Source organism: Bos mutus, chromosome 15 (genome assembly GCF_027580195.1).
Source record: "Bos mutus isolate GX-2022 chromosome 15, NWIPB_WYAK_1.1, whole genome shotgun sequence".
NCBI classification, from domain to species: Eukaryota; Metazoa; Chordata; class Mammalia; order Artiodactyla; family Bovidae; genus Bos; species Bos mutus.
The window spans coordinates 33752517-33896695 of record NC_091631.1 but is presented as its reverse complement, the minus strand read 5'-3'; the positions used below and the strand labels follow the sequence as shown (position 1 = coordinate 33896695).

General features: G+C 39.5%; 10 protein-coding genes and 1 non-coding gene across 11 annotated transcripts in view; 6 read left to right on the top strand and 5 right to left on the bottom strand.

Annotated features, from left to right (window-relative positions):
• The window catches only part of LOC102267958 (olfactory receptor 6B9), a 945-nt gene extending 116 nt beyond the window's left edge, over positions 1-829 (top strand). Inside the window, exon 1 of the mRNA XM_005911287.2 lies at positions 1-829. This exon is cut by the window's left edge and continues 116 nt beyond it. Within this exon, the coding sequence (XP_005911349.2) occupies positions 1-829 (829 nt within the window).
• Positions 830-18243: 17414 nt separating this feature from the next.
• Positions 18244-19200, top strand: LOC138990919 (olfactory receptor 6B9). Its single transcript, XM_070383103.1, has one exon. It carries the CDS (start codon positions 18244-18246, stop codon positions 19198-19200), a length of 957 nt encoding a protein of 318 aa, XP_070239204.1.
• A 25493-nt stretch (positions 19201-44693) lies between these two features.
• LOC106701674 (olfactory receptor 2AG1-like) lies at positions 44694-58105 on the top strand. Its single transcript, XM_070383188.1, has 2 exons — positions 44694-45613; positions 58090-58105. The coding sequence occupies exons 1-2, from the start codon at positions 44694-44696 to the stop codon at positions 58103-58105; spliced, it is 936 nt and encodes a 311-aa protein (XP_070239289.1).
• Positions 53632-54555, top strand: LOC102271136 (olfactory receptor 2D3). Its single transcript, XM_005911361.2, has one exon. It carries the CDS (start codon positions 53632-53634, stop codon positions 54553-54555), a length of 924 nt encoding a protein of 307 aa, XP_005911423.2.
• Positions 58106-72800: 14695 nt separating the features above from the next.
• LOC102272838 (olfactory receptor 2D3) lies at positions 72801-73766 on the top strand. Its single transcript, XM_005911427.3, has one exon. It carries the CDS (start codon positions 72843-72845, stop codon positions 73764-73766), a length of 924 nt encoding a protein of 307 aa, XP_005911489.1. The 5' UTR covers positions 72801-72842.
• A 9624-nt stretch (positions 73767-83390) lies between these two features.
• LOC102273114 (olfactory receptor 2AG1) lies at positions 83391-84322 on the bottom strand. The gene is given in 2 exon segments (XM_014483609.2): positions 83391-84040; positions 84043-84322. Coding segments are annotated over 2 exon segments (930 nt in total).
• A 4311-nt stretch (positions 84323-88633) lies between these two features.
• On the top strand, positions 88634-88739 carry LOC138991050 (U6 spliceosomal RNA). Its single transcript, XR_011467098.1, has one exon. It is a non-coding gene; the product is annotated as a U6 spliceosomal RNA (small nuclear RNA).
• A 3386-nt stretch (positions 88740-92125) lies between these two features.
• Positions 92126-141004, bottom strand: LOC102288357 (olfactory receptor 2AG1). The gene is made up of 2 exons (XM_070383187.1): positions 140789-141004; positions 92126-93348 (listed from the first exon to the last, which is right to left on the bottom strand). Exon 2 carries the CDS (start codon positions 93326-93328, stop codon positions 92384-92386), a length of 945 nt encoding a protein of 314 aa, XP_070239288.1. The 5' UTR covers positions 93329-93348; positions 140789-141004; the 3' UTR covers positions 92126-92383.
• Positions 113401-114344, bottom strand: LOC102276821 (olfactory receptor 2AG1). The gene is given in 2 exon segments (XM_005911436.2): positions 113401-113549; positions 113552-114344. Coding segments are annotated over 2 exon segments (942 nt in total).
• Positions 126730-127728, bottom strand: LOC102276741 (olfactory receptor 2AG2). Its single transcript, XM_005894418.2, has one exon. The coding sequence runs from the start codon at positions 127726-127728 to the stop codon at positions 126730-126732; it is 999 nt and encodes a 332-aa protein (XP_005894480.2).
• On the bottom strand, positions 134527-135468 carry LOC102271139 (olfactory receptor 2D3). The gene has a single exon (XM_014483663.2). The coding sequence runs from the start codon at positions 135448-135450 to the stop codon at positions 134527-134529; it is 924 nt and encodes a 307-aa protein (XP_014339149.2). The 5' UTR covers positions 135451-135468.
• Positions 141005-144179: the final 3175 nt, after the last annotated feature.

Below are 144179 nucleotides of genomic sequence, written 5' to 3'. Positions count from 1 at the left end.
AGTAGAGAATCTTGCCATCATGCTCACTGTCTGGGTCACTGGCTCCCTCCATAAGCCCATGTACTATTTCCTGAGTAGCCTGTCCTTCCTGGAAGTCTGGTATGTCTCTGTCACAGTCCCCAAGATGCTGGATGGATTCCTCCTGCAGAGACGGTGCATCTCCTTCACAGGCTGCATGACCCAGCTGTACTTCTTTATCTCGCTTGCTTGCACGGAGTGTGTACTTCTGGCAGCCATGGCCTATGACCGCTATGTGGCCATCTGCCACCCTCTCAGATACCCAGTCATCATGACCACAGGTCATTGTGTACAGCTGGTGGCTTTTTCCTATATGAGTGGTTTCATGGTCTCTGTATTCAAGGTCTATTTTATTTCACATGTCACTTTCTGTGGCTCCAATGTCATGAACCACTTTTTCTGTGACATCTCACCAATCCTCAAACTGGCCTGCAAAGACATGTCCACAGCTGAGCTAGTGGACTTTGCTTTGGCTGTTGTCATTCTTGTCTTCCCTCTCGCCACTACCATCCTCTCCTATGTCTACATTGTCTCCGCCATTCTGCGTATACCCTCCACCCAGGGAAGGAAGAAGGCCTTCTCCACCTGTGCATCCCACCTCACGGTAGTCATAATTTATTACACAGCCATGATTTTCATGTATGTTCGGCCCAGAGCTATTGCTTCATTTAATTCCAACAAGCTAATCTCGGCTGTGTATGCAGTCCTCACGCCCATGTTAAATCCATTCATCTACTGTCTGAGGAACCAGGAAGTCAAGAATGCTATCAAAAAGACAGTGGGTGTTGGCCAGTGCTTCCTGCTCAGCTGAGGCCTGCTGCCTTGAGGAGGAGACTGATCCAGCAAGGAAGACATTCCCTTCCAATTGGGAAGTCAACACTTCCCATGGTTCTGCTTCCAATGGTTGTGCATGCTTACTTGCTCTATAGATCTAGATTCTTAAAGTAATCACAACATTTGAAGACAGAAAAAATTTAAAAACAGAAACAAAACACATTATTTACTGCTTTACTCTTTTGTTGATGTTATTTAGTCACTCAATCTTGTCTCTTTGTGACCCATGGACTGCAGTAGACCAGGCCTCCCTCCCTGTTCTTCACCATCTCCCAGAGCTGCTCAAACTCATATCCACTGAGTCGGTGATGCCATCAAATCATCTTGTCCTCTGTCATCCCCTTCTCCTCCTGCCTTCAATCTTTCTCAGCATCAGGGTCTTTTCTAATAAGTTGGCCCTTCGCATAAGGTGGCCAAAGTATGGGAGCTTCAGCTTCAGCATCAGTCCTTCTAATGAATATTTGGGATTGATTTCCTTTAGGATGGACTGGTTTGATATCCTTGCAGTCCAAGGGACTCTCAAGAGTCTTCTCCAACAGCACAGTTCAAAAGCATCAATTCTTTGTCATTCAGCTCTCTTTATGGTCCAAGTCTTACATCCATACATGACTACTGGAAAAACCATAGCTTTGACTAGATGGACATTTGTCAGCAAAGTAACATCTCTGCTTTTTAACACACTGTCTAGCTTTGTCATAGCTTTTCTTCCAAGGATCAAGTGTTTTTTAATTTTGTGGCTGCAGTCACCATATGCAATCATTTTGGAGCCCAAGAAAATAAATTCTGTCACTGTTTCATTGCCATGAAGTGATGGGACCAGATGCCATCATCTTAGTTTTTTGAATGTTGAGTTTTAAGCCAGCTTTTTCACTCTCCTCTTTCACTTTCAACAGAGACTCTTTAGTTTTTCTTCACTTTCTGCCACAAGTGTGTTGTCACCCTCATATCTGAAGGTATGATATTTCTCCCAGCAATCTTGATTCCAGCTTGTGCTACATCCTGCCTGACATTTCACAGAATGTACTCTGCATATAAATTAAATAGGTGACAATATACAGCCTTGACGTACCCTTTTCCTAATTTTGAAGCAGTTGATTGTTCCATGTCCAGTTCTAACTCTTGCTTCTTGAACTGCATACAGATTTCTCAGGAGGCAGGTCAGGTGGTATGGTATTCCCATCTCTTGAAGAATTTTCCACAATTTGTTTTGATCCACATAGTCAAATGCTTTAGCATAGTCAATGAAGCAGATGTTTTTCTGGAATTCTCTTCTTTGTCTATGATTCAATGGATGTTGGCAATTTGATCTCTGATTCCTCTGCCTTTTGTAAATCCAGCTTGAACATCTGGAAGTTTTTAGTTCACGTACTGTTGAGACCTGGCTTGGAGAATTTTGAGCATTACTTTGCTAGTATGTGAAATGAGTGCAATTGTGTGGTAGTTTAAACATTTTTTTGGCATAGCCCTTCTTTGGGATTGGAATAAAAACTGACCTTTTCCAATTCTGTGGCCACTGCTGAGTTTTCCATATTTGTTGGCATATTGAATGCAGCACTTTCACAGCATCATCTTTTAGGATTTGAAATAGCTCAGCTGGAATTCCATTACCTCTACTAGCTTTGTTCATAGTGATGCTTCCTAAGGCTCACTTGACATCACATTCCAGGATGTCTAACTCTAGGTGAGTGATCACATCATCATGGTTATCTGGGTCATGAAGATCTTTTTTGTATAGTCTGTGTATTCTTGCCACCTCTTCTTAACATCTTTTGCTTCTTTCAGTTACACACTCTTTCTGTCCATTGTTGTGCTCATCTTTGCATGATTGTTCCCTTGGTATCTCTAGTTTTCTTGAAGAGATCTCTAGTCTTTTCCATTCTATTGTTTTCCTTTATTTCTTTGCATCGTTCACCCAGGAAGGCTTTCTTATCTCTCCTTGCTATTCTTTGGGATGCTGCATTCAGATGGGTATATCTTTCCTTTTTTCCTTTGCCTTTTGCTTTTCTTTTCTCAGTGATTTGTAAGGCCTCCTCAGACAGTCATTTTGCCTTTATGTTTTCTTTTTCTTGGAGATGGTTTTGATCACCACCTCCTATACAATGTCATGAAACTCTGTCCCTAGTTTCAGGCACTCTATCAGAGCTAATATCTTGAATCTATTTGTCACTTTCACTATATAATCTTTAATCTTTGAATGTATTTAATATGCACTGTATATGACAATATATTCCTTGAAATGAGAGAGCAACAGTAAATACGAACATATGTAAAATGGTTTTATTAATACTTTACACAAGATAGTCTATTTTATTCTCAAAATGCCTCCATGAGTTAGTTATGATTAGATACTTGATTTTAAATATCAGGAAAGTGAAACATACACAGAGATATTTAAATAAGTTACCTGAAATTGTGTACATAATAAATATCAAAACCATTATTTGAACCCAAAGAATCTAGCTTTTAACCACTGTGTTAAGTAATATATGAGTCTGTGATCATAGCTCTCAGAGAGACTTTTGTTAACAACATTGATGTCTCGATCAAGCAATTCAGTACATAAGATTTGTAAATGTGATGAAAAGACATGATGGTGTGGTAGTGATGGTGATGATAGTGCTCTTTGCAATTATACTGGGCTATTGATGATCAACTACCATTGATAAAAATAATAATTTTGAGCATTTCTCAGTTCTCATCCATGTTTGAAAGTAAAAAAAGTAAAAGTGTTAGTCACTCAGTTGTGTCCAAATCTTTGTAACCCCATGGACTGTAGCCCACTAGGCTCCTCTGGCCATGGAATTCTCCAGGCAAGAATACTGCTGCTGCTGCTGCTGCTGCTGCTAAGTCACTTCAGTTGTGTCTGACTCTGTGCGACCCCATAGACGGCAACCTACCAGGCTCCCCCCCGTCCCTGGGATTCTCCAGGCAAGAACACTGGAGTGGGTTGCCATTTCCTTCTCCAATGCATGAAAGTGAAAAGTGAAAGTGAAGTCGCTCAGTCGTGTCCGACCCTCAGCAACCCCATGAACTGCAGCCCATCAGGCTCCTCCGTCCATGGGATTTTCCAGATAAGAGTACTGGAGTGGGGTGCCATTGCCTTCTCCGAAGAATACTGCAGTAGGTAGCTATTCCTTTCTCCAGGGGATCTTCCTGACCCAGGGATTGAGCCCAGGTCTCCTGCATTGCAAGCAGATTCTTTACGGCCTGAGCTACCAGGAAAACCCTTCAAGGACTATAAGAGCTTATTTCTTATTACAGGGATGGGATCAGTATTTTCATGAGGGATGAAAGAATCAGTATTAATTTAACTTTTGCTGTTGATATGTATCTCTTGAGACACTCCCTTCTGGGCTCTTGGATTCTTGTGGCCTTTCATGCTATATATGACTATTGTAAGCAAACTAAGAGAATAGCATTACAACAGTATATGCTTGAGCTGAAACCCTCAATATATCAATATAACATGTTATGTACTATGCTGCTGCTAAGTCACTTCAGCCGTGTCCGACTCTGTGCGACCCCATAGACGGCAGCCCACCAGGCTCCCCAATCCCTGGGATTCTCCAGGAAAGAACACTGGAGTGGGTTGCCATTTCCTTCTCCAATGCATGAAAGTGAAAAGTGAAAGTGAAGTCACTCAGTCGTGTCCGACTCTTCGCAACCCCATGGACTGCAGCCTACCAGGCTCCTCCACCCATGGGATTTTCCAGGCAAGAGTACTGGAATGGGGTGCCATTACTATAGGTGAAAACAAATACAAATTTTCTAAGGCAAATGCAAGTCTTATATATTATTATGGGACCTGCTGACTAGATAAGAAAATATAGAATACCAAGAAGAATTCTACAAAATTGATCAAGCTGAGGTTAAAATATGAAAACAATAATCAGAAAAAGCTATTATGACTCCACATTTTGTTAATTTAAAGTTGCAGTCTAAAATTTGTCTCCTTTATATTCTAAGCCCCTTGAATATATTATTCAACATTCCTGTATTAATCTTTCTTATCTATTGCTTTTGAAATGTTACTCTACTATTTAGTAATTCTTAATTTGTATTAAATAGCATCTACTCATTCTAGTCTTTTTTAAAACTTTTTATTTTATACTGGAGTATAGTTGATTAAAATAGTGCTAGCCTCAGGTGTACAGCAAAGAGATACAGCCACACATGTACACATATCCATTCTTTCACAAGCTCCCTTCTCATCTAGTTTGCCACATAATATTGAACAGAGTTCCCTGTGCATTTATTTATTATTTTAGAATCACTCTACCATTCATGAAGCTCAATAATGTCTGACTCTTTTGCCACCTGAGCCAAATCAGCCTTATTTTTACTGATCTCCAATATGAAACATCCATTCTGATATTAGTCCCTGCAGCACACTCAGTAACTATAATATACTCATCTTTCTTAACTTCATTCATTCATTATTTCTTGTGCCCCTATTTCTTGCCAAGCTCTGTGATAGACTACAGTGGACAACAACTACCAAAAAAACACAGAGTCTTCCTTCTAATAGCTCAGAGATAAGTGAGGAAGATAAAGGCACAATTGCCTCCAGCGTTAAGTGTGATGATATGAATACAGGGTTCTTTGGAAACAAATAATAGTTAGACCTAGGATGATCAGAGAAAATATTCCAGTAGAAGTAGCAGTTAGGCTAACACTTACAGGAATTAGATAGATGAAAATGGTGGACAGTAATAAAGATCAGGGCTTGCAAAGATGGAAAAGGGCAAGAGTCAAGAGAGGTACCAACACACTGAAGAACCTGAAAGATGACCAACGCAAAGCGACATGATGAAGAAAAGGGTCACAGGAGGAAGTAGATTCATGTTCACTAACCCAAATATTACTAATCTGTGAATTCCTCTTACCATGCAGGTTTGTGGATATACAGTAAGTTCTGCAGAGGGATTTTCAGTCTCCACAAGCACTAGCTCTTCAGCTTGTTGCATTTTTATCAGGTGACTGGCAGTCACTTACACAGTGAAGCAGGGACAGGGGGCATTGTCTTTCACTATTCAGCCTCGACCAGAGCACCTCTTCATTTTGAATGACAGATGGCAGTTTGTGCTTGACTCTGAGGATGTTGTGAGTTTCTCTAGCGCAGAAACTAACCTTATTCATCCTTGAAGCTATAATACCAGCCTCAGCACCTGACACTGTAGATAGATACCTGACTGTCTGTTTCCCAGGTTTAAGCTAGTTTACTGCCCAGAACTACTTTTTCACTTTCCCCCTTTTAGGTTGCATTTCTTGTCTTATCACAGTAAATTAGACTAAAAGATCTGTAGAAGAATTTCCCCAATATATTTTCCCAGTTGCTTCCATTTCACACACTCAGGTTTACTATCTTCTAATAAATAGCACAATCAGGCTTTTAAAACAGCCTCACTGGCAAGTGGGTAAGTGGAAAAATATTGGGAAAGTACATGATCTTGTGAGGCAAATATTCAGCTCAAGACTACAGCATTATCAGTAGTTAAATTTGTAGCTTTTGCAGCAAATTAGAATTTTGGTTTCTTTGAGCTTCAGTTTCCTCAGCTGTTGAAAGTAGATCATAATATCTACTTCCAAAGTTGATATGAAGATTAAATGAAATGGATATATGTGAAGACACCTGGTACAGTGTTTGACACATACTATTCTACATTATCCAACAAAATACAAGGTACAGGATTGCTCATAAGATCTTTAAAACTCAACTAGAACTGCAAGTCATCTATGACTATTTTTCTGTTTCTTCCAACTTCCTGCTTCTGCTGACTTGTCTCCACATCTATCAGGAGGAAATGACTCTAGTTGTGTGTAACTTGTGTTCAGAGTGATGATATCTTGGTTGTAACACTTTTTAGACTCTTATACTGATAATGATTCAAATATACATCTTATTTAAAACACTAGATTATGTTTCTTTATGTCTCACAGTTACTAAAAGTTACTATCATGCATTCAGTGATCAATAGATATATGAGGAATAAATCCCTGTCTGAATGTCAGACTTCCAACTGATAGCCACAGTGTCCATAACTTCCACATTTTTTGGCTTAGTTCCAATTTTTAAACATTCTATTCTCTCCAACTCCTCTAATTTTTAGATTGAAGCAAACATCATGTCTTTCTTCATACCCATTTCAATATTTTCTACCATGTTAAGGCTGGAAAGCTTAAAATTACAGACCTCAGGTTTTTATTAATATTTAGGTCCCTGTATGGTGCATTTATATAACACTTTGATTCCCACATAAATCACAGGCAGAAGGAGTCAGTGTGTGGGACATTCATTTAGCTGGTGTGGCTTATGGCCAAAGTTCTGCAGAAAACAGATTTGGTTCATGAGCCATAGACAGGAAGCAGCAGCAACAGCAACAGTTTTCTGTTTTGTGTCTGAGACAAGGTGGTAGTGGGGTTGTTTCTGGGGTTCATCCTAAACTCCTGAACTCCAGCCTTCTCAACGACTTCACAATAATCAAATTCTCTTTCTGTTTAAGCTACCTAAGATAAATTTGATTACCTGTAACACAACATTGACTGATACAATCACTCCCTGAGGAAATTTTTATTTATTATGAACCTTAATTTTCTTGTTTGGAAATTGGGAGTATTAGTAACATTTTATAGAGTTGTTGAAAGTGTTAAATTAGATAACAAGTCTGTGAAGTCTTTAAAACATAGCAGGCACACACGGATCATTAATGTCAGCTTCTACAGAGAGTTGCTGCTTTTTCGTATTCACAGATGTCTGTACAACCCTACTGATAGCAGTCTTTGCACTTTAAAAATAGAGATATCCTTAATCAATTGATTAACTGGGGTCTTTCAGATTAAAAGAATTAAAATTTAGAATAATTCAAAGATTTATGGCTTGAGAGATTGAATGGATAACTTTACTATTTCCTGAAGTATCTGGAATTATCCTAGAACTCCAGTGTTTCAGCTACTGATAAATCTGAATCAGTCAATCTGATGGCTGTTGAGAAGCAGAATTCTTTTTAAGCATACATGTAAAAATATGACATAAACCCCTATATTAAGTGAATAATATAAACACAGTAGTAAGTAAATTCTTACCTATTGGATTTTATAATTATTTCACCTAGTTTTATTTTTACTAAAGGCTATTAATAAATTGATATACTCTTTAAACTTTCTCTTTGTTTTTATAAAAATAAAATTTTAAAACTTTCTCTTTGTTCTGATTCATGAATTTTAGCCCAGAAAATATGATCCCATGAATGCTTTATAGACGACATCAAAATTCTACCTATCAATATATTTATGTTTGTTAATCTTATCTCTAATAGACAAGCATTTAACAAGAAGTTGAGAAAATCTCCATATATTGGATAGTAACCATCATCTGCTGTCATAACGCTTGCCATTTTCAAAGAGAGAAATATACAGAGGGGATATAGAAGGCAAAGACATGTTCTATCACATGTTGGATCTGTGTCCTCAGTCTCCCAACTGGTGATCAGGCTGGACCAGATCTGAAACATAAGGTCATTTCTTTTCTTTTTTAAAAAAGCATTTATTTACTTATTTGACCATGCAGGTCTTAGTTGCAGCTCGTGGTATCTTCAATCTTCAATTGGCATGAGGCATCATTTTTAGCTGTAGCATGGAGGATCTATAGTTTTATTGTGCGAACTCTTAATTGAGGCTATGTGGGATCTGGTTCCCTGACCAGGGATTGAACCCAGGCCCCCTACGTTGGAATCTCAGAGTCTTAGCAACAGGACCACTAGGGAAGTTTCCATAAGGTCATTTCTTGTTTTACTGGCCTAACTCCTAGGGTCTGAACAGTCTGCAGCAGTCTCCTTGTACTTTCCCCCAGTGTGTGTGTGTGTTTGTGTGTGTGTTTGTGTGTGTGTGTGTGTGTTTGCACGTGCAGTCTCAGTCATGTCCAACTCTTTGTGACCCCCTGGACCGTAGCCTTCCAGGCTCCCCTGTCTGTGGAATTTTCCAGACAAGAACTGGAGTGGGTTGCCATTTCCTACTCCTGGGGATCTTCCTGACCCAGGGACCACTGTCTAATTATGGCCCATAAGATCTTATCATTCTAATGGTAACAGAGTCATGGAAAGATTAAATGGAGACATGGAAGCAGAAGGTTTTAATCTAATGTTTAGGACAGAGGTGCCATCAGCTGCCTGATCCATGTGCCTTTTGCCTTGTCTCTTGGTCTCCTTTGCTTTAGAACCTTGCTAATTTTCTTCTTGGATCTCTAAGAATGGATATTTCTCCTTCCACACCTCTTCCTTAGATTATTCTAAAAAACTAACATGAGACATGAAGGAGAACAAGGTAAAACAATCCAAAAAAAAGACCCAAGACAAAAGAAGTTAAAAGTTAAAGAGCCAAAATTACCTAATGGCTCAGTTGGTAAAGAATCCATGTGCAATGTAGGAGACCCAGGTTCAACTCCTGGATCAGGAAGATCTGCTGGAGAAGCAATAGGCTACCCACTCCAGTATTCTTGGGCTTCCCTTGTGGCTCAGCTGGTAAAGAATCCGCCTACAGTGTGAGAGACCTGGGTTCGATCCCTGAGTTGGGAAGATCCCCTGGAGAAGGGAAAGGCTACCCGCTCCAGTATTCTGGCCTGGAGAATTCCATGAACTGTATAATTCATGGGATTGCAAAGAATCAGATGTGATTGAGCAACTTAAAAAAAAAAAAATTGCTTTACCGACCAAAACGTGATGCCCTAGCCCTGTGTCTAACTGTTTCTTTTTGATGTTCAGGGGTACTTATCTCCTGAGTGGGGTAAGTGGAGGTGGAGAGAAAGTTCTCTTTGGCGCTTAGTGTGTACTGTTAACTCTGTTAAATACTCTTTTGGGTATTTTGATCCTCTCACCAGCACCCCCTTTGAATAATATTAATGCCTTAAAGTAATAGGTCATGAGTCATAGTCATAGTCATAGTCTCCCAGACAGCCAGAGAGTGGAAGAAAACCAAGCTTTAGAACTAAGATTAGGATAAATCACCAGATTGATATTCCATAAAACTGCTACCATTCTGTTTCTCCAACTGATAATCACTCTGTCTAGTGGCCCTAGGAAGTCACTAGGGAAATTTCTTTAACTTCTTCATCACTATTGCTCTTGAAAATCCTATAGCATTTGTGAACCAAATCCCCAAGGATGTGTCTTTTAAAGAACAGTTGCCTCTACTGAGAGCAGTTGACTCATTGAGTCCTGGAATTGTCCAGCTCTAGGTTCTGCCTGAATGAGGTCTGTGGGAAGAGTCATAAAACCAGCCCAAGTTCAATGGCCGAGAAACAGAACAAGAGCAAGAAGAGAGGAGTAGGAAGAGGTATACATTGAATAGATACAGAGAAAAAGCATATAAAACAGCAAAAAATTATCTCTACCACCTTGGGCTCTTACCATCCAAAAGGGGTATCTAACAGGCCAGGAGTCGGACACGACTGAGTGACTTCACTTTCACTTTTCGCTTTCTTGCACTGGAGAAGGAAATGGCAACCCACTCCAGTGTTCTTGCCAGGAGAATCCCAGGGACGGGGAAGTCTGGTGGGCTGCCGTCTATGGGGTTGCACAGAGTCGGACACGACTGAAGTGACTTAGCAGCAGCAGCAACAGGCCCAGAAGTTACTTTTTAAGTTTGGACTTAAAAGTCTTGTCACATATATGTATTAAGTTGATTTTGCCTTTTTTTTTTGAGAAGAAAAAAATTTCCATTTCCCTAATCCATCTGGACCCTAGTATCTTCCCAAAGTGAGGAGAATTACAAAGTCATGGAACTCGAGTTTCACAGAGAAGCAGTTTTCAAGGATTTAGATTAGGTTATCCCAAAACTTCTTTACTTCCCTTCCCTTCCCCCTTTTCCTTTTTATCCCCTAACTTCAAGTCCTTTCAGGTGAAGAGGCAAAGACTCACAGGGGTGGCACAGGTGATTTTCACCAAACACCTCTGTACTGGTCAGAGTACTGGACAGCTGAACCAAGATCTCCAAGCTAGACTCGACCAAGATGACCTACTTCACTTGCGTTCCTAAAGCAAAAAAACAGAGTGCACCATGGTGAGACATCTGATCTTAATAAACATCAAAAATTTATTTGCTTATTTAGTGACAACCATGCTTCAGGAACTAAGCTAGACATCTAGAGATAAAAAGATGACCAAGCTGCAAATAATATAAGATTGGTATTTTCAGGGCATTCATAAATCTAGTAGTGCTGATAAGTAAGCAAAATGATGCATGTTACCATGATATGATGCTCTTTAGTTCAAAATGTTACAAAACCAGAGAGCTGGAGTGATGGGCAGGAGATGGTGATAGCAAGGGGTGGTTAGGCATAGTTTAATAGGGAGGATGAATCTGAGTAGGCATTTACCAGGTAGCAAGATTTAGAATGAATGTCAGGTAGAAGATAGAGTATGTGCAACTGCATAGAGTCTTGAAGGAGGATGTTGCACTAAAACACATCAAATTCTTCAGTGGACCTTGAGCTTGGATTGAGTAGCTGAGAAAGAGTATTAAGAATGTGGGGGCCAGATCCTGAGGCACTTGCTATGCAATGTAGGGAGTTCAGTTGTACAGTATGGTCTGAAGGATTTGAACGGAGAATCACTTGTTTATATTTTAGTAAGATCACTTGGTCTGGAGGCAGGATACTATTTAGTATCTTTATGTGTTTTCTTATACAGGCAAAAGCCCCTGGATATTCCCAGTCCTTTGGAGTGCAAGCCTCCTCTATCTCTTTTGAAACTTGAACTTTTTATTTTCCTTTCCATCTACCTTCCCCCTGAATTGCACAAACCACCTCCCTCTATTTACAATATTCCTCTTGTTCTTATCTAACTTCTTCCTTCTTGAGAAAATGTTTTTCCCATCTGTACTATCTTCTAAGTAATACACATCAATCCATTTGTTTGATTTAGTAGGTGAGTCTATCCTCCTTTCTGAGCCAACATTCTTTTCCTAACAAAGACTTTCAGCTAGGAAATGGTGACTCAGTGAACACGCCAGGTCAGTGGCTGGATTAGAGATCAATATAGAGTGGAGAGAGGTCACACTGATGTAGATACATATAAGGGTCAATGCGGGTTGGGGGAAAGATCATCATGAGTATTAGGATGTCTGGAATATTACATGGACTTAGGAGGCATGTTGCTCAAGACAAGAAAATTAGACAAACCAGATTTTGGAACTTTAGACTGATCTCTAAAAGTTCAGATGGAGTGTGAAGGCTAAATTCAAAAGTGAAGAATTTGTGCCAGAAAGACTTGATTGAAAAGGAAATCGATGTCAGTATGGTCAAGGCCAGGGATCAGGAGAATGGGTAGTACAGAAAGTGGGAAAGAGCAGACTAGGGATGCACAAAACTGGGGACATTAACTGGGAGTGTGGCAGTGGGAAGAGAGGAGGGAAACAATAATTAAAGAAAGAGGAATGCTGCAGAGTAGAAAGAGTATAGACTTTGGAGGCCTACAGTGTTAGGTTATAATTCCATCTCCACCACTTTTTACTTGTATGAATTTAGCCAAGTTATTTACCTGGTATCTGTAATGGGGAACCAATAATATCTATTAGGTTGTTGTGAGAATTGAGTGAGATGAAGTATAGGAAAGACTGAGTACAAATTCTGCCATATAATAGACACCCAGTAAATGGTGGATATTTTTATTATTGGACAGATTATACAGGCAAAGGCAGGGATGAGGAGTGAAGATGATGAAGGCCAAGTAGGAAAACTGCGTGAGCATTCAGCAGGGAGAAAGTATAGGACAGTAGTCTCATGTGGGACTCATGTGTGCTCAGAATGGTGGGTGTATGCAGAGATCTTGGTCATGCCAGAGGCAATACTGTACTGGCTCAAAGTTTTAAGAATAAAATGTGGATCTTAAAAATCAAGGGAGTTCATAGGCATAGAGGTGATCATGCTAAGTGAAGTAAGCCAGACAGAGAAAGATAAATATGATATTATTTATACATGGAATCTAAGGAAAAAAGAATTATACAAATGACCTTATATACACAACAGAAATAGAGTCACAGACATAGAAAACAAATTTATGGTTACCAAAAGGGGAAGGGGAGGAAGGATTAATTAGGAGTTTGGGATTAACATATACACATTACTATATGTAAAATAGATAACCAACAAAGACCTACTGCACAGCACAGGAAACTATACTCAATATTTTGTAATAACCTATAAGGGGAAATAATCTGAAAAAATAGATATATATGTATATATAACTGAATCCTTTTGCTGTGGAGTGAATTATCAACTTGAAACGACCATAACACTGAAAATCTACTATACTTCAAAAAAAAAAAAAAATTTTACTATCTTAAAAAAAAATAAAGAGGGGTCAGGCTAATGTTAGAGAATATGTAAATGGAACTCATCTTGTTTTCCATATGATGTCGGTGAGACAGGAAGTACTCTGTCACAAACAAGGAGAAATACTGCATGACATCCCTTATATGTAGAGTCTAAAAAAATGAATACAAATGAACATATTTACAAAGGAGAAACAGACTCACAGAGAACAAACTTATAGTTACCAGGGGGAATGATGTGGGGAAGGGATAGCTAGGGAGTTTGGGATGGACATGTACACATTGTTATATTTAAATGGATAACCAACAGCACCTACTGTATACAGCACAGGGAACTCTGCTCAATGTTATGTGGCAGCCTGGATGGGAGGAGAGTTTAGGGGAGAATAGATACATCTACATGTATGACTGAACCACTTCACTGTCCACCTGAAACTTATCAGAAAATTGTTAATCAGTTGTATTCAAATATAAAATAAAAAGTTAAAAAAAAGAGGTACTCTGCCAGATGTTATAGGACTCAGTGTACCAGAAATGGGGAGAACTAGTAGAAAGGTATAGGAAACAGTGAGGAGTAACTGTCTATAACCTCATCTTCCAGTCTTGTCTTGATCCATTTCTTTCTTCCAGGCTATCAGTGCTTTCTAGTCAAAATGCAAATCATCCCATCACCAATGTTTTAATGCTTTATTCTGTGCCTTTGCATTTGCTTTTTGCTCTCTTTGGTATTTCTCCTTCCCTTCAAAACTCTATGATGCTTCATCTCAGTTAAAATGGCACTTTTTAATGACATCTTTCCGGATTCTTTTAACAAAGAATTATTCTACCCTGGATTCCTAATACTCAGTATCCTATCACGATGCTTATTGCATTATATTCTAATTTTCTGACCCCTTCTTTGTCTCCTTTACTAGACAGCTCCAATGTCTATTTGTCTTGGTGTTTTCAGTGCATGGAACCACTTGACCCATAGTAGAGCTAAAGGTGTGGGGACTATGGTGAGAAGAGTCAGAGATTAGGAAACTAAGTAACCTTTTTAAGATGGGAAAAGCTGCATATTACCAGAGAGGTAGTAACAGTAGAAAGTAAAGGTAAGGAAAGAGAGGGCTTGATGGATGGTACAGTGTTCTGAAGCAGATACAAAAATATGATCAGAAAAGATGGATTATATTTAGGAAGAAGAACTGTTTGACCATTCTTAAAAGTTGTCAGAAATGACTCAGATAAGAAGAACCTGCCAGAAGACTTCTTAAAACATCAGTAAGATTAGGTCAGTCAACTGCTTAGAACTTTCCAAAGTGGCTCCAATCCACACAGAGTAAAGGCCAACATGAGTACAACTGCTTGAAAAGTTCATGGTGACCTGCTCATCATCACCTGTCCTTACTTCTCTGACTTCACTTCTCCCGCTCACTCTACTCCAACCCTACGAGACCTGTTCTCTTTTTTTTGGAAAACTGTTTCATCAGTCAGATGACTGTTGGCTTCTTTGTGACTCTGCTCAGTGAGGCTTACCCTCACCATCCTGTATAAAACATGAACCTGCTACACTGCCACACACTCTTAATTTTACTTACTTTGCTCTGATTTTTCCACAGAAAGTGTCAACTCCTACATTTATATCCATATTATATTTATTCAAAGTCTTGAGAAGGACTGTATTTACTGCCTGTATCCTTTCACTAGCATGTAACTTCTTAAGATTAGGAGTTTTTTGCCCTTTTTTTTTTCTCTCTTTTGTTCAGTGAGCTCTTTCAAGCATCTAGAACAGTGCCTCCTGGAATGTAATAGATGCTCCATGAATGTTTGTGTAAAGAATTTAATATACAAAAAGAGACAGGATTTCTGACAACAGCTTCCTGAAATATGAGATGTAGAACAGATAGAGGGACCAGTCTTAGATAAGAAGTAAGGAAAGAATGAACAGAGATGTCAGAGTTTAACATAATGATTTGGAAGTGGAAAACTAATCTCGTTTGTCTTTATAAGAGGAGAAATTGTCTGGTGAGAGTTGTAGGAGATAGTAGAATGGTAGATTAGAGATCAAAACCAAGAAATCTTTGGGAAATGTAGAGAGTGAATCAATTTAAAACATAGTGTAGGATACCAGCCATTGTCTGTGGTTCAGTTGAGCTATGTGACTATTAATTTATGCTGATATCATCTGTCCCCTTTTGTGATTTTTCTCCGGTAGGGCTCACTTGCCCAGGTGCAGATAAAGCCTTATTGCTTTCTTTGAAGGCCACCGCTGAAGGCAATGTTAAGATCTTCTTCCCAGGGGCTACCTATCTTACTTGTGGCTGTAACACAGAGGACTGTAATGGCTTGTTTCTTTATATTATCTTCTCAAGATCTGAATATAGAAATTTGACCTTTTCATCTTTATACTTTCAAAATGCCATGTGGGACCAAGTCTCCAATAAGTGTGAAGTAGACCTTAATCTTATGTGCTTAGTTGCTCAGTCATGTCCGACTGTTTGTGACCCATGGACTGTAGCCGTCAGGCATCTCTGTCTGTGGGATTTCCCAGGTAAGAATACTAGAGTGGGTAGCCATTCCCTTCTCCAGGGAATCTTCCCCATCCAAGAATAAACCCTGGTCTCCTGCATTGCAGGCAGATTCTTTAACATCTAAGCTACCAGGGAAGCCTAGATCTTTATCTTAACCACTAACAAGTCTATAACGGAGAAGGCAATGGCAACCCACTCCAGTACTCTTCCCTGGAAAATCCCATGGACACAGGAGCCTAGTAGGCTGCAGTCCATGGGGTCGCGAAGAGTAGGACATGACTGAGCGACTTCACTTTCACTTTTCAACAATTCTATAAATTGTCTGCATCCATAATTTGTTGAATTTTTTAGTATTATAACCTTTTTTTAAGGGAATTAAAGTTTGGTAACTTGGAGTTTACATCAGATTATAAAGTTAATAAGAGAGAGATTGTGGACTAGAATTCAGGTCTTCCAATTATTTGTCCCACTCTTCTGCAGTTTCCTTAATGTTGTAGTACCTTCTGAATATTGGGCTTTCTTTTGTCCATATCAAGTCTCTTGTTGTATTACTCTTTTGTGTTCTGTTATTCCTGAAATATCACACACAAGTGAGTGTGCATTCACATGTGAAAATTCCTTCACAACCTTGTTCTATAATTGATAGGATTTAGGCTATGTGTTTCCATAGGGCTTCACTCTCAGGCAAATTGACCTCCCTGAGAGAGTTGTTAAGCTTAATTAAAGGATAATGCTTTTGAGTGGAGAAAGAAGTCAAATTTGAATCCATTTTATTTCAATTTTTCCAACACATATAACCAACTACTTTATTAGAGATCCGGGCGGGGGTGGGGGTGGGGAGGTGGGAGGGTTAGGCTACAAAGTACATATAAATCAGAAATAATTACTAAATATTTGTGTGTGAGTGCTCAATTGTTCAGTCTGACTCTGCAGCTCCATGGACTGAGGCCACTAGGCTCCTCTATCCATGGAGTTTTCCAGGCAAGACTACTGGAGTGGGTTGCCATTTCCAATTCCAGGGGATCTTCCCAACCCAACAATGGAAGCTGCATCGCCTACATCTCCTGCTGCTGCTGCTGCTGCTGCTGTGTCGCTTCAGTCGTGTCCGACTCTGTGTGACCCCATAGACGGCAGCCCACCAGGCTCCCCCATCCCGGGGATTCTCCAAGGCAAGAACACTGGAGTGGGTTGCCATTTCTTTCTCCAATGCATGAAAGTGAAAAGTGAAAGTGAAGTCGCCCAGTCCTGTCCGACTCTTCACGACCCCATGGACTGCAGCCCATCAGGCTCCTCCGTCCACGGGATTTTCCAGGCAAGAGTACTGGAGTGGGGTGCTATCGCCTTCTCCGACATCTCCTGCTTAGGAAATTTAAAATCTTATTCTTCTTTCCAGTTCCCTGATTTCTATTGGGCTTCTTAAAGAATATGTTTCTCTTTTAAAATTCATTCAATTTATAATCTCAACCCAATTTTTATCTGTTCTTTTTCTTCTGTCTCCATTGATGAAGAAAGTGTTTTTAAATTTCTTCAGATTATATATTGGGCCCTGGGAAGCCCAGGACCCTTTCAAATTGTCAAATCTCCTGATTTCCCACTCCCAAGGCAGCTTCTTAAATGCAACTTGCCCTCAAGTAGTGTCCATAATAAGGAGTTTCAGAGTCAGGAAGTAGATAGAATTAATCAAGTAGCACTTCTTCCAGAAGTATAAAATATTTGAGCCAGTCTTTGAAGAAGATGTAGATGAATTATACAGATTAATTTGAGATCAACTGTGAACTATTCTAAAAATATGTAACTAACAGATATGTATATATAATATTACATATGTATAAATGTAACTATTATGTATAGCTATTAAAGATGTAATTATTAGCATTAGTGTTATTAGAAGTCATCTAAAACACTAAAATATATTTAATTATTCTAAGAGGGAAATGTTTACCAAAAAAGAAAAAAATTTTTGAAAAAAATTTATTCAATTTTTTTTTTAAAGCTGTGGGCCTAAAAATAGGCAGTGAATTATTAAGTACTGTTGCCAGTGTCTTCAAAAGACATAGGGCATAGCTGAGGAGTAGACCAGGGTCAGCAATTCTTCTGGCCAGGAGGGTCTTTCCTAGTTGATATTCTGCTATTTTCTCCAGACTTCAAATTTCCTTGCTATCTGGACAATCCTTGGCACTTTCTCTAATTGTGATGATTTCCTACCTTATAGCTGCCCCTGAAATCTGTGAATATGATGATAAGGAAAGGATTTCCTCCTAGTACTACCTGGAGACCTCTTCAGATCCAAAGGCCTGAACTCTGAATCTGACCTCACGATTCTACTTTGAGATTCTTAGCTTTGTGTCTACGTTCTATTTGTTTTCAGGTCCTGTTCTGACACCTGATTTTCTGGAGAAGATGCTGTGGCCTCCAGTGACCTAAATCATACACCACAACCAGATTATGACCCTAGGGTTGTGTTTAATGTAGCCTGAGGGCCCCTTGTGCCAATGTGGATTCACTCTTCAATCTGGTACTGCCATCATTTAATCTTTTGTCTTTTGATGTCCTAATTATGTGGAAGGAAAATATCACTTATATCAGTGAATTTGTCCTGGTGGGCTTCCCTACTTACCCTTGGCTGCAAGTTCTGCTTTTCTTCCTCTTCCTCATCACCTACCTGTTTGTGCTGTTGGAGAATGTAGTCATCATCCTCACCATATGGGTCACTGGATCCCTGCACAAGCCCATGTATTATTTTCTGGGCACCATGTCCTTTCTGGAGACCTGGTATATATCTGTCACCGTTCCCAAGATGCTGGCTGGATTCCTGCTTTGTCCCAATACCATCTCCTTCTTGGGATGCATGACCCAGCTCTATTTCTTCATGTCACTTGCCTGTACTGAGTGTGTGCTCTTGGCTGCCATGGCCTATGACCGTTATGTGGCTATATGTTGGCCTCTTCGCTATCCGGTTATGATGACCACAGAATTTTGTGTTCAGCTAACCATCAGCTCCTGGCTGAGTGGCTTTACTGTCTCCTTGGCAAAAGTATACTTCATCTCCCAAGTTTCCTTCTGTGGTAATAATATCTTGAACCATTTTTTCTGTGATGTTTCCCCCATCCTCAAATTGGCCTGCATGGACTCATCTATGGCAGAGATGGTAGACTTTGTGCTAGCCATCATCATCCTTGTGTTTCCTCTCTCAGCCACTGTCCTTTCCTATGCCTTCATTGTCTCTGCCATCCTGCACATTCCTTCAGCCACTGGGCAGCGGAAGGCCTTTTCTACCTGTGCCTCTCACCTTATGGTGGTAGTCATCTTCTACACAGCTGTGATCTTCATGTATGTCCGACCTCGGGCCATTGCTTCATTCAATTCTAACAAGTTGATCTCAGCCATATATGCAGTCTTTACTCCCATGCTCAACCCTATCATCTACTGCCTGAGGAACAAGGAGGTCAAAAATGCCATCAGAAAAACCATGGCAAGTGGCCGAGCTCTTTTCTTGAGAGATTCTCTTTGCTGAAGAAATTCGGATTTCAGATTTTCTTCTTTTTTTCATCATCTGCAATGATAAACATACTGACTTAATACAATAATTAAGGAATAAGAGGTTATATATCAAAGAAATTTCTCTTTTCTTTCTTGTATTAATTAAATTCTTTCTTTTAGGAGACAAAGAGTTAAATAATCAGAACTCTAAAACACATATATTAGTAAAATCATTATAAAGTAATTCTATTTTTCAAGAAGATATTCAGAAATAGTTATACAACTAGTTTTTAGAGTTATATTAATGGCATTTTTTCAGTTTAATTTTGTTTTGTTTTAAAAGCCCTTTCTATCTTAGGAGGCATATCCAAAAAGAAGTTCTGCAATAGTCAATGTAGTGACCTGCTGCTTGCCTCCTAGTGGGTTAGGGGACTTTTCCTTTTATAATCAATTGACCTTAATGATATCTCATTTAATTACTTTTTAAAATCTATGGAAAAATGAGAGAGAAATACCTTTCAGACTCCAAAAGAAACATTGCAAGATAGTGTGCAAAACTTACCATGGTAGAGAGAAAACAGGATTTTATATACATATATATGTATACATACATATATATAATATAAAATACCCATTTTATAATAAAACCCACTTATAAAATGTATTATATGATATGTAATATAAATTTTTATAGTATAAAATACATACAATGTAAATTTTCCAACAAATGGGATATATTTATAAAATACATAATTTCACACTTTAGTTCTCTTCCTTTATTGGAACTTCTACATTTATAATTTTGGAGGTGTTATAGTTGGGGCTTAGACTCAGAAAAACTAGAAGCAATTCATTAAAGCCCCCTAGTTTTCAGGTAAAGTAAGCATTGGCATTGACAAGAGCCACGAAACTGCTTTTGTTAGACAGTACTTGGCCTGGATGTATAAGATTTTTCCAAGTTTCCCAGAACATCTCCCTTCTAAATTTTTTATTTTAATTTTGTAATGGTGGATGCAATACGCTAAGAAGTAGTACATGCTTTCATTCAGCCATTATAAAATGATAGAGGAAAAATGGATTCTGTCTGGCTTAGCAAACATATTGGATGAGCGAATTAACAAAATATGTTCTGCCAAGAGTTTAAGGATGGCAGGCATGCCATTTCACCTTAACAACTTAGAAGCCACATTTCATAAGTTTTAATTGGGTTATTAATTTATATACTATATTTGTTTTGTTTTGCTTTACATTATAATTACATGGTCTTCCTATTTTGTATTAAGTTTTTATATAAGATCAGATGAGGGGCTTCTCTGTTGTCTCAGTAGTAAAGAATCTGCCTGCCAAGGCAGGAGACAGGTTGATCCCTGATCCGGGAAGATCCCACATGCTGTGAAGCAACTAGGCTCATGAGACACAACTATTCAGCCTGTGCTCTAGAGCCTGGGAGCTGCAACTACTGAGCCCACCTACAACAGCTATTGAAGCCCACTTCAATAGAGCCCAGTACTCTGCAACAGAAGCCACAGCAATGAGAAGCCCCACTACTGCAACTAGAGAAAGCCCAGGCAGCAATGAAGAGCCAGCATAGCCAACAATAAATAAATTTAAGAAAAAATATCAGATAAGATTGTTTTAATTTGGTTTTATAAACTGTGGTAGTTTTCAGCTTATCCAAACCTGATATACTTTCCTGGCCCTCATGATTTTTAGTCTAACCACTGTATAATTTCTAATAATATCCCTCATAGCTCAGTTGGTAAAGCATTCGCCTGCAGTGCAGGAGACCTGGATTTGATTCCCAAGTCAGGAAGAATCCCTTGGAGAAGGAAATGGCAACCCACTCTAGAATTCTTGCCTGGGAAATCCCATGGACAGAAGAGCCTGACAGTCTGCAATCCATGCGATCGCAAGAGTCGGACACGACTGAGAGACTTAACTACCACCACTACCACCTGTGGGGAGCTGCCCGTGAGAACAGGGTCCTTTATCTAAAGGACACAGCTCTGGGAGCTGCCTCAGTCCTTGAGGGTTTGCTTGCAAACATAGCTCTCTGTCCCGCCACCCCAGAGATTAGGCGATTATTTACTGCAGACACCTGGAGTTCTGGACAAACTTCTCACACACAGAGAAATGTTATCTGGTGTAAGAAATAATAACAGGGTGCCATTCCCATGCTCTCAAGATTTCTTGTGACTTTTTGTAAGATGTATAGGTCAACCAATAAAAATGCTAACTGTCTTGTCTTTCTCACGCTCTCCTGTATAAATATAAGATGCTGAATAAAGTCGTGGTCAGACTGCGTCCCTTCGTGGAGACGTGTCTGAACCTCTAGACCCCATCTTTGCTGTAGTTTGCTGTAGTTTTCTTTCTCAGCCACGCCGTGCACGTTCTCGGGACCTGATCGACTTTGCCGGCTGGCACCAGCAGGTCAGGGACTCGGGAATTGGAGCACGACGATGGCCGCTGCCTGCTAAGATTGAAGTAAGTAACGAGGAATTCCTAATTAATTAAAGTAAAGGGCAGGGAGTGTTATTGTCGAGAGTAATAAATCATGGGACAAGGCAATAGCCGCCAGTTATTTGTACATATGTTGAAAACTATGTTAAAAGGCAGGGGAATTCATGTAAATAAGTTACAGTTAGAGAAATTTTTACTTTTTATAAAAGATGTTTGTCCTTGGTTTCCAGAGGAAGGAACAGTTAGTCTGGAAACTTGGAAGAAAGTAGGAAAACAATTGCAGACATATTACTCCTTACATGGTCCCAATCGTGTCCCTGTGGATGCTTTTTCTTTGTGGACTCGCATAAGAGACTGTCTGGATCCTGAACATGAGGGACATAAGATTCAGACGGCCCTCGGGGATTTCACAGAACCCGAAGTTGCAGAGCCTTCCGCCCCTCCGCCTGAGCCGCTTTATGCCATGCCTGAGGGAACAGCTTGTAAGGCTGGAGGGAATGATGATGTGTTAAGCTCTGATGAACAGGAAGAGTTAAATGAACAAGTGGCTCAGTATCATAGAGAGGATATGCCTTGGGAGATGATGGTTAGCATGCAACCCCCCACAGGAAAAGGGGAATTAAAGCATTCAGGGCTTTCCGAAGAACAGCTGGAGAATTTAATTCAGAAAATTGTTATAGCAGTAAAAAAGGAAGCACAGGGAGACTCCCACTCCAGTCAGCCTGTGCCTCCAGCATGTCCTCCCTCGGTTCTTGCTGGGCTTGATCCACCTCCGCCTTTCATAGAACCGCGAGAGCTTATATCTATCCCTGCTTCTTTGCCCGGTGAAAACCTAAAAATTAGAAGTGAGATATTATTATCTCCTTTTCAACAAGCGATTAAGGGAGCTAATGATGAAGGAGAACATATTCCCGGGTTTTCAGGAATCTATCCAGTATTTGAAAATGCTCAACAGCAGAGGTATTATGAACCGCTACCCTTTAAGCAACTAAGAGTTTAAAATGGCTTGTGCACAATACAGCCCAACTGCGCCATTTACTCAGGCTCTTATAGAGGCTTTAGGAAATCAAAATCTGCCACCTAATGATTGGAAACAGGTTGCTCGGGCTTGCTTATCTGGAGGAGATTATTTACTATGGAAATCTGAGTTTGCTGAGCAGTGTGGGATCACAGCTGATATCAATTGACGACAGGGACTGAATACCACTTATGAAATGATGGTGGGAGAGGGAGATTATCGAGACACTAATAATTAACTTAATTATTTGCCTGGAGCCTACCCTCAGATTAGTGCTGCGGCTCTACAAGCATGGAAAAAACTTCCAAATTCTGATAAAAAGACTGAAGATTTATCTAAAATTCTCCAGGGGCCGGATGAACCATATCAGGATTTTGTTGCCCGCCTGCTTGAGGCAATTAGTAAAATGATAGGGGATGAGCAGGCGGGAATGGTGTTGGCTAAACAGCTTGCTTATGAGAATGCTAATTCGACTTGTCAAGCTGCCTTGAGACCTTACAGGAAAAAGGGAGGCTTATCCGATTATGTACAGATTTGTGCCGATATCAGCCCTTCGTACGTTCAAGGCATAACTTTGGCTGCGGCATTACAAGGAAAGACAGTCAAAGAAGTACTGTATCAACAACAAAAGCAAGATAAGGGATAAAATTTTGCAATTTGCTCACTATCACCAATTTCTTTTTCCAAAAATCGTTGTTTCTCAGCCCCTTGCTGACACCCTAACTGTATTTACTGATGGCTCTTCTAATGGAATAGCTAGTTTGATTATATAGGACAATACTGCTGCCTGGCGTACTAATTATAAGTCTGCTCAAGAAGTAGAACTATTTGCCGTTTTTCAGGCTTTATTACAGATCTCTGCTCCATTTAATTTATATTCTGACAGTCAATATATCATAAGAGCCTTAAACACTATTGAAACTGTTCCATTTATTGGTATCCTGAATTCTACTATCCAAACTCTTTTTCGTGATATACAACATTTAATTTGCTCCAGAGTTAATAAATGCTATTTCGGTCATATTCGTGCTCACTCTGGACTTCCTGGACCTTTAGCACGAGGCAATGCTTTGGCTGACGAAGCTACATGTATGATATTTCCTTCATTGGAACAAATGGCAAAAACTTCCCACAGCTTACACCATCAAAATAGCAATAGCTTAAGACTTCAATTTGGCATTACTTGAGAAGCTGCCAGACTGTTAAGCAATGTCAAGCATGTCCTCAACTTTTTAGTGTCCCCCATTATGGAGTTAATCCCCGAGGATTGTTGCCAAACGACATATGGCAAATGGATGTTACTCATATTCCTGAATTTGGTAAACAAAAATTTGTTCATGTTACTGTTGACATCTTCTCTGGCTTTTTACATGCCTCTTTACAATCCGGAGAAGCTAGCAAACATTGTATAGCTCATTGCATTAAATGTTTTGCTGTTATGGGAACCCCTAAAACCATAAAAACAGACAATGGTCCAGGATACACTGGAAAAAATTTTCAACTATTTTGTATGCAATTGTCTATCTCACATAAAACAGGTATCCCTTATAATCCTCAAGGTCAAGGAATCATTGAACGGGCACATCAAACTCTCAAACATCAATTGCAAAAACTAAAGAAGGGGGAATTGTATCTCAATACCCCCTCCAACTCTCTAAACCATGCTTTATTTGTTCTAAATTTTTTACAATTGGATATATGTGGCCGTTCAGCAGCACAGCGATTTTGGAACTTTGATGCGCAAACAATAAGACCTAAAGTCTTTTGGAAAGACCCACTTGTGGGAAAATGGTATGGACCAGATCCTGTAATAATTTGGGGACGAGGGCATGTTTGTGTCTTCCCACAGGATGCCGAAGTGCCGCGCTGGCTGCCAGAAAGGTTGGTACGCACGGCGGAGATGATCTCTAGTAAACCAGATGAGGAGATTGACGATTCAAGAGCATGATGAATTACCATCTCGACAACAACTCCAGGCATTGATGCGAGAGGCACAGAATCGTGTTGCTGTGCAGGGCGATCCGATATCGCCTTTAAGCTTCCTGATAACCTTATTTATTATCTTAAATCAGATTAATACTGCACATTCTAAAGAATATTCAAATGCTTACTGGGCTTATTTTCCCGACCCTCCCCTTCTCCAACCGGTGGGCTGGGAGGGTCGGTCCATTCTCATGTACACTAATGATACTGTGGCTTCAGGTGGTTTTTCAGATAAACGTATTATTCCTAATCAAGTTAATTTCTCTTATCATGGAGTGTTTGATCGTTTACCTATCTGTCTGTCTAGATATTTTAATTCAACAGGATGCCTTTTTGTTGGGGAGGCAAGATATGCCAATTCTGACAGTAGTTGGAACCTGGACATTCCTGGAGTAACGAAAGAATCTGGAACTCCTCAACGTCGTAATGGAACTGGTCCTTTAGATATCCCTTTCTTCGACTTTGGAACAAGGGGAAGAGTCACTGCTGCACCATGGAAACTGTGTCGAGATGGAACTGCTACAGTTTATAACATATTTGGGACAAATGAGTCATTGTGGGACTGATCTCCAGACTCGGCCCGAGACCCTGGAGCTCAGGACAATAGGAACTTTGCATCCCGTATTTGGAATTTAGGCGGCTCTAAAGTGTTCCAAACAGAAATCTGGAAATTAGCCGCTGCCCTTGGATGTGAGGGTTCCTACCTTCAGGTGGGATCGAAAGTGAGACACGGTTGTTTATGGAATCTCACCATGAGGTACCCTCGTGCATGTGTGCCTCACCCTTATGTTTTACTAGTAGGATCTGTAAAAATACAACCTGGGTTATGAAATTATAATGTAACTTGTAACAATTGTACCTTAACTAACTGCATCAGGGGAATTACTAATCAAACTAGGGTTCTAGTCTTAAGACAGCCTGCCTTTGTTATGGTTCCTGTAAAGATCAATGGGTCTTGGTATGAGGAAAGAGGACTTGAACTTTGGAGAGAAGTAGAGGGTGCTTTAATGCGTTATCGTAGGGGAATAGGGTTAATAATTCTGGGATTTGTAGCTTTGGTAACCCTCATTGCCTCCTCGATTACTGCAGCCCTGTCCCTGGCACAATCAGTGCAAACTGCAACTTTTGTTAATAATCTGGCACAAAATGTATCCGTTACCCTGGGGACTCAAGAAAATATTGACAAAAAGCTAGAGGATCGATTGAATGCCCTTTATGATGTTGTAAAATTTTTAGGTGAAGAGGTTCAAAGTATAAAGTTGAGATTATGGGTACAATGTCATGCCGATTTTCGATGGATCTGTGTTACCCCCCAAAAATATAATGGTAGTATAACTGCTTGGGATAAGGTGAAAGCTCATTTAGAAGGTATTTGGCATAATGAAAATATTTCCTTAGATTTGCTGCATCTACATCAGGAAATAATGAACATTGAAAATGCACCTAGACCTGATTTGGATGTTGCAAAAAGAGCTGAGTCTTTTGTTAAAGGACTTTTCGACATGTACCTACCATCGGTAGTATTTGGTACTTGGGAGCGGCCATAGGAGGACTATTCTTAACAATTTTAACTGTTTTATTTCTTGCACCTTGTTTAATTAAAAAACTGATTGATGATCTATGGATGATAAAGGCTTCCATCTATGGAAATGGTCTGCGGTTAAAGGAACATAAGCGTGCGCCTATATAAAAAGAAAGGGGGAGATGTGGGGAGCTGCCCATGAGAATGGGGTCCTTTGTCTGAAGGACACAGCTCTGGGAGCTGCCTCAGTCCTTGAGGGTTTGCTTGCAAACATAGCTCTCTGTCCCGCCACCCCAGAGATTAGGCGATTATTTACTGCAGACACCTGGAGTTCTGGACAAACTTCTCACACACAGAGAAATGTTATCTGGTGTAAGAAATAATAACAGGGCGCCATTCCCATGCTCTCAAGATTTCTTGTGACTTTTTGTAAGATGTATAGGTCAACCAATAAAAATGCTAACTGTCTTGTCTTTCTCACGCTCTCCTGTATAAATATAAGATGCTGAATAAAGTCGTGGTCAGACTGCGTCCCTTCATGGAGACGTGTCTGAACCTCTCGACCCCTTTCTCAGCCACGCCATGCACGTTCTCGGGACCTGATCGGCTTTGCCGGCTGGCACCGGCAACCACCCACTCCAGTACTCTTGCCTGGAGAATCCCATGGAGGGAGGGGCCTGGTAGGCTACAGTCCATGGGGTTGCAAATAGTCGGACATGACTGAGCGACTTTCACTCACCACTTTTCTTTAGTCAAAAGGTAGTGGTATGGATCATGGTCCTCATATAAGCACTAAAAGCAATGTAAGATACTTTATCTTGAATCATATAATTCCTATCCAAGTGTTAGATTTTCAGCCTTTTGTCAGAAGATAGCAGTATATATTTATGGTTGAAAACCTTTGTTAATCATTATTGTACAATTAATGTTATTTTGAAATCTCATGGGCTTCCCTATTAACTCAGAGGGTAAAGAATCTGCCTGCAATGCGGGAGACCCAAGTTTGATTCCTGTGTTGGGAAGATCCCCTGGAGAAGGGAATGGCAACCCACTCCAATGTTCTTACCTACAGAATTCCATGGACAGACCACAGGGTTGAAAAGTGTCAGACATGACTGATCAACTAACACTTTCTTTCTGCTTTGAAATCTCATGAGGTGGTTTTATATTCTAAAAATGTTTTAATTTTAATTAAGCAGCTATATAATTATTTATTATTATAACCTCAACCATCATCTATATTTATAAGCTGACGTTCCTTTTCTGGTTTAGACCACCTGATTTAAAAATTTTATGTATAGCCATTAGGTCATGTGTAATACAAATCCTCTGTGTCCTTACTTATGTTATATTTTACTTGATGAATTGTATTTCCAAGGGAGGTATCTTATTGTCTATACAACAACAGTTCATTTTCTCTCTCCTTTATTATTTTTTGCTTTTAGTATTTATTTTACTTTAATATTTTTAGTATTTTATTTTTAAATGTTTAAATCATACAGAAAAGTAGAGAAAATAGTATAACTGAAAACTTGGTTCACAATTCAGGTTTCCTAAATTAATGATTAAAGGCTGTACATACTACTAGATGAAGTAAGTCAGACAGAGGAGAAATATTCTATGACATCCCTTATATGTGGACTCTAAAAAGTAATGATACAAATGAACATTACTTACAAAACAAAGAGACTCACAGACTTAGAAAATGAACTTATGGTCACCAGGGGAAGGAATAGTTAGGGAGTTTGGAAAGGTTATGTACACACTGACCATTAGAAATGGTTTAAGATGGATAATCAACAAGGACTTATTGTATAGCACATGGAACTCTACTCAATGTTATGTGGCAGTGTGGATGGGAGGCAAGGTTTGAGGAGAATGGATACATGTATATGGATGGCTGAGTCCCTTTGCTGTTCACTTGAAACTATCACAACATTGTTAATTAGCTATACCCCAGTACAAAATAAAAAATTCAAAAAAAAGGAAAAAAGTTGCACATGGATTTTATAGTTATATTGCCAGTTTAATACTGTACTCCAATTATAACTTTGCTACTATATTCAAAATCAGAAGAGTGGCTTTCAAGAAGGAAAGATGGAATGACTTGTAGCTGACTAGAAAGCTTCAGAGAAGGATGGAAATAGGAAAGGTTTTCCTGGAGAATCTTCAGACAGTGAACCAGAAAAAGTAAGATAAATTGTCAAAGCTGATGGTAGCAGGAAGTTTTCCACATAACTAAATTGGTAAAATTTCCCCTTTGTTGCAGGAAAAAAATGTATTGACTGTATAAGTAAGGGTTCAATCCGATAAACCAGAGCCAGTAGGAAATATGCATTAAAAGATTTATTACATGGAACTAACTTATGAAACTGGGAGTGGGCGACACTAATTTGAAATTTGGAGGGCAGGCGGTCAGGAAGGGTAGCCTGGAACTCTTGGGCATGAGAGTAAGCTTCTTCTCACAGGTGAAATTTCTTCACCCTCAGTTCTCCTCTTAAGGCCCTTCACTTGATTGAACAAAGTTCCTCTAAATTATCTAGAATAACCTTTTATACTTAAAGTGAACTGAACATTGATTTGAATCACCTCTAATAAAATACCTTCAAGTCACACATTGGGGTTTGATTGAAAAATTGGGAAATAAAACCTAGCCAAGTTGATACATAAAATTGGTCACCATGGTCTTCCCTTGTCAACTTAGAGTTCACATTTATCTCCTTAAATCATGCAATCTCCAAAATGAAGACAATAACAAGGTCATTCTTCCACCTGACACAATAAACTATCCTGTGTAAAACCAAAACTATGCTAATTCTTTCTCCAGAAGCTGCAAAGTCCTTGGGGATGTTCACCCTTTTCCCTTGATATTGTAACTTAAACACTGTGGTATAAATGTATTAATATATTTTATGCTAAATTATACATATATATATATGGGTATACATATATTTATAACAAAATAAATATTTATAATATTCAACTCAGTTCAGTTCAGCCGCTCAGTCGTGTCCGACTCTTTGTGATCCCATGAATCGCAGCACACCAGGCCTCCCAGTCCATCACCAACTCCTGGAGTTCACTCACACTCATGTCCATCGAGTCAGTGATGCCATCCAGCCATTTCATCCTCTGTCGTCCCCTTCTCCTCCTGCCCCAATCCCTCCCAGCATCAGAGTCTTTTCCAATGAGTCAACTCGCCGCATGAGGTGGCCAAAGTACTGGAGTTTCAGCTTCAGCATTATTCCTTCCAGAGAAATCCCAGAGCTGATCTCCTTCAGAATGGACTGGTTGGATCTCCTTGCAGTCCAAGGGACTCTCAAGAGTCTTCTCCAACACCACAGTTCAAAAGCATCAATTCTTCGGTGCTCAGCCTTCTTCACAGTCCAACTCTCACATCCATACATGACCACAGGAAAAACCATAGCCTTGACTAGATGGACCTTTGTTGGCAAAGTAATGTCTCTGCTTTTCAATATGCTATCTAGGTTAGTCATAACTTTTCTTCCAAGGAGTAAGCGTCTTTTAATTTCATGGCTACAGCCACCACCTGCAGTGATTTTGGAGCCCCAAAAATAAAAAGTCTGACACTGTTTCCACTGTTTCCCATCTATTTCCCATGAAGTGATGGGACCAGATGCCAGGATCTTCATTTTCTGAATGTTGAGTTTTAAGCCAATTTTTTTCACTCTCCACTTTCACCTTCATCAAGAGGCTTTTGAGTTCCTCTTCACTTTCTGCCATAAGGGTGGTGTCATCTGCATATCTGAGGTTATTGATATTTCTCCCGCAATTTTGATTCCAGCTTGCTTTTTTCCAGCCCAGCGTTTCTCATGATATACTCTGCATATAAGTTAAATAAACAGGGTGACAATATACAGCCTTGACGTGCTCCTTTTCCTATTTGGAACCAGTTCTGTTGTTCCATGTCCAGTTCTAACTGTTGCTTCCTGACCTGCATACAAATTTCTCAAGAGGCAGGTCAGCGGGTCTGGTATTCCCATCTCTTTCAGAATTTTCCACAGTTTATTGCAATCCACACAGTCAAAGGTTTTGGCATAGTCAATAAAGCAGAAATAGATGTTTTTCTGGAACTCTCTTGCTTTTTCAAAGATCCAGCGGATGTTGGCAATTTGGTCTCTGGTTCCTCTGCCTTTTATAAAACCAGCTTGAACATCTGGAAGTTCATGGTTCACGTATTGCTGAAGCCTGGCTTGAGAATTTTGAGCATTACTTTACTAGTCTGTGAGATGAGTGCAACTGTGCAGTCGTTTGAGCATTCTTTGGCATTGCCTTTCTTTGGGATTGGAATGAAAACTGACCTTTTCCAGTCCTGTGGCCACTGCTGAGTTTTCCAAATTTATTGGCATATTGAGTGCAGCACTTTCACAGCATCATCTTTCAGGATTTGAAATAGCTCAACTGGAGTTCCATCACCTTCACTAGCTTTGTTCGTAGTGATGCTTTCTAAGGCCCACTTGACTTCACATTCCAGGATGTCTGGCTCTAGGTCAGTGATCACACCATCGTGATTATCTGGGTCATGAAGCTCTTTTTGTGCAGTTCTTCTGGGTATTCTTGCCACCTCTTCTTAATATCTTCTGCTTCTGTTATGTCCATACCATTTCTGTCCTTTATCGAGCCCATCTTTGCATGAAATGTTCCTTGGTATCTCTAATTTTCTTGAAGAGATCTCTAGTCTTTCCCATTCTGTTGTTTTCCTCTATTTCTTTGTATTGATAGCTGAGGAAGGCTTTCTTATGTCTTCTTGCTATTCTTTGAAACTCCACATTCAGATGTTTATATCTTTCCTTTTCTCCTTTGCTTTTCACTTCTCTTCTTTTCACAGGTATTTGTAAGGCCTCCCCAGACAGCCATTTTGCTTTTTTTTGCATTTCTTTTCCATGGGGATGGTCTTGATCCCTGTCTCCTGTATAATGTCACAAACCTCTGTCCATAGTATTAAACTATTACAAATCTTATTTGGTTTCTGCAACTGGTCACATGGTCTTTACTAATGTTTGTAATTGTCTTTAACAACCCATTCCATATTCTCTTTGCTCTCAAAAAAGCACCTCAGCTGTCCATTTTTCTTTGCTTAGTATGGTGACTGAAACCTTCATTCCTGAAGGGTCTGGTCCATTAGAAATCCTGCCTGAACCAAGTTGTTGTAATTTTCCATTAACTTTAATCATAGTGCTAAGAGATTCCTAAAAGGATTTCCTGTATCCCAGTCATACTCTTCCTGGTAAGATCAGTGAATGCCATGAGCACAGACACATTGCTGTATTTCATTTTCTGTGAAACACACTTTGTTTATTGATGAGAAGCAATACATTGTGGAAAAACTACAAGAATGGATAAATCATTCTGTATACCCACAGATGGTAGCTTTGACAGAAGTACTGCATTTAGAGAAGGCAATATTATGTCAAAAGTTAGTGTCTATTCCAGGAAGAACATAGTGTTGCCCCTTCCATGTTGGCAGTGGTCCAAAGTAACCAGTCATCATCAGGTAATTGGCAGGAAATAGTGCCATATTAGGGACTCAATGTTGGTCTGCTGCTGAAAGTCCACCTTGTTGGACTCAAGCTCTAGCCAGGTCATCCTTAGCAAGTATATGTCAATTATTCTGAGCCCATGCACAAAATTCCACCCCTGCCATCATGGTCATTTCACTTATAAGCCCACTGGGAAAGGACAAAAGTGGCTGGGGAAAAAGACTGTTGTCCACAGAACAGGTCATTCTATCCACTCATTTAAACAATAATTTTTTGATGAGGTCAACTTTTGGTGAGTATTCACATGGAACACAAAACATCTTAATGATTTTTTTTTCCCATTCAGTTCAGTTCAGTTCCGTCCCTCAGTCATGTCCAACTCTTTGCAACCCTATGAACTGCAGCATACTAGGCCTCTCTGTCCATCACCAAGTCCTGGAGCTTACTCAAACTCATGTCCATCGAGTCAGTGATGCCATCCTACCATCTCATCCTCTGTCGTCCCCTTCTCCTCCTGCCTTCAATCTTGCCCAACATCAGGGTCTTTCCCAACGAGTCAGTTCTTTGCATCGGGTGGCCAAAGTATTGGAGCATTTCAGCTTCAGCATCAGTCCTTCCAATGAATATTCAGGACTGATTTCCTTTAGGTTGATTGGTTTGATCTCCTTGCAGTCCAAGGGACTCTCAAGAGTCTTCTCCAACACCACAGTTCAAAAGCATCAATTCTTTTGTGCTCAGCTTTCTTCATAATCCAACTCTAACATCCATACATGACTACTGGAAAAACCATAGGTTTAATTAGATGGGACCTTTATTGGCAAAGTAATGTCTCTGCTTTTTAATACACTGTCTAGGTTGGTCATAATTTTTCTTCCAAGGAGCAAGCATCTTTTAATTTCATGGCTCCATTCAGAGACGTATAATCACATTTCCTCTTCCCAGACTTCCTTGTCTCCAGTTTTTGAATCATGCTCCTTGTAAATCCTGGGCCATCCAGAAAAACCATTGATTAAGTATATAGATTTATACTTTTGATCATTTCTCTTACTAGGCAAAATGGACAAACAGGTGCTCTGGTCAAGGTTCTGTCCATTGGGACAAATCACCTTTACCATGGTCCTCCAGGGATGTACTGGAAAGGGGCTGTACTGCGGTAACTGTCCACGTTAGGGTGGCTCCTGCATATTGTGCAGAATCATCTGTAAACCATGTCCAGGTTTTCTCTTCCTCAGTCAACTAACTGGTCACAGAGAATTCCCCAAGATGCTGTATGTGTGGCCTAGGAGATAGAAGGTAATGCAGCAAGAATAAGAGCCATGGACATTTGGGCCACTTCCCCATGCAACTTAGGTCTTCATGGCTTGTTCAAGCCCTACCTCATACACACCACTTCCATTCTATAATGGGGCACTACTGTCCATGTCTAACCCTTTAGCTTGGTGGGTCAGATAACACCCAATTTATAATGGCAGCCAGGTCCTTCATGGCCTATGGTTAAATGTTCATTGTCTGACAAAGCCCAATCATAAGCTAAAAGCTGTTTCTCAAAAGGAGAGTAGTTATTCACAGAGATGTCAGGGATTTGCTCCAAAATCCTGTTTGTTCTGTGATTCATATAAAAGGGTTTCTTAAAAGCTCTAAACAGCATCCCTATGTTCTACTGACACTTCCAACACCTCTGTATCTGTTGGATCATACAGCCCATAAGACAGAGAATCTTAGACCTGTTGCAGAGCCTTTTCTTATTCTGGACCCTGCTTTTTGAGTCATCTGGTAGATAAGCTGGAATAGCTCACCCACGTGAGGAATATTGCCTTCAAAACCAAAGCAGCATACTAGATATTATGCCTCATTTTTCCTTACCTTACAAAGGATGTCTTGACATGCCCCTCACTGTAGTGGCGGCCTTCCCAGCCTGAACCTGGAGGTGTGATGCGCCCTTCCTTCCCTGGCGCAGGCTTGTGCTCCATTGAGGCAGTGGCCTCTCTGTCCCATCTCTCCACTGGCAGCCCTCACTGAGCCTAACCTGGTCAGGCCACAGCTCCCATCACTCACCCACTGTGCAAGCAGGCAGGCAGGGCTCCGCTCCGGGTACGTCAGCTCCAGAGCCACCTCGGCACTCACGAGGCTGGCTGCTGGGGCCAGCAGCAGGCTGAATCCACAGTGCCTGTTGCCTCAGACAGTGATCATGACTGCCTGACGTGTCAGCCATCTTTATGTGGCCACCATGGTGTCTGCAGCCTGCACGCCTCGGCCACCGAGGGCTGGAGGACGACACTGCTGGAGCAACCTGGTACTTCGGACTTGCCCACTTTCTGGAGTCGCACCTTTATGCTCTGGGTGCAGTGGCAGTGAGGCAGGCTGCTGCACTCAGCCTTCACCAGAGTGCGCCCCTCCCCCAAGCAGGCGACTGTTAGTGAGTAACTGTCAACTAGCTGCTGTTATCGGGCCCTGGTCAGCCATTGGTCAGTGCCAAAATTGGCCCCTCCCCCTCTTGTTTATAACAGGAGCCCCAATTCCGACTGAGGGACAATGATTTTTTGAGACTGCTAGTCTGCCCTCTGGGTCTTCCCAGGTGGTGCAAAGGTAAAGAATCCTCCTGGAATGCAGGAGATTCAGGTTTGATCCCTGGGTCAGGAAGATCAGATCCTCTGGAGAAGGAAATGGCAGCCCATTCCAGTATTGTTGCCTGAAAAATTCCCATGGACAGCGAAGCCTGGCAGGCTATTGCCCATGGGGTCACAAAGAGTCAGACACAACTGAACACACGGTCTGCCATTTGCTCAGTCTGCTAGTTTCTGATTAAAGTCGTTATTCCTTGTTTAAACAACCCATCTCTCAATTTATTGGTCTGTTATGGGGCAAGCAGAACAAGCACAGGCTCGGTAACAACACTGCTGCTTCTGCTGCTAAGTCGCTTCAGTCGTGTCAGACTCCATATGCGACCCCATAGACAGCAGCCCACCAAGCTCCCCCATCCCTGGGATTCTCCAGGCAAGAACACTGGAGTGAGTTGCCATTTCCTTCTCCAATGCATGAAAGTGAAAAGTGAAAAGTGAAAGCGAAGTCACTCAGTTGTGTCTGACTCTTGGCGACCCCACGGACTGCAGCCTACCAGGCTCCTCCGTCCATGGAATTTTCCAGGCAAAAGCCCGCTCAGTTCAGTCAGTTCAGTCCCTCAGTTGTGTCCGACTCTTTGTGACCCCATGAATTGCAGCACGCCAGGCCTCCCTGTCCATCACCAACTCCCGGAGTTCACTCAAACTCATGTCCATCCAGTCGGTGATGCCATCCAGCCATCTCATCCTCTGTCGTCCGCTTCTTCTCCTGCCCCCAATCCCTCCCAGCATCAGAGTCTTTTCCAATGAGTCAACTCTTCACATGAGGTGGCCAAAGTACTGGAATTTCAGCTTTAGCATCATTCCTTCCAAAGAGCACCCAGAACTGATCTCCTTTAGACACCTAGAAATTTCACTTCAGTGGAAGGTACTTGAATTTTTGTCACATTCATCTACACTCATCTGATAGGTAAATGTCTCATTGAAACGTCTAGAGTAATTGCTGCTTCCTGGTGTTATTGTTGCTCAGTTGTGTCCAACTCTTCGCCACTCCATGGACTACAGCATGTCAGGCTTCCCTGTCCTTCATTATCTCCTGGAGTTTGCTCAAATTTATGTCCAATGAGCCAGTGATGCTATCTAACAATCTCATCCTCTGCCACCCTCTTCTCCATTTGCCTTCAATCTTTTTCAACATCAAGGTCTTTTCCAAAGAGTCCACTCTTTGCATCAGGCGGCCAAAGTACCGGAGCTTCAGCTTCAGCATCAGTCTCTCCAATGAATATTCAGAGTGGACTTCCTTTAGGGTTGGTCTGATCTCCTTGTTCTCCAAGGGACTCTCAAAAATCTTTTCCAGCACCACAATTCAAAAGCATAAATTCCTCGGCACTCAGCCTTCTTTACGGTTCACCTCTCACATCCATACATGACTACTGGAAAAACCATAGCTTTGACTAGAAGGATCTTTGTTGGCAAACTGATGTCTTTGCTTTTCAATACATTGTCTAGGTTTATCATAGCTTTTCTTCCAAGGAGCAAGCATCTTTTAGTTTCATGGCTGTAGTACCATCTGCAGTGATTTTGGAGCCCAAGAAAATAAAATATGTCACTGCTTCTACTTTTTCTCTTTCTATTTACCATAAAGCTATGGGACCAGATGCCATGATCTTAATGTTTTGAATGCTGAGTTTTAAATCAGCTTTTTCACTCTCCTCTTTCACCCTTATCAAGAGGCTTGTTAGTTCCCCTTCACTTTCTGCCATTAAAGTGGTATCATCTGCATATCTGAGGTTGTTAATTTTTCTCCTGGCAATCTCAATTCCGGCTTTGATTTATCCAGCCAGGCATTTTGCATGATGTACTCTGTATATATGCTAAATAAATAGGGTGACAGTATACAACCTTGTCGTACTCCTTTCCCAATTTGGAACCAGTCAGTTGTTCCAGGTAAGCTTCTTACTATTGCTTCTTGATCCGCATATAGGTTTCTCAGGAAACAGGTAAGGTGGTTTAGTATTCCATTTCTTTAAGAATTTTCCACAGTTTGCTGTGATCCACATGGTCAAGGCTTTAGGGTAGTCAACAAAGCAGATGTTTTTCTCCCTTGCTTTCTCCATGATTCAATGAATGTTGGGAATTTGATCTCTGGTTCCTTTGACTCTTCAAAACCAACTTGTACATCTGGAAGTTCTAGGTTCACATACTGCTGAAGCATAGCTTAAAGGATTTTGAGCATCACCTTACTAGCATGAGAAAAGAGAGCAATTGTCCAGTAGTTGGACTGCAAGGAGATCAAACCAGTTCATCCTAAAGGAAATCAATCCTGCATATTCATTGGAAGGACTGATGCTGAAGCTGAAGCTCCAATACTTTGGCCACCTGATGCAAAGAACTGACTCCTTGGAAAAGACCCTTTTGTTGGGAAAGATTGAAGGCAGGAGGAGAAGGGGATGACAGAAGGTGAGATGTTTGGATGGTATCACCGACTCGATGAACATGAATTTGAGCAAGCTCTGCGAGGTGGTGATGGACAGGGAGCCCTGGTGTGCTGCAGTCCATAGGGTCACAAAGAGTCAGACATGACTGAGCGACTGAACTGAACTGTCCAGTAGTTTGAACATTCTTTGTCATTACCTTTCTTTGGGATTAGAATGAAAATTGACCTTCTCCAGTCCTGTGGCCACTGTTGAGTTTTCCAAATTTGCTGACATATTGAGTGTAACATTTTTACAGCATCATCTGTCAGGATTTGAAATAGTTCAGCTGGAATTCCATCACCTCCACTAGCTTTTTTTGTAGTAAGGCTGCCTAAGGCCCACTTGACTTCACCATTCCATGATAAGAAAAAACAATAAGCATAATATCTTTGTAATAATGCCACCCAAGTGCAGCTCTTTGCATGAGGCCACTGCCATGCATTATTCCTCCCCTCTTCCCCTATGGTGTTACCAGGCAACAGTTGCCATGGGACTGGTAGTGAGAGGGTAACAGGCAGGAATGCCAGGGGTCTCCAAATGGAGGAAATAGGTTGCAAGTGTTAGACACTTTTTGTCTCTCCCTTAAGCAGCAGGAGGAAACAAACTCTCCAAGGAAATGTTTTTCTTAAGCTATGTTAATGAAACACTGCATTTGCTTTGGAATTTGCCTTTCTTCAAAATGATTCCACCTAAGACTAACTTTTTTTCTTTTTTCAAACCTTGGGCTGATAATAGCTCAACAAACCAGTATTCATATCAATTATTTTATGGCTGCGGGATGATATACCTCATGCCATCCTATCTCAAAAATGCATATTATGGAAGAGGGGCCTGGTGAAACTCCCTCAGCCTTGAGTTGTCTATCTTATCTGATTAATAACTTTCTAACAGACATAAAACAGCTTGCTAAAACTAGCACGGGGGTCACTCTCCATCCCATTTTTGATGTCAATATCAGAAGCTTTCTCAGTCCCTTTTCACTTTAATAAAACTCTGCTATATGAAATTTCTTGAGTGATCAAGCCTGGTCTCTGGTCCCGAAGCTAAATCTTCTTCTTTGGAGATCATGAATCCAACAGTTCACCGTAAGCTATCTGTAGCTGTCATTCTTGGCCATTGGTCAGCACCATGTGGGCCCTGCTCACAAGCAGCCAACTATTAATGAGCCATGTTTATGAGGAATTCAGCCAAAGACCCAGTGGGAGAGGTGGTTGTCTTTGGGAGTGAAGTAAGAGGGGAATCTTGCCTTCTCCCTAGGGTCTTCTAGCTCGCCTGGCCCTGGGCCAACAGGCGAGTTGAGAAACCAAAGAACAAGTATGGGGCTGTCCTGCAGGTCTCCAGAGCCCTCACCAAGGGGGAACCACTGGCTTGGTCCAGGCCTTGAGGTAGTGGTAAGCTTCTCCCGCATCCCTGTTTCTGTGACCTAATAGCAGTGGCAGTCTGCCTGGGTTCACAGTCTACGGGACCTGGCTGACCCCCCACCCCCACCCCACTGTTTGGGGAGCCTGAGAGCCAGTTGGTTCCTGGGTGCCTGGCTCCCTCAGTGATGATAGCTGGGCAGGGTCTGGGGACCTGGTCCTGAGGAAGCTACCAGCTGAGATCTACCTTCTCTTAGCCAAGACCAGGACCTTGGCAGGGGAGAGTTGTGCCTTGGCACCTTGCCTTTCTTGTCAGATCAGAAAATGACATTTGTTTAGTGGACATTTATAGGAATGTCATTAGCTGACCATGACTTAACCTCAAGAACAAAGGATTTGACACCAAGAAGTTATTTTCTAAGAACATCATCATCAACTAACCATCAGTCTCTGTGACTCAGACTGCTATGCTTACTGCTTGCACTCTGCCACCCATTACAACAACCACATTCAACTTATCTTTGATGATTAAGATATGACGATGGCCATGCCACGTGAGATCCCATTATTCCCATTGCGTTTAGAGATCCCAGTTCAGTGGTAGCAGCTCCCACTATAATTTCTGACCTACACAGAAGAGCAACCACAGGGCCCTTAAAGGATGCTGGATCTTCTCTCATAAATTTGTTTCTCACAGTCATAGTGAAAGATGTATTCTCCCAGAGTGGGTGAGCAGGCCTTATTTGATAAACCCATTCCAACAGTTTATCTCCCAAAGCCTTTGGACAACTTACTGTACAGTATATAAACGTAAATCTTACACTTTAAATTCTATTTACTGTCGTAGACCTACCCTTGCACTCATGTTTTAGCCAGCCAACTAAACAATCTGTAGAGCCCTTTCTAACCTCTTGAGCTAAAACACTGAATCCAAGGTCTCTACTTAGTGGGCCATGTCAATAAGTTTAGCCTGATCCAACTTTTTTTCCTCCCACCATAGTTTCATACCCATGAGCTCCATCCCCACACGTATCTCCCAGATTTCTGTCTGTATACATCAGAAAAATTATGCTGCTCCTTTGGTTTATAACAACTCTCACCCTTTGAGTTTGCTGGAATGTGAGTCTACTTACAAGTTTGGAAGCAAAAAGGGAAGGTGAGAGTGGTCCCTGAGGAGAATCTGCAGTGTCTTAATGGCAACAACCTCAGGGGCATTTATTATATGTTTATAAGGCAAATGAGACCAAACTCTCATGAAACAGCTAATTATTGGTCAAAAAATTAGCAGAACAATGTCCTCAGAGTCATGGGAATCTATTTGTCCCTAGTCCCATTGTCAGGTTCCCATTCCTCCCTAAACAATACCCTCACTTTAACAGAAGACATCCTGGAAATTTAGGAATTCAACTTGCATTATAATTGAGCTACTAACATACTGAGACTCTGGGCTTGATTTTGAGAAAGCATAGCTAGAGGTTTCTTCAGGGCCATGTAAGGAGAATAACATTTCTACCATTCTCCTCACACTTGAGAGTCATTGAGGCAACATCTGTAGGTCTTCTGACTCAGCAAACATCTACTCTTCGAACAAGAAATGCTCTCCTCTTCTTGGAGATAATTATTAATTCCCTGCCCTCTAATAATCTGCCCAGGGAGCAGAAGGGAATATGGAATGATGACTTATAGATCCCACATTACCTTAAGAAGATGACTAAACCATGTTAATACAGACCATTAATGTGTGTGTGTGTGTTTCTAGGAAGAGCTTGGTGGTGTCCTATTGTGGAATCTACAGAAATCCACCTCCTTCACAGACTAGACTGTCTAGGATCTTCTGTATTAAAATGTGAGCTTTGACTTCAGTTTTCAATGTCTTCTTCCCCACAACCATATAAGGAGGGCAGAAACTACATATTTTCCACAACAGGGTCACTGAGCCTGGCACCATAGGTGGCACAAAGTAGAAATTAAATAACATTTGATGAATTCATAAAGAATCTCAGCATCAGAGAAAATATTTAAGGGCCTAAAATAGAGGCCATCAGCACTAAGTTCTAATCACCTGACTTAACTGAGCAGCAGCAAACTGACAAAACTGACATTTAAGGATACACGCATCCTTCCTCTGAATATATCCAGGATTATATCACTTAACAACTCTTCCACTGCCACCCCTCGGACCCAAGTCATTGGCTCCTTTCTGGGTCATTGCAACAGGTTCCTAACCAGTCTGCTTGCTTCCTTTCTGGTCCCTGTAAAGCCTTTAACAGAGTAACAAAGCAAAGTCTTTGACAAAATGACAATTCCTCTTAAACAAAATTCAAATTATTTCAATTTCCTATTCAAAGACCCCCAATAGTTCCCTGATTCACTTGGAACAAAAGTCGAAACCTTCACAGTGGTTCTCTATGCTTACTCCGCTTACTCTCTGACCTCATCTCCTCCATCCAACCCAGCTTGCTCACTCCAGTCCAGCTCCATTGGTCTCCTTGTTTGCCTGTCTCAGCTTGACCTCAGAACCTTTTCAGTGGCTCTTCTGTCTGTCTAAAATGACCTTCACATTTTTGCTCAAAGGACATTTTCTCAGTAAGATCTGCTCTAACCCTTCTATTTAAAGTTAACAATTTCTTCCTACATTCTCTGTTCCTCTTACCTTTTTTAGCTCCAAAGCACTTGAAAACTCCTAATATACAATGTGACACTTATATATTTTATTTCTTGTTCTCCACCACCTAGAAGGTAACATCCCTAAGAAAGGATGGTTGGTTATTTTTTCTGTATTATTGCTATATAATGTTGTGTTCAGTGCACAGTTGAAGTTAATACACATTGAATGAGAAAAGAGGACAGAATAATGGAAGAGAACAAAGCATGCAGTTAGGGTTACGTATTGAATGAGAAAAAAAAGAACTATGGAAGGAAAACAGAGCAGGATACGTTGTCTGCTTTAGTCTTAATTAATTTGCTCTGAGATACTCACTTGTGCTCACTGCAACAGTTACCTCCAGAGGAAAGACCGAGATACAGTCCTGCTTTCACAGCTCTCCTGAGACCTCACTGGGTCTTCTCAAATCCCTGTGAATTTGGCACAGATGCACAGTACTAGCCCAAGGCCTGGTCATTAGGTGTGAACTCAGAGATTGTAAATAGCCCCCCTTCCATGTTTCCTTTACTGGGGTGCAGAACTCATTTACTGAGAGATGAAAGAAGAGTTAAGAGGTCAGGAATCACACCCAGGAGATTTATTAAATTTCCTGTCTCCCAGCACTTCCAGGAAGGGGTCAATTCAGCTGGGGAAAGAGTTCCTTTTAAATAAAGCTTCTGAATAGAGAGACAAAGTCATTGTCATCACATAGGGAGCAGAAGAGCCACCCCCAAGGACAGGGCCATGTCTCACTGTGGCCCCTGAGAAAGTGAGGCCAGGCATTGCAGACCTTCCTTTGGGTCCTCTTCCTGGATCATCTGCACTGGTTTTCCTTTATTCAGCTTTTCCTCCAGAGCCAAATAGGGTGAAACTGTTTTTAGGAGTCAAGCATTCACCTTAGTTAGACAATTGCTTTATGGCTAGGAAAATTCCTTCACAAGGTGACTGGGCCAGAGACACAGCCTGTCTTAACCTTTCACATAAGGAGGGAACAGTCTATTTCAGGTTCCTATGAGACCCTTCTCTCTGAAGTGTAGGTCACTCAAAGACCAGGTGGCCCATCCCAGAGAGGCCCTGCCAAGCCAGATGGATGGGAATGCCCTGACCCACTGATCCCACATACCTCCTCACAGCTGGTCCCCTTCACGCACTGGTACAAAATCTAATTTCTATTTGCACTTCTTCACCCTCCAAACAAGATACACAGCCAACAGTGAAATCTACCAGTAGTATTTCCTATCTATCAGAGGTAAGGATTTTATCTCTGTTTGGGGGATATTATGAGGTTTCTGTAAACGAATGATCAGGAAATGGGAGCAGGACCCTAGTTAGGAAATGTGGATGGTTAGGAAATATTTTTTGTTCCCTTGGTCTTGGACATGTCATTAATGTTGGTCTCATTTATTCAACAAATAATTATCAAGGATATTCTCTAATTAAGGAGCTGTGCCATATACTGAACAAACACTGTGAATAAGACATAATCCTTACGTTTAAAGACTAGCATTAAAATATTTGCTTCAATAGTCAGTGAAGCCACTTACTCTGAGAAAAGCAAGGCAAACTTCTGGGAGGTAGTAACAGAGATGTTCTGAAGTACCAGGAAGTTTTAACTGAGAAAAAGACTTAGAGCATGTGAAATGGGAAAGGGGAAAGAAATGGTGCTTTCTAGGAAGAAGGAGCTGCAAGTGCAAAAGCCTAGAGGCAAGAGGAAACACAATTTCTTGGAGAATTTCAACTGGATCAACATGGAGTGACTTGGGGTCCAGACAGGGACGGAGGAGGGCAGAAAGGCTAGGAACCACAGGCAAAAATGAGGCAGGGGAGGTCAGCTGGCCAGATGATTAACTGATTTTGAGGGCAATCGATTAAGTATGTTAATAGCCAAAAGTGGGGAACAACTTAAATGTCTACTGACAGATGAATGGCTAAAGAAAATGTGATATAAATATAATGGAATTTTATTCAACTATAAAGAGAAGGAAATCTGGTTCTGTGCTACAACATGTAAGAAATTGGAATACACTGTGTTAAGTGAGGTCAACCACAGGAGTCTAAATACTACATGATTCCTCTTATGTCATTTAAAGTAGTCAAACTGTAGCAGAAAGAATGGTGGCTTCCAGGGGCTGCTGGGATGTGGAAATGGAGAGCTGCTGTTCAGTGAGTATAAAGTTTCAGTCATGCAAAATAGAAAAGTTCAGGAGATCTACTGTACAACATTGTGCTTATAGTTGACTGTACTGTACACTTAAAACTTTAAAAGAGTAGATTGCATGTTGTTTGTTTTTTACCACCAATAAAAACAAAAAGAGAGTAATTGAACAAAAATTTCTGTAAACTGGTTTCTGTATACTGCTCATACTTTACATTTATTGAGAATCTATCAACAGTCAGAAAACTAAGATCATGGCATCTGGTCCCATCACTTCATGGGAAATAGATGGGGAAACAGTGGAAACAGTGAGAGACTTTATTTTGGGGGGCTCCAAAATCACTGCAGATGGTGATTGAAGCCATGAAATTAAAAGACGCTTACTCCTTGGAAGGAAAGTTATGACCAACCTAGATAGCATATTCAAAAGCAGAGACATTACTTTGCCAACAAAGGTCCGTCTAGTCAAGGCTATGGTTTTTTCAGTAGTCATGTATGGATGTGAGAGCTGGACTATAAAGAAAGCTGAGGGACGAAGAATTGATGCTTTTGAACTGTGTTGTTGGAAAAGACTGTTGAGAGTCCCTTGGACTGCAAGGAGATCCAACCAGTCCATCCTAAAGGAGATCAGTCCTGGGTGTTCATTGGAAGGGCTGATGTTGAAGCTGAAACTCCAATACTTTGGCCACCTGATGCAAAGAGCTGAGTCAATGGACATGAGTTTGAGTAAACTCTGGGAGTTGGTGATAGATAGGGAGGCCTGGTGTGCTGCAGTCCATGGGGTCACAAAGAGTTGGACACGACTGAGCAACTGAACTGAACGTTAATCCTTAGTCTCTATTCTCTCCTTTCTTCTCAAGTTTCAGGGAGGAAGTTAATCTAATTGGAGAATGAACCGAATAAAATTCTCTCTTTTTCTTAGAAGATACAATGACCAGTACTTGTATCTCTTGTTCTCCTGTTCCACCAGTCCTTCTTCAGTGGGAAGTACTGACCTGGTCCTGCTTTGCTTGTGACTGCAAAGGTAATTATGTTCATTTTGAGGTTGGTTTAGGAAGTCCATTATCCACTGACACAGAAATTACATCCCGTAATTTCTACTTTATGAAAAATAGGGTGATGTTTTGGCTGCACAAATATCTCCTGTCTCAATTGCTTCACAACCTGGGTGGGAGAGAAGGAAATATGTGTTAGACCTTCTCAAAGATGCTGCATCTCCTGAAAAGAAGGGAAGGAAAAAGAAGCTGGATACCATATGTCTGAACTTCCCAGGTGGCGTTAGTGGTAAAGAACCTACCTGCCGGTGCAGGAGATGTAAAGAGACATGCGTTCAATCACTGGGTCGGGAAGATCCCCTGGAGGAGGGCACAGCAACCCACTCCAGTATTCTTGCTTGGAGAATCCCTTGGACAGAGGAGCCTGGCAGGCTACAGTCCATGGGGTCGCAGAGTTGGACACGACTGAAGTGACTTAGTGCACTCCATATGTCTATATGTCTAGATTTTCCCTTTAATGTTTCCCATTGGTTAAGTTGCTCTTGTTTCTCAAGAGAAGGAAGTGGGATGGTAAAGCAGAGCAAATGCAGAATTACTGCCCAAATGGGACTTGCCTATAATGAAGGAAACATCAGAAACAGGAAAGAAATGTGCTATTTTAACAATATGTTATCAGTACATACTTGGTGATTTAATTTATGAATGAATGACTAATACATGGTATGATAAACTGAGCAACTAATTTCTTTCAATCAAGGGCTGTAACATTGTAAAGGCAAGGAGTCCCCAGTGACCACATCAGAACTACCTTATCTGATTTTTCATAATTTCAGATAATGAAAAATAAACCACAGAAATGGAGCTCTATAACTCCACCTTGGAAAGTGGTTTCATCTTGGTGGGGATTCTGACCGACAGTGGGTCTCCTGGACTGCTCTGCACTACAATCTCAGTCCTGTACACACTGGCCCTCACCAGCAATGGCCTGCTGCTCCTGGTCATCACAATGGATGCCTGGCTCCATGTGCCCATGTACCTCCTGCTCAGCCAGCTTTCTCTCATGGATTTGATGCTTACATCTGTAGTTATTCCTAAAATGCTTGTGGATTATCTGCGTGGAGAGAATGCCATCTCCTTTGAGGGTTGTGCCCTTCAGATGTTCCTAGTACTGACCTTCGGTGGTGCAGAGGACCTCCTACTGGCCTTCATGGCCTATGACAGGTATGTGGCCATTTGTCATCCTCTGAACTACATGGTCCTCATGAGGCCCAGGATCTGCTGGCTCATGATGGCCACCCCTTGGACCCTGGCATTCCTGAATTCTGTGATACACACTTCATATACCATGCATTTTCCTTTCTGCATGACCCGGGAAATCAGGCACCTCTTCTGTGAGATCCCACCCTTGCTGAAATTGGCCTGTGCAGATACCTCCAGATATGAGTTCATGGTGTATGTGTCAGGTTCCGTCTTTCTCATGCCCTCCCTTGCTGCTGTCCTTGCCTCCTATACATTTGTCCTAGCTGCTGTCCTCCACATGTCCTCAGGAGAGGGAAGGCAGAAAGCCCTCTTCACGTGTTCTTCTCATCTGACTGTGGTGGGAATGTACTATGGAGCTGCCATGTTTATGTATGTCCAGCCCAGCTCCCACCACAGTCCCCAACAGGACAACATCCTCTCTGTATTTTATATTGTCATTACTCCAGCACTGAACCCTCTCATCTATAGTCTGAGAAACAAGGAGGTAATGGGGGCCTTCAGGAGAGTATTAGGGAGGTTTTCTCTTATCTAGGATGGTGGCTGCCAGTGTGATATTGAAGCCCTATAACTCCTAGATGGTGCTTCATATCCACTCCTGGTTTTATGTGGTTCTTCTACATTATGAAAATTCTGAAAATCTGCCATATTAGAACTAAGTCCTCATTTGGTCTTAGAGACACAACTTTGTCTCTATCAGCTCTGTATTTTGATAGTTAAGAAGCATTCATTTCTCTGATCAATATCCCAGGATATGTTTGAAATTCTTTTTCTGTTCTGACAGAGTGACCTTACATTTTACTTCAGTAGTTTCTTTTCTTACCCTCTGACAATCCTATACCCAATCACAGAGAAAGTTAGCCAGATTTTTTGGCACAGCTCAATTTAAAGCAGAAATAAAAACTAGAGAGGAACATGAAGATAAAATGAAGATAGAAATGTTGAATTTTACTTGTTGCTATTGACAGAATTTCTCAGTTTTTACCTTCCTATTAGTGAGCATTTATAGTCATATAATATTAGACATTTTACTGTGGGCAGACCTTCCCAGGTTTATATCAGAGTCCTAGACACTGGAAAAAAATTCTTACACAGTTACCTACGCTTTGGTTTCTGCATCAACTCCTCAAGCTACTCATGTTGTATCAGGACAGCCAAGTACTTTCTTTTCACATTATTTACAAATAAATCACATTATAAATTATTGATGCCTTAAAGGTCATGTGTGAAAGCAGCCAGCACACTTGGTAATGAGCATCATAATTCAAGAGCTCCCTAATGGGAACATGCTCCTTTAAAGCCTCAGCCCTGATTGGTACTCCTGAATAGGAATTAATGGTCAAATCGACATCTGAAATGGAAGCAGTCTTACCAGTATCTGCATCATCACCACTTACACTTTGCCCAGTCACCTTGTTTTTCCTTTATTAACTCCTTTCTGCCTCAGACCCTTTGAAGATTTCTTAAATTCTGAATTTAAAATGAACTCCTCTGCTCCACATACCTTGCCTGGAAACCTTTAGCTACTCTGTAATGCTTGAAGCTAATTACATAAGGAAACAAATTTTAAAAAGATAACTTTCCATGAAAAAAAAAAGAACTAATATTTCCTTTGGACAAGATTTAGCAAAGATCCAATCTATCAGTAATTTCTGTGGTATTTCTTTCCTTAAAAACATCCCAGTTTTCAACACTCAAATATTCCACTCTGGTCCCAATTACCATTATCTCTGCCCTGGACTTTTACTATAGCAGATTACTAACTGGTCTTCGTAATACCAGGAGCTAGATAATATACCCTTATTCTAATGCATAATGTATCTACAAGTAATATATACATATGTATGTATGTCTTTCCTGGTAACTCAACTGGTAAAGAATCCTCCTGTAAGGCAGGAGACCCTGGCTCAATTCCCGGGTTGGGAAGATCCCCTGGAGCAGGGATAGGTTACGCACTCCAGTATTCTTGGATTTCTCTGGTGGCTCAGACAGTAAAGAATCCGCCTGCAGTGTGGGAGACCTGGATTCCCTGGAGGAGCATGGCAACCCACTCCAGTATTCTTGCCTGGAGAATCCCCATGGACAGAGGAGTCTGACAGGCTAAAGTCCATGGGTCACAGAGTCAGACATGACTAAGCAACTAAGCACAGCACAGCATGTATATATATACAAATAAACTGGTTCTATATATGTACATATAACATTCTTACGTATTCACCATCTAGCATTAGCAATACCACTGACGCCTTTGCTTCTCTTCCCTAGTCTCATCTTTTTGCCTCTTATCAAATGTTCCAGGTCCTGATGGCAACAACACAGCCCTCAGCTGTTTTATCTCACCACACACACATCACAATCTGGATACATAGCTAGGTTTGTTTATTACATTTTTCTTTCAATTTTTATGAATTATTTTAAATTTTTTATTTTATTTTAAATTATATAAAATATTTACCTGATTAAAAAATCAACCTATGAAGTAATATCTATCCCAAGAAGTCTAGCTGGTGTTTTTGCCCTCTCCAAACTTCTCACTCCCATTCCCTACAGCTAATGATATATACATGCTTCTTGCATAATAACTATTTATTTGCAACTTATTGAGATTATGTTTGTAACAATATTTGTGAATGTTCCATATACACTGGAAAGAGATACAATTTTATTATGATAGTTTGCAGTTTGATATGTGTTTGTACTTTTTAATTGATTATATCTTTAGCTTTTTTATTTTTGCTATTTTTTGTCCATTTGCTCTGTCTTGAATTGGGAAAGGTTTATCAAAATCTCCTTTATATATATATTTCTCTATTCCTCATTGCAGCTTCTGTACAGTCTGCTTTTTAAAATTTATTATTGGATATATAAATATTAGTTACTTTTAGCCTTTAGAATTATAAAGATTAAAGCAGGACAAATACTATCCCCATTTCACAAATAAAATGACTGATTCTCAGAAAGAGTTGATGGTTTTCCATATTTATACAACTACTAAATGTTCTAATTAGAAATGATCTGTCCTTTGTTTCTGCTGAACAAATTATCTTTATTCAGTGCTAACTGAGCAAATACTACTCTAATTTTCAGCTGCCTTTAACAGAGAAATAGTCAGTGAGCTGTATTGTCCAATTACCCTTTGACATCATTGTAAAAATGTATTATTGTTGGTTGTTCAAAAGTAAAAACAAAGTAGCATCAGTGAAATAACTGTGAATGAAAAAAGTCCCTACACACCGCTATAGAATTGTGACATATTTTTGAAGATCTATAGCTAACAGAGGGCTTCCCTGGTAGCTGAGCTGGTAAAGAATCCGCCTGCATTGCAGGAGACGCCGCTTCAATTCTTGGGTTAGGAAGTTCCCTTGGAGAAGGAATAGGCTACCCACTCCAGTATTCTTCAGCTTCCCTGTTGGCTCAGATGGTAAAGAATCCTCATGCAATGAGGGAGACCTGGGTTCGATCCCTGGGTTGGGAATATCACCTGGAAGAGGCCATGCCAATCCACTCCAGTATTCTTGCCTGGAGAATCCCTATGGACAGAGGAGCCTGGTGGGCTACAGTCCATGGGGTCACAAAGAGTCGGACACGACTGAGTGACTAAGCAGAGCACACAGCACATAGCTAACAGGAAAGAAAGTGAAAGCGAAAGTCGCTCAATCGTGTCAGACTCTTTGTGACCCCATGGACTATACAGTCCATGGAATTCTCTAGGCCAGAATACTGGAGTGGGTAGCCATTCCCTTCTCCAGGAACAGGAGAAACATATCAAAATATGTTTTGATATATTATCAAAAAATAGCAAACAGGAGAAACATATCAAAAGAAGAAATAAATCAATCAGTAAGTATAGAATCAGATCTGTGTGCCCATGAGTGTGTGTATGTGTGTACTCCAAGATTTACACAACAAGAGTTTTTACTCCCAGATGAAATATAAATAACTTGTGTGAGAAATAAATCCTGATCAAAAGCCCCTGGACTTTGATTGTTCCTATAATTGCCATCATAAGACTTTTCTTTACCCATTAGCCCTAAGGATAAGATATTCCAATAGCTAATTTTCTACTCCAATAATTATAAAGTTGAAATTGATTAAATATGTTCCCATTCCTAGAAGAAAACATAGGGCGAAATTCCTTAACACTGGTCTTGGCAATTATCTTTTGGATCTCAGACCAAAGACATAGACAACAAAAGCAAAATAAACAAGTAGGGCTACATCAAACTAAAAATCCTCTCCACAGCAAAGGAACCATCAGAAAAATAAAAGGGAAACCTACTACACAATGGGCGAAATATTTTCAAATTGTATTATATGTATGTCTGACTTATTTTACTAGGCATTATATTTTCTAGTTCCATCCATGTTGATGCAAATGGCAATATTTTTATGGCTGATTAATATTTCAGACAGAGACAGATAAAATCTAAAATATAATCTAGATGAATCTTTGTGGAAAACAGAAACAGACTCATAGAAAACAAATTACAGTTACCAAACAGGAGAATGGGGTACGGAGGACAAATTAGGAGTATAAAATAGGTAAGCTACAAGGATTTACTGTATAGCACAAAGAATTATACCAAATATCTTATAATAGCCTATAAGGAATATATTCTGCAAAAAAAAAAAAAAAAAAGAATCACTCTGCTGTACACTTGAAACTAACACAATATTATGAATCAATTATTCCTCAATTAAAAAATGAACTTAAAAAAGAAAAATAGAATTTTCTTTACAATATACTCACAAATTGAAAATATAACATGACAAACAGATTTGAATAAAGAAAAAGCAACAAAGATGTAGTGGAGATAATTTGCAGTAAATCAGTCCCATTTCTCTGGATAGTTGTAAGGACATATGAAATCACAAGGAGATTTCATAAACCAGAATACATAATGACTTGATTGAAAAAAGAGGTAAAAATTAACAAGAAAGAAAGATAAGAAAAATTTAATCACATATCTATAATATAAAGAATTCAGTTTGGATTCAACAGAAAAATTACAATGAGAAATATAACTTGACTGATATATTTTAAAAATTATATCCGAGCAATAAATAAATAATTTTCCTACTGCCATAAAAGGGAAAGAAAGACGGATGGAAAAATTTAGTAGCAAAGATAATAAATGACTACAGTATTTTTCTTTTATTAAAAAGAACTAAATATCGATGAGTAAATAAAGCATTAAGTAGTTTAAATCTAGCATGTTTCAGAAAAATACAGATCTGTCTTTAGTATATAGTTCAAACATTTGATTTTTACATAAAGTATCTCAAATCTATTATTTTCTAAGACGAGTTAAGCTTTTGTAAAAGATAGCCATAATATCCTCAAATTAACAATAATTTTAAAAGCAGTTAAAGGAGAAATATGGGAAAAGATGCACGTTTCCACTTTTCTAAGGATTTAAATTAAAGGATGGACAACTGCCTGTCAGCATATATTTTACATATTGCTTCTGCTCCCAAGAAGAGAGACTTGATTCTTTCTCATATTCAGAGCCTATAGAATTTTTTCTTTGATTAGACAAACTCTGGGAATTAGAGGATATTCACAGAACTCTATGATTATAAACAAAAGAAAGAAAAATCTACAAAAGATCCCATGGTATCTCATTGTGTAGAGATAATAGAAGGAGGTATGCTTAGCGATACCCTGGGGACCTCCTGCTGGCATCATCTCTCAGGATCACATCTTTTATGATCCTCTCAGAGAAAGACTCAATTCAGTGTTGGTGCTTAAAAAAGTAGTGTAAAATTCACCCAAGAACACAGTCAGAGATTGAAATAGAATCCACGGGAAAGTCCGTTTCATACCCAGCTGTTAGGAAAGAGGACTGAGAGTCACCGTCATTCAAAACCAAACTCTGGATGTGCAGCTTGGATCTCTCGATCTCACTCTGCTGGACTCACTGGCAGGTCTGCTTACCTACAGCTCCCCATCTCTAGAACAAACTCATCCTTGGTCTCCAGGTAAGGAGGAAGATGCTGAAGGCATCAAGTCTCTGCAGAACCAGAGTTTGTCCTGGGAGAAGGGCTGTGTCTTTATTTTTACAATCCACAGTCTATTTGGGAGAAGAGATTTTTATTTTTCTCTCTTCTCATGAATTCTCACTCTTAGAAATCTTGCTACTGGGTACTTACCGAGGTGGTCAGTTTGTGTGCTAAAAGGCACAAGAAATCAAAAGATCCATTGTCTCTCAAACTCACTACCCGTTTTCAACTATAAGAATCTTCCTGTGTTCTTACCTTTCATCCTGGCTACATAGGTGTTCTCTTCCTGTTTCACTTTTTCCACACTCTCTGGGTGATTCCCACTGAACTCACAGGAAAATACCTAGGACACAAGACAGAGCTTCTTGTAACGTACTCGGCATTATCTGGGAGGTGGGAAGAGTCCAAGCACCGGAGTGCTAGTGTGAGGTGTGTGGACGCTTCCTGCTCCAGTACCTAGTATTCAGGCTGCTGCCACATTGCACGTCTGCTTTCATGGGTAAGAATGAAAAAGAGAACAGGATGTATATTGAGGATCTGTTCCTATTTCTACTGGAAGAGGAACAACTACCACTGACGCCTCTCACTTATACCAGCATTCCTGGTGGTCACACCTAGTGTTACACCCTCTTCGTGGTCACAGGATCTCCCCATCCCAAAGATACCATGAAGCTGGACCTGCATCACCTGTGTCTTCCAAATTTCATGGTATGCTTTTAAAAGCATTATTAGCTTAGGAGTGTTTGAGTGCAGGTTTGTGACAGTGCCTGTGAGTATGAGAGGAATCTATTTGTTTCTGCATGTATTCAGTCATTCATATACCAATCCAGTCAGTGAACATTTGCTAAAAATTTACTATATACTGGGTGATGCAGTCATATGGATTCAGATAGGATTTTTACACTGAAGAAACATAAAACCTAGCCTGGGAGACAGGCTTGTAAACAAATAATTATGTATAAATTAATGAGAACTTTAAAAAAACATGTAATTATATACATATATCAAAATTCATCAAATTGTACACATGAAATATGCACAGTTCATTACAAGTAAATTTACAATGATGAAGCAGTGAAAAAAAATGGGTTTATCAGAAATCATTGGGAAATGAAATCAGTAGTGGATTATTTTGGCTGCTGATGTTGCAGTTTATCAATGATTCTCCTGTGTATTCCCTTTACATTGTATCAATGGAAAAGATATTTCTCATTTTGTTTTATCAATTCCTCAAATTATTTCCTGACTCTGCCTTCCTGGTCCCTCAAGGCCAATATATTATACAGTTGGTTCAGGCTGGATCCATTGCATTTCCATCTGGATAGATATTTATGAATAGAAACCTCACTGTAACCACGTGGTCTTTGAGTCCTAATACTTAGCAGTTCATGAGCAGGTGGTCCAGTCACAACTGATCAGGCCACATTTGTCCTATATTGCCAATTAGATGTGTGGTTTTATCTTTGAAAACAAACCCTTGTATGTCGGCAGTCTTGACTCCACCTCCCCCTACCCGCCCCGCCACCCCCCCGGCCCCCCACCCCATCCCAAGATATCCCTGCCAGGTAACTGACTTTCTGCTCTGACATCTCCTTCATTGTAAAGGGCAGTTCTAGGACTAGTACTTCAGCCTTTCCCTGGAATATCAGACTCCAGCCCTGATTCCTAGCCATTTGCCCATGACCCTACTACCTTTCCTAAGTCTTTCTAAACTCTTTCCCCAGGAGCTTGGATTCATCAGGTTATTCCTTGCTTGTTCCTGAGGTAAAGCTATAGACTTTGAGTAGCGTTTACTGCCTGGCTGCAGAGCATTGGACCAGTGCCTGATGCATGTCTCCGACTGATTGGACTTCTGATACATCTGCAGCATGAAGGAGCTCAAACATGGTTATGCCAGATAAGACACTCCAACTCTGCAGGCAGCTGTTGTGGCTGCACTGGGTCACCACAAAAGGCCCTCCCTATTTCCCAAGTGCGTGGTGCTGCCTAAGTCTAGGCTGGTCTCCACTATCCTGCTTCTGTCATACAGAAGTCTGATCATGCCTTACTCTTGAGCACTTCCACTGAACCTTGATTCCCTGATCCAGTGAAGAATATAGAACATAATCAGGACTGTGGATTATAAAATCATATAACATGGTCTCATAAAATTTACTTTCTACTTGGAAGGATGATAAGGCATCTCTTGGAATCACAAAGGAAAAATTAATTATTTGTTCTGCTTCTTGATGAAATAAAAGTGAAAGTCTGACTAAAAAGCAAACTACAAAAAATAAAAACCTGGGTTCTCTACTAAATGCAGAAAACTTTATAATTTTTCAAATCCACATATTAGTGTTCTTTTTAGACAGCTTCAGTAGAAATATGGTGGTGGAAATTTTTAGAAATTCATGTCAAATATTTATAAGAATTTTTTAAAAATCAAATACACTTTTTATTCCAGTGAGATCTTTACTTTCAGGATCTGATGCTCAAATGTAGTCAGATTTTTATAGCTCTATTGATGCTTATTGTGTAGACAGGAATAAACATCCATGGGCACAAAAAACCAAACCTGTCTGACTGAATTCATCTTGCTGGGCCTTTCTTCAGATCAGCAGACCCAGATCGTGCTATTTGTGATATTTCTCATCATCTACCTGCTGACTGTATTTGGGAATCTGCTCATCATACTGTTAATTCATACTGACTCTCGACTGCATACACCAATGTATTTCTTCCTTAAAAACCTGTCATTTAGTGATCTCCTTTTCTCTACAACAATTGTCCCCCAGATGCTATTCCATTTGCTGGTAACAAGAAAGACCATTTCCAAGTCAGGGTGCTCAATTCAGATGATTTTTTTTCTAGTAGCAGGGTGTACAGAAAGCTCCCTGCTAGCAGTGATGTCCTATGACCGCTATGTGGCTGTCTGCAAGCCCCTTCACTACTCTACCCTCATGACCCAGAGGATTTGTGTTCAGCTGTCCATAGGATCTTGGACTAGTGGAGCACTTGTGTCTCTAGTAGATACAGCATTTACTTTATATCTTTCATACCATGGCCAGAACATAATTGATCATTATTTTTGTGAACCTCCTGCCCTCTTGAAGTTGGCTTCAGAAGAAACCTACAAAGCTGAGATGGCCATCTTTGCCATGGGTGTGATAATTCTCCTCGGTCCTCTCTCCCTTATCCTTTTCTCTTACTGGAATATTATCTCCACTGTGATTCAGATACGGGCAGGGGAGAGGAGACTCAAGGTCTTTTCTACGTGTGGTTCTCATCTCATTGTTGTTGTCTTCTTCTATGGATCAACAATATTTACCTATATGCGTCCAAATGCCAAGAAAATGAATGAGGGGGATAAGGTGATCTCAGTGTTCTATTCAGTCATAACATCTATGATGAACCCATTCATTTATAGCCTAAGGAACAAAGATGTTAAGCAGGCATTTAAAAAATTATTTGGAAGATAGAGTCCCTTAGAGCCAATGATCTCTGTATTGACATACCATCATGGGGATGAAGACATTTTAAAGTGGTTCAACATCTGTAACAGCTTTCTCTCTGACGTGTCTCTAGGCTGATACATCAGTAAGGCACATAGAGGTGACCTTGTATGTCTAGAATATTTCAAGTTTGTCTACTGCCTCTTTTTTTTTAACTATTTACAAATTTATTTTATTTTTATTTTATTTTATTTTTAAACTTTACATAATTGTATTAGTTTTGCCAAATATCAAAATGAATCCGCCACAGGTATACATGTGTTCCCCATCCTGAACCCTCCTCCCTCCTCCCTCCCCATACCATCCCTCTGGGTGGTCCCAGTGCACTAGCCCCAAGCATCCAGTATCGTGCATCGAACCTGCCTCTTGATCTAGATTACTCTTTGTGTTTATAGATTATTATTATTATGAGGCAAGTAAAATAGAGCTTTGCTCTTATATTGTATAGTATAATATTATATTGATTATATTTATATATTATATTATATGAATACTTAAAATATTGAATAGGATCTTCATTTACACTGCACTATTCATTCACTAATCCATATTCACCCAGTGATATTACCTTTTGATTCTAAACTTCACAGATAATTGTTAGTCTCATCCCATGCTAACATCAAATACAGTCTTCAACAGATCTTGGAGTCCTACGCTAGACTCTAAAAGTTCTAGTGAGAAGATATCAATGACTTTTCTAACCCTGAAACTCTGATACTGGACCCTTGGCTTTTTATTTGTTTCATTTCCTGCAGTCTCAAAATACTCCTGTAGCCAATTCAGATGCACATGGTGGCGCTGTTGGCTCGGACAGTAATGTGTGGGACCTCAGATTCCAGTAAGGATGATACATCTTCTGTATATCAAGCACCGTTTCTCTCCAAGGATCGTTGCTGGCTAAGGGAACTAGATGGAGAGGAACACTGCCTACATCAGAACTCTCAGGTCCTTTACCTGTGACACAAATACACCACAGTTGCTCCCCCTCGGACATGCTCTCCCCTCTTCTGCAGGTTTGACTTGCCAACACCCATCAGTCCTCTTTTTTGCAAAGTGGAAGAGAATCACTGACATATGAGAAGCAATCCTAGAAGGTGAAGATTGCTCTGTAGGATGAAAGGATGCCTTTGGTCATTTCTAACTCTGCTATAACCCTCTGTAAGAGCAGAAGCAGCATCACTGACAGACCTGTAGCTTCTAATCAACGTCCAGCCTGGAACACTGCCCCTCCCTTAGAAGCAAATCCACCATCCTCTTCTCCCCTGCCCTGAACTAAAGACCTAACTCTAAAAATCAGAAGTTTGAGCAAACTCTCGGAGATAGTAAAGGACAAGGAAGACTGGTGTGCTGTAGTCCATGGAGTTACAAAAAGTCGGACATGACTGAGCGACTGAATGACAACAGCAAAGATCTAACTGCAAGTATTAAGTGAAATTTCTTAATGCTTCACTGGTAAGTGTGAACACTTCCGATTCACATCCATGGCCTGTTTCAGGGCTTGTGAGCAATGAAAACATAGTTGGGGACCATCTCAATCCATTGTCCATTTCTCTTGGCAGAGGTCCCACGACGCAAACTCATTACATTACTTTTTCCTCCATTTCCAGACTTACATGTACCTCCTGACTCACCCCCACCTACCTGCTATGGAGCCATATGTAGGGATTCTTGTCATATGAAGACGAGTGCTGCTAACCACAACCAGATCATCCAGATCATCCTTTCACAAAGTGAGAAGATTATGGAAGCACTTATCTTTTACTGAGCAATTTCTCCTTGGAATTCTGCTCTCACTTCATGACCTTCTCTTTAGGCATCTGCAAGATGATTGTGGGTGAAGGATGGCATGAGCCAGGAATAATGAGAAGCCCTCATGAAAGTCAAATTTGCCACATTGACTTCTGCCAATTCCAGCTTCCATGTCCATGGCCTTTTATGAGTACCCAGTGCTGTTCATTATATGTGACAAGGTCCTTGCTGAATTGAATGCATCGTGTAGAATGATCCTACATGGGAGAATAAATCTGTGCAATACTAGATTCACCATGTACATAGATGTGTATTGTTTTCAGATTATGTGAACCAGTATGCACCTATACAAGGAAACAAATTCTGCTCCAAAGGTTCTTTGAAAAACTAAGTTATAAACAGCAGCAACTACTTACACATGCTGCCGCCTCATGACCACTCAAAAGCGCAGTCCATTACTTGCTCTTTTCTTTCCATTTAGTAAAAGGGAAGTTGTAGCACATAATTGGAATGATTGTTGCACAAGTGGCCATGGGTCACTTTGAGTTATAGAAAACTCAAACAGGATAAGAAAATACAGATACTTAAACACATTTTTTAAAGAAAACACCCACCTCCAACTGGATGCCAGACTATTGATGACTGTGCAGCAGAAGATAGATGAATTACAGCATGTGTGAAACTAACAAGCTCCTGAAGTTGCCACAATCTGGGAACTATTCATGTTTTCTAGAGCAAATAGTTTTTCAAGTTTTAAAAGAAATAAATTTCCTTTCATTATGCTACAGGCTGTATGATTGTTATTTTTGTATTAAATCAACCCATATAATATTGCTTTCAAAAGCACAGTTTGAGCTTATTTACACAATGAATATCTAATTGATTTATTAACTAAATATTTATTGAGAACTCTTCTAGGTACTGAATATATAGGAATGGACAGTTTAAAATTCCTATCCCCACTGAATTTACATTTTAGAAGAGGGCAATAAAAATGAATTAACAATAAAACACATAATATGTCTGATGGTGATAAGTGCTTTGAGAAAATAAAAGCAAGGAAAGGTAGGCTGCAGTTTTAAGCAGGTGGTCAAGAAAGACCTTTCTGAGAAGGTCATCTTATATCTTATATCTTAAAGGACATCTTTTATCTTGTAGAAATCAGCATTTGTGCTGTGACCAGAAGGTTGAGAAGAAAGAACCAACCAAGAAGAGATTTAGAGAGGAGGGTTTGTGCAGAGAAAATATAGAGTCTTGGGTTGGAATGAGTTTTTTTGCAACAAGGACAGAAACAGATTAGAATGTTTGGAGGCTGATGAGTGACAGGGGGAGTGCAATGAACGAGGTCATAGACATAGGCAGAGGACAGATTGGTAGGGTCTTGGTATTAGCTTCCTGGGGCTGCCATAACAAATTTCCACAAACTCTGTGACTTAGATCAGAGTTCTATGAATAGAAATTCATAGTTCTGGAAGCCAGAAGTCTGAAGTCAAAGATATCTGCAGATTATGCTCTCTCGGAAGGCTCTAGTGGAGGAGACTTCCTTGGCTTGTGGAACCATAACTCCAATCTGTGCCTTTGTCTTCAAAATGCCTTGTTCCTTCATTCTCTTTGTCTTCCACATTTCTTAAAAAGGCATCCTTCACTGGGTTTAGAGACCATTAGCTCAGGAGGATCTCATCTTGAGATTTCCCATAATTACTTCTGCAAAGAACTTTGTTCCAAAAAATCACATTCTGATATTCCAAGTAGACATCTTTTAGGGTGACACAATTCACTTCATTACAACCTTGGAAGTCCTGAAAAAAGTGGTTGATTTTATGTTCAATAGAAAGCCATTCCAATATGCTTTTTAAAGGTCCCTTTGACCATTATTTTCATGGCTGCAGTCACCATCTGTAGTGATTTTGGAGCCCAGAAAAATAAAGTCTGACACTGTTTCCACTGTTTCCCCATCTATTTCCCATGAAGTGATGGGACCAGATGCCATGATCTTCATTTTCTGAATGTTGAGCTTTAAGCCAACTTTTTCACTCTCCACTTTCACTTTCATCAAGAGGCTTTTGAGTTCCTCTTTACTTTCTGCCATAAGGGTGGTGTCATCTGCATATCTGAGGTTACCAATATTTCTCTCAGCAATCTTGATTCCAGCTTGTGTTTCTTCCACTCCAGTGTTTCTCATAATGTACTCTGCATATAAGTTAAATAAGCAGGGTGACAATATACAGCCTTGATGTACTCCTTTTCCTATTTGGAACCAGTCTGTTGTTCCATGTCCAGTTCTAACTGTTGCTTCCTGACCTGCATATGAATTTCTCAAGAGGCAGGTCAGGTGGTCTGGTATTCCCATCTCTTTCAGAATTTTCCAGAGTTTATTGTGATCCACACAGTCAAAGGCTTTGGCATAGTCAATAAAAGCAGAAATAGATGTTTTTCTGGAACTCTCTTGCTTTTTCCATGATCCAGCGGATGTTGGCAATTTGACCTCTGGCTCCTCTTCCTTTTCTAAAACCAGCTTGAACATCAGGAAGTTCACTGTTCATGTATTGCTGAAGCCTGGCTTGGAGAATTTTGAGCATTACTTTATTAGTGTGTGAGATGAGTGCAATTGTGCAGTAGTTTGAGCATTCTTTGGCATTGCCTTTCTTTGGGATTGGAATGAAAACTGACCTTTTCTAGTCCTGTGGCCACTGCTGAGTTTTCCAAATGTGCTGGCATATTGAGTGCAGCACTTTCACAGCATCATCTTTCAGGATTTGGAATAGCTCAACTGGAATTCCATCACCTCCACTAGCTTTGTTCGTAGTGATGCTTTCTAAGAACCACTTGACTTCACATTCCAGGATGTCTGGAGAAGGCTAAGCACCGAAGAATTGATGCTTTTGAACTGTGTTGTTGGAGAAGACTCTTAAGGGTCCCTTGGACTGCAAGGAGATCCAACCAGTCCATTCTGAAGGAGATCAGCCCTGGGATTTCTTTGGAAGGAATGATGCTAAAGCTGAAACTCCAGTACTTTGGCCACCTAATGCAAAGAGTTGACTCATAGGAAAAGACTCTGATGCTGGGAGGGATTGGGGGCAAGAGGAGAAGGGGATGACAGAGGATGAGATGGCTGGATGGCATCACTGACTCGATGGACGTGAGTCTCAGTGAACTCTGGGAGTTGGTGATGGACAGGGAGGCCTGGCATGCTGCGATTCATGGGGTTGCAAAGAGTCGGACACGACTGAGTGACTGATCTGATCTGATCTGATCTTGAGCATCATTTGGAGACTGGATTGTAAGTGGACAAGGATAGAAGCAAGAAAAGCAATCAGTAAGACTGAGCTTTGCTATGGTGACCCAGGAGAGAGATGATGGTCTTCTCTAGACTTGTAGCAATGGAGAGGTAGAAGAGATGGTAAGACTTAGGAGTAGATAGGAAATAGAGATTAAAAAAAAAGAAGAAGAATGAAATATCTCTGCTAAGGCTTTGAGCAATTCTGTGTATGATGAAGAGGACTCAAAACAGAGGGAGTTTGGATGGAAAATTGAGAATTTTCCTTTGGACTTGTTTATATAGTCCTGTATTATATGTTTAGTTCTCAAACAGTCTTTTGTATTTGAATAGTTATAATAAAGCTTTTGTTTAAACAGTCATGACATCTTAAATTGCATCTTGTACCTCTAGTTTTTTTTCCCCATTAGCTGAAAATAATTAAAGCATTCTTAGTATAGCTGCAGACAGGGATTCTGAAATCTCCTGGCACTTTTTATTTGGGAGGTATCATCAAGATAATGCAGCATACACATATGTCAGCTGTATTTTTTTTTTCCTTTTTCTTTTTATTTTCTAATTTTATTTTATTTTTAAACTTTTATATCAAAATGAATCCGCCACAGGTATATCATCATTATTGAACCCTCCTCCCTCCTCCCTCCCAACCATCCCTCTGGGTGGTCCCATTTTAAAAAAGCATCCAGTTTGTGCATGACTGGGAACTCGTTTCTTATGTGAGAAAATCTTGGAGACCATAAGACTGTTCTAGAGTTCTCTCAGACTGACCTTATTGAAAAATTCATATAGTGAAGAAATTTTTAAAAATTCACATCAGGTAAAAACAGATTCAGGTAAGATTCAGGTATTTCTGTTTGTGATTACCATAAAAAATGCCCCAGGGTATCTGTCATTGTAGAAAGTTTAAAAAAAAAAAAATAGTAAAAGTGCAGCTTGCTCCAGGGAATGCCCTGTTTACAATAGCTCTTAGGATGTTAGGTTTAAAGACTTCCTTCAAGGAAAATCCTCCAGAGAGGTTTGGAATTTTAACAAAAAGGCACACCTTGGCTTGATATAGAGTAAGACATATAGCCCAGGTAATGTCCAAACCTTCAGAATATTTTGTAAACTGCAGTGGAGGTTGACTGTTGGGACATGGATCAGCAGACTGCAGAAACTGCAGCTTTCTTCACTCATCAACTTCTCTCTTCATCACCACTGTCCTGTGTTTGCCTCATGCACCTATCATCCAGGTGAGAGTGGGTGGGGTAACTATGGAGCACTGATTCTCTTAGGGAGTCTGAAATCTCAAGTCTGTTATTCGAATGGGCTTTGCCTTTCACTCTCCTGTTCCTCTCTCTTTTCAATCTGGTTTCTAGAAAGAATACTTGCTTGTCTTTTGCTGCTTCTCCTGAATAAAGGCCTCATGAATCCTTTTCCGCAACTCCAAGGAGGAGGATGAAGCTATTAACCAGGGATACTAGAGTGACTGCAAGGCTGTAGATATCCACTGCCTCCCTTTTTGCATCAAAAGCTAATCTGCCAGATTCTCCTCTGCCTATTGCTATCTCAGTGCTCTCCTTTGAGAGACTGCTTCCTCCCTCCTTTTAACCACTTAGGTTTGAACACTGGGAGGAAGGAAGACCAGGATGGAACCTGAATTTCCTGTCCTGGCAGGATCTTGTTGTGTTTGGAGGTCCCTGAACGGCCACACAAGGCTATGTGAGTGTGCTCATTCGTGTGTGCTGACATACACAGATCTTGGTATCTTGTCCTTTATCACACTGAACTTGTCCTTCTTCATTTGGATGTGGCTGACAGTTCACTCACACTCTTTAATATGGTAATCTAGGATTTAACCTAGGATTTTAATCTTTAACCAAGGATTTTGTAAGTCAAGATCTTCCACCTCAGGTCAGAGTTCGATGTTCCGACAGCTAACATAGCCCTCTTTTTTCACTTTTATTTCTCTTGAGAGAGTGAATGTATTGGTGTGCTGTGTAGGCATGAGTCTGTTTATTGATTCATTTAACTCATTTTTAAACCTCTACTATGTGTCAAGGGATGTTAGTATACAGATAAGTGAGATAGATTTTACTATCTTGAAAAAACAACTTAGTCCAAGAAGATGGATGTTTAATCAAATACTTCATGTACAATGTAATCTTTTCATGAAAACAAGGATGTATAAATCTTTTTCTGGACATTGTGAAGATAACAGTCAGTTTCTACCTTGTATTCTGATTACAGACCTTTAAGAAAGTGATTACATTAAAGCTGACTCTAGGTAACTAAATGGGTGGTTAAAATAGAGGAACCAGAACATTTATGTGAAGGAATGCAAAGTTTTAGAGAACTATAGATGATTGTTTTGACTGTAGTCTAAGATAATAGGTTAAAAAGAGAAAATTTATGATGTATATGTTGGCAGAAGACAGATCACCCAAAGAATTTGAAAAGAAAAGAATGCTATGAAATTGAGAAGAGAATTCACAATTCTACAGTAGTATCATTTGCATTTTTTCTGATTTGTTTTCTCTCATGGCTTGAGACAACCAGAAATTATAAGTAAAAATTCAGGATGGGGTTCAGAGGACATAACTAAGATGTAGAAAAATAAGAGAAGAAAAGCAGAAAGTGATCCTACAATAGCAAAAGTGAGAGATTTTTAAGAAATATTTATAGTTAAATTATGCCAAATTCCTTAGACATTGAGGATGATATGGGATGAGAAAAAGGTCATTGAATGGACAAAAGAGTATCTTTGATTTCAATACAATGATAAAATTAAAAAAAAAGAGACTAAAAGGATTTGAAGAGTCAATGATATGATAAAAAAGTAGAAGTAATGGGTAATGAGTAACTGATGAATTTACGAATAGAAGTCAGATAACAACTAGGACTAGTGTGATAAAGGAAGGTTGTGCTGATTCTCTTTTTTTTTTTTCCCTAGAGGAAAAAGTTAAGGTAGTTAAAATTTTAAAGTTACTCAACTATCTTAAGGCTCAGTTTCACTATTTATGAAAAATGATTGGGTAATATAACCAAAGTGTAAGATCATTCTAAAGAATGAATGGGATAATGACTATCAAGAGTTTAATGCAGGACTTTTCAATGAAAAGCAGCTTTAAGAAACAATATTTATAATGGTCCAGAATATAAAGTCAGAGGATAAGAAGAGGCAAGAGATGAGATGAAGAGGTAAGCAGGCACCAGATAACAAAGGATTGAGTGAAAGATTACTTATTTTCTGTATATAAAACAATTTGTTTTTATTAAAGATATAAAATCACATAAAAATGGAAAGAAAAAATTTTTATAATCCCATCACCCAGAAAGACACACACATGAACACCTTGGCCAGGCAAGTTTTTAAATGAGAATATTTTTAAATATAAAATATTTTTATAATTCACATTTCATCTTAAATGTTTTGCAAAATTTTGATATTAAATAATTTTACAGTTTTGGGGGCTGCATAGTATTCCATCATTTGGATGGTCTATATTTGATTTTTTGAGAATATTTCTTCCTTTAAAGAGTTGTAGTTATAATATTATAATAAAATCCTCACAGATTTATTTTATCCATATTGTTTTTTGACAAAATATTATTATATTTATTCATGACAAAATAGTAAGTCTGAATTTACTATATCAAAGTATACTGCTCATTTTAATGCATTTTTTATATGTTGACAAATTACCCATCATGCAGGTTTTAATATTTTTGTTTCCCAAAAAACAAGAACTTCATTATCATTGAATACTACAAATTTTAAAAATTTATGCCAATGTGATGGTCAAAAGAACATCTAATTTTAATTTGCCTTTTCTTGTATTGAGGTTGAAATTCACTAATTATGAATTGTCAATTCATGTGTATATCTTTTCCCTATAATATTTATAATTTATTTTCTGATTATCATTAGACTTTTTAATACTAATTATAAAATTAATATCAAGGATATTAATCCTTGATCTCCTATATTTGCTAAAGTTAATTTTTCCATGTTGTTGTTTACTTTCAATTTTTGTTTTGAGAATGCATTAAAAATTTTCCCCAGCTTTACTGAGGAATAATTGACAAATAAAAATTGCATATATTTAAGGTTCAAAATGTGAGGTGTTGATGTATGTATACACTGTGAAATGATTACCAAAATCAAGTTAATTAATATATCTGTCTCTTCACAGTTACTTTTTGGGGAGAGAAAAATGAAAATCTATTCTCAGCAAATAAGTGTATAATACAATATTATTAACCATAGTCACTGTGCTATATGTCAGATCTTCAGAACTTATTCATCCTGCCTGATTGAAACTTTTTACCCTTTTATCAAGATTTTCCCATTTTCCCTACTTGCCAGTCCCTGGTAACCACCATTCTACTCTCTGCTTCTATGAGATCAATTTTTCAGATGCCACATATAAATTAGATCATAAAGTACTTGTCTTTCTGTCTCTGGTTTTTTTCAATTAGCATAATGTCCATCAAGTTCATCCAAGTTGTCACAGATGGCAAAATTTCCTTCCTCTTTAAGACTGAATAATATTCCATTGCCTATGTGTGTGGGGTCTGTATCACAATTTCTTTATCCAATCACCCATGAACAGATTCTTAGACTCTTTCCATAATCTTGGTTATTGTAAATAATGCTGTAATGAACTTGAGAGTGCAGATGTCTCTCTGAGATACAAATTTGACTTCTTTTGATCATATATCCATAAAGTGGGACCACTGGATCATTTGGTAGTTCTATTTTTAATTTTGAGGGGAAATTCTATACTGTTTTTCAAATCGCTTCCCACCAACAGTGTAAGTGGCCCCCTTTTCTCTGCATTCCATCAAATATATGTTATCTTTTGTCTTTTTAATAGTAGTTCTAATAGGCATGAGATTATTTGTCATTGTGGTTTTATTTACATTTCCTGATGATTAGTGATATTGAGCCTCTTTTCATATCCCTGTTGGCCATTTGTATGCCTTCTTTTGAGAAATATCTATTCAGTTCTTTTTTTTTTTTTTTTTTTTTTTTTTTTTTTATTTTATTTTAAAACTTTACAATATTGTATTGGTTTTGCCAAATGATGAATCCGCCACAGGTATACATGTGTTCCCCATCCTGAACCCTCCTCCCTCCTCCCTCCCCATACCATCCCTCTGGGTCATCCCAGTGCACCAGCCCCAAGCATCCAGTATCGTGCATCGAACCTGGACTGGTGACTCATTTCATACATGATAGTATACATGTTTCAATGCCATTCTCCCAAATCTTCCCATCCTCTCCCTCTCCCACAGAGTCCATAAGACTGTTCTATACATCTGTGTCTCTTTTGCTGTCTCATATACAGGGTTATTGTTACCATCTTTCTAAATTCCATATATATGTGTTAGTATACTGTATTGGTGTTTTTCTTTCTGGCTTACTTCACTCTGTATAATAGGCTCCAGTTTCATCCATCTCATTAGAACTGATTCAAATGAATTATTTTTAATGGCTGAGTAATACTCCATTGTGTATATGTACCACAGCTTTCTTATCCATTCAGCTGCTGATGGACATCTAGGTTGCTTCCATGTCCTGGCTATTATAAACAGTGCTGCGATGAACACTGGGGTACACGTGTCTTTTTCTGGTTTCCTCAGTGTGTATGCCCAGCAGTGGGATTGCTGGATCATAAGGCAGTTCTATTTCCAGTTTTTTGAGGAATCTCCACACTGTTCTCCATAGTGGCTGTACTAGTTTGCATTCCCACCAACAGTGTAAGAGAGTTCCCTTTCTCCACACCCTCTCCAGCATTTATTGCATGTAGACTTTTTGATTTCTGACTGGCATGAAATGGTACCTCATAGTGGTTTTGATTTGCATTTCTCTGATAATGAGTGATGTTGAGCATCTTTTCATGTGTTTGTTAGCCATCTGTATGTCTTCTTTGGAGAAATGTCTATTTAGTTCTTTGGCCCATTGTTTGATTGGGTCATTTATTTTTCTGGAATTGAGCTGTAGGAGTTGCTTGTATATTTTTGAGATTAGTTGTTTGTCTGTTGCTTCATTTGCTATTATTTTCTCCCATTCTGAAGGCTGTCTTTTCACCTTGCTAATAGTTTCCTTTGTTGTGCAGAAGCTTTTAAGTTTAATTAGGTCCCATTTGTTTATTTTTGCTTTTATTTCCAATATTCTGGGAGGTAGGTCATAGAGGATCCTGCTGTGATGTATGCCGGAGAGTGTTTTGCCTATGTTCTCCTCTAGGAGTTTTATAGTTTCTGGTCTTACGTTGAGATCTTTAATCCATTTTGAGTTTATTTTTGTGTGTGGTGTTAGAAAGTGTTCTAGTTTCATTCTTTTACAAGTGGTTGACCAGTTTTCCCAGCACCACTTGTTAAAGAGATTGTCTTTTCTCCATTGTATATTCTTGCCTCCTTTGTCAAAGATAATGTGTCCATATGTGTGTGGATTTATCCCTGGGCTTTCTATTTTGTTCCATTGATCTATATTTCTGTCTTTGTGCCAGTACCATACTGTCTTGATGACTGTGGCTTTGTAGTAGAGCCTGAAGTCAGGTAGGTTGATTCCTCCAGTTCCATTCTTCTTTCTCAAGATCGCTTTGGCTATTTGAGGTTTTTTGTATTTCCATACAAATTGTGAAATTATTTGTTCTAGCTCTGTGAAGAATACCGTTGGTAGCTTGATAGGGATTGCATTGAATCTATAAATTGCTTTGGGTAGTATACTCATTTTCACTATATTGATTCTTCCAATCCCTGAACATGGTATATTTCTCCATCTATTAGTGTCCTCTTTGATTTCTTTCACCAGTGTTTTATAGTTTTCTATATATAGGTCTTTAGTTTCTTTAAGTAGATATATTCCTAAGTATTTTATTCTTTCTGTTGCAATGGTGAATGGAATTGTTTCCTTAATTTCTCTTTCAGTTTTCTCATTATTAGTGTATAGGAATGCAAGGGATTTCTGTGTGTTGATTTTATATCTTGAAACTTTACTATAATCATTGATTAGTTCTAGTAGTTTTCTGGTGGAGTCTTTAGGGTTTTCTACGTAGAGGATCATGTCATCTGCAAACAGTCAGAGTTTTACTTCTTCTTTTCCAATTTGGATTCCTTTTATTTCTTTTTCTGCTCTGATTGCTATAGCCAAAACTTCCAAAACTATGTTGAATAGTAATGGTGAAAGTGGGCACCCTTGTCTTGTTCCTGACTTTAGAGGAAATGCTTTCAATTTTTCACCATTGAGGATAATGTTTGCTGTGGGTTTGTCATATATAGCTTTTATTATGTTGAGGTATGTTCTTTCTATTCCTGCTTTCTGGAGAGTTTTTTATCATAAATGGATGTTGAATTTTGTCAAAGGCTTTCTCTGCATCTATTGAGATAATCATATGGTTTTTCTTTTTCAATTTGTTAATGTGGTGTATTACATTGGTTGATTTGCAGATATTGAAGAATCCTTGCATCCCTGGGATAAAGCCCACTTGGTCACGGTGCATGATCTTTTTAATGTGTTGTTGGATTCTGATTGCTAGAATTTTGTTAAGGATTTTTGCATCTATGTTCATCAGTGATATTGGCCTGTAGTTTTCTTTTTTTGTGGGATCTTTGTCAGGTTTTGGTATTAGGGTGATGGTGGCCTCATAGAATGAGTTTGGAAGTTTACCTTCCTCTGCAATTTTCTGGAAGAGTTTGAGTAGGATAGGTGTTAGCTCTTCTCTAAATTTTTGGTAGAATTCAGCTGTGAAGCCGTCTGGACCGGGGCTTTTGTTTGCTGGAAGATTTTTGATTACAGTTTCAATTTCCGTGCTTGTGATGGGTCTGTTAAGATTTTCTATTTTTCTTCCTGGTCCAGTTTTGGAAAGTTGTACTTTTCTAAGAATTTGTCCATTTCTTCCACATTGTCCATTTTATTGGCATGTAATTGTTGATAGTAGTCCCTTATGATCCTTTGTATTTCTGTGTTGTCTTTTGTGATCTCTCCATTTTCATTTCTAATTTTATTGATTTGATTTTTCTCCCTTTGTTTCTTGATGAGTCTGGCTAATGGTTTGTCAATTTTATTAATCCTTTCAAAGAACCAGCTTTTGGCTTTGTTGATTTTTGCTATGGTCTCTTTTGTTTAGTAGAATGAAAGAAATCTTAAAAATTAGGGCAGAAACATTCAGTTCTTTCTTTTTAAAATCAGGTTATGTATTTTCTTGCTATTGTGCTGTTTGAATGAATGTGTAGAGATTAAAACTGAAGTAAAATAAGTTTTTTTTTATAGTATGCACTTTTGTTGTAATGCTCAGAAAGGTATTCTACTACATGAGATCAATGGATAATTACCTTATTTTTAAATGTTTAAGGTTATTTATATGTGTGTATCCATGTGTAATGAACAGACACATATCCTTCACCCTTCTGGAATGTTTTCTTTGTAATGAATGAAGTGGACACATTTCATTTGTTTGTCAACTCTAGACATACCTCAGAGATACTATGGGTTCGGTTGCAGACCACTGCAATGAAGTGAGTATTGGAATAAAGTGAGTCATGTGAGTTTTTTGGCTTCCTAGCACATATAATAAAAGTTATATTTACACTAAACATACTAAAGACTATTAAGTGTGCAATGACATTATGTCTAAAAAACCAATTTACATGCCTTAATTTAAAAATACTTTATTGCTAAAAATCTAACCATTATCTGAGTCTTCGGCAAGTTATAATCTTTTTGCTGGTGGAGGGTTTGAAATATTGTGAGAATTACCAAAACATGATATAGATACACTAAGTGCAAAAATGCTTTCTGGAAAAAGTGGTGCAAATTGACTTGCTCAACTCAGAATTGCCACAAATCTTCAATTTATTAAAAAAAAAAATGCAGTATCTGCAAAGCACAGTAAAGTGAAGTGCAATAAAAAAAGGAATGCCTGTGGTCAATTATTCCAGCGTGATTTGCTGAATAATATGTGCTTTACTGACTTATCAGAAGCATTTACACAATTCTTGCACAGCCTTTGAAGGTTCTATTTCTATTCTGATCCAGTGATATATCTTTTAGTTTTTACATTATTCTAATATTATTTTCATTGTTACAATTTGTATTGCTTGTACTGTATTATCATTGTAATTCATTCAGGTTTTTCATTTTAAATAATTTAAATTTTCTTTTTTACTTAGAAAATGCAGGCTGCATTGTACAAGTCAAACAATACAGACAGGCTTAAAAAGTAAAAGTGTGATCTCAGTCACTTGCCCTGCTCCCTCAAGAAGTCTACTTTCTGGGGATCATCACTGTTAATAGAATAATTTCTATTGATCTATAAATCATGTATACAAACTATTCTTCTATAGCACAATAGACTTTGTAAGAATCCTTAAATATGGTTATTTTTATTTTTTATGCTTGAATTTTGAGAAAAAGCTGGGTTCTAATGTTAGACTTATCTGACAATAATTTCCCTTTTAGACTTTCAGTAATAAAGGAGCTTTTAAATAGCTATAAGTATATTTTATTATGTCAAACTCTAATAAGTTAGATGATCAAATTATCAAAACTGATTAATGCATTTGAATCTTATTATTAGGTATTTGACATTTTATTTACTATTCTCTTCACTTTCATATATGTTTGGAAATTTCCATAGTAAGACTTTCAAAAAGAGAGAAAAACATGACTAAATCAAACTATTAAGTTTGTCTTTGCCCTTCATTCCATATACCTAGAAGCCTCTCATCATCCCCTATCATATTTGGCCTTAACATTGAATTCTGCTAGCAACACAGATCCACTTCCAAAGGATGAACAAAGGGCAAAAGAAAGAAAAGTGTAAAAACAGGGAGAAGAAGCATTTTCCTCACTCAGACCTAGCAGCCATGTGTTACTATGTTTTGTCCTTAATTTTCCTAATCTTTCAGTTACCTCTAGATTACAATCCCATTACTGTAATGGGATATTATATAATATTATGGGCTAGCTTTGTTTACTGTCTTAATTTCTTTAAATGGTTTGTATGTTATTTAATGTTTACATAAGCACTATAAGATATGTATTATTAATCTCATCATTTTGCAGATGAGGAAAGCAAGGCACAGAAAAGCCAAGTAATTTGCTATTGGTCACACATCAACCAGAAAAACTAGGATTTAAACCCTGTAGTTTAACTGCAGAGCCCCAACTGCCAATCAGTGAGTTATGCTGTCTCCTGACAAATGGCAGCAGCCCATGAGCAGTTGACTCTCACTGTAGGAGAAATGACTGTGGAAACACAGATATACCACAAATATACATGTATACACAGATACACACACCCATTCACACTCCATTTAAAAGTTTAAAATTGTCACACATACAAAGTGTGACAATTTATGTATTTATGTTATACAGTTATATATAATTGATTTTGTAAGTCCTTTATATATTGAGGGTAATTTTAAAATTCTGTTAAAGTGTTTGCAAATATTTTCTCAGATTTATTTATTTTAAATTTTGTTTAGAGTGGCATTCTGATATTCTTAAATTGCCAGTTTTTTTTTAATTTTTTTTATTTTATTTTTAAACTTTACAATATTGTGTTAGTTTTGCCAAATTTTTCTTTTATGATTTCTTTCTCTTTGTGTGTACGTGTGTGTGTGCTTGTTTAGGAAAGATTTTACTATCCAAAGATTGAATAGACTGATAGATAAATCAAAAAATAGATAGATAATCTAATTACATAGAAAACTAAAAGTGTTTTTAAAAATTAGATAATTCAGTTGGGATTAAATATTGCTTATACGACCAGTCCTGGGTGTTCATTGGAAGGACTGATGCTGAGGCTGAAACCCCAATACTTTGGCCACCTCATGTGAAGAGTTGACTCATTGGAAGAGACCCTGATGCTGGGAGGGATTGGGGGCAGGAGGAGAAGGGGATGACAGAGGATGAGATGGCTGGATGGCATCACCGACTTGATGCACATGAGTTTGGGTAAACTCCGGGAGTTGGTGAAGGACAGAGAGGCCTGGAGCGCTGCAATTCATGGGGTCGCAAAGAGCTGGACACTACTGAGCAACCGAATTGAACTGGTACTTACATTATATGTATGTATAAATATGTTTATATAAACATGTATGTTCTAAAGTTAATATCCAATTGTTCTATATCATTTAGAAGTGATACACTTCAGATGCCACATTTGTAAAATATAAAATTTTCATACATACTAGGAAATGTTTCTGTTCTATAATATATTTATTGGTCAAATGCTTTATGCCAGTTCAGTACACACTTATTAGTAAGGAAGGAAATTTTTATTATATATTTTTATCTGGTTGGATATGTTTCCTCTGTTCCCTCATTTTTCTTTTCCACACCTCATTTTCTACTATAAAATTATGAATCTAGAAGAAATTAAAAATAAGTTTATTAAATTCCAGACTTCCCTGATGGCTCAGAAGGTAAAGCCTCTGTTTACAATGCAAGAGACCTGGGTTCGATCCCTGGGTTGGGAAGATTCCCTGGAGAAGGAAATGGCAACCCACTCCAGTACTCTTGTCTTGAAAATCCTGTGGATGGAGGAGCTTGGTGCAGGCTACTGTCCATGGGGTTGCAAAGAGTCGGGCATGACTGAGCGACTTCACTTTCACTTTATTAAATTCCATTACAAAAATCTGTGAATTTGGTTGGAATTTCAATGAATTTATGGATGAATTTGGATGAAATGAACATCTTTACAAGATTATGTTCCATGTAAGTCAGACACAACTTAGTGACTGACTGAATTGATGCATAAAATTAATCTGCCTATTCACTTATTCAAATATAATGTTTCATGGTTTTCTTCACATAAGTCTTTGAATGTTTTTTAACTGCACACTGTTAAGTTTAGCAACTGTGAAGGAATTCTTTTTTTTACTAAAATTTCTACTTATTTTTCACTTACTCATCTTACTAAACTTGCTTTGGATCCTTTTGAATTTTTTAAAGATGTACAATTAGAGATCTGGAAATAATCAGTTTTTTTCTCAATATTTTTCCTTGAATTCTCTCTATTGTCCTTTAGGCAGGACTCCTCAAAATGCTTTAAAATATGTTCAAATATGCCTGTTATTTGTGTGCCTATAAATATGAGTTTGAGTTAACTCCAGGAGTTGGTGATGGACAGGGAGGCCTGGTGGGCTGCAGTCCATGGGGTCACAAATAGTCAGACACGACTGAGTGACTGAACTGAACTGAACTGAACTGATAAATAGCTCTGCCATAGTGGATGAGCTCTAAAACCCTTAAAATGGAGAAAGTCTGTGGATTTATCTTCAAGGAGTGGAGAGAACTGAGCTAAACCTTAACCTTCTCTACAACCAGTTTTTTAGTAGGAAAGGAACATAATTGCAGGATATAGAAAGGGTGACAAAGGCTTAGATGAACCAGTTTGAAAATTTCTGAGTCTTTGTTTCATCATCTGTATTTGGGGGATAATAATAATTAACTCATGGAATTAAGATTTAAAATTAAAAGGATAAAGAAACAATAATGACTGGCCCCAGGAGAGTGCCTGACACATGATAATTAGTATGAATCTTGCCAAAAGGCTTTGTGCAAAGAGAGAGAAAAGAGTGTTGAGGACAGAATAGGGCATATTTAAAGGACACCACAGAGTACAATGACCAAAGAGGCAGCTATTTCTACTGATGCACCTCAGTGTCCTCCTCACATTGAGAACAAATGACAGATGAATTTGTTTAAGGGCCGGGATTACAAACAACAATATCTTCCTTTAACTTCCCTTTCCTGGCTTCAGAGCACTTGTTTAGGATTACTTTGTAAATATAAAGACAAAAATCTGCCTTGACAAAAATGTTGTCAGTTTGCAGCATAAAAATCTAACTGGTTTAAAGCAACTGCAGTATGTTTGTTTCCCAAATTTATGTAAAAGAAAGGATGCACTGTGTGCAGCTCTTAAAATCTTCTCAGAACTATGTGTAGTCCAGCCAAGGCTCGGTCACATAGTATATTCAAGATGATTGCTGGCTCTCTGGTTCTACTGAAAGATTCAAGGGCAGAGAAAATCAGAAATGGATTTCAACTGTCAGAACTACCAAGCAAAAAGAAAACTCTTTCTTCTAACATATGGAAGCAAATAAAAGTTGGAAGTCAATGGCCCAGTTTTGTTTATTGATTGATAAAATACTTGTTACTCAAATAGTTTTTAACTGATCAATATGTGTGTGCTTTTTTTTCTTGGTGTTGACCTATAAAGAATATTAAATATTCATGGAAGAAGGAAACCAAACATATGTGACTGAATTTGTCTTCCTGGGCCTTTCACAGGATCCACACACACAAGTCCTGCTCTTCTTCCTTTTTCTGATCATCTACCTGCTGACTGTGCTGGGAAATCTGCTTATTGTTGTGCTCATTCACATAGATTCCAGGCTCCATACACCCATGTACTTTTTCCTTAGAAACTTGTCCTTTGCTGATCTCTGTTTTTCTACTACTACAGTTCCCCAGGTGCTAGTTCACTTCCTAGTAAAAAGGAAAACCATTTCCTTTGCTGGATGCTCAACACAGATAGTTGTTTTACTTCTGGTTGGGTGTACTGAGTGTGCACTGCTGGCGGTGATGTCCTATGACCGGTATGTAGCTGTCTGCAAGCCCCTGCACTATACCACCATCATGACACATCGGGTATGTGCCCAGCTGGCCACAGGGTCCTGGGCCAGTGGAGCATTTGTGTCTCTGGTGGACACCACATTCACGTTGTGTCTGCCCTACCGAGAGAACAATATCATTAACCATTTTTTTTGTGAACCTCCTGCCCTCCTGAAGCTGGCTTCTGCAGACACCTACAGGACAGAAATGGCCATCTTTGCAATGGGTGTGGCCATCCTCCTAGCTCCTGTCTCCCTGATCCTGGTCTCCTACTGGAATATCATCTCCACTGTGATCCAGATGCAATCTGGGGAGGGACGGCTCAAGGCTTTCTCTACCTGTGGCTCCCATCTCACTGTGGTTGTCCTCTTCTATGGCTCAGCAATATTTGCCTACATGAGACCGAACTCCAAGATAATGAATGAAAGAGATAAAGTGATCTCTGTTTTCTATTCAGCAGTGACACCCATGCTGAACCCCATCATTTATAGTCTGAGGAACAAGGATGTCAAAGGGGCTCTCAGGAGGGTGACTGCAAAATAGTGTTTTTGAAAGTGGGAATCTCTGATTTTGATGACAATTTTAGGGATGTGGAGAGAAGTGACTTTTTATAAAATTTTCCCATTTTCATTCCATTCCTACACTTCTGTTTTCTTCTCCTATTTTCCCACGTCTTCTCAAATAAGTTCAGCATATTGCCTAATCAAGGCAAGGGACCTTGATAGACACAGGAGAGTAATATAGAAAGGAAAAGAAGGGAGAAAAATATAGGAAGAAAGGGAAAGAGAAAAGAAAGGAAGGAAGGAAATGAAAGGTTGATGAATAAACAGTCACTACTCTTCAAGCCCATACAAGCTAATAAGGAAATCAAAACAAGTAGACAACTATACATCAAAAAAACAAAGACGCAAACAAAACTATCACAAATACAAGATTGTATTTCTGGCAAATGGATTCATTTTTTCATACTTGCATGCATTCATCAAATATATTTTGAGTAAATCATATATTTCAGGTATATTTCTGGAAGATCAGGCTATAGATGTAAAAAAAATAAAGTCTTGATGGTGTTATATTTCTAGCATAGCTTAAAATTCTCATTTTAACAATATCTGAAATTTTAAAGAGAGAATATTTAAGGAACAGCAAATGGCAGAATTTTTCTAAGAGTATGTATATGTTGAGGGAGAGGGTGGGAAGATTTGGGAGAATGGCATTGAAACATGTAAAATATCATGTATGAAACGAGATGCCAGTCCAGGTTCGATTTGCCCTGGATGCTTGGGGCCAGTGCACTGGGACGACCCAGAGGGATGGTATGGGGAGGGAGGAGGGAGGAGGGTTCAGGATGGGGATCACATGTATACCTGTGGTGGGTTCATTTTGATATTTGGCAAAACTAATCCAATTATGTAAAGTTTAAAAATTAAATAAAAATTTAAAAAAAAGAAAGAAAATAATGAGCTATAAAGACGAAAGTAAGACAGAGTCTAGATTGAGAAATACTCTTTTTTTGTACTGAAGAATTTGCCTAGCACGTAATTCTGAAAATGCTGAATATGGGTAATTTATAAGACAGTAATAGATAGTGAGGATGAAGTTAAGAAAATGAGAACTGTGGCCCTACTTTATGCCTTGGTAAGGCATTTATAATGTAAACCATAGTTTTACATATTATGACAAAATGATTCCTAGGTCGTTTTTTTGAAAATATTGTTCAATACACAGTGGGGTAGGGAAGTAGATCTTAGGAATCTCCTTTTGTAATGAGTCCCAAATGATTCTTAAGCACACTAAAAATTGTACACTGCATTTTAGGTAATGGAATGGCTTTTGTAGAAGCAAATTGTATCATTTTTTGCTTAATATCTGATTCATCCATTAGGCTGCAAATTCCATGGCAGTAAAAACTGTGACTGCTTTGTTGATCTCTATATTATCATTTATAGTAAACTATCCAGCCATTGTTATTGTTCAAGAAATACCATTTTCAAATGAATGGATAAAGCTAGAGTTTAAAAGAGAGATATGGGCTGGAGAAATAGATCTTCAAGTTTACTGTAAATAATTGCAAGTGAAATTTGACATATCTCAGGATATATGCCAAAAGTTTTAATCAGAAAACCAAGCTTATGCATTGCAATCTTGAAGGAGTTATATTAAAATGCAAATTCTTGGTCCTATTATAGACCACAGGGGTGGCAAAGATGGAGGCAATACAGATGTTTTGTAACAATATCCCAAGGTAATTCTGAAGTGCAATCGTGGATGAGATGTGATGTTCAAGAAAGATAGTGGGAAAGAATCCAAGACAGAACCTTGCAGTTACCAACATTTCAAGGTGGAAATATAGCCAATCAAGTCTGAGGCAGCAAGAATCAGAGAAACAGATGGAGTGTCAGATGTGGTGAGAGGAGTGACTGTCCAGGAAAGATTTCTCAAATGACTCAGAGTTTTATGTATTATTGATAAAAGCCTGTTGAATTCATCAATTTTGTCATTATTGACCTTGGCAAAGATTATTACAGCAGAATAATTGAATGGCATAATTATAGACTTTTGGAAATCATACAGAATCAATTTGTGAGGAGGCAACTTTTAAGTTGAAAACTGAAGGATGAAGGAGTCAACCAGATAAACGTGTGATGGGGATGGGGTGGTGGTGGTAAAAGGCTAGAATCCTTTTCTTTTTACTAAGAGAGGCTTTTCTCACCCTAATATAACAAAAATATTATATGTCATCTTCCAGTTCTAGTTCTAGTTTTGATACCCCAAATCTGGATTCACCTTTTGGTGGGTATCAAGTCAAAAGACACAGCTAAGGCAAAGTCAAGAGAAGGAAGGATTTCTTGTTTTTCTTGACTTTTCTGTATTCTTTTGCTCCCTTAAGATCATTAATTGCTGAGACCTGCTCAAGGGCTAGCAGTATGGCCAAACTTAGAGCACAAAATGGTTTAGGTGAAAAATGGCTTCTTCCTATGTCAAGAAAGCCATGCCTGGTTCTCTTTATACAGTGATCCCCTACCTTAACTGCTCACAGTTTTCCTTTATGTAAAATAATACTATTTGCTTTAGCATAGTAGTCAGCACACTTTTTCTGCAAAGGGGTAAAAACTAAATACATTCAGGCTTTGCAGGCCATACTGTCCCATCACAGCTACTATTGCAGTGGGACAGCAAGTCATGGACAATACAAAAATGAATGTGTTCCCACACAACTTCCCTGGTGTGTTTACCAGTCCCTGTTCTAACACATAAATCTCAGATCTCAGTGGTTTAACAAGCAGAAGCTTATTTTTCACTTACACAAATTCTAGTTGAGGGATGGAGTGGAAGATGTGTAGACCTAGGTTGACAGAAGTTCTGCTGTTTGCAGGTTTCATGGTTATCTTGCATGTCAATATCCAGAAAAATGAAGATTAAAAGGTTTTTCATTGGTAGGCTTTGTGCCTTAGGAGGAGCACACATCATATTCCACTGGTTGAAGTTCAATCACATGGTCCCACATATGCACAGAAACAAGAGGGACATGAATCTGGGGTGGGCAGCCTGACATTAGACTGTTTTAACCATTAGATCTTAAAAAAATCTGGAATTTATTTTAGAAGAATATATATATATATATATATATATATATATATGTTCATGTATTGTGAATTAATATGGTACTATTTTCTTAAATATTTAGCCAGTTTTTCTAGTATCATGGTTACTCATCTTTTCCCATTAATATCAAATACACCATAAAATACACTAAATTTCAATATGAATATTACCTATTTATCAACTACTACACTTTATTATATTTCAATTACTGTAGTTTTAGTTGGTAGGACATATCTCTTATATATCATCTATTCTACAATTTTCTACTTCTTAGCTTGTCCAAATTCACTTTTTAAAATGCCATTAAAGTTTTGATAGTTATAAATTTGAATTTATAGGTTATTTAGCAAAAAACTAATATATTGTATTTAAATAAAATAGTAATCTTTGTATGTACGAACATAGCATATTCCTTTATTTCATCAGTGAAGATATATACATGCACTTACATGCATATACATTGCTATTGTAGAGACTATTCTACATCCATACCTCAATTTTTATGGAGAAGAAGCTATGACACACATAGCAGAGTCCATGCTCTCACGGAATTTTCATTTTGGAAAGTGGAAACAGAGAGTGAGCAGGTAAACCAAGGTGTAAGAAAGTTTTGCATGATAAATACAATGAAAAAAATTAAAACACAGAGTGTGATAATGCCTTTTGGTTTGGGTGCATGCCACTTCAATCAGTAACCTTTTTGAAAAGTTAAGATTTTTAAGATGAGATGTGAATGACAAGAAGTAGTAAGACAAGCAGATCTGACAGAAAAACATCACAGGCTAGGACAACAGCTACAAACTGGCTCTAAAGCAGAAATAATTTTGAACCATGTAATGGACAATAGGGAGGTCAAAGGAGTTAGAGTGAATGTAAGAGAGCATGGTTTCAAATATGGACTGACTGGTAGACACAGTGAGATCATGTGTATCCTTCTTGAAAAGTGAAATGCTCTGACATGTTTATGATGGTCAATCTTAAACCATCATGAATAGTTTAAGGAGGGAGAAAGGGAGAAAGCAGATTATAGAGGGAAAACAATGGAAATAAGAAATAGCTACTATGGAACAATAGGCACCAGATTATGGTGACTGGACTAAGATGCTTTGGGGAGAGACTGCAACAAGTGCCCTCATTTGGAATGTATTGCATGGATGAAACCAACAGGATTTACTGGAGTCAATAAGCAAAAAGAAAAACAATGTCTATCATTTGTTGTACTATAAATGGTAGCAGCACAACATATTTAAGCTACTAGAGAATAAGCATGTGTTTGTATGTGCATGTGAGTCCTCCTTTTCAGCATAAATACATATCTGTAGACTCACACATCTACACATGTCAAACATACCTTTTGCAAGTGTAAGGATATCTCAATATAGCCTTGAGATAATGGAAAACTAGCCTTGTTTGTGTGCTTGTTTATTGTGAAATAATACACATAGCTGTTTACTTATAGCCTTTGCTGATGCCTTGTTTTTCTTTTACTCATTTCAGTATTTTTGGAATTTTAGGCAGCATTAAAAAGTCTCCATGTCAAAAACAAAACAAGGAAAGATAAACAAATAAAAAACACCTGTTGCACTGTCCAAACTGGGGAGTTTCCATGATGGCTGATGTTTGGAAAAAGGAGGAGTGAACATGATGCAAATACATCCAAACCACTACTAGTGTGGGCATTAAACTAGGCTGCTAACATGATCTTTTAAGAAGGTTGTGTGTGCATGCTCAGTCACTCAGTCGTGTTCAACTTTTTGTGACTCACCCGGACCATAGCCCAGTAGGCTCCTTTGTTTCTGGAATTTTCCAAGCAAGAATACTGGAGCAGGTTGCCATTTCCTCCTCCAGGGTATCTTCCCAACTGAGGGATCAATGTCTCCTGCATCTCCTGCATTGGCAGGCAAATTCTTTACCACTGAGCCACCTGGGAAACCCTTTTAAGAAGGTCAGTTGGTCTAAAATTTGTACAAAACTCAAGTCCCTGACCCTGATAACTACATCTCATCAGCTGTATGGTCCTTGTTTAGGCTTCCCAGTTGAAACTTTCTTTTTTGGGACCTTATATTGGTTCACTATGGACTCCTCCAAGTCAGAAGTCATGTCTGAAGTTTGCAAAACCTCCCTCCCCATTTAATACTGTAGTTAATTGGGAAAACAAAGAGTAAATTTTAAATACAATGTGATCAAATAACAAATGCTGGAGAGGGTGTAGAGAAAAGAGAACCCTTCTACACTGTTGGGGAGAATGTAAGTGCAGCCACCCTAGAAAACAGTATAGAGATTCCCCCAAAAGAGAAAAATTGAATTACCATATGATCCAGCAAGCCCACTCTTGGGCATCATCTATCTGGACAAAACTACAAGTCAAAAAGCTACATGCACCCCTTTGTTCATACCAGCACTATTCACAATAGCCAAGATGTGGAAATAAACTAAATGCCCATTACCAGATGAATGGATGAAGATGCGATATAGGTATACAATGGACTACTACACAGCCATAAAGAAGAATGAATTAATAATTAAGTATAATTACAATATTTAATTATGATATAAATAACTATAATTAATTATATTGAATGCAATTAGTATGTATTTATTTACTTAATTATATACTTGATTTAATATTAATAATTATAATTATCATGTGCTGTGCTTAGTTAGTCATGTCTGACTCTTTGTGACCCCATGGACTTAATTAACAACAAATGCATTAATTCATTCTTTTTATGTCTGAGTAGTATTCCATTGTATATATGTGCCATACCTTCATCTGTTCATCTGTTAATGAGCATTTAGGTTACTTCCATGTCTTGGCTATTGTGTGGAGTGCTGATACGAACAGAGGAGAGCATGTATCTTTTTGACTTGTAGTTTTGTCCAGATAGGTGCCCAGGAGTGGGATTGCTGGAGCATATGGTAACTCAGTTTTTTTTTTTTTTTTTTTTAAGAACCACTAAAAGGTTCATCTAGTCAAGGCTATGGTTTTTCCTGTGGTCATGTATGGATGTAAGAGTTGGACTTTGAAGAAGGCTGAGCGCTGAAGAATTGATGCTTTTGAACTGTGGTGTTGGAGAAGACTCTTGAGAGTCCCTTGGACTGCAAGGAGATCCAACCAGTCCATTGTGAAGGAGATCAGCCCTGGGCTTTCTTTGGAAGGAATGATGCTAAAGCTGAAACTCCAGTACTTTGGCCACCTCATGTGAAGAGTTGCTCATTGGAAAAGACTCTGATGCTGGGAGGGATTGGGGGCAGGAGGAGAAGGGGACGACAGAGGATGAGATGGCTGGATGGCGTCACTGACTTGATGGACGTGAGTCTGGGTGAACTCCTGGAGTTGGTGATGGACAGGGAGGCCTGGCGTGCTGAGATTCATGGGGTCGCAAAGAGTCGGACACGACTGAGTGACTGATCTGATCTGATACTGTTTTCTATAGTGGCTACACTAACTACATTCCCACCAACAGTGTCGGGGCATTCTCTTTTCTCCACACCCTCTCCATCATTTGTTATTTGATCATATTGTATTTAAAATTTACTCTTTGTTTTCCCAATTAACTACAGTGTTAAATGGGGAGTGGAGTTTTTGAAAATTTGGGACAGGACCTCTGACTTGCAGGAGTCTATACTGAACCAATTTAAGGTCCCCAAAAAGAAAATTCAACTGGGAAACCTAAGCAAAGACCATATAGCAGGGACAAGGACCTTGAGTTTGAACAACTTTTAGACCCACTAACCTTCTTAACGGAGAAGGCAATGGCACCCCACTCCAGTACTCTTGCTTGGAAAATCATGTGGACAGCGGAGCCTAGTAGGCTGCAGTTCATAGGGTCGCTAAGAGTCGGACACGACTGAACGACTTCCCTTTCACATTTCACTTTCACGCATTGGAGAAGGAAATGGCAACCCACTCCAGTACTCTTGCCTGGCGAATTCCAGGGACAGGGGAGCCTGGTGGGCTACCATCTATGGAGTCACACAGATTCGGACATGACTGAAGCGACTTAGCAGCAGCAGCAGCAACCTTCTTAAAAGGGTGGTTATAGGAAGATGGGGGCTTCACTGATGGCTCAGGTGGTAAAGAATCTGCCTGCAATGCAGGGCACTGGGTTTATTCCCTGGGTCAGGAAGATCCCCTGGAGTAGGGAATGGCTACGAACAAAGCTAGTGGAGGTGATGGAATTCCAGTTGAGCTATTTCAAATCCTGAAAGATGATGCTGTGAAAGTGCTGCACTCAATATGCCAGCAAATTTGGAAAACTCAGCAGTGGCCACAGGACTGGAAAAGATTAGTTTTCATTCCAATCCCAAAGAAAGGCAATGCCAAAGAATGCTCAAACTACTGCACAATTGCACTCATCTCACACGCTAGGAAAGTAATGCTCAAAATTCTCCAAGCCAGGCTTCAGCAATATGTGAACCGTGAACTTCCTGATGTTCAAGCTGGATTTAGAAAAGGCAGAGGAACAAGAGGTCAACTTGCCAATATTCGCTGGATCATGGAAAAAGCAAGAGAGTTCCAGAAAAACATCTATTTCTGCTTTCTTGACTATGCCAAAGCCTTTGACTGTGTGGATCACAATAAACTGTGGAAAATTCTGAAAGAGATGGGAATACCAGACCAGCTGACTTGCCTGTTGAGAAACCTATATGCAGGTCAGGAAGCAACAGTTAGAACTGGACATGGAACAACAGACTGGTTCCAATTAGGAAAAGGAGTACATCAAGGTTGTATATTGTCACCCTGCTTATTTAAATTCTAGGCAGAGTACATCATGAGAAATGCTGGGGTGGAAGAAGTACAAGCTGGAATCAAGATTGCCAGGAGAAATATCAATAACTTAGATATGCAGATGACACCACCCTTATGATAGAAAGTGAAGAGGAGCTAAAAAGCCTCTTGATGAAAGTGAAAGTGGAGAGTGAAAAAGTTGGCTTAAAGCTCAACATTCAGAAAATGAAGATCATGGCATCTGGTCCAATCACTTCAAGGGAAATAGATGGGGAAACAGTAGAAACAGTTTCAGACTTTGCTTTTTGGGGCTCCAAAATCACTATAGATGGTGATTGCAGCCATGGAATTAAAAGATGCTTACTCCTTGGAAGGAAAGTTATGACCAACTTAGATACCATATTCAAAAGCAGAGACATTACCTTGCCAGCAAAGGTCCATCTAGTCAACGCTATGGTTTTTACAGTGGTCATGTATGGATATGAAAGTTGGACTGTGAAGAAAGCTAAGCACTCTTGAACTGTGGTGCTGGATAAGACTCTTGAGAGTTCCTTGGGCTGCAAGGAGATCCAATCAGTCCATTCTAAAGGAGATCAGTCCTGGGTGTTCTTTGGAAGGACTGATGCTAAAGCTGCAACTCCAATACTTTGGCCACCATATGCAAAGAGTTGACTCATTAGAAAAGAATCTAACACTGGGAGGGATTGGGGGCAGGAGGAGAAGGGGACGACAGAGGATGAGATGGCTGGATGGCACCACCAACTCGATGGGTGTGAGTTTGAGTGAACTCCGGGAGTTGGTGACGGACAGGGAGGCCTGGCGTGCTGTGATTCATGGGTCGCAAAGAGTCAGACACGACTGAGTGACTGAACTGAACTGAACTGAACCCACTCCATTATTCTTGCCTGGAGAATTCTATGGACAGAGGAGCCTGGTTGAACTACACAGTTCATAGGGTCACAAAGAGTTGAACGTGACTGAGTGACTAACACTTTCACTGTTGGAGACATGAGTTCAATCCCTGGGTCAGGAAGATCCCCTGGAGAAGGCAGGTGGCAACCCACTCCAGTGTTCTTACCTGAAAGATACCACAGACAGAGGAGCCTGGTGGGCTACAGTCCAAAGGGTCACAAAGAGTTGGATATGACTGAGCAGCCAAGCACAAGCGCACAACAGGAACACGGATGGAAATAGAGATCATCATACCAAGTGAAGTAAGTCAGAAAGAGAAAGAAGAATACCATAGGCTATCACATGTATGTGGAATCTAAAGTATAACACAAAGGAACCTACTTACAAAATAGAAACAGACTCACAGACATAGACAACAGACTTCTGGTTGCCAAGAAAGAGGGAAGGAGGAGGAGGGGTAGACTAGGAGTTTGGGGTTAGCAAATCAAACCATTACATACAGAATGAATAAACAAGGTCTTACTGTATAGCAGAGGAAGTTATATTCAATATCCTGAGATAAGCCATAATGGAAAAGAATATAAAAATGAATATATATATATATATAACTGAGTCACTTTGCTATATAGAGAAAATCAATACAATATTGTAAACCAACTATAATTCAATAAAAATAAAAAAATGAATACTTACATAAATACAGTCTAATACATATCTCAGAAATTATTTCACAGAAAGACAATTTAAAATAGCATTTGACAAGTAAAGCTACATTCTTCATTTTCTATTAAAAGACATACTCTCCACTATGGTGCTTTTGCCATGAATATTTCATTTTTAGCAGAAAAACTTCTGACTTTGAGGAGGAATGAATTTTGGTGTCAAGCTATAAGCTCTCCCAAGATGGTGAAGTGTGTTCATAGCATATATTTTTGTAGGACCCTCCTCAAGGCCCCCATAACCTCTTTATTCCTCAGGCTGTAGATGAGGGGGTTCAGGGCTGGGGTGACCATCGTGTAGAAGACAGAGATGATGTTGTCCTGCTTGGGGCTGTGCAGGGAACTGGGCAGAACATACATGAATGTGGCAGCTCCATAGAACATCCCAACCACAGTCAGGTGGGAAGAGCAGGTGACCAGGGCTTTCTGCCTCCCTTCATTTGAGGGCATGTGGAGCACAGTAAGTAGGATTAGTGTGTAGGAGGCAAGAATAGCAACAAGAGGTGGAATCAGGAAGGTCACACCAGTCACATACAACATGAGTTCATATCTAGAGGCATCTTCACAGGCCAACTTCAATAGAGGTGGAATCTCACAGAGTAGGTGGTTGATTTTCCGGGACCTGCAGAAAGGGAAGTGCATGGTATACAGGGTATGACATAACGCATTCAAGGAGGCCAGGACCCAGGGTGTGGCCATCATGAGCCAGTAGACCCTTGGCCTCATGAGGACCATGTAGTTCAGAGGATGACAAATGGCCACATACCTGTCATAGGCCATGAAGGCCAGTAGGAGGTCCTCTGCACCACCCACTGTCAGTGCCAGGAACATTTGAAGGGCACAGCCCCAAAGGAGATGGTGTTTTCACTGGGCAGAAAATCTATGATGGCCTTGGGAGTGACAACAGATGTGAAGAGGAGGTCCATGAGAGAGAGCTGCCTGAGCAGGAGGTACATGGGCACGTGGAGCCAGGCATCCATTGTGATGACCAGGAGCAGCAGGCCATTGCTGGTGAGGGCCAGCATGTACAGGACTGAGACTGTGGCACAGAGCAGCCCAGGAAACCCACTGTTATTCAGAATCCCCAACAATATGAAGCCACTTCCCAGGGTGGAGTTCCAGTGCTCCATTCTTGTGTTGTTTCTTTAGTTGCCTAGAACCAAGTAGATTCTTGGTGAATTTTTGTTATGATGGCTCCATAGTTTTGTAACATCAGAGGCCCTGTAGGATGGCCAATCCAATGGTAACTGATTTTTCCTCTTGATCTCTCAATTTGTGACTCTTTATATCTTGCTAAAAAGAACCCATCTAGTTGGAGAATAAGCATCACAGTAATAGATAAACAGTAAGAGGTCACTAGATGAGAATATTATTCAGGATCTAAAACCTAAATATATATCTCCCCAGAAAGATCAAATCACCTCTCTCATAACAATAAAGCAATATTCTGACATCCATGCTTCTGATTTTTCTGGTACTTAGGTTTTAAGTATAATGTTTAATCAAATGATTTACATGCCCAGTCTGCTCTGCATAGGCCTATTTTGAAAATGTAATACTAAAACAGGTACAGAAATGTGATTTCAATAAAGCACCTCAATATACTTCCCCAAATGACTTATGTTGACTTTGCTTACAGCATTCAAAACTGTAGTCAGAGCCTCATTAGAAGAGATAAAGTATGTCCAACTTAGTTCATTGGACCAGGCTTTCGCTCTCTATGAGCCTAAGAGAGAAGGGATTATAGACTGTCTGCGACTAGAGATTGTTGAGTTTGAGGTACTGTCACTATTAGAGCTAAACCTTTAGGATCAATGCAAATAAAAAAGGGTTTGTTTTTTTTTTTTTTAATAGGTTATGATAAAATGTCAGCCTGAGATTACTGAGAAATATGATAAAAAATAAAGACCTACTCAAGAAATTCAGATTGTTTTGGGCAGAAGTGGTAAAAGATGTCAGAAGCAAAAGAGTTTGTGTTGTATGCTGTAATCAGGCTCAATAATCCTAGCTTTTCTCTCTTGCACCTTATCCAGATCCCCATTCTCCCTCCTGCAGGGCCAGGGTACCTACACACCACTGAGGAGCCACAAAGAGGAGGAAGATGAGTTCCTGTTCTGGCACCTGCTCTTGGGGTGTGGTACCCAATCTGAAGGAGAAAATCAAAGAGACAGGGATCTGAGGTTGACAGAAATCAGCCTCATGCATCTTAGGAATTGGGCAGATAAATCCAACTCTGAATATAGGAATCTGTAAGTGAAACATATTTCTCTGTCATTTCCCTCCACTGTGTCACAGATTTGGCATTTACTGGTTTCTATTAGTCCCTATGGGGTTTACAGGATTTTGATGGTAAAACGGTGTTAGAGCATGTGATAGACCTATCAGGTGCTTTTTAAAGTTCCTTTGGAGGCATTTATTATAATCTAAGTGTAAATACATTTATCAGGAGCCAGAAAAAGTACATGGGGTCTGAAGACAGCTCCTGATGCTTTCACCAGGAAGTAGATACCCTGGCCTGGGATGTAGCATAGAATCTTCTGTCAGTCCTCACTGATTCCTCTTCATGTTTAGAAAGCCAAGAATAGAGGGAGTTGGGGTGAGGTTTAGAGCCCAAGCACCAGAGATCCTAGAAGACAGAGTAGCTGAAGTTCTTAGGTCTGCACTGGGCTTCATCTTTTAAGAGGCTGTCCCCTGAAAGTGAGCCAATATTCTTACCTCAGGTGGTTGAGAAACCCAGCTGCTTGACCACACAGACTACCCAGGGGATTGAGGGTCACGGAAGATCCAGTAGAAAAGGAGAAGGACGGGGACTTCCCTGGTGGTCCAGTGGTCAAGACTCTGTACTACTACTGCAGGGAGCAAGGGTTCAAGCCCTGGTCTGGGAACCAAGATCCCACATGTTCTACAGTGCAGGCAAAGGAGTTGAATAAATAAAATAAAGTAAAATAAGTTTTTTATGAAGAGAAGGAAGATAAGACCTTTCCAGCAGTATTCAATTTGTAAAATTTTGGCTAAGTTGGGTTAGAAGTCTGAGGAGTTTGACCAAGAGAAGTATAGGACTCCTGTTCCTTCAGTTCCTCTGCAGATGTGCTCTGGAAATGTGGCACTTACAGATAGAGAGCTAACTGAGTCCTTGGGCCTTGGAAGTTTCTATGGAACAAGAATACAGCTTACCTCTTCTCAAGCCTGTAGAGAATTAGGAGAAACTTCTAATTCAGAAGCTGTGTGCTTCTGTCACACAGCTCCTCAAGTAAGAGGCTCATTAGCTATGATGCATTTGTCAGACAAAGTTCATCGGTACTGATGCTACTCTTGCTGGGGTCTGGGAGAAAAATTGAAAGCAGTGGGAATCTGGAGGAAGTAGATATTAGAAGGGCTGCTCAGAGGAGACCCAGTAATGACTGATCTCACTGTCCCTGGGGCCAACACCGAGCCAGGGCCTGTCCTGGGGGAGGCTGCCCAGTTTCCTCATCTCATAACCCCACCCCCTCTATTCTACCCCTGTGTTTAGAGGGACGTAGCCTAACTTCTCAGCAGAAATGGTCTCCCCTAGAAAAGCTGGTTGTAGAAACAGGATGGTAATGAATCCCTTTGGGCCTGTTTCCTGGTCCTGTATCCCTGCACTCTTCTCTCACTAAATGAGCTTGGAGGCCCTGGGTTTCTATGTCACCTAAGGGAGGCACTGATGGCCTGTTTCCAAATTACTGACAGAACTGAGCAGAAAGTAAAGGTCCCTTTCATGGTCAGCCAGCCCTCTACCCCAGATTTAAGGTGGGTTTTAGGGCATCTGTGAAATGTTGCTTCTCACCTCCATAGCCCTGGCCTCTCTCATCATCCTCTTAGAATGGACTATTTAAATCAATATGACTGTGCTCTGTGAAGTCTGTAATTATCAGGTCTTCTCTTCATTGACCTTTGTGTGAAAGTCACTCAGTCGTGTCCAACTCTCTGTGACCCAGGCCTGGGGGAATTGCAATCCAAGCCAGAATTCTCCAGGCCAGAATATTAGAGAAGGTAGCTGTTCCCTTCTCCAGGGGATCTTCCCAACCCAGGATTCAAACCCAGGTCTCCTGCACTGCAGGCACATTCTTTACCATCTGAGCCACCTCTGGCTATCTGTTGTATCTTCTACATAAGTTTGTGTATTTGGTGTTATTATTGTCTGCCACCAGTAACATCTGAAGAGAAAGTATGAAAATCTGTGAATATTGGGCAGGAGCCACAAAAAGAAATAGAGACAGTACTGAAGTTGGAGAATGTTAGTGTTAATGAAAATCTTTCAAATGCTCTCAGAAAAAATGACAGATTTCCCACGGACAAAGACAGATACAGACAGAAGATAGTGGAATTTTAACTGCCAGTAATCAGACAAGAAATAAACACCTTCAAAAGCAATGAGGGAACATAACTGTCCCCACTTAGAGTTCTCTCTATGCATAGATAAAGTATCACTAGAGAGTGAGAACAAACTACAAACAGAATCACAAGACTTTACCACCAAAGATGCCCAATAAAATAATTTCAGCAAGAAAAAGTGTGATGCCTAGGGATGTTTATAACACAGGAAGCAATAGTGAACATGGAAACTGACTCAAGAAATGTGTTGCTAATTTTAACTGACCAATAATAAATATATTTGTATTTCAAAATAGTACAATTGAAATTCTTGACAAAAATCAAAAGATGGCAGGGGAATTTTTCCATTGGTACTTAAATAAGGCTGTCAAAGGAGAATATTAAAAACTTCATATATATTTATCTCCAATTATTATTTCCCACATTTTTTCATTTTTATTAAGGAACAATTTTCATACAGGAAAGCTCACCATTTTTAGTACAGGTTTTGACAAATATATATAGTATATAACCACCATCAAAAATCAAGATAGAGAAGTTGTACTGACTCCCCAAATTCTCTGTTGCCCTTTGGTATTCATATCCCACCCTCACCCAAACTCTTGCTAACTCTCTGATTTGTTTACTGTTGTTCTTATTTTCATATTTTTCTGCATGTTATATGAATGGTTTCAGATATTTTGAGTCTAGCTCCTTTCACTTAACATAATATGTTTGAGATTCATCCAAATTCTGCTATTAGTCTGTTACCACTTTTTGCTGAGCAGTGTTCAATCATCTGGGTGTATCATAATTTGTTTATCCATTCACCAGTTAAAGGACATTCGTGTTGTTTCCAGTTTCTGTTGTTTGTGGAAAAAGTCATTCTAAATATTCACATATAGGTTTTTGAGTAAACATAAGTTGCTATCCACTTGGGTAAGTACCTTGTAGCGAGCTTGCTCACTTATGATAAGTGCATTAAGTTGATAAGGAACTGTTTTCCATTGTAACTAATCCATTTCATTCCCAATTTTATTCTCATTTTTCATTCTGTTAAGCAATAAAATATAGAGTCTTTAAATTCTGATTAAAAGTGAAGAAAAGTGCTTACTTTGGCAGCACATATACTGAAATTGGAACAATACAGAAAAGATTAGTGTGGCCCCTGTGCCAGGATGACAAAAGATTCATGAAGTGTTCAAAATTTTTGTTCATTGCAATACTATTCACAACTGCCAGGACATGGAAACAACCTACATGTCCACTGATGGGATAAAGAAGGTGCAGTACTTATATACTAATACAGTGAAATATTAGCCATACACAGGAATTTGAGTCAGTTCTAGTGAGATGGATGAACCTGGAGCCTGTTATACAGAGTGAAATAAGTCAGAAAGAGAAAAACAAATGATGTATATGAACACAAATATGGTATCTAGAAAAATGGTACCAATGAACCTATTAATATTTGTAGGGCAGTAATAGAGATGCAGACATAGAGCACAGTGGGGGAAGGAGAGGGTAGGACGAGTTGAGAGAGTAGTATTGAAACACACATTTCGGAAGTCCGAAACATACATTACCACAGGTAAAATAGACAGCCAGTGGGAATTTGCTGTATGACACAGGGAGTTCAGTCCAGTGTTCTGTGACAACCTAGAGGGATGGGATGGGGTGGCAGGTGGCAAGAGGGAAGGGACATGTGTAAATCTGTGGCTGACTCATGATGACGTATGGCAGAAATCAACACAACATTGTAAAGCAATCATCTTGGTATTAGCATTTAAAGAAAAAAGAAGAGTTTGGGGTAATGAGCAGGGTCATTTAAGCAAGTAAACAAGGATGTGCAATTCAAGACAGAAAGTCATTTGGGGACACACACACACACACACACAGAGTTGGAAACTGAAAATTAATGAGTTAAATCCTGACTATTTAGCAATTCTGGAAATATTCTTAAAATTATTAAAAGTCTTTCTGAGATATGTAGATTATAAAGATTTATTGTATCTTCTATGGAATGTAGCTGTTAATCACTATGCCCTTTTAGGCTCATTGGTAATCATTAGTAATAGTATTAAAATTCACATTTTATAAAATATATGAACAGTCATTTCTTTGTCAGACAGATAAGTCATACACCTCTGTCACTGTTTGACAAGCTCTACTCTAGTGCTGAGGGATTGAGTGAGGGCAGCCTGATTATGGTGGCATGAATCGTGAATGGTAGAAAAGCATCAGAAGCTATAGGTACAGTTAAGTCTTTCAAGACTATTTGCTCTGAGAAATGGAAATGGAAGGGGGCCTCTTTAAGATGGGAGATACTGGAGCATGTGTTTAACCTGTAGTAAATGTTCTTGTAAGGAGGAAGATGATACAGAGGGAAGCAGGAAATTCCAAGACCAGTATCTTTGAGAAGTGAGAGAGCCTGGCTGAAGAGTACTATTGGAGGATCTGGCCACTGATGGCCTCTTTTTTATTTGACAGTGGAATATTAGTCATAAAAAAAGCAATTCTACCACTTGTATAGCAATGTTGATGGACCTAGAGAATGTGATGGGCTCTTCTGAAAGAAAAAACACTATGTGCAGATGGGCTGGTGAGTGTGGTATTGGAAGGTGAGGGAGTCCTATATGACGCCTTCTCTTTTCTCAGTGATGCAAAGTCATAAGCTAAGAGTCAAGGGCATTTTTTAAAAGAATAACAGATTTATTAGGGTATGGCAATAGGATACTATGTCCCTGGAATTTAAGACTGAGTATTGCAAAAAGACATTATTTCCAAATCAGTGTGTGAGTTACATGCAATTGCAATTAATATAGAATTTTTTAGACATTTAGCAGATGACTCAAAAGTTCATCAGGAGGAATAAACAGATGATAAAACTTTAAGAAATATGAGGAAATATGAGAAAGGATACCCCTTACAAAACACAGAAACTAGAAAACATACCCAGAAATACTCCCTACTGCTCTACTTCTAAAAAGAGAGTTTATAGTCAAGGGGTTGTAAATAATAGTGAGAAGATCCATGATAGGAGAAAGTTATTAAGGAAGCTAAAAGTAAAATCAGCTATTTAGAAACATATTAACTTAAAGTTTCACCATCCATCATGTACCAAAATAACTGCAGAGAAATTAAAGCTAATGTCACTTGTGAGATTATTAAAGAGATCTAAGAGAAATATGCAAATTTCTTTGAACAAACAATGGGAATTGTAATGGCACAATTGCCTTAAAAATACAAAGGAAAATATGAATATATGAAACTACATAAATATTGTAGCACTTCTCTATCCAACAGACTCCACATATCTAATTTTAAACCTCAGTAATAAACTAAAAATAAATGTTGGAACATGAATAACTGTCAAATTGTTGGGGACCTTTGTCTATAAAGAGCTAAAATAAAGAGTTAAAATAAAACCAAGTAAGTAATATAAATGAAAACATCTGTTACATTTTCATTGATATGTTTAATAAATTAGCAAATAGTTCATATAATGAGATAGCCTTAGAAAGAGTACAGTGAGGCAGGCACTCCCACATAATGCTAGCCAGTATGCAAACAGTTTCCAGCTTTCTCAGAAGCAGTCAGCTCTGGCTCTTTGTAAAGAATTAATTTTTTTTTTTTTTGCTATATCCAGTAATTTCACTTCTAAAAATTTGACCTACCATAGTAAGAAAATTTGGGGGAACAAAATTAAATGTAAGCAAATCCCTAAATACATTATATAGGATTCAAATGATGATACTACATAGTCATTTATATTGATCATTTATCAAGACTATTTACTAGTTATTCATATAACAGCTAGCACATATTAAGCACTATTTGCCAGGCTCTGGTCTAAGTGTGTAATTATCTTATTCAAGTCCCTACAAAACATCATGAGGTTATCATAAATCCTATTATTATCACCACTTTTCAGATGAGCAAACTGAGACACAAATGATTCAATTTAATGTTCACAGATGATAAAGTGATAGCAGAGATTACACTCGGCACTCTGACCCCCTCCCTCCCTCCCTCCTCCTCTTCTCTCCACCCCTACCCTATAGTGTTCCCTCTTCACAAGAAGAAGCTTCACCAAATTTTAAATGACGATAAAGCAAGACCTTAACCAACATGTACAGAACTATGTACAGAATAACCCCAAAAAGTGAATTTGGTAAACTGTCCATCCTAAAGTCAGTCCTGAATAACCCAAAAACCTTGTGAATGCTCATTTGAAAAGACCCAAAAACTTGAGGAGTCCCTTGATTGGATGGCATCACCAACTTAATGGACATGAGTTTGAGTAAACTCCAGGAGTTGGTGATCCAACCAGTCCATCCTAAAGGAAATCAGTCCTGAAATTTTATATTTTTTGCATTTTGTTTTTATAATGAAGGACTGATGATTAAGTAATTTAAGATAGTTCTGTAAAAAAATATATTTCTGAATATTTAAAAGCCATATCTAAAAGTAATTCTTGGCCACCTGATGAACTGACTCATTTGAAAAGACCCATGATGCTGGGTTTTATTGGTTTCTGTCTTTTAATTTTAAATTAAGTCACTATTAAATTTTCCCATTTGGATTTTTCCATTATCTCAACAAAAACTGTCCCTTGAAACTGAAGTAGATGCATAGACACAAACTGATTCTTCTTTCCAAATAATTATTTAAACAACAGCTACATAACAGACAAGAAGTCCAGTATATCTAAGAATCTTATTCAAACAAGAGAAGTCTTCCTCTGATTTTAAGAGGCTATTGGAGTTTGCTCAGACTAAATCTACTGCTATTGATGACTGATACATGATATTGACTGAAACTTAGTCCCCTAGCATGTCTATTTTGTAACTGTGTCAGGAGTGTGTCCACAGCATGTATTTTTGTAGGACCCTTCTCAAGGCCCCCATGACCTCTTTATTCCTCAGGCTGTAGATGAGGGGGTTCAGGGCTGGGGTGACCATCGTGTAGAAGACAGAGATGATGTTGTCTTGCTTGGGACTGTGGAGGAAACTGGGCAGAACATATATGAATGTGGCAGCTCCATAGAACATCCCGACCACTGTCAGGTGGGAAGAGCAGGTGACCAGAGCTTTCTGTCTCCCTTCATTTGAGGGCATGTGGAGCACAGTAAGTAGGATTACTGAATAGGAGACAAGTATAGCAACAAAAGAGGGAATCAGAAAGGTCACACCCATCACATACACCATGAGTTCATATCTGGAAGTATCTGCACAGGCCAACTTCAACAAAGGTGGAATCTCACAGAGCAGGTGGCTGATCTTCCGGGACATGCAGAAAGAGAAGTGCATGATATACAAAGTATGACCTAAAGCATTCAGGGATGCCAGGACCCAGGGTGTGACCACCATGAGCCAACAGACCCTTGGCCTCATGAGGACCATGTAGTTCAGAGGATGACAAATGGCCACATACCTGTCATAGGCCATGAAGGCCAGTAGGAGGTCCTCTGCACCACCGAGGGTCAGTACTAGGAACACCTGAAGGGCACAGCCCCCAAAGGAGATGGTGTTTTCACTGAGCAGAAAATCCACAATGGCCTTGGGAGTGACAACAGATGTGAAGAGGAGGTCCATGAGAGAGAGCTGCCTGAGCAGGAGGGACATGGGCACATGGAGCCGGGCATCCATTGTGATGGCCAGGAGCAGCAGACCATTGCTGGTGAGAGCCAGCGTGTACAGGACTGTGATTGTAGCGCAGAGCAGCTCAGGAGACCCACTGTCGTTCAGAATCCCCATCAATATGAAGCCACTTCCCAGGGTGGAGTTCCAAGGCTCCATTGTGTTGTTTCTTTAGTTGCCTGGAAACAAATGGATCCTTGGTGAATTTTTGTTATGATAGTCTCATAGTTTTATACCATCAGAGTTCCCATAGGATGGCCAACATGAATCCAGTGGGATGATGCCTTTCCCACTGGTAACTGATTTTTTTCTCTTAATCTCTCAGTTTCTGACTTTTTAAATTGTATCTTGATAAACAAAGAGCCCATCTAATTGGAAAATAAACATCACTGTAAGAGCTAAACTACATGAGGATTATTCAGGACATCAAACCTGAACATGTATCTCCCTAGAAAGTCAAATCATCTCTTTCACAACAATAAAGAAATATTCTACTACACATGCTCCTGATTTTTTCTGGTACCTATGTTTTAAGTAGAATGTTTAATCAATAATTTATATACCCAGTCAGTGTTCTGCATAAGTCTTTTTTTTTTTTATATTGATTTTCTGAAACAGGCAGGGAAATGTGATTTCAATAACGCACCTCAATATACTTCTCCACATAATTTGTGTTATTCATCCTACCTTCTCACTTTTGCTTAGACTCAGATCCCCATTCTCCCTTTGACAGCGCTAGGGTATCCACACTGGATTGAATGGCCACACAGAAGGAGAAGAAGAGCTCTTGATCTGGAAATGGCTCTTGGAGTGTTGCACCCAATCTCAGGGAGAAAACAGAGAGCCAGGCACCTGAGAATGACAGGAATCTGTGTTGCTCAGCATGGGAACTGGGTAGATAAGTCCACTTTTGAACACAGTGAAGCATATTTCTAAAAATCAATTTCCTCTATTGTGTCCTATATTTTGATGTTTCACTAATTGCCATCAATCTCTACAAGGTCCACAGAATTTTGATGGTAAAAGGTATTAAAGCATATCACAGACCTTTCATCTACTCTTAAATGTTCCTTTGGAGGCATTTATTGTAATGTAGGTGCCAACAGTTTTATCAAAGGTCAGCAAAGTCTATGGAGTTTAAAAATAGGTCCTGAGGCTTCCACTAGGAAGCAGATACCCTGGTCTGGGATATAACTTAGAATCTTACAGCAGGCTGTCAGATTCACTGATTCCTCTTCATGTTTAGAAACCCAAGAATATAGGAGTTTGGGATGGGGTACAGACCAAAGCACCATAGAACTTGGAAGTCAGAGTAGCTGAAGTTCATATGTGTGCACTGGGCTCCATCTCTCAGCTCAGCATTCCTAGAAGCTGCACACTTTCCTGAAAGTGAGACAACACCCTTACTGTGGGAAGCCAGCTTCCTGAGCACACAGTCTGTCCTGGAGATAGTCTGAGTGAAGGAAGTTCCAGTAGAAATGGAGAAGGAAGACAGGCACTTTCTAGCAATATTCAGTTAGTTTTTTGCTAAGTCGAGTTAGAAGTCTGAGGTATCTGACCAAGGTAGGTGTCAGGCTTATTCTGTTCCTTCAGTTCTTCTGGAGGTCTTCTCTGGAAATGCAAAAATGCAGAAAGAACATCAATACAGTCCTTGGATAGCTTCTATGAAACAAGAAGATAGCTTTCCTGTTCTCACGCCTGTGGAGAATTATAAGAAGCTGCTTCTGTCACACAGTTCCCCAAGTAGGAGGCCCATCCAGCTCTGCAGCATTTGTCTGACTGGGTTGGTGGGTACCAATGCTCAGACTTTCATTTACTCTTGCTGGGGAATGGGAGAAAAATGAAAGCAGTGGGAATAGAACGGCTGCTCATAGAAGACACTGCAATGACTGACCTCACTGTCTCTGGAGCCAACACTAAGCTAAGGCCTCTCTTGGGGGAGGCTGCTTGGTTTCCTCACCCATGACCCCACTTCTCTACTCTATTCTACCCCTGTGTGCAGAAGGACTTAGCCTCTCAGCTGAAATGACCTCCCCTGGAGGTTGGTCCAGGACACAGGGTGGGAATCAACCCCTTTGGACCTGTTTCCTGGCCTTGTATCCCTACACTCTTCTCTCACTAAATGAGCTTGGAGGCCCAGGGTTTCTATGTCACCTAAGGGAGGCACTGATGGTGCATTTCCAAACTACTGACTGAATTGAGCAGGAAGCAAAGGTCACTTTCATGGTCATCAGTCCTCTGCCACAAATTTAAGGTGGGTTTTGGGGCATCTATAGCATCTTGCTTCCCATCTCCACTCCTCTGGCCTCTTGACAAAAGATTAATCTCCAAAACAGACAATCAGTTCAGGCAGCTCAATATCAGAAAAACAAACAACCCACTCAAAAAGTGGGCAGATGACCTAAACAGACATTTCTCCAAAAGACTCATTTATTATGGCTAATAAATACATGAAAAAAAAATATTCAACATCACTTATTATTAGAGAAATGCAAACCAAAACTACAATGAGGTTATCAACTCACACCAGTCAGAATGGTAATCATCAAAAAATCTACAAAAAATAAATGCTAGAGAGGGTGTGGAGAAAAGTAACCCTCTTGCACTGTTGGTGGGAATATAAATTGATTCAGCTGAAGGAGGAAACAGACAGAGCTGGACTCCATCTTAGGCCAGGCTGCGAACATTAGGCTACACACATGGTCACCCTCCCAATGGACTCTGAACTTTGTGCCCGGTGTCTACAGAAATGGCATACCAATGGAAAACCAGACCCCTGGATAAAAGAGCCTCAGGACTTGTACTTGGACTCTCCATTGCCTAAAAGAATATGCTAATTATCTCTGTAACAGAACAAAGTGGTAAATTCCATTATGTTTATCGGGATATGACCACAGGCCTATCGATAAATATCCACTGTTTATCTAGTCTTGTGACACATGAATCACAGGTTAACTTTGATTGTATCTCTCTTTTACCTTGTCCAGACTAGTTTCAAGGAATTTGGGGAGGTGGGTTTGAGCAAGTACACTTAGGGTATATAATAAGGTTTTCACAAAAACTGGTCAGGGTCCTTGGCTAAGAGGAGAATCTGCCTTGGGCCCACCGTGTAATAAACTGCACTCCACTATCTGCATTGTCCTTCTGAGTGAGTTTGTTTCCCAGAACGTGTGGCTACAAGAGTTGTCCACCACCAACTCTCCCGGAGTTTACTCAAGTCCATTGAGTCCAAGATGCCATCCAACCATCTCATCCCACCTTTGTCGTCCCCTTCTCCTCCTACATTAAATCTTTCCCAGAATCAGGGTCTTTTCAAATGAGTCAGTTCTTTGCATCAGGTGGCCAAAGTACTGGAGTTACAGCTTCAGCATCAGTCCTTCCAATGAATATTCAGGATTGATTTCTTTTAGGATGGACTGGTTGGATCTCCTTGCAATCCAAGGGACTCTCAAGAGTCTTCTCCAACACCACAGTTCAAAAGCATCAATTCTTCGGCTCTCAGCTTTCTTTATAATCCAACTGTCACATCCATACATGACTACTGGAAAAAACCATAGATTTGACTAGACAGATCTTTCCTGGCAACTCTGCATTTTAATATGCTGTCTAGATTGGTCATAACTTTTCTTCGAAGGAGTAAGCATCTTTTAATTTTATGGCTGCAGTCACCATTTGCAGTGATTTTGGAGCACAAAAAAATAAAGTCTCTCACTGTTTCCACAGTTTCCCCATCTATTTGCCATGAAGTGATGGGACCAGATGCCACAATCTTAGTTTTCTGAATGCTGAGTTTTAAGCAAACTTTTTCACTCTCCTTTTCCACTTTCATCAAGAAGCTCTTTAGTTCCTCTTCACTTTGTGCCCTAAAGTTGCTGTCATCCACATATCTGAGGTTATTGGTATTTCTCCCAGCAATCTTGATTCCAGCTTGTGCTTCCTCCAGCCCAGCATTTCTCATGATTTACTCTGCATAGTAGTTAAATAAGCAGGATGACAATATACAGCCTTGATGTACTCCTTTCCTGATTTGGAACCAGTCTGTTATTACATGTCCAGTTCTAACTGTTGCTTCCTGACCTGCATACAGATTTCGCAGGAGGCAGGTCAGGTGGTCTGGTATTCCCATATCTTTCAGAATTTTCCACAGTTTATTGTGATCCACACAGTCAAAGCTTTGGCACAGTCAATAAAGTAGAAGTAGATATTTTTCTGGAACTCTCTTGCTTTATCCATGATCCAGCAGATGTTGGCAATTTGATCTCTGGTTCCTCTGCCTTTTCTAAAACCAGCTTGAACATCTGGAAGTGCACAGTTCACGTACTGTTGAAGCCTGGCTTGGAGAATTTTGAGCATTACTTTGCTAGCGTGTGAGATAAGTGCGATTGTGCAGTAGTTTGAGCATTCTTTGGCGTTGCCTTTCTTTGGAATTGGAATGAAACCTGACCTTTTCAGTCCTTTGGCCACTGCTGAGTTTTCCAAATTTGCTGGCATATTGACTGCAGCACTTTCACAGCATCATCTTTTAGGATATGAAAGACCTCAACTGGAATTCCATCACCTCCACTAGCTTTGTTTGCAGTGATGCTTCCTAAGGCCCACTTGACTTTTCATTCCAAGAAGTCTGGCTCTAGGTGAGTGATCACAGCATTGTGATTATCTGGGTCGTGAAGAACTTTTTTATATACTTCTTCTGTGTATTCTTGCCACCTGTTCTTAATATCTTTTGCTTCTGCTTCTGTTGCTGCTTCTGCTGCTAAGTCGCTTCAGTCGTGTCCGACCCTGTGCGACCCCATAGATGGCAGCCCACCAGGCTCCCCCGTCCCTGGGATTCTCCATGCAAGAACACTGGAGTGGGTTGCCATTTCCTTCTCCAGTGCATGAAAGTGAAAAGGGAAAGTGAAGTCGCTCGGTCGTGTCCGACTCTTAGAGACCTCATGGACTGCAGCCTACCAAGCTCCTCCATCCACGGGATTTTCCAGGCAAGAGTACTGGAGTGGGGTGCCATTGCCTTTTCCATCTGCTTCTGTTAGGTCCATAACATTTCTGTCCTTTATTGTGCCCATTGGCATGAAGTGTTCTCTTGGTATTGTTGTAGCCATGCGTTCTGGGAAACAAACTCACTTAGAAGGACAATGCAGATAGTGGAGTGCAGTTTATTATACCAGCGGGCTCAAGGCAGAGTGTCCTCTTAGCCAAGGACCCTGACCAGTTTTTGTGAAAACCTTATATACCCTAAGTGTACATGCTCAAACCCACCTCCCCAAATTCTCTGAAACTAGTCTGAACAAAGGAAAAGAAAGGTTCAATCAAAGTTAACCTGTGATTCGTATGCCTTAAGCCACGTAGTTAACAGTGGGCAATTATCAATAGGCTTGTGGTCATACCCCAATAAGCATAATAGAATTTATGATTCTATTCGGTTACATAGATAATTAGGGTATTATTTTAGGCGACAGAGAGTCTAGGTACCAGCCCTGGGGCTCTTCAACCTGGGGGCTCTGATTTTCCAGTTTGTATGTTGTTTCCATAGATACAGGGCATATAGCTTTAATTCCACAGTGCAGCTCAAAATGGAGGCCTGCTTTCAAGATGGAACCTGTTCTGTCTGTTTCCTCCTTCAGTATCTCTGATTTGCTTGAAGAGATCTCTAGTCTTTCCCATTCTATTGTACCCTCTATTTCTTTGCATTGATCACTGAGGAAGGCTTTCGTATCCCTCCTTGCTATTCTTTGGAACTCTGCATTCAGATGGGTATATCTTTCCTTTTCTCCTTTGCCTTTCTCTTTTTTTTCTTTTCACAGCTATTTGTAAGTCCTCCTCAGAAAACCATTTTGCCTTTTTGCTCTTCTTTTTTCGGGGGATGATCTTGATCCCTGCCTCCTGTACAATGTTACGAGCCCCCATCCATAGTTCTTCAGACACTCTGTCTATCAGATCTAATCCCTTGAATCTATTTGCCATTTCTCTATATAATCATAATGGATTTGATTTAGGTCATACCTGAATGGTCTAGTGGTTTTCCCTACTTTCTTCAATTTCAGTCTGAATTTGGCAATAAGGAGTTCATGATCTGAGCCACCATCAGCTCCCGGTCTTGCTTTTGCTGACTAGATAGAGCTTCTCCATCTTTGGCTGCAAAGAATATAATCAATCTGATTTCGTTGTTGACTATCTGGTGATGTCCACCCGTAGAGTCCTCTCTTGTGTTGTTGGAAGAGGGTGTTTGCTATGACCAGTGCATTCTCTTGGCAAAACTCGATTAGCCTTTGCCCTACTTCATTCTGTACTCCAAGGCCAAATTTGCCTCTTACTCCAGGTATTTCTTACCTTCCTACTTTTGCATTCCAGTCCCCTATAATGAAAAGGATATCTTTTGGGGGGTGTTAGTTCTAGAAGGTCTTGTAGGTCTTCATAGAATCGTTCAACTTCAGCTTCTTCAGCATTACTGGTCCCAGCATAGACTTGGATTATTGTGATACTGAATGGTTTGCCTTGGAAATGAACAGAGATCATTCTGTCGTTTTTGAGATTGCATCCAAGTACTGCATTTTGGACTCTTTTGTTGACTGTGATGGCTACTCCATTTCTTCTAAGGGATTCTTGCCCACAGTAGTAGGCAAGAATCACCAGTAGGATTCATGGTCATCTTAGTTAAATTCACCCATTCCAGTCCATTTTAGCTTGCTGATTCCTATGTTGACGTTCACTCTTGCCATCTCCTGTTTGACCACTTCCAATTTGCCTTGATTCATGGACCTGACATTCCAGGTTCCTATGCAATATTGCTCTTTACAGCATCAGGCTTTACATCTGTCACCCATCACATCCACAACTGAGTGTTGTTTTTGTTCTCGATCTGTCTCTTCATTCTTCCTGGAGTTATTTCTCCACTGATCTCCAGTAGCATATAGGGCACCTGCCAACCTGGGGAGTTCACCTTTCAGTGTCCTATCCTTTTGCCTTTTCATACTATTAATGGGGTTCTCAAGGCAAGAATACTGAAGTGGTTGGCCATTCCCTTCTCCAGTGGACCACGTTTGGTCAGAACTCTCCACCATGATCCATCTTGAGTGTTGCTACATGGCATGGCTCATAGTTTCACTGAGTTAGACAAGGCTGTGGCCCATGTGATCAGATTAGTTAGTTTCCTGTGACTCTGGTTTTTAGTCTGTCTGCCCTCTGATTGAGAAGGATAAGAGGCTTATGGAAGCTTTCTGATGGTAGAGACTGACTGAGGGAGAGTTCAGTTCAGATCAGTCGCTCAGTCGTGACCAACTCTTTGCCACCTCATGAACTGCAGCACGCCAGGCCTCCCTGTCCATCACCAACTCCCAGAGTTCACTCAAACTCATGTCCATCGAGTTGGTGATGTCATCCAGCCATCTCATCCTCTGTCATCCCCTTCTCCTCCTGCTCCCAATCCCTCCCAGCATCAGAGTCTTTTCCAATGAGTCAACTCTTTGCATGAGGTGGCCAAAGTACCAGAGTTGCAGCTTTAGCAACATTCCTTCCAAAGAAAACCCAGGACTGATCTCTTTTAGAATGGACTGGTTGGATCTCCTTGCAGTCCAAGGGACTCTCAAGAGTCTTCTCCAGCACCACAGTTCAAAAGTGCTCAGCTTTCTTCACAGTCCAACACTCACATCCATACATGACCACTGAGAAAACCACATGCTTCAATAGACGGACTTTGTTGGCAATGTAATGTCTCTGCTTTTCAATAAGCTATCTAGGTTGGTCATAACTTTCCTTCCAAGGAGTAAGCATCTTTTAATTTCATGGCTGCAATCATCACCTGCAGTGATTTTGGAGCCCCCCAAAAATAAAGTCTGACACTGTTTCCCCATCTATTTCCCATGAAGCAATGGGACCAGATGCCATGATGTTAGTTTTCTGAATGTTGAGCTTTAAGCCAACTTTTTCACTCTCCTCTTTCACTTTCATCAAGAGGCTTTTTAGTTCCTCTTCACTTTTTGCCATAAGGGTGGTGTCATCTGTATATCTGAGGTTATTGATACTTGTCCCAGCAATCTTGATTCCAGCTTGGGCTTCTTCCAGCCCAGTGTTTCTCATGATGTACTCTGCGTATAAGTTAAATAAGCAGGGTGACAATATACAGCCTTGACGTACTCCTTTCCTGATTTGGAACCAGTCTATTGTTCCATGTCCAGTTCTAACTGTTGCTTCCTAATCTGCATATAGGTTTCTCAAGAGGTAGGTCTGGTGGTCTAGTATTCCCATCTCTTTCAGAATTTTCCACAGTTTATTGTGATCCACACAGTCGAAGGCTTTGGCATTGTCAATAAAGCAGAAATAGATGTTTTTGGAACTCTCTTGCTTTTTTGATGATCCAGCAGATGTTGGCAATTTGATCTCTGGTTCCTTTGCCTTTTCTAAAATCAGCTTGAACATCTGGAAGTGCACAATTCACGTATTGCTGAAGCCTGGCTTGGAGAATTTTGAGCATTACATTACTAGCGTGTGAGATGAGTGCAATTGTGTGGTAGTTTGAGCATTCTTTGGCATTGCCTTTCTTTGGGATTGGAATGAAAACTGACCTTTTCCAGTCCTGTGGCCACTGCTGAGGTTTCCAAATTTGCTGGCATATTGAGTTCAGCACTTTCACAGCATCACCTTTCAGGATTTGAAGTAGCTCAACTGGAATTCTATCACCTCCTCTAGCTTCATTCGTAGTGATGCTTTCTAAGGCCCACTTGACTTCACATTCCAGGATGTCTGGCTCTAGGTCAATGATCACACCATCGTGATTACCTTGGTCATGAAGCTCTTTTTTCTACAGTTCTTCTGTGTATTCTTGCCACCTCTTCTTAATATCTTCTGCTTCTGTTAGGTCCATACCATTTCTGTCCTTTATCGAGCCCATCTTTGCATGAAATGTTCCTTTGGTATCTCTAATGTTCTTGAAGAGATCTCTAGTCTTTCCCATTCTGTTTTTTCCTCTATTTCTTTGCACTGATCGCTGAAAAAGACTTTCTTATCTCTTCTTGCTATTCTTTGAAACTCCGCATTCAGATGTTTATATCTTTCCTTTTCTCCTTTGCTTTTCACTTCTCTTCTTTTCACAGCTATTTGTAAGGCCTCCCCAGACCGCCATTTTGCTTTTTCACATTTCTTTTCCATGGGGATGGTCTTGATCCTTGTCTCCTGTACCATGTCACGAACCTCTGTCCATAGTTCATCAGGCACTCTATCTATCAGATCTAGTCCCTTAAATCTATTTCTTGCTTCCACTGTATAATAATAAGGGATTTGATTTAGGTCATACCTGAATGGTCTAGTGGTTTTCCCTACTTTCTTCAATTTCAGTCTGAATTTGGCAATAAGGAGTTCATGATCTGAGCCACAGTCAGCTCCTGGTCTTGTTTTTGCTGACTGTATAGAGCTTCTCCATCTTTGGCTGCAAAGAATATAATCAATCTGATTTTGTTTTTGACCATCTGGTGATGGCTATGTGTAGAGTCTTCTCTTGTGTTGTTGGAAGAGGGTGTTTGCTATGACCAGTGCATTTTCTTGGCAAAACTCGATTAGCCTTAGCCCTGCTTCATTCCATATTCCAAGGCCAAACTTGCCTGTTACTCCAGGTGTTTTTTGACTTCCTACTTTTGCATTCCAGTCCCCTATAATGAAAAAGACATCTTTTTGGGGTGTTAGTTCTAAACGGTATTGTAGGTCTTCATAAAACCGTTCAACTTCTGTTTCTTCAGCGTTATTGGCTGGGGCATAGACTTGGATTACTGTGATATTGAATGGTTTGCTTTGGAAACGAACAGAGATCATTCTGTCATTTTTGAGATTGCATCCAAGTACTGCATTTCGGACTCTTTTTTTGACCATAATGGCTACTCCATTTCTTCTAAGGGATTCCTGCCAGCAGTAGTAGATATAATGGTCATCTGAGTTAAATTTACCCATTCCAGTCCATTTTAGTTCACTGATTCCTAGAATGTCGACATTCACTCTTGCCATCTCCTGTTTGACCACTTCCAATTTGCCTTGATTCATGGATCCTTGATTCATGGACCCTTCCAGGTTCCTTGCAATATTGCTTTTTACAGCATCGGACCTTGCTTCTGTCACCAGTCACATCCACAACTGGGTATTGTTTTTGCTTTGGCTCCATCCTTCATTCTTTCTGGAGTTATTCCTCCACTGATCTCCAGTAGCATATTGGGCCCCTACTGACCTGGGGAGTTCCTCTTTCAGTATCCTATCCTTTTGCCTTTTCATACTGTTCATGGGGTTCTCAAGGCAAGAATACTGAAGTGGTTGGCCATTCCCTTCTCCAGTGGACCACATTCTGTCCAATCTCTGCACCATGACCGGCCCGTCTTGGGTGGCCCCATAGGGCATGGCTTAGTGTTGAGTTAGACAAGACTGTGGTCCATGTGATTAGATTGACTAGTTTTCCTTGATTATGGTTTCAATGTGTCTGCCCTCTGATGCCCTCTTGCAATACCTACCATCTTACTTGGTTTCTCTTACCTTGGACGTGGGGTATCTCTTCACAGCTGCTCCAGCAAAGTGCAGCCGCTGCTCCTTACCTTGGACAAGGGGTATCTCCTCACTGCCGCCCCTTCTGACCTTGAACATGGAGTAGCTCCTCCATGTTCTGAGGGGGAAACTGGGTCTTATTCTGATGGGCAGGGCCAGGCTCACTAAATCTTTAATCCAATTTTCTATTGATGGGTGAGGTTGTTTTCCTTCCCTGTTATTTACCCGGGGCCAAACTGTAGTGGAGGCAGTGAAGATAATGGTGACCTCCTTCAAAAGGTCCCATAAACGCTCTGCTACACTCCATGCCCCCAACCCTGCAGCAGGCCACTGCTGACCCATGCCTCTGCTAGACACTCCTGGGAACCCATGGGCAAGTCTGGGTCAGTCTCTTGTGTGGTCACTGCTCCTTTCTCCTGGGTCCTGGTGCCCACAGAGTTCTGTCTGTTCCCTCCAAAAGTCTGTTTCCCCGGTCCTGTGTAAGTTCTGGTGGCTCTATGCTGGGGTTAATGGCAACCTCCTCCAAGAGTGCTTATGTCATACCCAGGTCTGTGGCACCCAAAGCCCCTGCCCCTGTGGCAGGCCACTGCTAGCCTGTACCTCCAACACAGTTCTGTCTCAGTCTCTGTGGGATCTCTGGGTCCTGGTGCGCACAAGATTTATTTGAGCCCTCTGAGCATCTCTGGCACGTATGGGGTTTGATTCTAAATGTGTTTTTGCCCCTCTTACCAGCTTGCTGGGGCTACTCCTTTGCCTTTGGACATGGGGTATCTTTTCTCAGCCGCCGCTCCAGTGCTGTGCTGTATAATCACTTCCACTGTATCATAAGGGCTTCCCTGATAGCTCAGTTGGTAAAGAATCCGCCTGCAATGCACGAACCTCGATTCAATTGCTGGGTCGAGAAGACCCACTGGAGAAGGGATAGGCTACCCACTCCAATATTCTTGGGCTTCCCTTGTGGCTCAGCTGGTAAAGAATCTCCTTGAAATGCGGGACACCTGGGTTCAATCCCTGGGTTGGGAAGTTCCCCTGGAGAAGGGAAAGGCTACCCAGTCCAGTATTCTGGCCTCAAGAATTCTATCGATTGTACAGTCCATGGGGTCACAAAGAGTTGGACACAACCAGTCCCATCACTTCATGACAAAGAGATGGGAAAACAATGGAAACAGTGATAGACTTTATTTTGGGGGACTCCAAAATCACTGCAGATGGTGACTGCAGCCATGAAATTAAAAGATGCTTACTCCTTGGAAGAAAAGTTATAACCAACCTAGACAGTATATTAAGAAGCAGAGACATTACTTTACCAACAAAGGTCCATCTAGTCAAAGCTGTGGTTTTACCAGTAGTCATGTATGGATGTGAGAGTTGGGTTATTAAGAAAGCTGAGAGCTGAAGAATTGATGCTTTTGAACTGTGGTGTTGGAGAAGACTCTTGAGAGTCCCTTGGAAAGCAAGGAGATCCAATCAGTCCGTCCTAAAGAAATTAGTCCTGAATATTCATTGGAAGGACTGATGCTGAAGCTGAAACTCCAATACTTTGGCCATCTGATGCAAAGAACTGACTCATTGGAAAAAATCCTGATTCTGGGAAAGATTTAAGGTGGGAGAAGGGGATGACAGAGGGTGAGATGGTTGGATGGCATCACCAACTCAATGGACGTGAGTTTGAGCAAGCTCCAGGAGTTGGTGATGGACAGGAAGCCTGGTGTGCTGCAGTCCATGGGTTGCAAAGGTCAGACACGACTGAGCAACTGAACTGAACTGACTGAACATTAAATCCCTTTTCAAAGCAGATAGGATATAAATAAAAATTTTTAAATTCACAGAAAAAAATCAAGACGACAGGGGACTTTTTTCTATTGGTACTTAAAGAAGGATGTACAAGCAGAATATTAAAAATTTTATTCAATTATTTCTTACTTTTTAAATTTTTATTAAGGCACAAATTTTTACCCAATAAAATCTGCCTCTTTTTGTATACAGTTTTGCAATTTTTGACAAATGTATATAATAGCATATGTAAAAAGGGAAAGTGAAAGTGTTAGTCTGTCAGTCTTGTCCAACTCTTTAAGACCCTTTGGACTGTACCTCACCAGGCTCCTCTGTCCATGGGATTCTCCAGCCAAGAATACTCGAGTGGGTTGGCATGTGCTCCTCTAGGGGTCGTCCTGAGACAGGAATCAATCCCACATCTCTTGAGTCTTCTGCAGTGCAGGTGGTTTCTTTACCTGCTGAGCCATCAGAGAAGCCCATAATAGAATATAACCACCACCAAAACCAAGATATAAAAGTTGCCTCAATGCTGCAAATTCTCTGGTGCCTTTTGATAATCATCCCATGCTCACCCAAGCCCTTGGGAACTCTCTGATCTATTTAGAGTCTCTCCTATTTTTTCCCTACATGTCATATGAATGGTATCGGATACTTTGAGTATTGCTTCTGTCACTTAGCATAATATGTTTTAGATTCATTCAAATTCTGCCATCTATTAATAGTCTGTTCTCATTTTTTGCTAAGTAACATCCAGTTGTGTGGCTTTATCATAGTTTCTTTATCCATTCACCAGTTAAAGGACATTTTTGTTGTTTCTGGTTATTGTTGTTAGTGGAAAAAGCCATTATAAACATTCATGTATAGGTTTTTGAGTGACTATAAACTGTTATTCACTTGGGTAAGTCCCTTGTAGTAAACTTGCTCTGTTGTGTGGTAAGTATGTGTTTAATTTGATTAAAAACTGTCCATCTGTTTTCTGTAGTGACTGAACAATTTTATTCTCATTTTGCATTTTTAAGCTATAAAATATGGGTTTTTAAATTAAAAATGAAGCGCATGTTGCCTGAAGTTTTAAATTGCATGTCTCCTAATTAGTATTTAAAGATAAAATGAAGAGTTTGGGAGAATGAGCAGGATTATTCATGCAAGTAAAAAGAAGGTGCAATTCAAGAGAGAAAGTCATACAGGGACACACACATACACTTAGGCCTGGAGACTGAGAACCTTAATGATAGTTAAGTCCTGTCTAGTTAGCATTCTGAAACTATTTACAATTATTTAATTTTTTCTGAGATATGTGGACTATAAAGATATACTGTATCTCCTATGGAATATAGATTTTAATCTCTAAGCCCTTTGAGGCTCATTGGTAATCACAGGTAATGATTCTAAAATTCACATTTTACACTTTTATAAAATATATACTATTATTTCTTTGTCAGAACAGATGAGACATATACCTCCGTCACTCTTGATACGCACGACTACAATGAGGTAGGGAGGGGAGGTGCTGTTGGCTGTAGAGGGAGCCTGATTACAGTGATATGAGTTGTGAATGGTAGAGGAGGACCAGAAGGTGTAGGTACGGTGAAGTCTTTTAAGATGATTTGCTCTGAGGAATGGGGTAGTACTAGACCAGTACTAGAGACACCCTCTACCACTATACTTACAAGAAGAAAATACATAGTCAAGCAATTATAAATAATAGTAATAATAAATGCAAAATAGGTAAAGATTATTAGGAATGCTAACAGGAAAATCAGCTATTTAGAAAACAACTAACTTAAAGTTTCACTATCCATAATGTATTTAAATAATATCAGAGAGATTAAAGTTTATTAAGCAAATCTAAAGATTTATGGCAATATTATCTGAATTAAAAATGGAAATTGTAAGGGTACTATCACCTATAAAATACAAAGGAAAAAATGAATCTGTGACATTTTGTAAATGTTGTAACACTTCTCTATCCAACATATCCTACTACATATGTAATAAACTGAAAATAAATGTTTCCACGTATATAACTGCCAAATTGTCTAGGACCTTCCCTGACTTCACTGGTGGCTTAGATGGTAAAGTGTCTGCCTACAATGCAGGAGACCTGGGTTCGATCCCTGGGTCACGAAGATCCCCTGGAGAAGGAAAGGGCAATCCACTCCAGTACTATTGCCTGGAAAATCCCATGGACAGAGGAACCTGGTAGGCTACAGTCCATGGGGTCGCAGAGTCGGACACGACTGAAGAACTTCACTTTGTCTATATAGGGCTACAGAAAAATCATTAGAATAAAACAAAATAAATACTATAAGTGAAAACACCTGTTACTTTTTGTTTATGTGCTTAATAAATTATCAAAGGGAGTTTATATAAGACAGGATGGAAAGAGTACAATGAGGCAGAGACTCTCACAAAATGCTAGCCGGCATGCAAAAGGTCTCTAACTTTCTCATAAACAGTTAGCTCTTTAAAATAAGAATTTCAAATAGTTTCTTTGCTTATATTCCATTTTTTACCCTTCAAGAATTTGACCTCACTTAAAATATACCCTTACGCAGAAAATTTGAAGGGAAAAAATTAAATGTAAGGAAATCCCTAAATACATTATAGAGGATTCATATGATGCTATTATGTAGTCATTTGAAATGAAGTTTTATCAAGACTATTTATTAGATATTCATATAACAGTTAGCATGGTTTAAGAACTATTTGTGAGGCACAGGTCTAAGTGCATTATCATCTTATTCAAGTCACCCTAAAACACGAAATCATCATGAGTCTTATTATTATCACTGCTTTTCAGAGGAACAAAATGAAAAATGAATGGTTTAATTTCTGTTCAAAGATACACAGGTATACATGGTGAGCAGAGATTAAACTCAGAACTCTGGCCACCTACCTCCCTAAGCCCCCCAGCCCTACACTATAATGTCCTCTCTCCAAAGGAAGAAACTTCACCAAATTTCAAGCAAAAAAAAAGCAAAACTTTGGCCAAAATGTACATAGCTATTCAGTAAACTGCATATAGATAAGCAAAAATGAATAGAAAAACTTATAGGTTTTCTCTTTCTCAATTTCTGAATTTTCTGTTTATATAATGAACTTGGACTAGTTCCATAGATTATTAGCTTTTATATTATCATTGATCTTAATACACTAAGTAATTTAAGACAGCTTCTGAAAAGAAGATATTTCTGAGTTTTAAAAAAGCACTACCTCCCAAAATAATTTCAATTAGGTGAGCCAGGAAAGTTCACAGTTTTTGTTATAAATATTTCCACACAGGTAAATCAAATGATACAAATAAAGCATATCTAAATTAGCATAAGGTGAATTATAATGATAGCTTTCCTTTCCTGTGGACACAAACAAAGAAATATACTCACCATACAATTGTTATGATTTTTTTAAATTTTAATTTAATTTTTAAACTTTACAATATTGTATTAGTTTTGCCAAATATCAAAATGAATCCGCCACAGGTATACCTGTGTTACCCATCCTGACCCTCCTCCGTCCTCCCTCCCCATACCCTCCCTCTGGGTCATCCCAGTGCACCAGCCCCAAGCATCCAGTATCGTGCATCAAACCTGGACTGGCGACTCATTTCATACATGATATTATACATGTTTCAATGCTATTCTCCCAAATCTCCCCACCCTCTCCCTCTCCCACAGAGTCCATAAGACAGATCTATACATCAGTGTCTCTTTTGCTGTCTCGTACACAGGGTTATTGTTTCCATCTTTCTAAATTCCATATATATGCGTTAGTACACTGTATTCGTGTTTTTCTTTCTGGCTTACTTCACTCTGTATAATAGGTTCCAGTTTCATCCATCTCATTAGAACTGATTCAAATGTATTCTTTTTAATGGCTGAGTAATACTCCATTGTGTATATGTACCACAGCTTTCTTATCCATTCATCTGATGATGGACATCTAGGTTGCTTCCATGTCCTGGCTATTATAAACAGTGCTGCAATGAACATTGGGGTACACGTGTCTCTTTCCCTTCTGGTTTCCTCAGTGTGTATGCCCAGCAGTGGGATTGCTGGATCATAAGGCAGTTCTATTTCCAGTTTTTTAAGGAATCTCCACCCTGTTCATAGTGGCTGTACTAGTTTGCATTCCCACCAACAGTGTAAGAGAGTTCCCCGTTCTCCACACCCTCTCCAGCATTTATTGCTTGTAGACTTACGGATTGCAGCCATTCTGACTGGCATGAAATGGTACCACATAGTGGTTTTGATTTGCATTTCTCTGATAATGAGTGATGTTGAGCATCTTTTCATGTGTTTGTTAGCCATCTGTATGTCTTCTTTGGAGAAATGTCTATTTAGTTCTTTGGCCCATTTTTTGATTGGGTCATTTATTTTTCTGGAGTTGAGCTGTAGGAGTTGCTTGTATATTTTTGAGATTAGTTGTTTGTCAGTTGCTTCATTTGCTATTATTTTCTCCCATTCTGAAGGCTGCTTTTTCACCTTTCTAATAGTTTCCTTTGTTGTGCAGAAGCTTTTAAGTTTAATTAGGTTCCATTTGTTTATTTTTGCTTTTATTTCCAATATTCTGGGAGGTGGGTCATAGAGGATCCTGCTGTGATGTATGTCAGAGAGTGTTTTGCCTATGTTCTCCTCCAGGAGTTTTATAGTTTCTGGTCTTACGTTGAGATCTTTAATCCATTTTGAGTTTATTTTTGTGTATGGTGTTAGAAAGTGTTCTAGTTTCATTCTTTTACAAGTGGTTGACCAGTTTTCCCAGCACCACTTGTTAAAGAGATTGTCTTTAATCCATTGTATATTCTTGCCTCCTTTGTCAAAGATAAGGTGTTCATATGAGCATGGATTTATCTCTGGGCTTTCTATTTTATTCCATTGATCAATATTTCTGTCTTTGTGCCAGTACCATACTGTCTTGATAACTGTGGCTTTGTAATAGAGCCTGAAGTCAGGTAGGTTGATTCCTCCAGTTCCATTCTTCTTTCTCAAGATCGCTTTGGCTATTTGAGGTTTTTTGTATTTCCATACAAATTGTGAAATTATTTGTTCTAGCTCTGTGAAGAATACCGTTGGTAGCTTGATAGGGATTGCATTGAATCTATAAATTGCTTTGGGTAGTATACTCATTTTCACTATATTGATTCTTCCAATCCATGAACATGGTATATTTCTCCATCTATTAGTGTCCTCTTTGAATTTCTTTCACCAGTGTTTTATAGTTTTCTATATATAAGTCTTTAGTTTCTTTAGGTAGATATATGCCTAATTTTTATTCTTTCCGTTGCAAATGGTTAATGGAATTGTTTCCTTAATTTCTCTTTCAGTTTTCTCATTATTAGTGTATAGGAATGCAAGGGATTTCTGTGTGTTGATTTTATATCCTGCAACTTTACTATAATCATTGATTAGTTCTAGTAATATTCTGGTGGAGTCTTCAGGGTTTTCTATGTAGAGGATCATGTCATCTGTAAACAGTGAGAGTTTTACTTCTTCTTTTCCCATTTGGATTCCTTTTATCTCTTTTTCTGCTCTGATTGCTGTGGCCAAAACTTCCAAAACTATGTTGAATAGTAATGGTGAAAGTGGGCACCCTTGTCTTGTTCCTGAGGAACAAGACTTTAGAGGAAATGCTTTCAATTTTTCACCATTGAGGATAATGTTTGCTGTGGGTTTGTCGTATATAGCTTTTATTATGTTGAGGTAAGTTCCTTTTATTCCTGCTTTCTGGAGAGTTTTTATCATAAATGGATGTTGAATTTTGTCAAAGGCTTTCTCTGCATCTATTGAGATAATCATATGGTTTTTATTTTTCAATTTGTTAATATGGTGTATTACATTGATTGATTTGCAGATATTGAAGAATCCTTGCATCCCTGAGATAAAGCCCACTTGGTCATGGTGTATGATCTTTTTAAGGTGTTGTTGGATTCTGATTGCTAGAATTTTGTTAAGAATTTTTGCATCTATGTTCATCAGTGATATTGGCCTGTAGTTTTCTTTTTTTGTGGCATCTTTGTCAGGTTTTGGTATTAGGGTGATGGTGGCCTCATAGAATGAGTTTGGAAGTTTACCTTCCTCTGCAATTTTCTGGAAGACTTTGAGTAGGATAGATGTTAGCTCTTCTCTAAACTTTTGGTAGAATTCAACTGTGAAGCCATCTGGACCTGGGCTTTTGTTTTCTGGAAGATTTCTGATTACAGTTTCAATTTCTGTGCTTGTGATGGGTCTGTTAAGATTTCCTATTTCTTCCTGGTCCAGTTTTGGAAAGTTTTGGAAAGTTGTACTTTTCTAAACGTAAAACCAGAAACTATAAAACTCCTAGAGGAGAACATAGGCAAAACACTCTCCGACATACACCACAGCAGGATCCTCTATGACCCACCTCCCAGAATATTGGAAATAAAAACAAAGATAAACAAATGGGACCTAATTAAACTTCAAAGCTTTTGCACAACAAAGGAAACTATAAGCGAGGTGAAAAGACAGCCTTCAGAATGGGAGAAAATAATAGCAAATGAAGCAACTGACAAACAACTAATCTCAAAAGTACACAAGCAACTCCTACACCTCAATTCCAGAAAAATAAATGACCAAATCAAACAATGGGCCAAAGAACTAAATAAACATTTCTCTAAAGAAGACATACAGATGGCTAACAAACACATGAAAAGATGCTCAACATCACTCATTATCAGAGAAATGCAAATCAAAACCATTATGAGGTACCATTTCACACCAGTCAGAATGGCTGCTATCCAAAAGTCTAGAGAAAAGGGAAGAAAAGGGAACCCTCTTACACTGTTGGTGGGAATGCAAACTAGTACAGCCACTATGGAGAACAGTGTGGAAATTTCTTAAAAAACTGGTAATAGAATTGCCTTATGATCCAGCAATCCCACTGCTGGGCATACACACCAAGGAAACCAGAATTGAAAGAGACACGTGTACCCCAATGTTCATCACAGCACTGTTTATAATAGCCAGGACATAGAAGCAACCTAGATGTCCATCATCAGATGAATGGATAAGAAAGCTGTGGTACATATACACAATGGAGTATTTCTCAGCCATTAAAAAGAATACATTTGAACCAGTTCTTATGAGGTGGATGAAACTGGAGCCTATTATACAGAGTGAAGTAAGCCAGAAAGAAAAACACCAATACAGTATACTAATGCATATATATATGGAATTTAGAAAGATGGTAACAGTAATCCTGTATACAAGACAGCAAAAGAGACACTGTTTTATAGAACAGTCTTTTGGACTCTGTGGGACAGGGAGAGGGTGGGATGATTTGGGAGAATGGCATTGAAACATGTGTAATATCATATATGAAACAAGTCGCCAGTCCAGGTTCGATGCACGATACTGGATGCTTGGGGCTGGTGCACTTGGACGACCCAGAGGGATGGTATGGGGAGGGAGGAGAGAGGAGGGTTCAGGATGGGGAACACATGTATACCTGTGGTGGATTCATTTTGATATATGGCAAAACCAACACAATATTGTAAAGTTAAAAAAAAAAACTCAAGAAAAATACACAACACATGACTCTCACTGCTATTATATTTCCAATGCTCACTTGAAACCTGGGAACTTCCACATTCTGTTTTATTCATTTCTGTACTTTAATTTTCATTTTGTGGTATAAAAATGGCCCATTAGCTTTTCCCACTCTCTCAACATAAGTATTTGTACAAATGTAGTCACAAATTGATTACTCTTTCCAACTAATTGTTTTAACAACCATCTACCTAATAAACAAGAAGCCCAATATGTCTTATGAGGCTACTTCTCTCTACAATTGTCTAAGAATCCAGTCAAATGAGAGCAGCTCTCCTCTGATGTAAGAGGTTATTGGAGTTTGATAAGACTTCTATAAGCTACCATTATCACAGCCACATGATACTTAGTTCCTACCACCTCCACTTGGCAACTCTGTCAGGAGTGTGTCCACAGCATATATCTACCCAGGATTCTTCTTAAGGCCCCCATGACCTCTTTATTCCTCAGGCTGTAGATAAGGGGGTTCAGGGCTGGGGTGACAATCGTGTAGAAGACAGAGATGATGTTGTCTTGCTTGGGACTGTGGAGGAACTGGGCAGAACATACATGAATGTGGCAGCTCCATAGAACATCCCGACCACAGTCAGGTGGGAAGAGCAGGTGACCAGAGCTTTCTGCCTCCCTTCATTTGAGGGCATGTGGAGCACAGTAAGTAGGATTAGTGTGTAGGAGGCAAGGATAGCAACAAGAGGAGGAATCAAGAAGGTCACACCCATCACATACACCGTGAGTTCATATATGGAAGTATCTGCACAGGCCAACTTCAACAGAGGTGGAATCTCACAGAGCAGGTGGCTGATCTCACGGGCTTTGCAAAAGGGATAGTGCATGGTGTACACAGTATATACAATGGCACTAAGGGATGCCAAAATCCAGGATGTGGCCACCATGAGCCAGCAGACCCTTGGCCTCATGAGGACCATGTAGTTCAGAGGATGACAAATGGCCACATACCTGTCATAGGCCATGAAGGCCAGTAGGAGGTCCTCTGCACCACCCAGGGTCAGTGCCAGAAACATCTGAAGGGCACAGCCCACAAAGGAGATGGTGTTTTCACTGAGCAGAAAATCCATGAAGGCCTTGGGAGTGACAACAGACGTGAAGAGGAGGTCCATGAGAGAGAGCTGCCCGAGCAGGAGGTACATGGGCACATGGAGTCGGGCATCCGTTGTGATGGCCAGGAGCAGAAGGCAATTGCTGGTGAGGGCCAGCATGTACAGGACTGTGACTGTAGCACAGATCAGCTCAGGAGACAAACTGTCATTCAGAATCCCCATCAATATGAAGCCACTTCCCAGAGTGGAGTTCCAGTGCTCCATTCTGTGTTGTTTATTTAGTTGCCTAGAACCAAGTAGATTCTAGGTGAATTTTTGTTAAGATGGTTGCAACATTTTGTAACATCAGAGGCCCCATAGAATGACCAATATGAGTCCAATATGGTGATTCCTTTCCCACTGGTAGCTAATTTTATTTCTTGATCTCTGTTTCTGAATCTTTTAAGTATCTTGAAAAGAACCATCTGAATGGAGAACAAGCATCACATTAACAGCTAAATATTCAAAGATCACTAGATAAGAATATTATTCAGGATATCAAACCTGAATATGTATCTCCCCAGAAATTCAAATTACCTTTCTCATTGCAATATATCATTATTCAGGTATGCATGCTCTTAATAATTCTTATACCTATGCTTTAGGTATAATGTTTGACTGATGATTTAAGTACCCAGTCACTGTTCTGTGTACCTATTTTGAATATGAAATACTAAAACAAGAGCATCGGTGTGATATCAATAATGTACCTCATTATTTTTTTCCATACACCGTATGTCCACATTGATTTGCAGCCCCAAAGCTATAAACAGCCTTATTAGAAGAGCTAAAGTATGCATCTTAGTTCACTGGACCAGCCCTACAGTCTCCATGTGCCAAAGAGGGGAGATAATTTAGATTGTCTGAGACTATGGAATAGTGTGCTTGAGGTGATGTCACTTTCAGAACTTAACCTTTAAAATCAAGGCAAACATAGCTGTTTATTTTATGACATATTATAATAAATGTGACCCTGGGATTACTCAGAAATATGAAAAACATAAGGAATTGATGAGGAAGCTCAGATTGTTTGGGGGAGAAATAGGGAAATTGTAGGAGAAAAAAGAGCATGTGTTGTATTTGTAACAAGCTCATTAACCTTAGCTTCCCTCTCTTTCACCATTTTGAGTCCCCAAACTACAGAGCCAGGGTATCCAGACTGCATTGAGGACCCCAGGGGAGGAAAAAGAGCTCCTGTTCTGAAAGCTGCCATGGGAGTCTGGGACTCATTCTCAGAGAGAAGCTTTCTAGAACAGGGACATGAGATTGACAGAAATCAGTCTCACGCATCATGGAAACTGGGCAGATAAATCCAGATTTGAACATATCTTAAAAAGTCTGTAAGTGAAGCATATTTCTAAAACTCACTTTCCTCTATTATGTCATATATTTTGACATTTCCTAGTTTCCATTGACTTCTACAAAGTCCACAGAATTTTAATAGTAAAGAGGTACTAAAGCATGTCACAAAACTATCATCTGATCTTAAATGGTCCTTCAGAGGCATATATTATAACATAGCTACAAATATTTTTATCAGATGCCAGCAAAGCCTGATCTTAATGCTACCACCAGGAAGCAGATACCCTGGTCTGGGATGTAGCATAGCATTTTCCATCAGGCCTCACTGATTCCTCCTCATATTTAGAAAACAAAGAATAGAGGAGTTTGTGATGAGGTATAGAGCCCAAGCACCAGAGAACCTGGAGAACAGAGTAGCTGAAGTTCTTGGGATCTGCACTGGGCTCCATTTCTCAAGTCAAAATTCCTCAAGACTGCCCTCTTCCCTGAAAGTGAGACAATACTCTTACCTGAGGTGGTTAAATGCCAGCTGCCTGACAACATGGACAACCCTGGGGATTGTTTGAGGGTCAAAGAAGATGCAGTAGAACACAAGAAGGAAGATGGGACTTTTTCAGCCATATCCAATAGGTTTGATTTTGCTAAGCGATGTTAAAAGTCTGAGGGGTCTGACCAAGGTCGATTAGGACTCCTTCCATTCCTTCAGTTCCTCTACAGGTCTGCTCTGGAAATGCAATACTTGCTGACAGAGCCAACTGAATCCTTCTGACTTGGAGAGCTTCTACAGAACAAGAGTATAGCTGTCCTGTTTTTACACCTGTGGAAAAGTAAAAGAAACTGCTTCTGTCACACAGCTCCTCAAGTAAAAGTTTCATCTATCTATTGTGCATTAGTCAGACAGAGTTCATGGGTACTGACGCTCAGACTTTTATTTACTCTTGCTGGGGTCTGGGAGGAAAAATGAAAGCAGTGGGAATCGGGAGGAAGTAGATATTAGAAGGGCTGCTCAAAGGAGACCCTGCAATGACTGATCTCACTGTCCCCAGGGCCAACACGGAGCCAGGGCCTGTCCTGGGGGAGGCTGCCCAGTTTCCTCATCCCATGATCCCACTCCCTCTGTTCTACCCCTGTGTTTAGAGGGACTTAGCCTAGCCTCTCAGCTGAAATGGCCTTCCCTGGAAAGGCTGGTCCAGGAAACAGGATGGTAATGAGTCCCTTTGGGCCTGTTTCCTGGCCCTGTTTCCTTGTACTCTTCTCTCACTAAATGAGCTTGGAGGCCCTGGGTTTCTACGTCACCTAAGGAAGACACTGATGGCCCATTTCCAAATTACCGACTGAAATGAACAGGAAGAAAAGACCCTATCGTGGTCAATCAGTCCTCTGCCCCAGATTTAAGGTGGGTTTTGAGGCATCTGTGGGACGTTGCTTCCCACCTCCACCCACCTGGCCTCACTTATCATCTTCTTAGCCTGGACTATTTAATTCAACATGACTGTGCTCTGTGGAGTCTGTAATTACCCAGTCTTCCCTCCATGACCTTTGGCAATCTGTCTTGTCCTGTACATACGTATGTGTGTTGGTGTTATATTGTGTGCCACAAGTGACATTTGAAGAGAAAGTGTGCGACTTTGTAAACATTGAGCAGGCAATAAAAAAAGTTATCCAGACAGTACTGAATATGGAGAATATCAGTGTTAATGAAAATCTTTAAAATTCTCTCAAAGAAGCAAGACAGATTTCCCACTGATAAAGACAGAAGGTAGTGGACTTTTCACTGGAGTCATAGGACAAAAGAGAAATATCTTCAAAAGTGCTGAGGGAACATAACTGCCCGCACCAAGAGTTCTCTGCATGGATAAAAGCATCAGTAGGGAGTGAAAAAAAAATTACAAACAAAAGTATAAGGCTTTACCACCAAAGATGCTTGAATATAATAATTTTATCAAGAAGGAAGGTGATGCCTAGGGATGTATATATATTACAGGGAACAATGATGAACACAGTAATTGGCTCAACAAATGATCTGGCAAGTTTAATTGACAGAATAAATACAATTGTATTTCAAAACTATAACACTAAACTCTTGACAAAAAACAATATGGCAGGGGACTTTTTCTACTGGTACTTAAAGAAGGTCGTAGAAGCAGGATATTAAAAGCTTCATATCCTTTTATTTACAATTATCTTTTCCTATATTTTTTTTCAGTTTTACTAAGGTATAGTTTTCATACAGTTAAATTCACCTTTTGTAGTATATAGTGCTGCAAGTTTTCATAAATGTATATTTGTTGTTCAGTCACTAAGTTGTGTCTGACTCTTTTGCGACACCATAGACTGCAGCTTGCCAGGTTTCTTTGTCCAGGGGACTTCCCAAGAATACTGGAGTGGGTTGCCGTTTCCTTTTCCAAGGGCTTTTCCTGACCCAGGGATCAACCCATATCTCCTGCCCTCCACCAGTCCCCTGCCAACACTCTGATCTGTTTTACTTGCTACTATTTTTCTTTCTTGCCTTTTCAGCATGTCATATGAATGGTATCAGACATTTGAGTATAGCTCCTTTCACTTAGCATAATATATTTGAGATTCATCCAAATTCTGCTGATTATTAGAAGCCTGTTCACACTTATTGCTGAGTAGTGTCCATTTGTATGGATGTATCATAGCTTGCTTATCTATTCATCAAAGACATGTGTGTGTTCTTTCTGATTTGTGAGATTTTCAGGTGAACCATTTTCATTTCCAATTTTATTTTCATTTTGCATTCTATTAAATTGCAAAATATAGGCTCTTTAAGTTGTTATTCAAAATGAGGGAATTATTTCCTCAACCCTTAAACCTCATATCTTTCCAATAAGCATTTTAGAAAGTAAAAAAGGAGTTTTGGGAAATAAGCAGAATTTCTTATGCCTGTAAGGAGTGAAATTCCAGAGAGAAAATCATGTAGGAACACACACACTGAGTATAAGACTAAAAACATTAATAGAATTCAGTATAGTTAGCAGTGTTGGAAGTTCCTACAAATTGTTCAAAAATTTTCTGAGACATGTAGATTATAAATATTTGTTGTATCTTCAATGCAATTTATTTTTAATCTCTAAAACCTTTTTATGGTCATTGGTTATCATGGGTAATTAAAGTTCACATTTACCATTTTATAAAATATACAAACTATATTTTCTTTGTTGGATGATGAATCACAAACCTGTCTTTACTGACAAGCACAACTGCAGTGCTCCAGGTGTGGCGTGGAAGAGGACCTGATTAGAGCGGCACGTGTCCTGAATCGTAGGAAAGGGCCTGAAGCTATGCATACAGTTAGGCCCTAAAAACATAGTTTATGGTAAGATGATTTGCTCTGAGAAATGGAGTAGGAACTGGAGAGGAGAATATGACTTCAAAGAAGAATTCTTTAAGATGGCGGTTACTGGAGCAAGTGTGTAAACTGTAGCAAATATTTCTGTAAAGAGATGTTGCAGAGCAGAAGCAGATAATTCTAATACCTATTTCTTTGAGTAGTAAGAGAACTTGGTTCAAGAGAACTTAGTGTAGTGTTTGGTAAATTTTAACAATGAAAAATAACTCAGCCATTTAAAAAGAGTGAAATTCTGTCATTTGTAGCAACATGGATTGTCCTGGAGAATATGATGGGCTCTTCCAAAGATCAGTGTGCAGCTATGTGCAGCTATGCTAGTCAAGCTGGTAGTGGAAGATGACGAAGTTCTGTATAACTACTCCCCTTTTCCCTGCAATGTAGGATGCAAGTCATAAGCAAAGAGTCAAGGTGTGCAATGGTATTTTTAGGGAATAACAAACAAATTATATTGGGTGAGGCAAGGGGATACTACATTCCTGGGAGTTAAGATGAATACTGCAAAAAGATAGCATTTCCAAATCAATGTATGAGTTAAATACAATTGCAACAATATAGCAGTGGGTTTTTTTGGACAGTTAGCAGATGATTCAAAAATTCATCAGGAAGAATAAACCGATGATAAAACCTCAGAAAATTTTGGTGAGGAAAAATGGAAACAGAGACTTTTATTGACCAATGGAACTAAAGAACAGGAGCATAAACATTCTCTACTGCTAGACTTACAAGACAGCATATAGTCAAGCAATTATAAATACAGTAATAGTAATAATAAACACATACTATGGAAAGGTGATTAAGAATACTAATAAGAAAATCACCTATTTAGAAACACAATTAACTTAAAGCTCACCATTCATCATATACCTAAACTGCAGATTAAAAAGTCAAATGTCACTTATGAAATTATTAAGCAAATCTAAAAGAAATTTGAAAATATTTTCTGAACAAAGAATGGGAAATGTAAGGAACTACAAACAGCTACAAAAAAAAAAAAAACCCTCATTAGATGAAGCAAAATAAGTAATATAAATGAAAACACCTGTTAAATTTTCATTGATATGTTTAATAAATAAGCAAAGCAAGTTCAAATGATAAGACAGCTCCATAAAGTGTACAATAAACAGGCACTTCCAGCTCAACATTATGACAGAATGGAAAGGGTTTCTAAACTACTTGTTAGTAATCTGGCTCTTTATAACAAGAATTTAAAAGTAGTTTCTTTGCTTACACCCCACTACTTCCACTTCTACAATTTGACCTAATGTAAAATATACCCTTATGTAGGAAAATTTGGTCGGAGAAGGCAATGGCACCCCACTCCAGTACTCTTGCCTGGAAAATCCCATGGATGGAGGAGCCTGGAAGGCTGCAGTCCATGGGTTCGCTAAGAGTCGGACACAACTGAGCGACGTCACTTTTACTTTTCACTTTCCTGCATTGGAGAAGGAAATGGCAACCCATTCCAGTGTTCTTGCCTGGAGAATCCCAGGGACGGGGGAGCCTGGTGGGCTGCCGTCTATGGGGTCGCACAGAGTCGGACATGACTGAAGTGACTTAGCAGGAAAATTTGGAGAGACAAAATTAAGTGTAAGGAAATCCCTAAATACATTATAGCAGACTCATATGATAACATTATGTAGTCATTTGAAATGAAGTTTTATTAAGAATATTTACTAGTTATTCATGTAATAGTTAGCATGGTTTATGGAGAAGGCAATGGCACCCCACTCCAGTACTCTTGCCTGGAAAATCCCATGGACAGAGGAGCCTGGTAGGCTGCAGTCCATGGGGATGCAAAGAGTCGGACACAACTGAGCGACTTCACTTTCACTTTTTGGATACAACTGAGCTACTTCACTTTCACTTTTCACTTTCATGCATTGGAGAAGGAAATGGCAACCCACACCAGTATTCTTGCCTGGAGAATCCCAGGGATGGAGGAGCCTGGTGGGCTGCCATCTATGGGGTGGCACAGAGTCGGGCTGAAACAACTTAGCAGCAGCAGCAGCAGCATGGTTTAAGGACTTTGCCAGGCTCTGGTCGAAGTGCCTTATCATCTTATTCAAGACTCCCTAAAACATCATGAAATCATCATGAGTTCTATTAATATCACTGCTTTTCAGAAGACCAAACTGAGAAACAAACGGTTTAATTTACTGTTCAAAGATGCACAGATCATAAAAGGAATCAATACTCTCTCCCTCCCTGCTACTGTCTCTCTTTACCCCTACACTATAATGTTCCTTCTTCACAGAAGGAAGTTCACCAAATTTTAAACAACAACAAAACAAATAACAGAACTTTAACCAAAATGTACATAACTATTCAGTAAAATACATATATGAAAAAACAAAAAAGAGAAAACTTAATAAGTGATTTTGGCTTTGTTACCAAGTTTCAAGTTTTCTGTTTTTATGATGAATGTGGATTAGTTCCATAGATTATTATATTTATATGATCATTTATCTTAATAGATTAAGCAATCTAAGATAGTTTTATAAAGAAAGAAAGTTTTTCTGAGTTTTAACAAAGTTCAGTTCAGTTCAGTCGCTCAGTCATGTCTGACTGTTTGCGACCCCATGAACTGCAGCACGCCAGGCCTCCCTGTCCATCACCAGCTCCCGGAGTTCACCCAGACTCACGTCCATCGAGTCAGTGATGCCATCCAGCCATTTCATCCTCTGTCGTCCCTTTCTCCTCCTGCCCCCAGTCCCTCCCAGCATCAGAGTCTTTTCCAATAAATCATCACTTCGCATGAGGTGGCCAAAGTACTGGAGTTTCAGCTTCAGCATCATTCCTTCCAAAGAAATCCCAGGGCTGATCTCCTTAAGAATGGACTGGCTGGATCTCCTTGCAGTCCAAGGGACTCTCAAGAGTCTTCTCCAACACCACAGTTCAAAAGTATCAATTCTTCAGTGCTCAACCTTCTTCACAGTTCAACTCTTACATCCATACATGACCACAGGAAAAACCATAGCCTTGACTAGATGGATCTTTGTTGGCAAAGTAATGTCTCTGCTTTTGAATATGCTATCTAGGTTGGTCATAACTTTCCTTCCAAGGAGGAAGCATCTTTTAATGTCATGGATGCATTCACCATCTGCAGTGATTTTGGAGTCCAAAGAAATAAAGTCTGACACTGTTTCCACTGTTTCCCCATCTATTTCCCATGAAGTGATGGGACAGGATGCCATGACCTTCGTTTTATGAATGTTGAGCTTTAAGCCAACTTTTTCACTCTCCTCTTTCACTCTCATCAAGAGGCTTTTGAGTTCCTTTTCACTTTCTGCCATAAGGGTGGTGTCAACTGCATATCTGAGGTTATTGATATTTCTCCCAGCAATCTTGATTCCAGCTTGTGTTTCTTCCAGTCCAGCGTTTCTCATGATGTACTCTGCATAGAAGTTAAATAAGCAGGGTGACAATGTACAGCCTTGCTGTACTCCTTTTCCTATTTGGAACCAGTCTGTTGTTCCATGTCCAATTCTAACTGTTGCTTCCTGACCTGCATACAGATTTCTCAAGAGGCAGGTCAGGTGGTCTTGTATTCCCATCTCTTTCAGAATTTTCCACAGTTTATTGTGATCCACACAGTCAAAGGCTTTGGCATAGTCAATAAAGCAGAAATAGATGTTTTTCTGGAACTCTCTTGTTTTTTCCATGATCCAGCAGATGTTGGTAATTTGATCTCTGGTTCCTCTGCCTTTTCTAAAACCAGCTTGAACATCAGGAAGTTCACAGTTCATGTATTGCTGAAGACTGGCTTGGAGAATTTTGAGCATTACTTTACTAGCATGTGAGATGAGTGCAATTGTGCGGTAGTTTGAGCATTCTTTGGCATTGCCTTTCTTTGGGATTGGAATGAAAACTGACCTTTTCCAGTCCTGTGGCCACTGCTGAGTTTTCCAAATTTGCTGGCATATTGAGTGCAGCACTTTCACAGCATCATCTTTCAGGATTTGAAATAGCTCAACTGGAATTCTTTCAACTACACTTTGTTCATAGTGATGCTTTCTAAGTCTCACTTGACTTCACATTCTAGGATGTCTGGCTCTAGGTCAGTGATCACACCATCGTGATTATCTGGGTCATGAAGATCTTTTTTGTACAGTTCTTCTGTGTATTCTTGCCACGTCTTCTTAATATCTTCTGCTTCTGTTAGGTCCATACCATTTCTGTCCTTTATCGAGCCCATCTTTGCATGAAATGTTCCTTTGGTATGTCTAATTTTCTTGAAGAGATCTCTAGTCTTTCCCATTTGTTGTTTTCCTCTATTTCTTTGCATTGATCGCTGAGGAAGGCTTTCTTATCTCTTCTTGCTATTCTTTGGAACTCTGCATTCAGATGCTTATATCTTTCCTTTTCTCCTTTGCTTTTCATTTCTCTTCTTTTCATAGCTATTTGTAAGGCCTCCCCAGACAGCCATTTTGCTTTTTTGCATTTCTTTTCCATGGGGATGGTCTTGATCCCTGTCTCCTGTACAATGTCACGAACCTCAGTCCATAGTTCATCAGGCACTCTATCTATTAGATCTAGGCCCTGAAATCTATTTTTCACTTCTACTGTATAATAATAAGGGATTTGATTTAGGTCATACCTGAATGGTCTAGTGGTTTCCCCTACTTTCTTCAATTTCAGTCTGAATTTGGCAATAAGGAGTTCATGATCTGAGCCACAGTTAGCTCCTTGTCTTGTTTTTGTTGACTGTACAGGGCTTCTCCATCTTTGGCTGGAAAGAATATAATCAATCTGATTTCGGTGTTGACCATCTGGTGGTGTCCATGTGTAGAGCTTTCTCTTGTGTTGTTGGAAGAGGGTGTTTGTTATGACCAGTGCATTTTCTTGGCAAAACTCTATTAGTCTTTGCCCTGCTTCATTCCGTATTCCAAAGCCAAATTTGCCTGTTACTCCAGGTGTTTCTTGACTTCCTACTTTTGTATTCCAGTCCCCTATAATGAAAAGGACATCTTTTTTGGGTGTTAGTTCTAAAAGGTCTTGTAGTTCTTCATAGAACCATTCAACTTCAGCTTCTTCAGCGTTACTGGTTGGGGCATAGACTTGGATTACTGTGATATTGAATGGTTGGCCTTGGAAATGAACAGAGATCATTCTGTTGTTTTTGTGTTTGCATCCAAGTACTGCATTTAGGACTCTTTTGTTGACCATTTTGGCTACTCAATTTCTTCTAAGGGATTCCTGCCAGCAGTTGTAGATATAATGGTCATCTGAGTTAAATTCACCCATCCCGGTCCATTTCAGTTTGCTGATTCCTAGAATGTCGACATTCACTCTTGTCATCTCTTGTTTGACCACTTCCAATTTGCCTTGATTCATGGACCTGACATTCCAGGTTCCTATGCAATATTGCTCTTTACAGCATCGGACCTTGCTGCTATCACCAGTCACATCCACAGCTGGGCATTGTTTTTGCTTTGGCTCCATCCCTTCATTCTTTCTGGAGTTATTTCTCCACTGATCTCCAGTAGCATATTGGGTACCTACTGACCTGGGGAGTTCCTCTTTCCATATCCTATCCTTTTGCCTTTTCATACTGTTCATGGGGTTCTCAAGGCAAGAATACTGAAGTGTTTGGCCATTCCCTTCTCCAGTGGGCCACATTCTGTCAGACCTCTCCACTATGACCCGCCTGTCTTGGGTTGCCCCACGGGCATGGCTTAATTTCATTGAGTTAGACAAGGCTGTGGTCCTAGTGTGATTAGATTGACTAGTTTTCTGTGAGTATGGTTCAGTGTGTCTGCCCTCTGATGCCCTCTTGCAACATCTACCATCTTACTTGGGTTTTTTTTTTACCTTGGGCGTGGGGTATCTCTTCACGGCTGCTCCAGCAAAGCGCAGCAGCTGATCCTTACCTTGGACGAGGGGTATCTCCTCACCGCTGCCCTTCCTGACCTTCAACGTGGGATAGCTCCTCTAGGCCCTCCTGTGCCCGGGCAGCCACCGCTCCTTGGATGTGGGGTTGCTCCTCCCAGCCGCCACCCCTGGCCTTGGGTGTTCATCTCAACTATGTGACCCAAGGTGTTTTTGGAGCTTCTCAACTGAACAGATTTTAGTTTCCAGTTTTTGTTTTAAATCTTCCCAAACTGATACATTGAATGATAAAATAAAGCATATCCGCAATGGCACCCCATTCCAGTACTTTTGCCTAGAAAATCCCATGGACGAAGGAGCCTGGTAGGCTGCAGTTCATGGGGTCGCTAGAGTCGGACACGACTGAGCGAATTCACTTTCACTTTTCACTTTCCCACATTGGAGAAGGAAATGGCAACCCACTCCAGTGTTCTTGCCTGGAGAATCCCGGGTAGGGGAAGCCTGGTTGGCTGCCGTCTATGGGGTCGCACAGAGTCGGACACGACTGAAGCGATGCAGCAGCAGCAGCAAACTAATAGATATGCTTCCCAGATGGCTGAGATGGTAAAGAATTTGCCTGCCAACATGGGAGACCTGGGTTCAATCCCTGGGTTGGGAAGATCTGCTGAAGAAGGGAATGGCAACCCACTCCAGTATTCTTGCTTGGAGAATTCCATGGACAGAGAAACCTGGAGGGCTACAGTCCATGGGATTGCAAAGAGACAGACACAACTGAGCGACTTAATTTTGTTCTAAGCTAATAGAAAGTGAATTATGTTTGGTAGTCTTCCTTTCCTGTGGACATAGACATATACTTATACTTACCATGCAATTATTTTGATGTTTCAAAACAGGTCTGTATGTATGTAAATTATATATATATTTTTAAATCAGGCAAATACACATCACATGACTCTCAGTGCTATTGTATCTCCAGTCCTCACTTGAAATCTGAGAATTTCCACATTCTATTTTATTCATTTCTATAATTTTAATTTCAGGCAGTATAAAAATGTCCCATTTAGCTTTTTTTTTTTTTTTTTTTTTTTAATCTCAACATAAGGGCTTCCCTGGTGGCTCTGATGGTATAGAATCCACCTGCAATGTGGGAGACTCAGGTTCGATCCCTGGGTCAGGAAGTTCCCCAGGAGAAGGCAATGGCAACCCACTCCAGTATTCTTGCCTGATGAATCCCACTGATAGAGGAGCCTTGTGGGCTACAGTCCATGTGATTACAAAGAGTTGTACATGACAGAGTGACTAACAATTTCGCTTTAACACTTTCAACATAAGTATTTGTACAAATATAATCACAAATCGATTATTCATTCCAACTAATTGCTTGAACAACCATCTACCTAACAAGACAAGAAGCCCAAGATATCTTCTGAAGATATTTCTTTCTACAACCAAGAATCCAGTTCAAATGAAAGCAGTCCTCCTCTGACTTTAAGAAGCTGTTGGAGTTTGCTCAGCCTGTTATTAGCTATATCATTATCACTGCTATATGATACTGAAATTGAAACTTAGTCTATCACATCTGCAGCCATGAAATTAAAAGATGCTTGCTCTTTGGAAAAAAGCTAAGACAAACCTAGACAACATTTAAAAAGGAGAGACATTACTTTGCCCACAAAGCTCTGTCTAGTCAATTTATGGATCTTCCAGTAGTCATATATGGATGTGAGAGTTGAACCATTAAGAAGGCTGAGCACTGAAGAATTGATGCTTTTGAACTGTGGTGTTGGAGAAGACTCCTGAGAGTCCCTTGGATTGCAAGGAGATCCAACCAGTCCATCCTAAAGGAAATAAGTCCTGAATATTCATTGGAAGAACTTATCCTGAAGTTGAACCTCCAGTTCTTTGGCCACCTGATGTGAAGAGCCAACTCATTACAAAAGACCCTGATGCTGGGAAAGATTGAAGGCAGGAGGAGAAGGGGATGACAGAGGACAAGATGGTTGGATGGCATCACCTACTCAAATGACATGAGTTTGAGCAAGCTCCAGGAGAAATGGGGAAGGACAGGGAAGCCTGGAGTGCTGCAGTCCATGGGGTCACAAAAAGTCAGACATCAGTGAGTGACTGAACAACAACTACAAATCTACTTAGTAACTGTATCAGGAGGTGTGTGTATAGTATGTATTTTCCCAGGACCCTCCTCAAAGCCCCCATAACCTCTTTATTCCTCAGGCTGTAGATGAGGGGGTTCAGGGCTGGGGTGACCATCGTGTAGAAGACAGAGAGGATGTTGTCTTGCTTGGGACTGTGGAGGGAACTGGGCAGAACATACATGAATGTGGCAGCTCCATAGAACATCCCGACCACAGTCAAGTGGGAAGAACAGGTGACCAGTGCTTTCCACCTCCCTTCCTTTGAGGGCATGTGGAGCACAGTAAGTAGGATTAGTGTATAGGAGGAAACAATAGCAGAAAGGGGGAGCAAGATGAAAGTCACACCTGTCACATATACCATGAGTTCATATCTGGAAGTATCTGCACAGACCAACTTCAATAGAGGTGGGATCTCACAGAGCAGGTGGCTGATCTCCTGGGACATGCAGAAAGGGAAGTGCATGGTGTACAAGGTATGTCCTAGAGCACTCAGGGAAGCCAGGACCCACGATGTGGCCACCATGAGCCAGCAGACCCTCGGCCTCATGAGGACCATGTAGTTCAGAGGATGACAAATGGCCACATACCTGTCATAGGCCATGAAGGCCAGTAGGAGATCCTCTGCACCACCCAGGGTCAGTGCCAGAAACATCTGAAGGGCACAGCCCACAAAGGAGATGGTGTTTTCACTGAGCAGAAAATCCATGAGGGCCTTGGGAGTGACAACAGACGTGAAGAGGAGGTCCATGAGAGAGAGCTGCCTGAGCAGGAGGTACATGGGCACATGGAGCCGGGCATCCATTGTGATGGCCAGGAGCAGAAGGCAATTGGTGGCGAGGGCCAGCATGTACAGGACTGTGATTGCAGCACAGAGCAGCTCAGGAGACAAACTGTCATTCAGAATCCCCATCAATATGAAGCCACTTCCCAGGGTGAAGTTCCAGTGCTCCATTCTGTGTTGTTTCTTTAGTTATGTAGAACCAGATGGTCTTGATGAAAAGTCTTTCTAAGGGAGATTACCCTAGTTTTGCATTGTCTCACCTCACTATGGAATTACCAATAAGAATTCCATGAGATGATATCTTTTCCTCTTGGTAGCTAGGTTTGCCTTCTGTCTTCTGAATTTATGAATATTTTCATTAAATTATTTTAAAGTATCATGTAAATTAGAAATAAGCATGTTGGTTATAGCCTGTCATCTTTAAATAAGATAACCAAGAGAATGAACCCAAGCAAATATCTTTGTAAATAGATAAAATCATAGCTATCTTCCCAACAAAAAAATAATACTGCACATTGGCTTTTAATTCAGTTGCTTTTCTGCTTTAAATTTCCTTGGGATTCCAATTCTGTTTTTTTCTGCTCCCCTAGACATGACATCTGGCTTTATTTTCCAGTCTCATTGTTCTGAACAGTTTTCTCAACAGGGAACCTCTTGGCTCTTGGACCACTTGGTCTCTTGTGTTCTTGAACTGTCCTCACATCCTTGATGAGCATACTGCTACTTTACAGAAGGGAAGAGGAATTCTGTGCATGACTGAATCACTGGGATAGTATAGATTTTGGAGGTACATATTCAGGAACAGTACAAAAGATGTTTGCCTATTTTCAAGTAATGATAAGATGTTTGCTCAAGAGGAATGAGGATAGAAACGAAGGTGGTGCATGAGACTTGAAAAGATATGACAAGGTATTTGTGTTTAGGGTACATGATAGAAGGGGTGAGTTATAAAAGAGGGGGATTTATAGAAAAGGCCCAAAGCCATCCCATCACTTGAAAGTCAAATTAAGATCTTGAATTAAAAAAAAAGATCCTCTATCTCATAGTATTAGCTGTATGAGGAAAGATGCTGTTTCTGCTGAGCCCTGAATCTATGTGGAAGTTTGAGCAGGAGAACAAGTGGTGTGTGAAACCGTGCTACTTCATTTCCTCTACATGGATGCAGACCTTTCATAGTTGGATGGAGGACTCAGGAGGCACTCTGGAAAAGAAGAGAATAATCCACCAAATGTTTCATCTTTCCTTTGCATCATCTGCGCTTACCCCTCTGTCTTCAGTTTATGTCACCAACATTGTCAACTTAGGGTTGGGACCTTTCAGTAGTTGGATGATAAAATCCTAAACTCAGAAGGCTTTTCCAACTGATCTAGTTCCTTTCATTCACTCCATAAATATTCACTAAGCTCTTACAATATACCAGGCATTATATTTGATGCTAGGGAAATTGCACGGATGTGAAATGCCCATTACATAAACACCTACACACATCTACTGGCAATGAAATACGAAGGAAAGTATAACATACTACGAGTCTAAAGTGAAGTATCAGGGAAGGAAACTTTATATAATCACTTATATGTCACTTATGCAAGCTACAGGCTGCAGATGAATATAAGGCACTAAGGAAAAAGGGGTCAGAGTGCAATAACAGAGAGAGGAGACAGCACTATAAAGGTCAGAACATTGAAACAGTACAAATGCAAGTATCCTCCTTGCACTTACGCCACAGTGACGTCTAGGCAAGAAGTCAACTAGAAAATCATCTTCTTGTAAAACTGTTTCATCATTCTTTGGGGTCTGAAATCTTTCTCTGGTCTCACAAAACCATGTATATACATTGAAACTGAGAAATAGTGACTGGAAGAACTTCTTTGCCCATTGGCAGTGACAAAAACACAAATTCAAAGACAATTCTTAGTACTGTTCCTAGTATATATATGACTTGAAATACTTTCCTTGAATTAAAAAGATGAATGGATACATTAATAAAGGGAAGAAAATAATTAACTGGTTATGTTTATCCAGATTTATGCTCCAGGAATTTGGACAGGACTTAAAAGAAAAAGCAGGACTTAAGTGGTGATACTTAGGACTCAAGATCTTTTCTATCTGCCTTCCTCCCTTTGATTCAGAGCCCTACTCTCCCTCCTTCCATCCTCTAGTTTGTCTCCACTAAGGTCATCTGAAGATAAATGCCAGAAAACATAAATGCCTACACAGGATGAGCCCCCTTTCTGGAAAACTGCTGATGATACCTCAGACCAAGGGAAGAGAATAGAAACCGAGACTAACAGAGGGGCATTGTTGTACTTTATAGGAAATGGTCAGACAAAGCCAATGAAGAAGATGGAGTCAAAAATTTGGAATCACATCTTTATGTTATTACTCTGTATCACTGTTAGCATACTTTAAAATATTCACTGACTTCAATTAGCTTTTTCTGTAGCATTGGACTTTAATATCAAGCAGGCATATATGGAACAGGCACTTCAACTGATTTTAGATTATCCTCTTTTGAGATCCCAGTCTTTTATGGGTACACATCAGACCATCTGAGGCCAGGATAATCTAGGTCTAGAGATAATACTGAGACTTTTACCAGGATGCCAGCATCAGGAAGTATAGGAACCCAGGTCTTGCCAGTGGAACAGATCAATTGTGGGTATATGTAAGGGTACCTAAAGTATAGAATAGAATGGATGAGTTATAATGGCTGAGGGACTGAGAATCTAAGAGGCAGAGCAGTGAGGTCTTGACCATATATCTCAAGACTTCCAGATTCCACTTAATTTTCTTGAAACAAAGAAAGAGCCCTTACCTCAGATGGGGAGGGGTTCAGCTGCCTGAGTACATCTTCTGCCCTGTGATTCATTTGAGGGATGAAGATGTTCACAAAGATGAAGAAAGAGGTGATAGTTCTTCTGGCAGGGGAGGATGTAGGCATGTGTACAGCTGTGACTGAAATCAGAGGTCAAAGACACCTCCAGTCACATTGCCAGTCCTCTCTGGAGGTGGAAATGGATGCCAGTGAGCAGATGAGAACCTAGGCAGGATCCTGGGGAAGCAAGGAGCTAAATCTCTATGCACAAGTGAAATTCTCCTGTGAGAAAGCCTTCAGAGCCTTGGCATCATTCTAACTGAATTCTTGAGTCCAGGTACTCAGACTTTCAGGTATTCCTATCTTACTAGGGAGCCACAAAAAAAAAAAAAAAAAATGAGAAGGGATTGGACTAAAAAGGTATAAAAGGAACTGCCCAATGGAGATTCTACACCAGCCTCACTGTCCCTGGGGTGACAGTGAGCTGGGGCCCTGTCCTGGGGAGGCATCCTGGTCTCATCCCTTCAGCTAACATGACCTCCCCTGAAAATGCTGCTCCAGGAAACAAAATTTTAATGAATCTCTCAGGCATGTCTCCTGGCCTCCAACTCCAGCAAAGTTTACCCACTAAATGAGCTCTGAGGCCTGAGGGCTATGCTGCCCTCACATGGATTTACCAGGCCATTTCCAAAATCCTACTAAATAGACAGTATCAGTGAATGACCTAAGAAGCAAGGGCCCCTGGTTAGCTTTCTTTCCAAATTACAAAGTGTATCTTGTGGGTTCTGTAAATGCTGCCACTCCCGTCTCCCAATTTGTGCCTCTAGCCTGGGCCATTATCAGCCAGAGAGAAATGAATTTTGCAGTGCTTCTGTTCATATCAGGCCTTCCTTCCTTGAGCTTTAATTAGCATCAAAGCAATGATTCATTGGACCTTTCTATACTTTTATGTTTTTGTTTCTCCCTTTTTTTTTCATTAATTCATGAGCACACATGTGTGCATGTTTCTGCGCTCAGTTCAAGTGGACTCAGCTGCTTCTAAGATAATGAATGGTACAGCACCTGCCTCTATCCATCACTGCTTCAGTTCAGGCCATTCCCTCACCCAATCTTTTGCCAGGTCCTCCTCATTCTTTAGTCTCTCTTTAATCACTTATTTTTCCAGAAAATTTGGAAACTGCTGCTGAAGTTATAACTTTTTTCTTTCAATTTTAAGCAAATGAAAAATACATTTTTATGTTCTGATTATAAAAAGAATATGCTCAAGAAAATTATTGCAGAAGTAAAATGAAAGAAATAAAATACAAGATTTTTTATTTTTCTCATAAAAAGAACATACCCAAAAGAAAGTTTTACACATATGAAATGTAAAAGCACACTATTCACAATTTAAAAAAAAACAAACAAACTGGAAACAAGTTTTATGTCCATCAACAGTGGAATAGATAAATATTCACACAAAAGAATATCATGCAGCAATCAAAGGAACCAGAAGAACATACAACAAAACAAATAATTCAGCAACTTAATATTAAGTGAAAAAAAGAACCCTAAAGATTATGTATCATGGTACTTCATTTATAAGGTTAAAAACTCAGATAAATTTTTTTTTAATTGGCGGATAATTGTTTTACAATGTTGTGTTGGTTTCTGCTGTGCAACAACGGGAATTAGTCATAATTATACATATATGAGCCTCCCTCCCTGCTCTCATTCCACCCCTCTAGGTCATCACTGAGCACCAGGCTGGGCTCCCTGTGTTATGCAGTGGCTTCCCACTAGTTATCTATTTCCCACATGATAGTATATAGTCCCACCCTTTCCTTCCCCATCGTGTCCACAAGTCTGTTTGTATGTCTGTCCATGTTTTTGGGATCCAAATAGGGATTTTTAAAAAATAAAAAGTACGGAACACTTTTATAAGGAATAGGAATAACTTTTATAAGGTTAAAATTCAGATAAAATATTTTTAGAGGAATACTTGTGGATTCAGTAAAACTGTTATAAAATAGAGCAAAAGAAATGATGGATATAGGATCTGGAATAACCAGTTACAACACTAAGGGAATCAGAGAGAAGGATAATGTATTGAATAATTATTCATATTAATACTTACTTAATTTTCTGAATTATACTATTATTAATTATTTGGGACTTAGTCATATTATATTAGAACTAGGAATTGAAATATCATATAATTTAATCCCATATTGATTTTATAAGTGAGGATTCTTATTGCCAACAACAAATGATAAAAAATGAATAACAAAACCACTGCCTGCAGGCACCTATCCAATATCTTTTCTGCTTTGACAAGCAGCCTTTCAGTTCTAATTCTTTTTGACTATCCTTTTGCATTTGTCACTGCTGAGTACCTCTCATTTCTTAAATCTTTTCCTTCTTATATTTATGACACATCACTCTGGCCAGATTCCCTTTACAGATCTTGGATTTTTATTAATTTTGTCATTCCATCTTTCAAGTTGGTTTTAATCAGGATGTTTCCAAATGAATAAATATAATTTCAGAGCTAGAAGTCCCATAAACACAAATCAAGCAATAATGGAGATAGTAAGTAACGAAAGTGTGTTGTCTTAGACTGTGTGTTTCGTGAAGGCCCCTAGAGAGCTGACGGTTCTGTTGAGAATGAACTGTCAATGTTGGGTACAACTTAAGTGCACCAAGGCTGATTAGCAGAACATTTCAGATGCAAGGAATATCCAGTGCTAATGATTAGAGGTTGAATGCACTTTTCATTTTTGAGGAAGAAAAGGAAAGTCACTGTGGCTAGAATATAATGAATGTAGACCTCCCAGACATTTTAATAAAAAAGCTCAGTGTGAGTTAATTAAGAAAATTACAGAGATTAAAACATTAGTTAGATAATATGATCAATAAGATTTCTTTAGACCTTGAAATTAAAAAAAAAATTTTTTTTTAATTGTGATCCTGTGTTCATGCAGCTTTTCTTGTGGCTCAGCTGATAAAGAATCCGCCCGCAATGCAGGAGGCCCAGGTTTTACCCCTGGGTTGGGAAGATCCCCTGGAGAAGGCAACAGCTACCCACCCCAGTATTCTGGCCTGGAGAATTCCTTGGACTGTATAGTCCATGGGGTTGCAAAGAATTGGACATGATTGAGTGATTTTCACCTACTTAAAGCTCATGCAAATTGTCAAGTTTAATTTTCCATTTAATCATTGTCTTTCTCCTAAAAGGAAGGCATGACCATGCACAGTTTTCCACAGTGGCTGCACCAATTTACATTCCCATCAACAGTGTAGGAGGATTCCTTTTTCTCCACACCACCTCCAGGATTTGTTATTTGTAGACTTTTTAATAGTGGCCATCTTGACCAGTGTGAAATGACGTCTCATAGTTTTGATTTGCATTTCTCAAATAACTAGCAATGTTGGGTATCTTTTCAGGTGCCAATTGGCCAACTGACTGGTGGCACTAGTGGTAAAGAATCCACCTGCCAGTGCAGGAAATACAAGAGACACAGGTTCAATCCCCAGATCAAGAAGATCCCCTGGAGTAGGAAATGGCAACCTGCTCCAGTATTCTCGCTTGGAAAATTCCATGCCTGGTGGGCTACAGTCCATAGGCCTGTGCTCAGTTGGACATGACTGAACACACACACACAGTGAGAGTGACTCTCTTCTTTGGGGGAATATCTGTTTAGGTCTTCTGCTGATTTTTTGATTTTTGTTGTTGTTGTTGTTGTTGTTATTGAGTTGGTTGAGCTGTTTGTGTGTTTTGGAAATTAAGCTCTTGGTTCCATCATTTGCAAATATTTTTTCCCAGTCCATAGGTTTTCATGTTGTTCATGGTTTCCTCTGCTGTGCAAAAGTTTGTAAAATATTCCTTCTTTATTTAGCTTTTGAAAGAGTTACCTCTTAAAAGAGTTATATTTGTGTTGTCTTGTGAATTTCAAGTTTTTTAAGAAAGGCATTAAGTTACTCATATTTTGAGGTTCTGGGCACAGTGTTTTCATAGGGTAGGCATTCAGTGAATATTTGTAGACAAGAAAATCATCTGAGGTAAACAAGGCAAGGAAAGAAAAGAATGAAGCTAGTAGAGCTATTGTTGTCTATCACAGTGTTCAAAGTACTTTTTAAAAATGTCAAAAATCATTGCCTCTGAATGTTGACTATCTTCCAGCCAGTCTGCTCAGAGCTCCCTTCACATCCTTGTTCCTCAGGCTGTAAATTATGGGGTTCAACGTTGAAATCATAACTGAATAGAACAGAGAAATGACCTTATCTCTTTCATTCATTGTCTTGGAATTGGGTCTCATGTAGGCAAATATTCCAGAGCCATAGTAGAGAACCACAACAGTGAGATGGGAGCTACAGGTAGAGAACACCTTGAGCCTCCCCTCGCCTGACTGCATCCGAATCACAGTGGAGATAATACGCCAATAAGAGACCAGGATGAGAGAGACAGGAGCTAGGAGAACAATCACACCCATTGAAAAGAGGGCCATTTCAGCATTGTAGGTGTCTGCAGAAGCCAGCTTCAGGAGTGCAGGAGGTTCACAAAAATAGTGATTAATTATGTTATGTCCCTGGTAGGGGAGACAGAGTGTAAATGCACTGTCCACGGCACACACAAATGCCCCACTGATCCAGGACACTATGGCCAACTGGACACAAACCCTCTGGGTCATGAGAGTAGAATAGTGTAGGGGCCTGCAGACTGCCACATAATGGTCATAGGACATCATCGCCAGAAGAGCACACTCTGTACACCCTGCTAGGAGGAAGACAACTATCTGTAGTGAGCACCCAGCAAAGGAAATAGTTTTCTTTTTTACAAGGAAGTGGGCCAACATCTGGGGAACGATGCTTGTAGAGAAACAAAGATCAACAAAGGACAAGTTTTTGAGGAAAAAGTACATGGGCGTGTGAAGTCGAGGGTCAGTTTGGATAAGGATTATTATGAGCAGGTTTCCAAAAACAGAGAGAAGGTAAATGATCAGGAAAACACAGAACAGCAGGATTTGGATCTTTGGATCCTGTGAAAGTCCCAGCAAGGTAAATTCAAGCACAAAAGTTTGGTTTCCTTCTCCCATTGATGTTTGTCCCTGTTTACCTGTCATCAGAAGGAGAATAGATGCATTCTGAATGTTTGATTTCACAAGCTTTATAAACAAGTGCAATGTTAACAAGTGTACCTTGGGGACTATTTGCTTCCAGCTGCTTCCTGCAGTGTGCCAGTTAGCATTAGAATGCATATTGTCATTTCCACCAATTTATATAGCTTTTTAAGCCCAGTTTTCCTTGCTTGATCCACTTGGTAGTCTGAGTATCACAGTCTATACATTTTCCTGAGAACTCCCGACAAGGTAATTTACATATTGCTAAATTACTGTGAAATATGTTACAGATATTGCCTTTGTTTTGATTTCATTTTTTCACCTCAAGAAATATTTTGTACTTGCGAGACTCAGCAGTCTAAGAATGAGGTGAATTTGTTTAGTCAATAAAAACTACTTGCTTTTTATATTTCAAAATTAAAAAATAGGGGTCAATGTCAAATTTGACCATAATACTCCCAAAACATGGCTTGGGAGTTCAAACAGATAAATCATTGTTATTAGTTCTTGCATTTTTCCATTGTGTTTTTATAAAGAGGCTTAAGCAGCAATCCAAACAGGACAAGGAAGAAAAGAGGAAGTTATAACCATGGACTATAATCCTGACCTTTGTACAAATATTTCATATGATAAGGAGGAAAAGTAGTATGAAAAATTGTAAAATTCAGAAATGTTCTATAAAGAGATTTTAGCACCCAGGGCCTTGTTCCAGTAAATGAAGCCAGGACCAAGCAAGAACTTGAACTTCTGAACTGAATATTGCACAGCCCTGTCACACAATTTCAGCTCATCTTGGACCTCAGGTTTAGCCATGGTAACAGTTCTGACTTCCCTGGCACTACAGACAATTTACTTCAGGGATCCCCTGCCTATCTTTCAGCATTCTTCCCACAGTGCTGGAAGCATGGGCAAGTTAATGTCCCAGAGGCAACCTTTAACCAATGGGCAATGGGGATTGATGAATAAATGCACCAGACATTTCTGGGAGGCAGCCTGTATGCTTCTTAGAAGTTGAGCTCTATATAGTTAAGCCCCATTGTTTATTACTCCTACTTTTACTATTATTTCCCCTAAAGAGCCTTTTTTTAGAGTTTTTTTTCCTAATCACCATCCCTCATAAAATCATCCCTGAGGTCAGTTTTCAAATAAACTGTCTGTACCCAAGCTCTTTTCTCAGGCTCTGCTTTCAAGGACTTAAATTAAGAGAGAAAGTACAGAATCTGATATGGAATCCTAATAGAGACAACACGCATAGGCTGCCTTCTGCAGCCAGGGAGTCCCAGCTGTGCCTGCCGATAATAAATAACACTTCTTGGGTGCTAGCAGGGCCAACATGCATTAAGGTCAGTTTGAGTCTGGTGCCACTGGTGACCATACAGTTACCATAAATTTACCTTTAACACTCAGATTATTGGATTAGACTTGCAATTTAGAAGGTTTTGTGAGAGATATAGGAGCCTAACTATTGTGTCAAGGATCTTGTATGCTGGGTACTAGAACATGCTTTTGAGTTGTGGTGCTAGAGAAGATTCTTGAGAGTCCCTTGGACTGCAAGATCAAACCAGTCAATCCTGAAGGAAATTAACCCTGAATATTCATTGGAAGGACTGATACTGAAGCTGAAGTTCCAATAGTTTTGGCCACCAGATGCAAAGAGCTGATTCACTGGAAAAGACCCTGATGCTGGGAAAGATTGAAGGCAGGAAGAGAAGGTGGTGATAGAGGATGAGATGGTTGGATGGCATCACTGACTCAATGGATATGAGTTTGAGCAAACTCCAGGAGACAGTGAAGGACAAGGAAGCCTGGTGTGCTGAGTCCATGGGGTCACAAAAAGTAGGCCATGACTTAGTGACTGAACAACAGCAGAGCATGCTACTACTAACATTACTACTAATGATGAAAAAAACCAATGGTAACATAGATTTAAATTACTGAAAATCTACTTTAGGGCTGGCTTCAGGTGAGGTTCTAGCCAAACCCTCAGCATGTTTCCTTATAGTCTTCCACATAGTCCTCATCCTAGCAACTATGAGGAATGCATGATTTCTTGCTCTCATCTAATCATAAAAGTAAAGTTTCTTTGCAACAGCTTTCTCATAAAAGGTACTGAGATAAAGTCTGATGTGGAATAGAGTCAGATTCCCTGCAAAAATATGTATCCACAAAAGAAATCAGGAAATTTTGAGCAAAGAAAACAGGATATTAAAAAGATAACCAACAAATATCCAATTCACTTGTATATTTTCCATTTTATTTTATAATACATGCCAGACTCTAATGCAAAAAATATGATAAATAGAACACAAACAGTGACAAAAAATAATGGAAAAGAAAGTACAAAGAATTTCTTTTTGGTCTTGGAATGAGGAAAAAAAATAATTATGATACCAAATCCATTAGCCATGAAGAAATAGGCATCTGATCATGTTTGTTGCCTTATTTATTCAACAGGTAATTATCAAGTGTCACTTTCTAAAATCAAATTCCTCAAGAAATCAACATTACTTTTAAAGAATCATCAACAAAGGCAATAAGCTTCTTTTCTGTCTTTTGGAAGTGTCAAAACAATTTGAATTTCTTTTCTTATATTTGATTTTGGTTTTGCCTTCATTTATTATAGCCAAATTCATTGAAACATCCTTTATATTAAAATGCACACAGACACACACAAACAGCCTTTCTTTGGTCTTACTGTCCTTTCTAGCCATTGCCTAATTTTTCTCTTCATTTTGCTGTGAAACTTTCTAATCATTCTCTTTCAGCCAAATATATTCATGACTGAAAGTTCCCATTCATTTACCCTTTTAAATTATTTTCATATAATTCCTACTCCTGTGATTCTACTGAAAAACTACTATTCCAAACTCTCCCATAATTTGATGCACATCTAATATGACCCTTTTGGGTGCATTCTTCACTTCTCTGTTTTGGGCACTGTTTGGCACTCTTCCTCCTTGAAACTCTTGCCCATTGGGTTCTGTTAAATCTAAATATAATTTCCTGAATCTGAAGTCTGTATTAATTTGATGTTGTCTCATATATATTTCAGCTGTTAGGTTAAGTTGGAGAAAAAGCACAACAAATGCCAAAGTTTCTTATTACAGCCAGAGCCTCCACAAATCTTGGTCTCTTTTCTTTACTTTTTCCTTGTGTCTTTCCAATACTCCCATCATAGCTAGGGAAATATTATTCCCCCTGCCCTCACCCAACTAAGGTCAACTTCACCACTCAGGATTTTCTCTCTGACTGTATCACAGAGCAATTAAAATGTCAACATAAATAGGTTCAACTGTTCACCTCTTCACATCCCTATATCCATGTACTAATCCACCCTTTCCTCTCAGCAGAAGTGTTGTCTTAGCTATAATAAGGGGATTCCCTTGTGCTTGTAACATCAAATATTTCTTCTCTGGCTATTTTTCCAACTTAACCTCTTCTTTTTTCCTTTTACTTTCCCCATCTTTTGTGCTACTGATTTCTCCTTCTAACAAAGGAATTTTATCTCCTTTCTCTCCTCTCTAAGCTTCTCGAGATAATATTTTTAATCTCTCCAATATATCTATTTTGCACAATTCAGAGAGACCTTTCAATGCTCAAGTATATTAATTGTGCTTTTGATTATCTTATGTGATCCCTCAATCATGTGTACAACTATGGATACTCTTAAAGCCATATTCTCCCTTGCCTTCTCTTAGACCTTTTTTCTCCCAATGACATCTCCTTTTCTTTTCCTTATCATACTTTTCTTTTGCCCATCATTTAGTATTGGCATTTTCCTCTTTTCTTCACTTTCTGAGCCTATACACTCTCTGCAATATCTCACCTATTCTTCTGACTTCAGCTATCATTTAACTGTTGATGGCTTCTAAATCTCTATAAGCAACTGAGTCATTTTCTTTCAAAGTTCTGATTTACATATGAAACTTCCTACTGAACCTCACTGACAATTTCCTTTATAATAGAAATAATAATAACAATAGTAATTACTATAATTATGATGTTACAGTGATGGAATAAATCTTGTGGACAGACAACTTGATTTGGATCTGAGCTCTATAGATCATATTGAGCAAGTTATTTATGCCACATAAGCTTTAGTTTCTGTATCTATAAGATAAGGATATTAGTATCTATTACAAAAATTATTTATAAAAACACAGTTATTGTTTGGTGTACATTATGGTTTAATTATCTAGAATAATAGTAAATATTCATGACTTAATGCACACATATGGACCAATTACTTCACATGCATTTTCTTGTTTAACTTTTAATTTAAGATAGCCAGACTTGAAACTATGATCTTTTTTTCCCCATAAACACTCCTTTCTTTCCCTTATATTGGCACAACTACTGAGACAGATTTTCAGATTGAAAATTGGAATCATTTTCTCTTAATTTTTTTCCTTTTTTTTCTTTTCCATCAAGTGGAAAATTTAAATAGTCACTTATTTTATCTCAGGAGATCTCAAATCTCCCTCCTCCTCCCAAATGCTAGTATCACCAATCTGTTTTCTGACCTCATAGTGTCTACTTATTATACCTCTCTGACTTCTCTGCCTCCTGTATTGCTCTTTCAAATAATAGAGCTATCTTCAGAAAATGCTAACTGGATCATTTTCAACTCCCCATTAAACCAATTCAATAATTCTTCATTGTTTATAGACTTAAATCCAATGTATAATCAGGTTCTAGAACATCTCTGCTTGACTGGGAGATGTCTGCAAGAGATGACTGGGTCATCTATCCTTGCTCACTAACTCTTACCCATGACGTCCATACCTAAAGGTACATGAACCTGTGCCTTTGCCTGCACCCTTTCCTCTATGGAACTTCACTTCTTGCTTGATCAAGGAGATAAACTCTTCGTCATTCTCCATTATCCTCCTCTAACAGCTTCACCCAAGCTTCCATGCACTCCATTAAGCTGAGTTGCTATTTTCCATTTCTCTGCTTCTCTAGGTTTTATCCTGACAACTATTAATACATCTTTTCTATCACATAATATATATTTGCTTTCAAGTCACTCTGATTTTTTCTGTTTTGAAGAGAAATACCATCAGCTATTTTATCCCCACTGCTTGACACAGATAAATTTTTCAATAAATATCTGTTGGATAAATCAATATGTGCATGTTTAACCCATGTGCATATTATCACATATACAAATTTACATATATTTACACTCATATACCTAAACATGAATACTCACAAAACTAGGAACAACAAAATGAATTAATATCTATTAGCAATATCTATTAGCATTTGGTACCCACAGAAATGATCAGCAAGAAAAATAAGGCATGCTCACCTGGGCTTGGGAGTAGGTAAAGTTGCAAAAACAATAGATTTTTTTCTTCCTTCCTTGAGTTCAAGAAGAAGCAAAGATTATAAATTGGACAAACCCTTTACTTTCCATATGAGTTGTGACAGAGATGATAGAGCAAGGTTTTTGGTCTTGTGGTAGCAAAAGTCCTCAAGTAGCTGTTGTATTCATCTCCAGATCCAAGAACTTACAAAATTAAAATAAAAAAACAGGTTTCCTGTAACTTTATACCTGTGATAGTAGGAAAAGTACGAGGGGATGAGAACACAGAGTCAGCCAAGGACAGGGGGTATGTGGCAGGCTCCAGCTGTTGGAGGATAAGGTCAGTGTGGGAGATTATCATCCTACAGATTTCAAGGCAAAATCCTAATTTTTTTTTTTTCAGTGTAGAATCTGATTCATACAGGCATGTTGAAAGGATTTCTATGCTGTGTTTTATGTAAGGAGAGTTAAAGAGAAGCCCTCCACAAAAAGAAGAAAAAGAGAAAGAGACAAAGGAAGAAAGGAAGGAAGGAAGGAAGGGAAGGAGAGAGAAAGGTAGGTGGCACTGAAGAGAAAAAGCCAAGTCTCTCCAAACCGCAAAAATGCCTAAAGAGAGGCAGCCTCCTTGACACATTCTGTAGTCTCACCTGCTGGGCTGAGCATGAAGCAATGGAGTCAGTGGAGAGGGCATCAAGGGCTGAATATAGGACAGTGAAATCTGCTGTTTGAAGATCAAAATCCCATTTGGCATTTCTCACTGGATTTTTATTTCCCCACCCTAAATCTTTGCCAACCACTAGTCTCAAAGACCTGAACCTAAATTCTCTAAGGGCTTGAACAGTAGCATTTCCTGGGAGGAAGTCATTAAAATTAAGGTCCTGAGAGCTGAAGTAAACAATGCATTCCCATGAGTCTGACTTTGTAAGATATTCTGAAGCCACTGATTTTATGTTTGTATTCACAGATTGGAATCTTTGTGTCTCCCCTGATTTCAAATTCTATTTAATAGAGACCAAACTTTAAATGGACATGTAGAATACAACATAAGTACATGTGTTATTTAACCTAGTACTTCCATTCCTAGATACCCAACAGAAATTAAAGCCTTTGCTTACACAAAAGCTTGTAACTGTTCTTATCAGCTTTATTCAAGCTAGTCAAAAGCTTGGAAAAAACCAACTGTGTATCAATAGATGAATGCAAAAATAAACTGGTGTATCCTTATGGAGCACCCATTTAACAGAATAGTACTCAGCAGAAAATAGAAAATAATACAGTATTGATACATGCAACATAATGGTTGAATCTCAAAAACATTGTGCTGAACAAATGAACCTAGACTGGCTTAAAGTGAAAGAATCGGGGGGAAAAAATTGTAAAATTTTTGAAGCAATCAGAGGCCAGAGGTCACAAGACCACAAAATAGTCAAAAATAAAAGTTGAGATCTCCAAGAAAAGATTAACCAAGCTGATTGCCAGTGGCAGAGCCACTATCATTTCATGTGCACGTGAAAAGAATGTGTATTAGATGGACTATTCTTTCTATATCTATTAAGTTCATTAAGTTAAATGTGTTATTTAAGGCCAATATTTATTTACTGATTTTCATAAATCAGTATGAATAATTTGTACATTGATGTTAGTTGGGTACTAAAGTTTCTACTATTATTGTATTACTGTCAATTCCTTCCTTTATGTCTGTTCATTTTTGCTTATATATTTAGGTGCTCCTAATATAATTCCTATGTTGGGTTTACAATATATCCTCTTGGATCTTCTCTTTATGACAATAAAATGACTTCCATTTAAGTTGTTGCTGCCTTTGTTTTAAAGTCTATTTTGTTTCATGTGAGTATTGTAATACCAGCTTTCTGTTTCCATTTGCATGAAATATCTTTATCCCCATGACTTTACTTTCAGTCTTTGTATGTATATGTGAGAAGAGTCTCTCATAGGTAGAACATAGATGGGTCTGTATTTTTTATGCATTAATTCATCCTATGTCTTTTGATTGGAGCATTTCACTGTTTCACATTTAAAGTGGTTATTGATATGTATGTACTTTATTTCCATTTTGTTAAATTTTCTGGTTGTTTTTGTAGTTCTTCACTAGTTTTTCTTCTCTTGGTCTCTTCCTTGTGGTTTGGTTTTTTTTTTTTTTTCTTAGTGTTTTGTGTGGGTTCCTTTGCCTTTATTTTTGGTGTATCTGTTGTAGGTTTGTGATTGGTGATTGCTATTAGGTTCATGAATATACATTATTGTTGTTCGCTCACTAAGTCATACCCAACTCTTGGCAACCCCACAGTCTGCAGCATACCAGGCTCCCCTGTCCTTCACTATCTCCTGGAGTTTGCTCAGATTCATGTTCATTGAGTCAGTGATGCTTATCTAACCATCTCATCCTCTGCTGCCCCTTCTCCTTTTGCCTTTAATCTTCCCCAGCATCAGGGTCTTTGCCAGTGAGTCACCTCTTCATATCAGGTGGCCAAAGTACTGGAGCTTCAGTTTCAAGCATCAGTCCCTCCAATGAATATTCAGGGTTGATTTTGTTTAGGATTGATTGGTTGGATCTCCTTGCAGTCTATGAACTGTTGTCCACAAACTGATGTCCCAACTTTTCACTATGTTGTCTAGGCTTGTCCTAGCTTTTGTTCCAAGGAGCAAGCATCTTTTAATTTCATGGCTGCAGTCACCTATATATCAGTTTATTTTAAGCTGATAATCACTTAACTTTGAATGCATTCTAAAAGCACTACATTTTTATTCTTCCTAATGTTACATGTTTTTAACATCATATTTTACATCCTTTTTGTGTGTATATATCCCTTTACTGCTTATTGTAGTTATAATTTTACTATTTTCATCTCTTAACCTTCATAGTAGTTTTATTAAGTGGCTTATCCACCACCAGTGAATCTCTACCAGTGAGATTTTTTTTTCTGTATATTTCCTTATTTCTAGTGATTTTTTTTTCCACTTAAATATTTGCTAACATTTCATGTAAGGCCAATTTAGTAGTAATTATCTTTTTTACTTTTTGCTTGTCTGAGAAACTCATTTATCTCTCCCTCAATTCTGAATGATAATCTTACCAAGTAGAGTATTCTTGGTGGTAATTTTTTTTTTTTTCAGCACTTTAAACATATCATGCCACTCTCTTCTGGCCTGCAGCTTCTGCTAAAAAATCAGCTGATTTTTCAGTCTTCACTGATATCCATCTTATCAATATTTCCTTGTATGTAACTAGTTGTTTTTCTTTTCTCCCTTTAAATTTCTCTCTTTATCTTTAACTTTTGCCATTTTAATTATGATATGTCTTCTGTGGTTCATTTCAAGTTTACCTTGTTTGGGACTCTCTGTGATTCCTGGACCTAGATATGCTTCCTTCCCCAGG

Bases quoted from the DNA above. Each gene is read 5' to 3' on its own strand.
- LOC138990919 (XM_070383103.1), top strand. From the start codon at position 18,244: ATGTGGAAGGAAAATATCACTTATATCAGTGAATTTGTCCTGGTGGGC.
- LOC106701674 (XM_070383188.1), top strand. From the start codon at position 44,694: ATGGAGCTCTATAACTCCACCTTGGAAAGTGGTTTCATCTTGGTGGGG.
- LOC102271136 (XM_005911361.2), top strand. From the start codon at position 53,632: ATGGGCACAAAAAACCAAACCTGTCTGACTGAATTCATCTTGCTGGGC.
- LOC102272838 (XM_005911427.3), top strand. From the start codon at position 72,843: ATGGAAGAAGGAAACCAAACATATGTGACTGAATTTGTCTTCCTGGGC.
- LOC102288357 (XM_070383187.1), bottom strand. From the start codon at position 93,328: ATGGAGCCTTGGAACTCCACCCTGGGAAGTGGCTTCATATTGATGGGG.
- LOC102276741 (XM_005894418.2), bottom strand. From the start codon at position 127,728: ATGGAGCACTGGAACTTCACCCTGGGAAGTGGCTTCATATTGATGGGG.
- LOC102271139 (XM_014483663.2), bottom strand. From the start codon at position 135,450: ATGGGAGAAGGAAACCAAACTTTTGTGCTTGAATTTACCTTGCTGGGA.